This window comes from Talpa occidentalis, unplaced genomic scaffold (genome assembly GCF_014898055.3).
Source record: "Talpa occidentalis isolate TD23 unplaced genomic scaffold, MPIMG_talOcc4v2.1 talOcc4.2, whole genome shotgun sequence".
Lineage (NCBI taxonomy): Eukaryota > Metazoa > Chordata > Mammalia > Eulipotyphla > Talpidae > Talpa > Talpa occidentalis.
In genome coordinates, this window is record NW_023602073.1 from 127,077,859 (window position 1) to 127,198,571 (window position 120,713).

Below are 120,713 nucleotides of genomic sequence, written 5' to 3' on the forward strand. Positions count from 1 at the left end.
ACTCCCATTCTCTGTCACTGGACAGATCACCAGTATTTGACAGTATAAAAGTAAATTCAAATAATATTAAGTACTCTGGGCTATACCCAATGACTGGTAAGTGATATTAATTCTTAGAGGAGACACCAAGAACAGCAGATTTCAGAGATAGTAAGAATAAAGTATTGAAGGACATCTGGTCCTGATAGAATATTACTTGAGATACTCTGAATGACTCCCCTTCACACCTTCTCCTTGATCCTCTGCTGCCAAAAACAACTATACAAATACAGAATAAACCATGTGAAATACTTTTAAATATTCCATAGACCTGGCAAGACAGGAAGGAATCTGTAGAAATAACAACAAAGAAAGAAGAGAAAAGACCCCTGAAAAGTAAGTGACCTGTGAAGCTGGTTTTCACCCGTAGGGTCAACCTAAGGGAACTCAAGTTTACATTTTGAAAATTTCAATGTCTGCAGAGGATAGCAGATAAAGCCAAAGATCTAAGTGGGAATCACTGCATAGGAAGAGATGCTGAGCAACATTAACAATAAAAGTGTGAGCAAGAAATAAAACTTTTGTAAGGAAAAAGATATTGCAAATTTACCTGTCAACCTTTGCCCTGGGGGAATGGAAAAAAAATTCTCTGAGATTCTCTGAGATAACCTAAGAAAACCCTATTGTAGAGTTGAAGCCAAATTCAAGCTACCTATCTATAATAGGGTTGCCAAATTTAGGTTGCCAGTTAAATTTTAATTTCAGATATGTAATTAATTTTTAGTACAAACATGTTCCAAATATTGTCCTAAAAATAGTTGTCTGAAATTTCATTTTAATTGAGCATTCTGTATTTTATTTGAAGACCCTATATAAAATGGCACAATAAATCAAATAGAGCCTTTAATTTAAATTGTTTCAGGTTAATAGTGCCCCCTAGTGACATAGAAACAAACCCACACCCAGGTTCTTTTTTGGAGGAATGTAACTTAGAGTCAGACAATTTCCTTAAAGGTCAAAAAAAGTTCAAAATTAAAATATGAAATAAAAGAATTGTAATTATGAATCAGACAAAAAGTCTAAAAACATAATTAATTCAATAAAGACGTCAGAAATTAGAATGATCAGAAATAGATTATAGAAGAACATGGTTAATGTTTAAAGAAATAAAAGAAACCTGAAAACATGAGCAACACACTAGAAAGTAATATAAGCAGGTTTGAAAAAGAATCAAATAGAGATCCATTAACAACCAAGAAATATAACACCTGAAATTCAAAACCCAATGACTGGGTAAACAACCTATTAGACAAAGCTACAGGAAGGATTAGTGAACTGAAGGAAACATTTGAAGAATTTATCTAAAGTGAAGCTCACATGGACAATATAGAGAATTTACAAGGAACTGAGGACAAAGTCAAGATTTCTAAACTATTTCAACTAGAGTTTTAGAAAAGGGAATGAAAGGGACTCTGGGAAACAGACAAGAACAAATGAAGCAATGGCTGAGTATTTTCCTGATTTGTTGATATCCTTCGATTCAGAAAGTGCCATGTTTTCTAGCAGTTAAGTAAAATAAAATTATGCCTAGATCTGTAACAATAAAACTCCAGTGCTCCAAAGATAAATATTTCAGGTGAAACACTACCAGTTGCTGGAAGTCTTTCAGGGTGCTTAACAATTATTAGTTATTTGATATACTTAAAAGATGTTGATATGGGCCTCCTCGGTGGTGCAGTGGGTTGAGCACAGCACTGTGTAGTTGTCTGCAGCCTCTGCAGCATGTGTTCCATTCCCGGCCCACCAGGGAGATATCCACATGGCAAAGCAGACCTCTCCTGTCTTGTCTGCTGCTCCCCTCAGCAGTGTTTTCGGTCATCTGCCTGTTCTGTTCCCCACTCTGTCTCTGGTGAGTTCTCTCCCCCTCCAGTGCCTTGGCTTACACCCCAGTTCTTGTATAAATAAAAATAAATCTTTAAAAAAAATGTGTTGATACACTAAAAGGTGTTAGAAAACAAAACAAACAAAAAAAACTTCCATCCAAATCAAAATAATACAAAAGTACATAGTGAAGAATTGTGGCAGCCTGTATTATAGCTTACAAATTTATACTTAATTGGGTAGGCAACCCTAATTGTCTGAGAAGCCTGTCTCAAAAGCTCATCACAGACAGCAATATAGCTTTCAAATCCATGTTCTTTACCACTCCACTATGCTGCTGTGGATAATGATACTTATTTATAAGACTCAGTGGATTTGGGGCAGCATATTAGATGCTTGATAAATTGTTGATCGGTAGAAAAATATCACCATTGCTGTTGATTTAATAAGTGTAACTGTAAATAATTAGGAAGTACCAAGAGAATAATCAATCCAATGTAGTATTCTTTGAATTGAAAACACACAATATTAGGGCAAAACTCTGTTAGGTAGTCAATGCATTCAAATAAATGATTTCAGTCAGAAAGTACTATATAAGGAAGAATAGACTCACGATTCCTCAATCTCTGATTCTATTTCTTTCTGAGACTCCCAATCTTGTTCTGTCTTTTCCCATTTATTGTTATTGTCTAATTCTTACATTATTCAAAAGAAATATATATAGAAAATTGTCAATTTTACTCTAATTGGCATGCAAATAAATTAAGTCTTGACAATGAAGTCTTGTGTTACACTGTTTAATGATCAATTACACAACTAAAAAAGCAATTCTTATTCTAAGTAAGCAATGAGGTGACTGAATTTTGAGGGATGTGATATCTGCTAACCTGGATGTTTTATCCTATTAAAATTTCTGTTAATATATAATTTATGTTAATATTGCCCTGAAAAAAGAATTACATTTAAAATGGACAATGAGAAATTTAAACATAAACTGCTTCAATATTTTCTAGCACATTAAGACAATGAAACCAACAAATATTATACAGCCCAATGGCCTAGAAAATGGAATTTAATATAGCTCTTAACACTTTCAATATTCAGAAGATCTCGTTAGAGAGTGACAAGAAATCATCAATGCTAAATCATCTACTGAAAAGCATAATGTTGGTTATATGACATATGTGATACAAAAAATATCGAGAAATCACAATTTCAAGCTAAGAAAATTTATAAGATAAAGTTTCTCAAATGAGAAACTAATCCCCAGCAGTAATTAAATTCAGGAAACCTAATTAGAGCTGTTAAGCTTAATCTTCCAATTTGGCATGTGCCCAAAATGTGGTCAGGAACACTAACTACTTTAGCAAATAAAAATAGAGATTATCTCAAAACCAACATTATAAGAACATCAGTATCTGAATAATGATACAAACTGTATTCCTTATAACTAGCAAATAATCTCTTTTCACTTGACTGAAGAAAGGAAATCATTTTCTTATGAAGGTGTTCTCAACAGTAATTTTTTTTTTTAAAAGATTTATTTATTTTTATACAAGAACCGGGGTACAGGCCAGATGTGCGGGAGGGTGAGTGGATTCACCAGAGACAGAGTGGGAAGCAGAACAGGCAAACTGACTGAAATACACTGCTGAGGGGAGTGGTGGGCGCAATAGGAGAGGTCTGCTTCGCCATGTGGGATTCTCACTGGTGGGCCATGATTGAACCGGCTCTGCAGAGGCTGCGGACAGCTTCACAGTGCGACTCTGAACCACCTGCGCCACTGGGAAAGCCCAATTATTTCTCATTCTTACCCAGAAAAGAGAAAATATAGTAAGTATGCACTAATTCAAGCATTTGATGAAATGCATTTTTTAAATATATGGGCTGGGCCTCCCTGGTGGTGTGAGGGGTTAAGTCTCAGCACTAGAAGCTATCCACAGCTGCTGAAGCACCAGTTTCATCCCAGGCAGGGGCCTGACCCACATGGCATAGCAGACCCCTCCTGTTTCACCTGCTGCTCCCCTCAGCAGTGTATTTCAGTCATTCCACCTGTTCTGCTCCTCTGTCTCTGGTGAATCCTTTCACCCCACCCCCACATCTCTGGCCTGTACCCAAGTTCTTGTATGCATAAATAAAATATATTTTAAAACAATGGGCTCAGATTGTGATCAAAAAGTTTGTGAAAATATTCCATCCATAGTACCCAAATTTTCTAATTCCAAGCAGTTTTAATGATCAATTGTACATCTATAAAACTGCCAGGTCACCAAAGATTCTTCTTTCATCACCTTCTCCTCTCAGCAAATGACATCATCATCTAATTTCATCGAGACTACTGACCTCTTTAAAAAGTAGCTTCCTTAACCGCGATGCCATCCAAATACTTAACAGAATTTATTTATCCTAACTTACTTCTGTCCTCTCTTCTAAAGTCGATGCCTTTGTCTTGTTCTGACTTTATACCACCAATATTAATAAGATTTTCTCCTTTACTCTATCTCTCACTGTAAAGGCAGGAACGGGCACAGTGCAGGTTTTCTGATCCCATGCAGACTGGGTAAAGGAGGAGTCAGAGTCCTCAGTGGTTTTTTGTTGGGGTTCACCAGGCACATGGCAGGCAGGGGTGCTGGGGGGCTGGGAGGCTGGCAGTCCTCCCAGCCCCCAGCAAATCTTCACTCTATCTGGGCTCTCTGGCGTTCTCTGCTTCTGCTTCGGGCTTCTTCTCTTTCGGCTTCTGCTGCTGCTGGCGTCCCCGTGACGCCGCCCTTAAGAAAGCACAGTCTTAGCTCAGCTTTATCCCATCTACCTATGCCCACACCCTATTTCTCTTGCCCGCCATCAGGCATGCATTCAGGACAAGGATCCATCATCTATCCTGATGGCGGGAGGGCAGAAAAGCCTGACATTTTCTTTACCCTACAGTCCACCCCCTCAGGGTTTTCTGCCATACAGTCTATATATACATATATATATATACAATTTTCTTATCAAACAAACAATGCAGCCATGGCCCATAAAAGCAAATACATCACAATATAACAAAATACAACAGAACACAAATAAGTCCAGGCAGGGCACCAACCTAGTGCAAAAGACAATTATTGGTACCAGCAGATGAGCCACCAAATCTGCTGCCGAAGGCACTGCTCATACGAGGGAGGGGAACCATTCACGGCATCTACTATAACACACCAGGAGCCGTCGGGCTTCCTGGCCTTCTCTGGCTGTAGTCTTGGCTACAAGCCACACACAGCATCCACCCCTAGGATGCACTAGCTCTGGGATTGGCGATTCTATTCTGTTGGGGGTAATCGCCAACCCTCAGGGTTTCTGTCTGCAGTCGCTCCAACACTCGGCTTTCATAGCCACCAATGCAACTCACAGACCCCTGCACTCAGGCCAACCCACTGCACAAGCACATGGGTTGGGGATCCAAACTCTACATGCGGCTTGGGCTCCACCCCAAGCCACATTCCCCACCCGTCCCCCAAGGACGGGTTCCTCAGCTCCTCACCCTCACTTGACAACGAGCAGGGCATCACCCACAGGTGATTTTACGAGACTCACAGGTCTTCAGCATACTCAGGCTGCTTAACAGCCGCTCAAGCCTTCCCAAACTTAGCATTAGCACCAGCTTTTGCCTTCTCAGTTGGCTTTTCTCCTCCACCTGGCTGCTGGGCATACACAGGCTGCTTTTGGCCATCTAGGCCCACTGGCCACCCCCAGATTCCCATCTCCTGGGGTTTACAAACAAAACTGTTCCACCCCCAGGGTCCCAAAACATATCAACCTGCAAGGTCCTCTGCCTTCTGACGGGATTGTCAGTCCAAGTTCAATTGTCAGTCCATCAGTCCAAGTCTCTTGGCCTCTCCCTGAATCAGCACTGGCGAGCTCCAAATCTTGGTCCTCTCTTTGCCGATGATTCTTGCTGCCTCAGGGGTTTTTGGCTGGTCCTTTCAGGTGTCGTTGGCTGGTCCTCTCGGGCGTCTCCTCCATGCGAGGACTCGCCCCACAGCTCCCGGACCGTATCCACCTTCTGTGCCGCCATGGCGCCTCCAGCGTCGTCACAGGCAAACACTGTTACTCCTTAGTCCCTCCAGGTCTTCGGAGGGCTCCGATACCCGTCTACATGGATCTTGCCGACTTACGCCCATTGTAGGGGCTGGGACTGGATACAGAGCAGGTTTTCTGATCCCATGCAGACTGGGTAAAGGAGGAGTCAGAGTCCTCAGTGGTTTTTGTTGGGGTTCACCAGGCACATAGCAGGCAGGGGTGCTGGGGGGCTGGGAGGCTGGCAGTCCTCCCAGCCCCCAGCAAATCTTCACTCTATCTGGGCTCTCTGACGTTCTCTGCTTCTGCTGCTGCTGGCGTCCCCGTGACGCCGCCCTTAAAAAAAGCACAGTCTTAGCTCAGCTGAATCCCATCTACCTATGCCCACACCCTACTCCATGTGCCCGCCATCAGGCATGCATTCAGGACAAGGATCCATCATCTATCCTGATGGCAGGAGGGCAGAAAAGCCTGACATTTTCTTTACCCTACACTCACTTTACTAATTCCTTAAATGCTATGGACATTTAAATGGAATTTAGTTTAATGCTGCTCCCTCAAGATTGAGCAAAATTAGTTTAAATTCTAATGGAATATGAAATTTCTACCCACTAAGATTTCTGCAAATTTTTAGGAAATTACAATTATACACTCCAGCCTCCAAACCCTAAGCTCTTATACATTCCCTGTTTCTCAGCCCTCTCCTTGCTTTTCACAACAAAATCACTCACACTTAAGGTTGATGAATTTAATTATTGATATTACTGAAGATGTCTGAGAAGTCAAGGGCAGGATCCCATTACACAGCACACGTTCTCTTTCTCACTCAATCCCCCTGTCCATTCTCTCTCTTCTCATTCTCTTCCTTCTGGATTGTTCGGGCAATACCCATTCACTCAACTTCTAATATCTTGCTACTAGCCAATCTATTTTCTCTTTCTCCATATTATTAATTGCTAAGTGTCACCAACTACAGTCTTGCAGTTACTTAAATCTATCACTTTATTTCTTGGCCAACACCGTAGATCAAGTTTCTGCCTCGTACACTTGAATTATTGTAGTAACCTGTGGTAAGGAAAAATGTCAGGCTTTTCTACCCTCCCGCCATCAGTATAGATGACGGATCCTTGCGGTCCTGAATGCATGCCTGATGGCGGGCACCTGGAGTAGGGTGTGGGCATAGGTAGATGGGATTCACCTGGGCTGAGACTGGGCTTTTAAGGGCGGCTTTACGGGGACGCCAGCAGCAACCGAAAGAGAAGCCGAGAAAGAAGTAGCAGAATCCAAAAGAGAAGCTGAGAGAAGGCCAGAGAGCTCAGATAGAGTGAGGATTTGCTGGGGGCTGGGAGGACTGCCAGCCTCTCGGCCCCCCAGCACCCCTGCCTGCCATATGCCTGGTGAACCCCAATAAAAAACCTGCAAAGCCACTAAGGACTCTGACTCCTTCTTTGCCTGGTGTAGGGTAAAGAAAATGTCAGGCTTTTCTGCCCTTCCGCCATCAGGATAGATGATGGATCCTTGTCCTGAATGCATGCCTGATGGCGGGCACCTGGAATAGGGTGTGGGCATAGGTAGATGGGATTCACCTGGGCTAAGACTGTGCTTTTAAGGGCGGCATCACGGGGACGCCAGCAGCAGCAGTCGAAGCCGAAGCCGAAAGAGAAGCCGAGAAGCAGCAAAACGAACGCTAGAGAACCCAGATAGACTGAAGACTTGCTGAGGGCTGGGAGGCCTGCCAGCCTCCCAGCCAGCACCCCTGCCTGCCATATGCCTGGTGAACCCCAATAAAAGACCTGCAAAAAACCACTGAGGACTCTGACTCCTCCTTACCCGATCTGCATGGGATCAGAAAACCTGCCCTGTGTCCTTTATACCTGGTCTGCGTGGGATCCTGGAAGACCTGCACTGTGTCCATTCCTGGCCTTTGCAATTGGCATAAGTCGGCAGGATGATCCATGTAGCCCTTCGAAGACCTGGAGGGACTAAGGAGTAACACTGTGTGAGCCTGTGACGACGCTGGAGGCGCCATGGCAGCACAGAAGGTAGACACCGTCCAGGAGCTACAGGACGAGGACTGGCATGAAGGAGACGCCCGAGAGCACCAGCCAATGACCCCTGAGGCAGCAGAATCATCGGGGAAAGAGGACCATGATTTGGAGCTCGCCAGTGCTGATGCAGGGAGAGCCCAATGGACATGGACTGATGGACTTGGACTGACAATCCTGCCAGAAGGTGGAGGACCTTGGCAGGTTATGTTTTTTTTTGAGAATCTGGGGGTGACCAGTGGGCCTTGATGGCCAAAAGCAGCCTGTGTATGCCCAGCAGCCAGGCAGAGGAGAAAAGCCAACTGGGAAGGCAAAAGCTGGTGCTAATGCTAAGTTTGGGAAGGCTTGAGCGGCTGTTAAGCAGCCTGAGTATGCTGAAGACCTGTGAGTCTCGTAAAATCACCTGTGGGTGATGCCCTGCTCGTTGTCAAGTGAGGGTGAGGAGCTGAGGAACCTGTCCTTGGGGGACGGGTGGGGAATGTGGCTTGGCGTGGAACCCAAGCCGAATGTAGAGTTTGTATCCAAGGATCCCCAGACCCATGGGCTTGTGCAGTGGGTTGGCCTGAGTGCAGGGGTCTGCGAGTCGCATTGGTGGCTATGAAAGCCGAGTGTTGGAGCGACTGCAGACAGAAACCCTGAGGGTTGGCGATTACCCCCAACAGTATAGAATTGCCAATCCCAGAGTGAGTGCATCTTGGGGGTGGATGCTGTGTGTGGCTTGTAGCCGAGACTACAGCCAGAGAAGGCCAGGAAGCCCGACGGCTCCTGGGTTGTTACAGTAGATGCCGTGAGTGATTCCCCTCCCTCATATGAGCAGTGCCTTCGGCAGCAGATTTGATGGCTCATCTGCTGGTACCAATAATTGTCTTTTGCACTAGGTTGGTGCCCTGCCTGGACTTATTTGTGTTCTGTTGTATTTTGTTATATTGTGATGTACTTGCTTTTGTGGGCCATGGCTGCATTGTTTATGTTTGCTAAGAAAATTGTATATATGTAAATTGTATGGCAGAAAACCCTGAGGGGGTGGACTCTAGGGTAAGGAAAAATGTCAGGCTTTTCTGCCCTCTCGCCATCAGGATAGATGATGGATCCTTGCGGTCCTGAATGCATGCCTGATGGCGGGCACCTGGAGTAGGGTGTGGGCATAGGTAGATGGGATTCACCTGGGCTGAGGCTGGACTTTTAAGGGCAGCGTCACGGGGACGCCAGCAGAAGCTGAAAGAGAAGCCGAAAAAGAAGTAGCAGTAGCTAAAAGAAAAGCCGAGAGAAGGCCGGAGAGCCCAGATAGAGTGAGGATTTGCTGGGGGCTGGGAGGACTGCCAGCCTCTCGGCCCCCCAGCACCTCTGGCTGCCATATGCCTGGTGAACCCCAATAAAAAATCTGCAAAACCACTAAGAACTCTGACTCCTTTGCCTGGTCTGCATGGGATCCTGGAAGACCTGCACTGTGTCCATTCCTGGCCTTTACATAACCACAGTAAAATAACTTGACTTGGGACTTTGACTCTGCCTTCTCCAATGAATACTGCATGCATCTGAAAGTTGTGTCTTTCTTAAGTCATTTTTAAATTTTTTTTTAAAGTTTTTTTTTTTTTTTTTAAGATTATTATTTATACAAGCACTGGGTACAGTCAGAAGCATGGGAGGGTGAGAGAATTCACCAGAGCCAGAGCGGGCAGGAGGACCAAAGTACACTGCTGAGGGGAGCAGCGGGCGGCAGGAGAGGTCTGCGCGTCATGCGGGACCCTCCTCCAGTGGCCGGGGAGCAGCCCGGGATAGAACTGGCGCTGCAGAGGCTTTGGGCAGCTTCGCAACCCAGTGCTCAACCGCTGGTCCACCAGGGAGGCCCAAGTCATATTTTAACAAATCCCAATTCTTATGTAATTAAGTCCCAATTGCTCAGCCAGGCATTTAAGACCTTCTATTTCTTTTCTCTCTTTCTCTCTCTGTCTCTCTCCCCCTTTACTTTTTAAAAGGACAAGCTTATTAGGAAAAGGAGAAAGAAAGAGAGGCACTTGCATAGTCACAGATGAGCTACTGCTGCTGCTTTGCAAAGGGAAAAGTTTTGTGAAAGGAAACACCTGCAAAGTAACAGGCAAACAGGAGAGCTGGGACCTTCTATATTCTTGTCCCAATCTAATTTTCCAGCTTTATCTCCCAGTTCTCTGCCATCTAAACTAGTCAGACTGGTAGACTCTCTTTTGCCTCTACTTGCACAGTCCTGTCTTCCCATGCCAGGAATGCGTTGCCACCCCCATCCCCAGCCCCACTCCATGCTCCAGCTTTTTTAATCCACTTATTTCCATATCTGGTCTCAAACAGTACCTCTTCTTCTGAGCATTTTCTGTCTCTCCCAGCTCACAGCAATCTTTACCCTTTGGACATAATATTTAATTTCTCTCTATCCATATTTGTGTAGTAATTATCTTTTTAAGACACTTACAGGACTGAGGAATGTCCCAGAACAAGGAACTTCCAATGCTAAGACACTGGGCAACATTGTCACCAGGACTGTGCAAATAGTTGTCAGGAATAAACGGTCTTGAGCAAAGAGGGACAAGCTCACTCTACCTGGAATACATGTGGTAAGAGCGTGGTGTAAGAAAGCAGGCAGAACTTGTGGATGCCCACTGCGGAAACTCAGATGGCAGGGCTGACCACAAAAAATGCAGGAGGGAAAGGAAAGTGAGTGAGGACACTTGTTGGATCTAAGGGCGGGTAGAGTGGGACTGAAACCTTCAGATAAGCACATTGCCAAAGGGTTTCCATGTCTCCAGTTCCAAATTCATTAAAAAAAAAAAAAGAAAGAAAGAAAAGAAGAGCAAGTGGGAAAGCAAAGATTCATACCAAGAAAAGGAGCTTTAAGAAGGAGTTAAGTGGGTGGGAAAAGTACAAGTCTTAGAATTGGGAGGAAAATCTCTACAGGTAGACAGTCTTTTCCTTTTATTGTTACCTTGGAAACAGAACAATTTACTATTGGAAGAATTATGTGAAACCCAGAAATTATGGGGAAAATTTCTAAAGGTTTTCAGAAGCCAAGTGTGTTGAAAATCCAGTGTGTTGAACTGGTAGCAGATTGACCAGCCATATATATAATTCATACATATATATAAAATATATAATTCATGTATATGACTGGCATTTAGGGCAAAACAGTGTTTTGCCAAATAATTAATAGGGACTTAGTACCTTAGCACAGTTCAGTTTGTGAGTGTATCGCTTCACAAAAAAGTGACAGGTTTTAAATCATTAATAGACCAATTTTTTTAAAGATTTATTTATTTATGCATATAAGAACTGGGGTACAGGCCAGAGGTGTTGGGGGTGTGTGTGTGTAAGAGAGGATTCACCAGAGACAGAGTGGAGAGCAGAATAGCCAGACCGACTGAAACACACTGCTGAGGGGAGCAGCAGGCAAGACAGGAGAGGTCTGCTGTACCATATGGGTAGCTCTCTGGCTGACTGGGCATTGAACTAGTGCTACAGAGGTTGAGAATAGCTTCACAGTGCTGTGCTTAACCTCTTGCGCCACCGGGCAGGCCCTCATAGACCAATTTAATGTAACAGAAAAATAACCTAGAAGAAAAATAAGTAAAATTTCTTATAAAGGGAGATGCAAATGGCTATTAAATACATGAAAAATATTCAATTCATTGATAATGAAAGAAATACAAATTAACAAGCATTTGTACCTTTTAGATGAGAAACGAGTAAGAATTTATAATGATAAGAATTTCATGAACTATATATGAGCATGAAAATTGGTGGATAATTTGACAATATGTTTGAATGTCTTATAGTAATTCATAATCTTTTACCTTATCAAATCTCTTTTGGGGAATTTCTTTTATGTAAATAATAATAAATATATACAAAAACAGGAAACAGGGCCTCCCTTCTGGTACAAGGGGTTAGGCACAGCACTGGGCCTGTCTGCAGCCTCTGCAGGATGGGTTCGATCCGTGGGTGGCCAGGGAGCTACCCACATGGCACAGCAGACCTCTCCTGTATTGCCTGCTGCTCCCCTCAGCAGTGTGTTTCAGTTGGTCTGCCTGTTCGGTTCCCCTCTCTGTCTCTGGTAAATCCTCTCACCCCTGCACCTCTGACCTATAACCCCAGCTCTTATATGCATAAACAAATAAAATAAATCTTAAAAAAAAAGAATATTTAGTGACACAAGAAATTAGTCAAAGTATGTTGCAAGGAAAAAAACAGGTACTAAGCCCTATGCAGCATGATTCAATTTTTAGAAAATATATACACTAGCAGTATGTGTGTGTGTTTGGAGTACGTGTATCTAGTTGATGTGTTACACATAATTCTAAATGTTATTCCACGAGTTTTATTGAATTTAAAATTATTTTTTAAAAAAAGTTGCATATTATAAAGGTGCTGTTAGAAATATTTAAAGTAATTAAATTACATGTATATGGGGAATCTACATAGATTCCAAAGTCAGTGAGTAAAAATGGGAGTATACAAGCTGAGTTCAGGATGGGGATAGAAGTCTGGGGCTCCATTTTGGACATGTTTTCTTGTTTTTTAAAAACGAAACATGCTATCTCAATGAATTCTCTATCTTTCAAAGGTCAAAATAATTTCCTATGGCATCACTCAGCCTGATCTACTCACTAAGCAGAGTGTGGTAGAGGGGGGAGGAATTGGTCTTCTCATTTGTAAGAGATTGTCAGCTTGAGCTTGAAAATCACTATACCCGGGTAAACCACCAGGCAAGGCAGCTGATGTCTGGTGAAGAGAGAGGATTTCCTGGAAAGAAGTCTGGAGCAATCTTGCTCATTGAAGAAATGACTAGTAATGGGTGGTGGTCTGGAAGATTCATTAATAATGTCAGACACTATTTAGAATGCCAGATCTATTTTGGAGGGATTTCATAAGGGGCTGGTGTTCCTAAAGATTTAGGACATTAATACTAAAAAAATGTTCAAAATAATTGATTTTTTTTTTTTTAAAAAAAACTTATTGGGTGTGTTGCTTTATTTTTGGACAAATTTGAGTACTTAACAGATCTGATGATTATAAAAGTTTTAGTCACTCATGCAACAACTATGATATTGGTGTTCCCAAAAGTGTCAGATAGGTTTTACTCAATAAACCAAAGTAGGCCTTCTTCCAATAAATATCACCATGATTTTGAGAATCAAAGGTCAATAATAGAACTTGGGAGCCTTAGGAAGTCATTCTATTACCATTTCCTAAAGAATGCAGATTAGGGTCTCCCTGTTGGTGCAGGAGTTAAAGTTTAGCCCTATCAAAGCTATCTCTAGCCACTATGACATAAATTAGATCCCCTATCCCCTGCCAGGGTGCTAACCCACATGGAACATCTGACCTCTCCAGTCTCCCCCACAGCTATGAGATTGGTGTTCCCAAATGGGTCAGAGAGGTTTTTCTCAATAAACAAAAGCAGGCTTTCTTCCAATAAATATCACCATGATGTTGAGAATCAAAGGTCAATAATAGAACTAACTTGTGCTCCCCTCAGCAGTATATTTCAGTTGATCTGCCTGTTCTACTCCTCACTCTGTCTCTGGTGAATCTTCTCACTCCCCGTACCTCTGGCCTACACCCCAGTTCTTGCATGCCTAAATAAATAAAAATAAACCCTTTAAAAAAAGAATATAGATTATTTTACATTAAGAGCAATGAAGATCTTAGAGACTAAGGAGAAATTTTGTCCTTATCCCAGTTGTTTTGATAGCAGGAAGACTGAGGGGCACCCAGAGATCCCCCAAACTTCACATGTTTAAAATAGGTGCTGCCATCTGCCTCATAAAGACAAAACATATTCTTGGTGTGCAAGACCTTCAATGATTGTGCTTAGAGAGAAGAGAGAAAAGGTAATAGTTTCCTGATGAAACACCCAAAATTTACCCATCCCCTCATGGGTAAATGCCCAGCCAACAGTATTAGCTCAAAGTAGGGCCACTGAAGTCCAAAATCCTGCCACAAATCTAAGACTCCTTCTGGCAGGGAACTACAGGAAAGGTGTAGAAGGGGCCAGCCAAGTCTGGAAAGAAAAGTGCAAAATCAAAGTACAAGTCAAAATAAAGTCTGCCATTGTCAACCTCCCCACGTCTCTTTCAAATGTCTCCTTCCATGTCCCCCAGATCCCTAGTGCAAGTCCAAGGTTGGGAAACAAACAACATGGCTTCTTTTTCACATGTCTCTCTGATCCAAATGCCTCCTCAAGTTTTGAGCCTTCTCTCTCAAGTCCTTTTTAGCTTCTGCTGGTTGTTCAGCTCTACCCTTCAATAGATGGGGCAGGGAACATTGGAAGTCTTCCTTCTTATATCACCCTGTTACAGTTTGATCTTTTTCCTAATTGAAGAAACAGTTGCTGCTCCCATTTTTATGACCTAAAAGAGTATGGCAGTGGTGGGGGGAGGGAGCGGTGGGCATTATCCAGGAACAGGTTTATTAGTCCTTCCTATCTGAGAAACTCATCTTTATATTGAGGATAAAAAGATGCAGTCACACCCTCCTTTGTCATTTTTTTTTTTTAAATTTTATTTATATTCGGGCCTCCCCGGTGGCGCAGCTGTTGAGCACTGGGTTGCAAAGCTGCCCGCGGCCTCTGCAGCGCCCGTTCGATCCCCGGCTGCTCCCCGGCCACCGCAGGAGGGTCCCACATGGAGCGCAGACCTCTCCTGCCGTCCTCTGCTCCCCTCAGCAGTGCACTTCGGTCCTTCTGCCTGCTCTGCTCCCCGCTCTGGCTCTGGTGAATTCTCTCACCCTCTCGCGCTTCTGACTGTACCCAGTGCATGTATAAACAAAACAAACAAACAAACAAATAAATAAAACATGCCTCTATAAAAAAAAAATTATTTATTTTTACACAAGAACTGGTGTATAGGCCAGACGCACAGGAGGGTGAGAGGATTCACCAGAGACAGAGCGGGGAACAGAACAGGCAGACTGATGAAATACACTGCTAAGGGGAGCAGCGAGCGAGACAGGAGAGGTCTGCAGCACCATGTGGGATTCTTGCCCGCGCGTTCAAACCCGCGCTGCAGAGGCTGCAGACAGCTTCACAGTGCGACACTCAACAGCCTGAGCCACCAGGGAGGCCCCTGTCATTTTCTTTTTAAAGATTTATTTATTTATGCATACAAGAACTGGGGTACAGGCCAGAGGTGTGGGAGATGAGACGATTCACCAGAGACAGAGTGGGGAACAGAACAGGCAGACTGAAATACACTGCTGCGGGGAGCAGTGGGCAGGACAGGAGAGGTCTGCTGCACCATGTGGGTTGCTCCCTGGCCAACTGGGGATTGAACACATGCTGCAGAGGCTGCAGATAGCTTCGTAGGTTGTGTCTTAACCCCTTGCGCCACCAGAGAGGCCTCTCTTTGTCTTTTGAAGACTCCCTTTCTTCTTGATGTCACAGTTCCTTAAACACAATGTACATCTCTGGTGTGCCCCATTTTCATCCCTGAGCCCAGACACCACTATTCATTGGCCAACCTATGTGTACTGGAAATACTGTACAAAGATCTTAAAACAGTCTTTGACTTCAGATGGTGACTAGGAAATAATATGGTAGATAAGTTGTTTAGTAAGGTTTGTTACGCAATGTTAGTCTTGTCTTCTGTAAAGGAGAAAACCTTTAATATGGAAATTTAAATTTATTCTCTAGTTATAAGCAGAGAGGGGGAGGTCACAGAGTTCTTCCAGTCAGTACCTGCTGTTTCTCAGTAGCTTCTGAAGGATAAACCTTCCTAAAATGTACCTAACAGCCTTTACCCAATGTGTCACCTTGGCATGTGGAGCTAAGTTCAAATGAGGCCCTGTAGACTGCACAGGAATCTTATCATTACTTTAACTACTTATAAGAATGAAGATTACCTAGATTTAGGTAGAAAGAAAACTATCTTATGGTTGGGCAAATATCTAGAACCTCTGGTTTTCTCATGTGAGCCTCCTCTCCCCTTGATGCTCTAGGCCATTCGTCAGCTCAAGAATAAAAGCCCTGGGCCTCCCTGGTGGCGCAGGCAGTTGAGCACCACAATGTGAATCTGTCCGAAGCCTCTGTAGCCGGTTCGATCCTGGGCGGCGAGTGAGAATCCCACATGGCACAGCAGACCTCTCCTGTGTCGCCGGCTGCTCCCCTCAGCAGTTTTTGGTCTGTTTGCCTGTTCTCGTCCCCACTCTGTCTCTGGTGAATCCTCTCACCCTCCTGCGCATCTGGCCTGTACCCCGGTTCTTGTATAAAAATAAATAAATCTTAAAAAAAAAAAGAATAAAAGTCCTGGGTCTGTCCTATTTACTCTAGAATTCACAGTTATTTAAATTCTCCACATATATTTCATTAAATTTGTTCTTTTTTCTTCTACTAATCTGTCTGATGTTAATTTGCTTGCTTGATGGGCCTGAGAAAAAACTTGAGAGGGTTAGAGGTAAATCTCCCCTTTGCCTTATACCTGCAGCTCAAAATAACTTTAATGCCAAAGTGGCACATTTTTGTGTGGAATAGTCTGATCGTCAACATTGATGTGGAATACCTTTTTTTTTTGCAACTTTTAGTTCATTACTATTACACTGACCCATGTTTCTTCCTCTATTATATGATCAGCTGCTTAAGAAAAAGGCCTGTCATTCATCTTCACATCTTCAGGATGGAGTGTTAGACAGACCCACTGTATCTTTGTAATCACCCTATAGTTGCTATGAGCGTGCAAATCAAATATTCAATTTGTTAGCATTCTTTTAAAATCAGAGCAACAAGCTTGATGGTTTTTCGTATACAGTCTTCACATCAACTATAGTGGTTGCTAGGGTTGTCTTTGCTTCCATCCCCATTCTAGGATGCATTGAAGGTAAGTCAGGGGCCTCCCTGGTGGCCCAAGGGGTTAAGACACAATCTATGAAGCTGTCTGCGGCCTCTCCAGCACTGAGCACGATCAGAGGCCACGGAGGTGACCCCATGACAGCCAGGGAGGTGACCCAGATGGTGCAGCAGACCTCTCCTGGCTCACTTGCTGCTCCCCTTAGCAGTGTCTTTCAGTCTGCCTGTTCTGCTCCCCACTGTCTCCGGTGAATCCTCTCACCTGCGCACCTCTGGCCTGTACCCTAATTCTTGTATGCATAAATAAATAAATCTTTAAAAAAAATCAAGATATGTCAAATGTTATTCCTAAAAAGAGGCCACAAAAATGGTTTTCAACCATTTCAGTAACTTATTTTAATTTTCCGTTTATTTTAAAATTTATTTTACATTTTAAACAGGCAGGCTTAGTAAAAGGAGAAGACACTTGCCAAGACACTTGCAGGCAGAAAAAGTACATCAGTATCTTAACCTTCAAAAAACAGCAGCTAGTTCCTTTTTTAGGCATTAAAAGCATTGTTAAAAATTGGAGACTTGGCCCCAAGTTGGCTTTAAAAAAAAAAAGACAAAGTAAAATATTTAATTGTACAGATGGGCAGGGCCTCTTTCTCGTACATCTTGCTCTTTTGTAATCAGAACTCTGTGTTTTGAAAGCTCTGGCAAAACCAAACACAGGGATCCTCAGGAGACCCCGGGTCAGGCAATGCTTTCAGTCGGGGCCCCATCTCGCCCGTCAAAGCGTGAGAAAGACGCGTCACAGGAAACAACAGGCTGCCAAAGGCCGCGGGAGGCCGCCCCGCTCCAGAGCGGAGGCGGGACCCAGCGGCGCGGGGCCGCGGGGGGCTGAGGGGTGCTGAGGGGGGGCTGAGGGGCCCCCGGGTTCGCGCTTCTCCGCCCTGCCCGCCCCAGGCCGGCGTCGCCCGCGCGACTCCGAGCACCCCCCGCGCGCCGAGCCCGGGCATGCAGCGCCTGCGGGCCTGGGCCTTCCGCGGGCTCGCGGCCTCCTGCGGCCTGCTCGCCGGGCCCCACGCCCCCGCCCGCGGCCGTCGCCCCCTGCCCGGTCCGCACGCCCCGCCCCCGGGGCCCCGCCCGGCCCCGCCTCCGCCTGGGCCTCGCGCCCAGCCCGGGGCCGCCCAGCCTGCCCGCAGCCGCTGCCGCCGCCAGCCGGGCCGCGCCGCGCGCGCGCGCCGCCGCCATGGAGCGCCCCGGAGCGGGTGAGCCCGGGCTGCCGCGCGGGCCGGGTGGGGGCGGCGTGGGCCGGGCCCAGCCCTGCGCTCGGGCTCGAGGACGGCGCGCCCCGTCCGGCTCCGAGGCTCCTCTCGCTCCGGCCGCGCGCACCGGGGAGCGGGGCCCCCCTGGAGGGACTGGTGCGCGCGTAACGGAGCCTTCCTGCACCCTGCGCAGAGGGCTGCGAGTCCTCTGCGAACCCCATTTTTGTTTGCCCTTTCTCGCCTTCGACCTCTAGTGCAAAGTTCATGCCAGCATGCTCGCCCCGACGGTGTTTGTGTGGTCAACAAAACCCAGGAAAATAATCTCGATTTTTATCCTAGATGACAAACATGAAAGACCTCAACCTCCACTCGGTTGCATATAGGGTTTTCCCCTTCGAAGCTTGCAAAAGAGCTCTTTAAAAACTGGCGCCAGCTGAACTTTGTGGCCAGAGCGAGTTAGGGGTTGGACTTTAGGTGGAAAGAATCAAATAGTAATGAGAAAATGGGTGCTGTTCTGCTGGGTTTTAGGGTAGAAACGCATTAGATTAGAAACATTAAAATGTTAAAAGGTGTTATTGATAGCGGTTAACTAGTGTAAATATTCTTACAATTGTTAGGGGAAATGCGTGATTAAGACCTTGTGGGTGTGTGTCGAGGGCGGGAGATTTTGAGATGCATTTATCCTGGAGAACAGGTGGGAGAATCGTTTAGCAGAAAGGAGTCACCCATTGTTCGTGTCTTTTGTGTCTGACCTTGCAATTTAGGATGCTGACAGCGTGTTTGGGTCTTTTTCTTCCTCATTTTAACAAAGTTAAAGATGCTTGTGGAGGTTGCTGCCCCCTACATTCCTTTTCAGTTTTTCTTATCTTATTTTGTGTATTTCTCTCCAGTAGTTTGGATTGTGCTTTTTGCTCTTTTTTTTATGGTGAGGAAACCAAAGCAGAGGTCAGATGACTTGTTGATTATTCCACAGCTCTCAGTACTGATCCAGATGTAAGATGATATACTATTTTTATTAGCTAAGACAGGACTAGAATAGGTAACGTTAACTTTTTTCCATTGGTTCTTTGGGAATATACCTACTGTGAACCTAATAGAGTGAATAGGAGAAAGTCATGCATAATAAACTCATGTCTTATTATTCAGGTAGGAAACTTACATTTTGGGTGACAGCAAACTGTCATATTTTCCCTCTGTATTTGCTTGTCTGTAATGAAGTCATATGCTGAAGTGTGCATATATTTGACTATTAGGGTACACTGAAATACATGGTTTTATATTTTAAACATATGCCTTTTTTTTTTAAAAAATATTTATTCATTTATACATACAAGAGCTGGGGTACAGGCCAGAGATGCAGGGGTTGAGAGGATTCACGAGAGACAGAGTGGGGAACAGAACAGGAAGACTGAAATACACTGCTGAGGGGAGTAGCAGGCTAGTCAGGAGAGGTCTGTTGAGCCATGTGGGTTGCTCCGTGGCCAGCTGGGGATCCAACTGGTGCTGCAGAGGCTGTGGATTGCTTCATAGTGTGGTGCTTAACCCTTTGTGCCATTAGGGAGGCCCTACCTTGTTTTCTTATAAAAGTCATGTCGATTTTATTTAAAACAGTTGAACAGCAGAAATGGGAAAATATGAATATACTGAGTGCATCTATATCAGCATTTAGAAAAAAATTATGTCCTTTTCCTAAATGCAATCCTAGAACATATGCAAAGTTAGCCTGCTTTAAAAAAAAGTCAGTATTTGTTATAACATTTTTCTGTTGTTATTATTGAAGGGTAGGCCCTCTCAAGATGTTCAGATAGACCTTTCTAGGAAATATCACTATGGCTTGTGCATTAGTTTGTGCTGGGGTCCGTGGAGGGCCTGCAGGTTCATGAGAACTTTTGCCACTTCCTTAACTACATAGAAGAATGAAAATTGGGGGCCTTAGAATTTCAGTTTTTACCAAAAATAACTATACTATCCCAAAAGCCGTCTTTATGTCAGGGTAAACATCTAATTACAGAGCATCTCTTCTTTTTCACGTGAGTCACCCCCTCCTTGTCATGTGAGTTACCTTTCTCTCCTTGAAGCTCCAGGCTTCTATCCCATTCCTTAGCTCAAGATACATATACACACCCTGGTTTTCCCCACTGATCTTGGAATCTACGACTGTGTAGATTCCCTATATATATGTAATTAAATTTATTTATTTTTCTCTTACTAATCTGATGTTGATACCAAACGCCAGCCTCAGTTTCCCTCTGCCAATAAAAGGAAACAGAGTTTGGGCCTCCCTCGTGGCGCAAGGGGTTAGGCACCGCACTATGCTTGATACCGGGCCAGCCAGTGAGCAACCCACATGGCCTAGCAGAACTCTCCTGACTCACCTGCTGCTCCCCTCAGCAGAGTGTTTCAGTGGATCTGCCAGTTCTATTCCCTACTCTGTCTCTGGTGAATCCTCTCACTCCTGCATCTCTGGCCTGTACCCCAGCTCTTATATGTATAAATAAATAAATCTTTAAAAGAAATTAAAAAAAAAAGGAAACAGTTTGAGGAAAAGGAAAGCGGTTTAATTTGTTGACAAATGAGGAGGGCAGTAGACTCATGTCTGAAAGACAACCGTCCTCTTTGGTTTGAAATAGACTGACAAAATCTTGGTTTGTTTTCAAAGGGTATGTGAAAAATGTAGTTTTAGAATTAAGAAAATATAGCTATACAAGATCTTGAGGATTATTGATTAATTCATTCTTTGTCTAATAGAGTTGAATGCTGTCCATCATAAAATTATTAAGGCTATCTAACAAAAGATACATTTATAAAAATGTAGAGTAATGTTTAAATATATAAATAGCTTTACAAAATATTTGAATACAAGTGTATTTGAACATGTTAATTTCTATTGAAATCAGTTATTTTAGCTTAGGATATGAGTTAAAAAATAAGTAATACTTTGTTTATGATATGTTATAGGAGAAATAAATTCCAATGAGTGTGAAAATATGTCAAGAAATAAGGAAATGTCAGAAGAATATGAAGCTAACACTGTGGAGTTTCTGGTGGATTTGCCATTTGCGACTATAGATTTTAAAGATGAATGTGGAAGTAAGTATTTTATTAAATAAATATGTATTTAAATGTAATGAATATTAAATTTAGTGATATATATAATTTAGTGATATGTAGATAACTTAACCTTAAATACTGTCATGTTTTTAGTTTTGGTTGTTAATAGTTATCTGTTGGTAGTCTGTTGTCACAGCCAGTTTAGGATACGTCTCACAAAATTTTGGGACAGATTATTCTATAGGTTATAAGTTCTTTAAAAAAATATTGGACTGAGGCTTCCCTGGTGGCCCAAGGGGTTAAGATGCAGCCTATGACTCACCCGCTGCTCCCCTCAGCAGTGTACTTCAGTCGATCCACCTGTTCTGTTCCCAGCTCTGTCTCTGGTGAATCCTCTCACCCCCCACCTCCAACCTCTGACCCGTACCCTAGTTCTTGTATGCATAAATAAATAAATCTTTTTTAAAAAAATAAATAAATCTTTAAAAAAAATCTTGGACCAGACAACTATGATTTACAACCTCCTTCTTTTGTTATTCTGGAGGCACTACTAATTTCAGCAGTGGGTGTCATTCATCTAACAAATCTTTCCTGGCCTTTTGATATCAGCCAGAACTTTGTTAGGCAATGGGAACCTCACCAGTGAACAAGACAGACACTATTCCTGTTCTCATGGAGCTTAATAGGCTAGCATTAAAAGCAGTTAAATCTTTAGTTAAGTATCCATATGTTAGATCCATTTAGTCTGTGGGAGCTCCAGCTACATACTATGGAGAACAGGTGTTTACTTCACTGAATACTGCTGGACTGCATAAATGATATAAATTTCATGTCATTGTAAAAACTGTATTGATATTGTTGGTCTCATGCAATATGTTTGGAAGCATTGCGTCTTCCTCACTCTCTTGAAAGAGTTTGAGAAGGGTAGGTATTAGTTCATTTTTGAAGGTTTGATAGAAATCACTAGTGAAACTGTCCGGTTCTGGGCTTTTACTTTTTGGGAGAGTTTTCATGACTGTTTCGGTTTCCTTGCTGGTAATTGATCTCTTCAGGTTTTCTGTTTTTTTTTTTTTTTTTTTTTTTTTTTTTTTCCTGATTCAGTCTTGGAAGGTTATATACTTTTAAGAATTTGTCCATTTCTTTTACTCAATTTATTGGCTTATAGATAGATGTTCGTAGTAGCCTCTTATGATCTTCTGCATTTCTGAGATGTCTATTGTAACTATTATAACTTCTTTTTTGGATCTGATTCTACTTATTAGAGTTTTCTTCCTTTTTTCTGGTCTACTTATGTTTTCAAAGAACAGTATATAGAATATTTTATTTCTGACCAAAGAAATGATTTTGTCTGTTTAAGTTGGGGGCTCAACCCAATTCACAGATGTACATTTTTGCATAGCATTATACCACTTTTTGATAGTTCAGACTTTGTAAGTCTTTGTGGATTAGTCTGGACTCTAAATGACCACATAGAATGTCACTTTTGTGGGAAAATGGATTTCAAATTCCAAACTCCAACTTACATGTAGTATCACAGTGGTATAATGATAGAAACAGAAAGCTTGCGTTTCAAATTTTGGTTTTTATCATCCTCTACTTATGCGACCTTGGATACTAGAACTGTGAACTTCCTCAAATGTAAAACATAGGTAACCCATTCTGCTTACTTCATAGTGTAACTGTACAGATCAAAGGGAGGAAAGTGTGTAAAAAGGCAATTAAAACATACAAAATAGTGCAAAAGTGCTACTTACATAATTTTTAAAAATCTATCCATTCCTTATTTGGGGGTAACTTGTTCTTTCATTTTTATAATAGCATTTACTAAGACACTAAGGAAGCAATAGTAAATTTCTTTGCAAGCCACAGCTACTAATTACTACTAACTAGTTTTTGTCAAGTGAGATTTTTATGGAAATGTACAAAAACTGGGAAATTTGCTGTCAATCCTTAAACCTTAATTGTTAGATAGATAGATAGATTTAGTGATAGCGTTTGTGTAAAAAAACACACAGTAATTGGTTGACGGGTTAAATGGACCTACTATAACTTTCTTTTATTGTTGGTAGCATGGAAATTTTATTGGCTCTGTGGTAGATAACAACCTTAAAATTCTCATGTTGCTGGTTGTTGCCTTTGGCTCTTTCAGTTGCATTTGGTGGATGGACTTTGAGTGTTACCTGCCAAGAAGTTCTTACTGATAGAAACCCTGGCTGAGGGATGAGGAAAGTAGTGTTAATAAGGACAGCGTGGGAGGGGAAGCCTGGCCAGTAAGAAAACTCCTCTTCAGATTTTATTTTTAGTCTTTTGTTTTGAGTTTCTTTCTTTTTTTTTTTTTTTGAGCCTGTTGGTTATCAACTATCTAACCTACAATGTGGGTATTGTTTTGTGCTGTGGAGTCATGCCTGAAATGGGTCTTTACATATTCTTTTTTTTTTAATAGAATTTTTTTTTTTATAGAGGCATGTTTTATTTATTTGTTTGTTTGTTTGTTTGTTTGTTTATACATGCACTGGGTACAGTCAGAAGCGCGGGAGGGTGAGAGAATTCACCAGAGCCAGGGCGGGGAGCAGAGCAGGCAGAAGGACCGAAGTACACTGCTGAGGGGAGCAGCGGGCGGCAGGAGAGGTCTGCCCACCATGTGGGACCCTCTGGTGGCCGTGGGACCCTCTGGTGGTCTGCGCACCATGTGGGACCCTCTGGTGGCTGGGGAGCAGCCGGGAATCAAACCGGCGCGGCAAAGGCCGCGGGCAGCTTCGCAACCCAGCGCTCAACCGCTGCGCCACCGGGGAAGCCCTCTTTACATATTCTTATTCTTTTTTGAGAAGAGACTGTTTTGCTAGAATTATGTTAAAAATATAAAATGTATTAAAATATGTTAGAATTAAATATTAGAGTATATTTTTGGAGAGTAAAGGATATCTGTTTGGAGAATAATGAAATTATTACTTGAACCAGCTATTTCTTAAACCTTAATTAAAAATAATCAATATGCCAAAGGGGCATATTTTGAACCCCATCAAATCAAACAGCACATACAGCTATCTATAAATACTTTATTATTTATCTTTGAAAGATAAGAAGTCCTTTTAAGGAAGCACATCTAAAATATTCTGATACTTCAAAAAATAATGGTAACTCCTTATGACATCATGTATCCAATCAGTAGCCACCTTTCTCTTATTTTTGTCATAATTTTTAAAAAACTGGTTTGAATTAGGCTATATTTGATTGATTTGATTGACTCATCTACGAATTCTTTTAATCTCTTCCTTTATTTTGTGCATGTGTGGGTGGGGAGGGGGTGCTTATATTTTTTGTTGTTGAAGAAATAAGGTTGTGTAGGAGTATCCATGTTCTGGTCATTTAACATATTTTTTTTCCTTCCTATATTTCTAGTGAACTGATTATCTGATTAGGAAGTTTGATGAGGTTTTGGAATATTAGCAAGAAAGCTGCATAATTGTTTTGAATTTCCTGTAGTGTGATGTTAGGAGGCACATAGTGCTTGGTTGTCTTGACTTCTGTATGATGTTAAACTTGATCAGTGGTTTCCCAATTTGCCACGTGATGTGTTTATTAATAAAATTGTCCATGAGCTTTTCTTCTAATGGAGCATCCATTTATACTCTTTAGATTGACCCATTACTTTGTTAAGGTTTTCAAAATGGTGTTATTCTAACTCTATCCTTTGTATTTATTAGCTAGAAATTTCTGGGAAGAAATTTCTTTACCTTAGTTAACTGATTTCTTATATGACTAGTGAGTTTATAAGGAAAAGCAGGATAGATGTTTTATTTTTTTCTTTTTGTCATCAGATTGTTAGAATAATAGTTCTTTAGATTTGCCAAAGTTGAGCTGTGAGTTACTGGTTTTAATTCTTCTTTTAAGCATTATTATGAATGGGTGGAATTAAACACATATGATGTACTTCATACCGTTGAAGTTATTATTTTGTACAATGCTCAAATGGTCATTTCTTGATGAGTGAGAAGACATTCAAGTTGTCTCTAGGTACCTTCTGACATGATTTTGGGAGTCTTTGAATTTCCAGGTTCCTCTCATACATTTTATGTCCCAGACCTAGAATCTGCTATTTTTCCAAGGATTAAGTTCCCAGATAAAGCAATAAAGTGACTTTGAAAATGCTTGTTGGAAGACTGGTCTTTGGGTCAGTGCCCTTTTCCCTATGTAGTGCGGCCTCTAGAGGGCCTGAATAGACATTGAAGGTTAATATCTTTTTTTTTTTTTTTTTTTGTAAATGGGAAATAAAACCAAAGGCATCACTGGGACAATTCAGAAAATAATCACAGTGCAGATGAGAATGCTGCACATGTTTTCTTAGCAATAGAATTCATAAAATTATGACACGCTCACATGTGTAAAGGAAGCTAGTAATAATTTATTTGTCAAATTTTCATATATGTGTTCTCTATCTTCTAGAGATGTCATTTTAAACACATTAATTACTAGGTATGTCATTGAGAGATGTATTAGTGAAATGGGTACATAAACGTGCCTTATAATTTTGCCTTAACTCATAACCATGAAGTCAGACTTGTTATCAGATCCCCTTGCTCTTAATTTATCCTATTTCTAGGTCTCACAAGTATGGTTCAGTCCTAAAAAGAAAGCATGTCTATTCCCACTGTACTATTAAACACACTCTACCATTTCTTTTAGAAATACTCTAAAAGTAGAACTCTACTTTTTTTTTTAGAAATTTCTGTTAAATTCGTGACATTTATTTAAAAATTGTTTGCTATTAATATTTCAGTAGACAACAGAACAAGGACTTCTGCTCTTGTTATTGTGTATAACTACTTTAGCAGAACTGTGATAGAAAAGCAATTTGATCCAGTAGAAAAAGAAGTAGAGTTAAAAAGTATAGATATCAAACTTGACTCTTTAACATTGAGCAGGTTTTAAGAGTTTTTATGCTCTTCTGTTTTATCATATGTAACATCACTTATAAAATATCAATATAGGGCCTCCCTGGTGGCACAAGGGTTTAAGATGCAACCTATGAAGCTGTTCGGAGCCACTGCAGCATGAGTTCGATCCCCGGCCAGGGAGCTACCCAAATGGTGCAGCAGACCTCTCTTGTCTTGCCCACTGCTCCCCTTAGCAGTATATTTCAGTCAATCTGCCTGTTCTGTTTTCCAATCTATTTCTGGTGAATCCTCTCACCACCACCCCAACCTCTGTCCTGTACCCCAGTCTTGTATGCATAAATAAATATTTTTTTAAAAATCAAATAAAAAACAGTCAGATCTGGGTTGAATTTGCATGTAGGCATTGTGCTATTAGTAGTTGAGTCTAGACATTTTCCACCATCCTTCTTAAGGGACTGTGTACAAACGGTCAACACAGTTTATTAGAATTGATGCCAAAGATGAACCTCCTAGGACTGATATAAAATAAGGTGGGTCCTCTCCAAAATCCTACCTAGGAAAATAGAATTGCATTTTTGAAGTACTCTATTTTGTAACAATAAGCTACTGTTCAGGAAGATAGTCTGAAAAATTAATTAATAAGGATTTTGCAGCCTTATGGGGGATCCTCATAGAATCTGTAAAAAAGGATGCAGTGGCATTTTACACATTGATTTGGAAATTATTTCTGTGGGGCATAGCTTCATAATTACAATTGTTGGGTAATGTGAGTGGGTCTTAAAAGATGACTTTAAAAAGCAGATTCTGTTAAGTATTTCTCAGACAACGGCTAAATTTTTTTTCTTTTTTTTTTAAATTTCCTATGTCTTGGGCCTCCCTGGTGGCACAAGGCATTAAGTCTCAGCACTATAAGTCTCAGCACTATGAAGCTATCTGCAGCCACTGCAGCACGAGTTCGATCCCAGGCCAGGGAGCTAACCCACATGGCACAGCAGACCTCTCTTGTCTTGCCCACTGCTCCCCTCAGCAGTGTATTTCAGTCACTCCACCTGTTCTGTTCCTCACTCTGTCTCTGGTGAATCCTCTCTTCCCCACCCTGCACCTCTGGCCTGACCCCAGTTCTTGTATGCATAAATAAATAAAACTCAAAAAAAAATTTTCCTACTTCTTGCTAACTGATATTTTTGTAAAATACAATTAAATTTATTAGACAATTGATATGGAAAAACCCTACAAAATAGAAACTGAAGTTTAACTGATAAAATTACTTTGCCTAATTGCTATGAACATTTCTAAAGAATTCTTTTAATTTTTGCCACACATAGTTTTTAGTGTGACATTGACCACAAACCTTACTTTGAGTGGCACTGTTGCAAGTGGTTATTTTGTGGAAGCCACCAAAATATAGATGCAGGATGGTTTAAAAAAATGCTATTTAGGGGCCTCCCTGGTGGTGCAGCGGTTGAGCGCTGGGTTGCGAAGCTGTCCGCAGCCTCTGCGGCGCCGGTTCGATCCCCGGCTGCTCCCCGGCCACCGCAGGAGGGTCCCACATGGCACACAGACCTCTCCTGCCGCCCACTGCTCCCCTCAGCAGTGTACTTCGGTCCTTCTGCCTGCTCTGCTCCCCGCTCTGGCTCTGGTGAATTCTCTCACCCTCCCGCACTTCTGACTGTAACCAGTGCTTGTGTAAATAAATAAATCTTTAACAGAACAAAACAAAACAAAATGCTATTTAATAGTATGAAAATTGTGGCATGGGACAAGAGAATGGTTGTTTAGCTGTGGTTTAGATCAGAGTTTAGCACAGAATGGCCTAAGGGCCCATCTGACTGTCTACTTTTTTTTTAAGATTTTTTTGTTTTTTAGTTTTTTTATTTATGCATACAAGAACTGGGGTACAGGCCAGATGTGCAGGGGGTGAGAGGATTCACCAGAGACAGAGTTGGGAACAGAACAGGTGGATCTACTGACATACACTGCTGAGGGGAGCAGTCAGTGAGATAGGAGAGGTCTGCTGTGCCATGTGGGTTAGCTCCCTGGCAGGGGGATGGAACTCATGCCACAGTGGCTGGAGATAGCTTCATAGTGCTGAGACTTAACACTTTGCACCACCAGGGAGGCCTTCCACTTTAGAAATATGGTTATACTGGAACAAGGCTACCCTCTTTCATTTTGCCTACAGCAGACTTGGGTGACCAAGTGCGCAGGCTTTGGTGTCAGCGGACCTGCTTAGAATACCAGCTGACTCACAGGCTCCACTGTGTACATAGGTCAGTGTAGGTAGTTGTGACCTGTGACCTCTAAGCCCATGGGATATGCAATGCCTAAAATATTTACCCCGAGATTTTTTAGGAAGAATTTGCTAACTCCTGCTTTAGATTTGAAAATGATAGTTAAGACTGATTGCTATTTAGGTAATGCTTCTTCCTTTTTCTGACTGTATTATCTTTGTTTTGCAATATTGTTGTTTGGTTTCCCCTTCTAGTCACTGATGTACCTCAGATAAATTTGGAGAGAAAAAAAGGAAATGAATGTATCAGTAAAGATCAAGGAGGGAAGAAGAAAAAAAAGGATTATCAACCCAATTATTTCCTATCCATTCCTATCACCAACAAAGAGGTACTATTTTCTTTAAAACAATTTTTACTAGTTTTATTCTCAATAATATTTAACATATGTTAAATGCTTGTAAGCCCAATTTGCACTCAGCTTTTAAGAGTCTTTGGTAGCATTTTAGCTGAACCATATAGGGAGTAGTCCTACTTAACAGAATATATTGAAACAATAATTTTGAAAACTATTTAAACAGTCATATTTAAACAGTAATTTAAAAAAATCCATTTGAAAAAGTATTGCCAGATGGCATGTCAAGGTTCTGTCTAAGAGTTTGTTCCCTGTAGGAGGATGCTTGCCGAAGTAGAGAGCAGTGCCCAGCTAGATAAAGAAGATTCTGAAGTTGACTGGGAAAGTAAACAGATCTTTTGCTGCTTAGTCCTGTTTATGGTAATGATTATTGCAGCATAGTTTCTTTAAAAATTACTCATTGTTGTACCAACTTAATATTACATAATAAATTTGCTAGAAATCTATTAAAACTCTGAAAAATGTGCTATGAATAATATTAAGTGGGACCAGTTAACTATCTAAGAGAGAAAAACTACAGTATCTAATTAAAACTGCTGGAGCAGGGAAGCGGTATGAAGATGACTTAGGAGAGAACGCTTCACTTGAAAATTGTCTGTTTTCACATCTTGGCCCAAGTTTAAGAGTCAGATCTGCATTTCTGCTTAATTGTGGATTCTAATCTTTTTTATTATGTACATATTCAATTTGCTTCTTCCCTGATTTAACTAGTATATTTCTAGAGAATGCTAATGAATTAAAAATCAAATTAAACAAAATTGAATTTAAAGAACTAACATCAAAGAAAAAATTCTGTTAGAGCATTTTAGAAAATATCTGTGAGATACAATTTAGCTGGGGAAAGAAGATACATAAAAAGAAGTTGAATTAATTAGCAATAAAAGATTTTAGAATTTGATGTATAAAGAATCATATTCTTATTTTACTGGTATATACTGGTAGCATCAATAATAAAATAGTCCTTGAAAGTGGTTAGGTGATACAAAGTTTAATATAATCAGCTATTACATATTATATTAAAATGCTTACAAGTTATTTGGAAGATTTTCTTTTAAATTTAGGATCATTTGTGATCATGGACATTAGAAGGGAGCAGGAAGTCCTAGGTGGTGCCACTTAACTGAGCATTCAAACACAAGGCAGGTCCTAAGTTAGAAACTGAGTCAAACAGAAGCAGCTTCTCTAAGGATATGTGATTTGTGATTAGAAGAGAATCCAGGTTGATATTGATTTGTTGCTTAGCGATTGTTTTACTAGAGTCTTTTGGTCTGGATGTGTAGTAAGCACATTGTAAGTTGCTTTAATTAGACCCTTCATTTTATATTTCTCTCTTTACACCTCAGTTCTTGGCTCCCATAATAGTCTCAGCAACAGCTCTTTATACCTGCCCCCCACAGCGCCTCCTAGCCTTGTTCCCCTTCTCACCTCTCCCAGTGAAGGTTGGTGAGATGGTGTGCTGGGTCTGGCAGGTGCAAAAGGAGATTGGGAGGATAGAGGGCAGAGAAAGTCTTTCTGTTTAGTTCACAGTTTTGGGCCACACAGATGATGAGAGGGACACAAGAGAGAAATGTGTGTAACTCTTAATTCTCACCCTGAAAATTGCCTGCTTCTCAACTTTTTGAAGGTTGTATAGAAAGTGGGAAATATACAGGCTTTGGAGTTCAACAGACCTTGCTAGAATGAATACCAGCCGGGTCACGGGCCCCACTGTGCATGGAGGTCAGTTTACGTGATTTCTGTAGTTTCAGCTTCTTCAGGTGTGAAATGGGGATGATAATGATTATTTTCTAAACCCAATCCTGGACACATCCTTGCCTCCTTAGAGGATTCATGTTTTGCATTGACATTAGGAAAGTTAAATACAAAGTATTTACCATATTCTGTAGCATGCTGCATGGTCTGACTTTCTCTACTTCATCCCTGTTTCTTCTACTTGGGTCTCTTTGGCCATGTTTTACTTGCCTGGTACCCTGTGCCCCAGGCAAAGCCATTCCTGGAGTTTTCTTTCTTCTTCTCCAGGTTATGGTATGTTAATCCCAAAATGTGAGCTCAAATCTCTCCACCCTTGACAACCTTAAAGATATACCCCCCATCCCCCTTGCACCCCAAACACTTTCATACCTTTTCTTTTGTCATTTATCATTCTTGCATTTTGATGTTTGCTGGTCTTCCTTACAAAGCTTTTCACTTCATTTCTAGTACCTGGATTAGTGCTTGGCCAAGAACGCACACACATGCACACACACACACACTCACACACACTCACTCACCCCCATCATTCCATCATTTCAAAGAAAAATGTGTTTCTGGTATACCACATTACAACCGGAACATTTACAACTATTTGGTTTTATAATTCAACTTCAACAACAGTCGTTTGTTGTCAAGGAGGAAGAGTGATATGTAGTAGTGGGAAATGAGGTTTCATGTGACCACAAAACCAAATCATTTAATGTTTTTCTCTCAAAAGACTTATTTGTAGCTTATATACAAATATGGGGAGGAGGGATTTGAATGTGACAAAATTAGGAGATACTTTTTATATTTTTCCAATGAGCATCTTTTTTGTTTGTTTGTTTTAAAGTATCTAATGTTAATTTTCTTTTTAAACTACTTATGAACTTCTGTGGGAAGGCCTGGGAAAAGAAGCAGCATTTATAACATTGTTTCAATGGGAGACTGTATTCCAAGTTCCAATTAAGTGACTTGCAAACAAGCTTTTGGAAGCAAGCACTTTCACACTGAGTTGCTCTACTTTTGGCTTTTACTTGTTGGCATCTAGTTTTAAAGCAAAAAGTTTTCAGACTACATGGGTCTTTGATTTTAAAAACATTCTTAGATGTTTGGAATCCTTTATTAATGGAAAATCATGATTTCATGCTTTTAAGAAACAGAATTGGAAAATGAATTAGAATATTTGCATAAACTATTCTAATTGCAAGTATATGACTGTTTATTTCCTGTAATTACATACTAGCTTAAAAAAAAAAGATAAAACTTAGTGATTAGTAATCCCCAAATGTTTCTTACATGGCTTGAATTGTTTAATTATTAGTTCTAGTTGGATTTTAACCATGTTTGTTCCCTATGCTTTTGTATGATATGCAATGAGATAAATCAACATTGGGAAAATATAAGGGGATAATCAAAAACTGATTAAGATTAGGAGTGTATTATTTTTGTGAAGATAATTTTTAATTCTAATAAAAATATTATTTTCTTTAGGAATTTCAAAAGATGTTACATTTAGTTCTGTATTTCATTCTTTCATAATGTGAAAATTGCTGGTCTTGTAAAAGTGTGAAAGTAGATCTGTGTATTCAATTCCCCTCTGGGAAATGTAATTATAAAATTATTTGAGATCATCCTGTGTATGTTAAGCACTTGGTACATATGGAAAATTCTCCTTCTATTTGAGGATGATTTTTTTTCTACTTTTACTTCAGTTATTACTATATTATAAAAATTCAAGTTCTTTTCATGGCTGTAAATGAGGTTGAAAAGTGAGGTTATTCAGCTGTGAAGAAATCTTAGGTGGCAAAATAATGTGATAATTCTAAAAAATCTTAATGAGGCAGTAAATTTGGGAACAGTATTAGAGTAATAGCTTAGAAAAATTCTAAAAACATTGTTGAAAGATGCTCTCAAAGGCATTCTTCTACCGTGTGCTAGAATGTAGGTCCTGTCCCTCTTGTAGAAACACACTTACTTTAAGGCATTTTCTTTGAACCAAATATGCTTTGAGTCAATTAGAAAGCTTAAAGTAAAGTGAATTTTCTTATTGCATCATTTTTAAACATGTGGCATATAACTTAGTGGTGAGGTTTAGCAGATGGATGTCTGTTTTTATTCTCTTAACACAAAGAAATTACTCATAGGATGGAATACTTAATATTTTTATTTTTAGAAGTTTCTTTCAATGTCATGTTTAAATATGACTCAATAGTATTAGGTTTTCAAAATGTGCATTGTGCAGTACTGCCAAAGGCTGGGGATTATGGTGACAGATAAGCTTTAATGGCTTTATAGAATTTTTAATAGTAGCTATAAAAATTAGTTTCCTTTGGCCTTTAATGACATTACTTCTCCTTTTTTAAATTGGCATACAGAGAAGGCTGAAGTATTTTTCTTTTTATCTTTTGAGAATGTAATTAGGAATAAAAAGCATTTAAAAAATTTTAAGATGATATCAAGGAATATATAAATTAAACTATTCCATCAAAGCATAGTTAGAAACATATTACTTGATTAGATTAACTAGAATTTTCATAGATTTGAGTTTAATACTCCATTATAAGTACAGTGTGACTTCAGGGAAATAGTCTTCAAAGCATTTTATTATTTTTAATTTGCACTTTTATGAGTTATTGGAAAATTCAAAGATATGAATGGCCTAAAATGATTATATTTTTACCACTTAGGACACTGTACTTAAAAGTCTGAGCATAAATGGGTGAAATTTTTTGAGCATTGTCCTAAATTTATATATAATTAATATTTGAGCTTGACTACTTTTTTATGAAAATGCAAAAACTTGACCCTCTAGATAGAAGTAGGGTTACTGGGTAGGATGAGGGGCACCACAGGAACCCTAAACTTGCCTGTTCTAAATAGGTTCTGCCATCTGCTGCATCAAGATAGAAAAAACTCTTGTGTGTAAGATCTTTAATGGAAAGGAACTTTTAATACAATTAGTGTGCAGTATAGATATTGCACAAGTCTTATAATAGATAAAATAGTTTTCACATTAAACACCCAAAGTTACCCATCCCTTCATGGGAAAATACCCAGCCAAACAGGGTTGTCGCAAAGCAGGGCTACTGAGGCCCAAAATCCTGCCACAGGTCTAAGGCACCTTCTGGTGGGGACCCACAGAAAGGGGCAGATGAGGCCAGGCAAGTCTGGAAGGAAAAGAACAAAATCAAAATCAAGATAAAAGCTGCCATTGTTAACCTCCGCAGGGGTCTCTCATGCACATCTGTTTTACGTGTTTCATTCCATGTTTTCCCAAGTCTCTGGTATCAGTCCAAGACCAAGAAGCAAATGCAGCCTTTTCACTTGTCTTTCTGTTCCATGTGTCTCCTGAGGTCTTCTTCCTTCTTTCCTTCTCCCTTCCTATAAAAGCAACAGAGTTCACAAAGCACTTTCATGTCACTTGGCTACTCTGATCTTTAACGCAACCCTGTTAAGTTTGGATATGCAGGTTTTACTACTTCTGTTTTACACAGTGGAAAAAAACACGACTCAGGGCGACAAGGTGATTTGTGTGGAATCATAACTGTGGCAGAACTTGTGTTAAAATTGAAGATTTCGGAGGTAAACCCAAAACCTTTAATTTGCATCACTCTGTAGTTTGTAACAAAACTATCATCCTAAGCCACTTTTTCATTATAATTTATACCAGAATTACCATTTGTACCAGGTAATATTTGAAGATGTAACTATATTGTTTTGAGGACTGACATTTTTGAGCACTTATTTACTTGACACTGGCTAGGCACTTTCCTTATGATCTGGGACCCTCTGAGCTGTTATTCCCAAAAGCCCATCTGAGTACTTCATTGCATCTGGAAAAAACCCTCTCAAAAATTCAATTTTAAAGTGGTTGCTGAGTAATATAGATCCACACAGAAGGCTTTCTCGAGAGGGCTAGTGTGTTCTACTAGAAGGTTATCCTGTAAGACTTCCTAGAACTCTCCTTTAAATGTCTTTTTTTCCTTGGAGGTTTCATTTCTTGAGTTACTAACCATCTCTGCCCTTCTCCTTCTCTCCTCTTAACAGAGTCCTTGTAGCTCTTAGTGTTGCTTTGTAACTGCTTCTCCTCCTCACTCCTACTGGATCTTTTCTGGTTGCCTCCCTCATCTTTTTTAATGTATTGCAACTTATCCTTTCTCAATGGTCCTTTGCTATTTTGGATATTTGCTCTTGAAGGGATTTTTAAAATCATCTGTTTTAATTTATTTTGATAGCGATAATACCAATTCTTACCTCATAGGACTGTTGAGAGGTTTCAGTGAGCTAATATATATAAAATGCTTGCTATAGTGCCTGCAACTTCATGACTACACCATAAAGTTTATTTACTGCTGTTGGCTATTGCTTAAATATTGTTTTTGTTATTTTTTAAAAAGATTTATTTATTTATTCATATAAGAGCTGGGGTGTAGGCCAGAGGTTTGAGGGGTGGATGAGAGGATTCACCAGAGACAGTGGGGAGCAGATGATGAGGGGAGCATTGGGTGAGACAGGAGAGGTCTGCTGCACGTGTGGGTTAGCTCCTTGGCCAGGGATCTAACTCATGTTGCAGATAGCTTCAGAGTGTTGAGCCTTAATCCCTTGCGCCACCAGGGAGGCCCTGTTTTTGTTATTATTACCAGGCATAGTGGTGAAACAGCAGGGTTGAAGAAATAGACATTTCCTCTGAGGAGTTTACGATTTAGTCTTATTAACAGAGGAAACTGACTCCAAGATCTTTTTTGTACTGTTATGTTAGGAGCATTTTATTTATCAGGTAATCAATATTGTTGGGCTTCATCGATGTGACATCTTGCCTTGGGAAATAATTATGTTAGGTACTATTGCATAACTTCCAATCAGGAAAACACTGTTTCCTGTGTGACTCTCTTCCAGACTGCAAGGAATTGGGAAGTACTGAGGTTAATTTGTGATGTGCATTTATTGTAAAAAATACGTGGGAAGTCAGATCCCAGGACAGCATCTCGTGATGTGTCCCATCACATTCCGCAGATAATGGGAACATTGTTGAGGATAAAACAGCCACTCTAGTATCAGAACAGTCTGCTGTGCTCATGATTCAGTTTTTTTCTTATCTCTGCTGTTTTTTGATGAACCCTGCTTCTGTTACCAACCCCTTTTTTTCTTTCTCTTTTAATGCCTCGGGTATTTTTATTCCTTCAAGGCTCCTGAGTGCTCTCTTTTGTCTGAGTATTTCTCAGTTTGCTATTTCATAGTCAAACTATTTTCTAGTATATTCACATTTAGAGGTTGAAGAGGATTGAATCTAATTGGAAATAGAGGCAGGAAGAGGCATCATTCCTCTTCTTGTTTCAGAGGAGTAGGTACTGAGAAGGCTGATGAGGGACCAGTAGATTCTCCTGGACGCAGACTGTAATGACTTTTCTAATATATGCATTTAGAATTCTTTGCAACTCCTCAGTTATGCCCCTGCTCACATGTCTGGAAAAATAACAGTAGTCATTCCTTTTGAAATAATTGCTGTCCTAAAAAATCTTAAAGGCCAAGAAGAATGGGTTCTCAGACACATTCACTTGGGGACAAATAAATATTACTTCCAACAGAAATGGAATGTTGTCTGCTGGTTTGACCTTTCTGTGGCAAGAATAAAACTTTTTTTAGGAAAGATCATAAGTCATACTGTATATTCAAGGACAAGTTGCTGAAAGATGCATAGCTATTCAGAATTTTTCTATTCAACTAGTGACCCAGTCTGTTAAATAAGGTTGTTGGGCTTGATGATCTTAAGGTGGACAAGCATTGTGTGATTTTTGTGTTAAACTTATACATCTTAGTAAGTTTTCCAAGTTATCTATCCAGGATATTTGAATTCAAGTAGACAATTCAACAATGTTTGGTTGAGAATGTCAAGAATCTTGACATTGGTTTTTTGGTTGTTGATTATTTTTCTTCATGATTTGCATTTAATTATAAAGAAATTTGCTTATCTACTCTCTATTTTGTGTATACCTAGATTACAAAAGGAATTAAGATTCTGCAAAATGAAATAATAAAACAAGACAAGCGACTGGCCCAAACAATGACCAGAGATGGATCCTTTCATATTACCCTGCTAGTGATGCAGTTACTAAATGAAGATGAAGTAAACATGTGAGTAGTATTATTTTCCAAATTAATAATTTATATTTTTTAAAAGATTTATTTTATTTATTTATGCATACAAGAGATGGGGTATAGGCCAGAGGTGCTGGGTGTGTGTGTGTGTGTGTGTAAGAGAGAGAGAGAGAGAGAGAGAGAGAGAGGATTCACAGAGACAGAGTAGGGAGCAGAACAGGTGAATTGACTGAAATACACTGCTGAGGGGAGCAGTGGGTGAGACAGGAGAGGTCTGCTGCACCATGTGGGTAGCTCGCTGGCCAGGGATCCAGTTTGTGCTGCAGTGGCTGCTGATAGCTTCATAGTGCTGAGACTCAACCCCTTGTGCCATCAGGGAGGCCCCCGAAATTAATATTTTAAATGAGTAAGCATGAATATACAGGTTCAATGCTATTCCAATAAAAATCTCAATGACATTCTTCAAAGAAATAGAACAAATACTGATGAAATTCATACGGAACCACAAAAAAACCATGAATAGCCAAAGCCCTACTGATGAAAACAAAAGAGAAAGAAGGTATCACACTTCCAAACTTCAAGCTATACTATAAAGCCATAATAATTAAGACAGTTTGGTACTGGAACAAAAACAGACACACAGACCAATGGAACCAAATAGAGAGCCCAGAAATAAAGCCATGCTTATATGGGCAACTAATCTCTTTTTTTTTAAAGATTTATTTATTTATACAAGCACTGGGGTACAAGCCAGAGGCGTGGGAGGGTGACAGGATTCACCAGAAACAGAGCAGGGAACAGAACAGGCAGATGACCAAAATATACTGCTGAGGGGAGCAGTGGGCGTCACAGGAGAGGTCTGCTGCACCATGTGGGAATCTCCCTGGCTGGCCAGGAATCGAACTGGCACTGTAGAGGCTGTGAACAGCTTCACAGCGCTGTGCTCAACCCACTCTGCCACTGGGGAGGCCCTGGACAACTAATCTTTGACAAAGGAGCAAAGAATATGCAATGGAACATGGACAGTTTGTTTAATAAATGGCGCTGGGAAAACTGTACCACCACATGCAAAAAAATGAAAGTAGACCACTACCTCTCACCATGCACAAAAATCAGCTCAAAAATGGATAAAAGACCTGGACATAAGACCTGAAACCATAAAATATATAGAAGAAAATATAGGTAAAGCACTACAAAATGTACATCTCAGTAACATCTTTAAAGACTCATCACCAAAACAAAGAAAGTCAAGGAAAAGATAAACACCCGGGATTACATCAAACTGAAAAGCTTCTGTACAGCGAAAGAGACATTAACCAAAACAGACACCCCACTGATTGGGAAAAAAATCTTTGCACTTTTCCATACAACTGATAATGGACTGATCACAAAGATATATGAAGAACTCATATGACTTAACAAAAACAAAATAATCCAGCCAAGAAGTGGGCAGAAGAACTTAAAAGACATTTCTCCAAAAAGGAAATGCAAATGGCCATCAGGCATATGAAAAAATGTTCAACATCCCTTATCATCAGGGAAATGCAAATTAAAACCACATTGAGATGCCACCTTACACCAGTAAAAATGGCACATATCAAAAAAAACAAGCAACAACAAATGTTGGTGAGGATGTGGTGAAAAAGGAACTCTCCTACATTGCTGTTTGGAGTGCAAACTGGTCCACCCACTATGGAAAGCTGTCTGGAGGTTCCTCAGTCTACTGAAAATGGAACTACCGTATGACCTGGCAATTCCATTACGAGGGATCTACCCAAAGGACACAAAAACATTGATTCAAAAGAACACCTGTACACCTATGTTTACTGCAGCACTATTTACAATAGCTAAAACCTAGAAACAACCCAAATGTCCAAAAATAGATGACTGGATCAAGAAGATGTGGCATATATACACAATGGAATATTATTCAGCAGTCAAAAAAGATAACCTCATGCCATTCACAGCAACGTGGATGGAGCTAGAAGGAATTATGCTCAGTGAAATAAGGCAGAAGGAAAAAGAAAAATATCGGATGGTTTCACTTATAGCAGGAATATAGGGGAACCAAATAAGACATCAGTGTAAAAAAAATAATAACAGTACAAAGTACAGCAAAGCAAAAACAGACAATTATAAACCAGAGACCTACTGCAGGGGAGGAGGAGGGAGAGGGATCAGAGGGAGGGAGGGAGGAGCACAGGGGACTGAGGTGATGGTGCACGGGTGCATTGGTGAAGGAAACTCTATGGGGACTACACCTGAGGGGGTTGGGGGAAGAAAATATTGTTCAAAAATGAAGAATGGTGTAAAAAATTACAAAAAATTAATAATAAAAAAGTAAAAAAATGAATAAGCATAGCTGAACCTGAAGAAACATTGACATTTTAAAGTTTTCTTTGTTATAATTTATGCTAATTAATAGTGTAAAGAATTAGCCATATAAATGTTCTTTTTAATGTAGAAAAGACATCTTTATTCTGTTTTTGTTATCCAGTGGAAGCCCTTTGTTGTACATTGGTTTTGCTCATGTTAATTATGTAAGCACACTGGAATCTGACCATTTACATTAAAATTCTTGGTAAAGATTCTCAAACCATGGCACCACTGTCTCTTATTAGCTGCCTGAATTTGGGCAAGTCTTTTTTTTTTTTTTTTTTGATAGTTTATGTAGTTTTTTTCTTAAGATTTATGCATACAAGAGCTGGGGTACAGGCCAGAGGTGCAGGGGGGGGGGGGTGAGGGGATTAACCAGAGACAGAGCAGGGAGCAGAATAGGCAGGCTGACCAAAATATACTGCTGAGGGGAGCAGCGGGTAAGACAGGAGAGGTCTGCCATGCTATGTGGGTTGCTCCCTGGCCAGCCAGGGATCAAACTCGTGCTGCAGAGGCTGCGGATTGCTTCATAGTGCGGTGCTTAACCCCTTGTGCCATCAGGGAGGCCCTGGGCAAATCTTTTACTTTTTAAGTAAGTGTAGAAAAAAATAGTATTGATTCATATAAGAGTTTTCAATGTAGGACCTGACACATAGTAGGTGCTTCTTATTATAGAGCTGCCATTCTACTAGGCCAGTGGACAATTTCAGTTACTCATTAGTTATTCTTAGAAAGGCAGAGAGGGAGAGAGAGAAAAAGAGAGGTGGGTGGAATGGGGACAGGAGGGGAAAATGAGCACAAGTGCGTGAGAGCAGAGGGAGAAGTTAGACTGGAGGTTAGGAAACCGGAGTAGACAGCAGGAGTCAGGGTTCTGCTGTGCACGGGACCATTGTGAAGTAGGAAGTGTTATCTTGTCCTGAATAGCAGTATCACTTATTGAGGAGTTATTGTACAGAGCAGTGTCACTCTAAACCATTCAGCTGTGTTTTACATGTCTGTTTGCAAATACCTTTCAGCTTTATGTAAAAAACAAAATGCTAAGCAAGTTGCTTTGTGATTGAAGAGTTCAAGTGGCGTTCTTATGGTGACCTTGGGAATGGTTTCTTTGAAAAATGTTAGATATATGCAATTTAGTGATCACTCTTGACTGAGTTACTAATGAAACATCGATGAAATAAAGTTTGTTATACTGACAAGATAACACCTTGCAATTCAACCAACATGAATTGTCAACCATGTATCACTTAGATACCAAGCTAAGTGATTTAGGGAAGTTAAAGATGAATCAGGAATGGATTTGTGCTCTTGGATTATACATTTTAGTTGACTAGATACCTTAATGACCTAAATAACTATAGTAGAACCAGAAAAGGGTTTGCTATACTAGTTTCAACTGCCAAATGATGGTGAAAATTTAAGCTGTGGCCCATTTGGGCAGCTATGTAGTGAGAATGAAACTGATTGGGTTTTATGGTAAGATTATTTATATGAGTGTAATCTTTTAGTTTTATTTTTCACTCTATACTATATAATATTCTAGGCAGCCGGATTGTCACTTTCTTTTTCTATAATATATTCTTTGTTTTCAAGGTTAGTGTCATATTTTACATGTGTGAGTATTGACCAATGGGTTGGATAAGGAGTGTGTAGAGACATTTTTTTAAAATCATGGATTTCTTCAGGCAGATATTGCCTAATGTCTTCTGTATCCTTACAGTTTGGAAGAAACGATCAGACATATATTAAGCCAAGCCTACCTGCAGATTTTATAATACAGCTGTCCTGACTTAATTTGATATGGAACTTTTGGGTCTGAACACCAGTTTCAGAATTTCATTTCTCACCTGCATATCCTTTTTATTCACTTTACAACAAAACAACCTTTCCATAAACTACTCTCTAAAACATTTTTGTTTAAAAGAGTTTGAAAGTTAATGTTACTTACCAACAGATACTATGCTTCCACACTAGTGACATCTTGGTAGGACTAATTTATTGATTTATGCTACTAGAGAACTGAAAACTGGACTGAGTTTAGATCATCTATATTATTTTAAAGGAACATGGGGTATAGAATTTCCTGTATCTGAAAAGTCCTGACCTTTAGTATGACCTACTTTAGTTTCATTTAAAATGAGTATCTTGAATTTCTCCAATTTATGACAGATGAGTCAGAGTGACTGTTCTATTTTCACATGCTTTCACTCATAGCATACCGGTGAAGGACAGTATTTCAGAGCGTATACTGTGTCTTTTTGGATAAGCATAGAAACAGTTGCTTGGATTTAGGATATGGAGTGGAGGTACTGTGAGAAATGTTGATATTTTGGAAGCTATTTTGAAGTGTTGTACAATATGTTATGAGAGAAATGAGATTCTGTGTGGAAGTAAGTCATAGATGAAAATCAGTTAAAAGTCTGTCTGTATATTCTCAGGCCATCTGCAAACAGTGATGGCTTTACGTTCCAATTTGGATCCCTTTTATACCTTTCTCTTACCTAGTTACTCTAGTTAGGACTTCCACTACTATGCTGAATAGTAGTGGTGAAAGTAAATTGAAGGGGATTATGCTAAATAAGTCAGAAGGAGAAGGACAAATACTGGATTGTTTCACTCTTGTGGAATATAAAGAAAACAAAAGGACTGACAAAACTAAACCAAAACAAACCCTAGAGATCTGACTATAGTACTGAAGCTACTAGAAGGGGAAGGTGAGGACTAGGGGACAAACGGAGGGAGAGGACTCAGTGGATTACAGTGGAGGATTATGGAGTCTTCCATGGTTGGTTGTGGTATGATGACATAATCTGAGGAGGTGTGACTCTATACCTCTACATTTTACAGTGTTGGAAACCAACATTAATGCAATAAAAAATAATGCAATTTAAATGGGAAAAGAAAAAGAAAATCAAAAACTCTATAGAAAGAGTGACTTAGAAATATGAATGGTATAGAAAAATTCCTTAATATTTTCACAATTTAACATGTAAATTACTGGGGAACAAGTCACTGATTAAGATAATTTAAATTCATGGTAGCTCAGCAGACCAGTGCTTTACTGGACTTCCCATAATATAAAAATGTACTTACTTCTTTTTTGAGTAATTGCTGCCCTCTAGTGAAATTTTATTTTTTTGTCATAAGGTACGTGCACTAGAATTTTCTTCAAGATGGAAGTTCTCTTCAAGATGATCTTAATTTTTAAAATATGCCAAATTTGATGTCTAATTTATTAATATAGTAAATATTTATTTTTATAAAGAAAAATGAAGCATTTGAAATACATGCAGCCCTGTAGTCACATAGACAAAACAAATATAAGAAACTAAGCTATAGTTGGACAAAATAAAACTTTATTTTATATGAATCCAGGTATGGTAAATTATCTTATTATGGAGACATATTTTAAGAGATAATGCATATTAAGTTCTAGTAGAATGCCTTGTAAATAGTAATGCTGTATAAGTACCTTTAATGAGAATTTAGAATGTTCTGCATAACCTAAGCTCTTATAGGTACCAGGATTTTGGAACATATTATTGGTATATATATATTTTTCTTTGGCGTACTCTATGCAGCAGTTCCTTGGTTAAAAACTTTCTGGTGAACTATTAAAAAGTATTTTCCTTCATGTCTTCAATGTGATATAATTAGGTAGATATTTAAAAATTTTTAAATTTATTTTTTATTGACATAGCATTGTATTATTGTATTATTACATTATATAACTTTTCTGAATGCATTATAAATCCATGTCTATATTTACTACATTAAGTTTACTAAAAAATCCAGTTCTAGCCTTCATAAGTAAAAATTTAATTAACTTCCATATTATTCGTTTAAAAATTAATATCAGGGCCTCTCTAGTGGTGTAGAGGTTAAGTCTCAGCCTTATGCTATCACAGCTGCGGCCTGAGTTCTATTCCTGGCCAGGGAGGTGACCCACATATGGCTTAGACCTCTCCTGTCTCTCCCTCTGCTCCCCTCAGCAGTGTGTTTCAGTAGATCTGCCTGTTATACTTCCCATTCTGTCTCTCGCCCCTTGCATCTCTGGCCTACACCCCAGTTCTTCTATGCATAAATAAATACATCTTTATAAAAAATATTATTAGTTCTATTTTAGTTGTACAGATTAGATTTCTAAGGTATTTAAGCCTTAAAATGGTTAGCACAAATGTCAACTGAATTATCTTTCTAAAACTGATTACTTTGTTTCTTGTTCATTTTTGTATATTTATTACTTAATATGTTATTGGAAAATATATTCTCTCTTAACAGTGGTATTGATGCTCTTTTGGAATTAAAACCATTCATAGAAGAAATCCTCCAAGGAAAGCATTTGTCTTTGCCCTTTCAAGGAGTTGACACTTTTAATAGTCAGGTTGGATTTGTGAAGCTGGCAGAAGGAGATCACATAAACCTCCTTTTGGAAATGGCAGGTAAAACAAACAGCAGTATTCTATGTTAAATCTCATCTGTTTTTTCCTAATTCTTGTAACAGGGATTTGACATTTAAAAATATTTTACAGCCAATATAACCTCACTTTATAAATGAGCTGCTTCACTGTTTGCCTGTGAAATAATGAGCCAAATAAAATGGCCTGAAAATTTACCTTGATTCTTAGAGTTGAGTAATATGTTGATTCTGGGGCTGTCTGGAAAGTGATGGACTAGACTGAAGTATTTGTTAGGATTGTTCTGTTCATAAGTTTGAGGGTTCCCAGTAGTTATCATGAGATTTGACAGAGTTGGCATTTAGTAAGTATTGAAAGCATGTATAAGAACCAGTAGTTGCCTATTTAAGACTTGTGAGAATTGTCAGTAGATGAATCAGCAACATTTTCCTCTGTGCCACTTTTTGTTTTCCTTCATGTTTAAGTAGTACTGTCTGAGCAGAAGGTCCATTCGTGATGGTGAAAGATTGCACGTTTATTGGAGAACATGTTGCTTTGTACAGTACAATTGAAACTGTTAGGAAAATAGATGCAGAAAGCTGGATGAGTGACTTTTGAGTTTGGTCCAGAGATCATAGGTTGGGTATTAACCTGCATACTGTAAACATTTTTTATTTTCATTTCTTTTCATATCATGTCATGTCATCTCATTTCCATTTCAAGGATCCTCGGTAGAATCCTTGGTTCATAACATACAATTCATCATTTGTTCATGTTTGGTCCATCTTTGTCTGTCTGTCTTATTAATCTATCAATTAATCAATCATCTATCGATAATATAACAATCACCTGGGTATCTACCACCAAAAATGAAAACTAAGACTGTGGCAATAATCTAATCATATTGTCCTTTCATTAATTCATCCCTTGCCTTCCTTAATATGAACTAACCATCCTCTTGTAGTCATCATTATTTTCTTGTATATCCCAACGTATATGTATTTTCAGTTGGTTTTAACTTTATAAAAGAGTATCATATCATATGATAATTTTTCATACATTTTTCACTTACTACTCTTTTGTCTTTATTTTGCAGTTTTATAGTTGCTCATTTAAAAGTGTACCTATTTTTTGGGGGTGGGAAGACATGAGGATCAAGTTTTTCTTTAGCAGAATGAAGTATGTATAAGCAAACAAAATTGCAAGCAAATACACAAGAATCAAGTTGGACTTAAAGTCATTAGTTGGTCAAGGAGAAAACAGCTCTAATAGTTTGATGGCAAATCATTTGGGAGCTGATATCCACAGGTACTAGACTTAATCTGTTCTTCCTGACTGCAAAAAAAAAAAAAAAAAAAAGCTAGATTTAGATCTTTTCTTTTGAAACATAAATATCCCTAGCTCAAGAAATATTTCTAATTAGTCATTCATTCATTGTTCTTTTAAATATTTCAATGGGTACTTGCAGTAGAGAATTCCATCCATTCATAGCAAATATTCTCACAAAGACATTTTCCAATATTGATGAAAGATCCATTGTGTGCTGAGGAATGTGAAACCTCACCAGTGTTAATATAACTGTGAACCCAAGGATGATGATTTGTCATTTTAGAAAAGGCCATGGCCCTTGTAATTCCTTTCTTGATGCCAGAGACTTTTGCTTAAAAATATATATACTTTTTCCAAAAATTTAAACAAAAGCATCACAAAAATGGAAAATAGAGAGCACAGCACTCTATTTCCTTGCATAATCACTATTATACTCATTTTAATCCTTTGTGTGTGTATTATACACACAATTTTAGTTTTTATGTACTTTTATAAGAAATCTAAATAATATTCAGTATATATATGGAAATTTTTCATTGAAGTATAGTTAGAGCCCTTACTTATATTATGTTCAGATGGTCAGATTGTTCAATACATGGAGTATTATCAATATTTCACTTTATTAGATTAGTTTTTACAAGGATGCCCAAGATTAGTATTGCTTTAGTCTATCCGTATCAGTAAAATAATTTATTATGTTTTTGTGTCATTTTATAGACTATTTAAATAATATGTTCTAACTTTCAGAAGAATACCTTCCAGGAATCCAGCATTTCTTTTCTCTTCTTGAAAGGAGCTGAATTAAACAATCATTTTTCTTTAGCTTTTTGACAAACAAATTGGAAGCAATTTATAGTGTTCCAATTCATTTAAATAAGATAGTACTAGCTAGCTAAATGTTCATATTTCCTCCTGCAAGAGATAATTCATGCAAACACATTTTAGAGCTTAGCAATTCATATAAAATTTCTTTTTTTCATGTCGCGTGTCCTGCCTACCACCATCCTTTATGTTCCCTTGTGACTTTCCCTCCTCCCTCTCTCTAACTTGTAGCCCTCAGAATGATGGTTGATGTCCACTAGTTTTTGAAAGTGTTTTAAATTGTTGAATTTTTCTCTTATATGAATGTCCAATATTTGTTTTTACTGTTCTGACTTACTTTGCTCCAGGTAATTCTTTCAAAGTCCCCACAGTTTGTTGAAAATGGCTGCAGTTCATCCTTTGTTGTGCTATATAATACTTGGTGGTGTGTATGGACACATCTTGACCACTACATTTATTAAAAGAACTGTATTTCTTAAGACTTTGTAATAAGCCATGTATATGAATATGCATATACATACAATTAAAACTTTGTTAAAAATAATGAACACAGAACCTGTTTGACATAGTGGAAAGCAGGAGAATTTTTAAAGGCAATAAATGGCATTTATAAAGAAGTAAAGTTTAAATATTATGAAATAAAAGTAACTAGAAAAATAGTTGAAAATTATAATTCCGGCATTGTCTGATTTGTTTTAGTTTATATCTACAAGTTAAAAGTAAAAAAAATTATATAGTTAAGAAAAAAGGTATGAGTTATGATAAAAGGAGACTAATATTTGAACTCATTACTAAAACTTAATAGGGTGTAAAATAATTTAGAATTTTGTTATAAAATTGAAAATTATTGTAGGTTGTGCACTAATAGAGTGAATTGATGAGTTTAGGTCTTCAGTTCTTGAATTATGTGTGCAGATGTACTGTTTGTACTGCTTTTGGTAGATGTTGGTGGCTTGAGGAGACCCAGCCCATCTTTGCACACTGCATGAAGAAGGCTTATGGTGACAGCTGCTTGAGGGAACAGGTCAGGTCTGTGACACCAGAGACTCTGTTTCTTAGCTTTTTACTGTGACCTTGAGTGATCCTGTTTTTCCAGAATAAAACAGCACCTTCTTCTTTTTCGTAATTACCTAGTAGTTCATAGAGTTAAAAAGGTATTGGAAATTATGCATTTATGTAGCATTTCTCCACATTTTACAATGATAAAATTACACTGTAAAGCTTTTGGCCATAGAAATGAATATGATTTTATTCATTTTTTTCAGTGAAATGTAATTTTGTTAAGAAGTATATGAGATTGAGAGACTGCTAAAAATTTAGCCTGCTGGAATTATAATAGTCCTTGCAAATCTTTTTTTTTTAAATGAGGACAGTGTCCTTGGTTAGCATGATAAAAGACTCCAAATGCATTTATCTCATAAAAGGAAGAATGAAAAAATTTTAGGGTGTTCATTTGAAGATTGTATTTTCTTTTTCTTTGACTCAATTCCCCCCAAAAATAAAGAGAACAGCCTTGTGTTTTCTGCTCCTTGTGGGCATCTATTCAGTTGCTGATACCATTGTGCTCTTCTTGGCTGTCCTGTTAACATGTGAGGTCCGTGGAGGAGTTCTAACCTCAGTGGGCAGGTAGGTGTCCCAGCAGCCTGTTGCCCCTCCCCCCTAATGGCCATGGCAGGGCTCTCTTCAGAAACACCAGAACACCTTCACCACACTTCACTAAGATCTAAGAAAGGTTGCTTTTCTCCCCGGTCAGGATGCCTGCATTCACAGCCTGTGCGCTGAGGCCCGTCTGGCCTCTGGTGCCCTGCTTCTGTGTGCAGGCCCCCTGGGCATGCCCCCTCCAGACTTGCTTCCCTTCTCACCTCTCATAGGGGAGGAAGATTGCTTCCTTCTCCCCGCCCTAGCTTCTCTCTCTGGAATCTTATAAAATTAGACTGACAAAAGATTAACAAGAGAAAAATGCTGTACAGATCATGTGGGGGAAACCTCAAGGAAGAATAACTCAAAGGGATGGTTAGAAATGGTTACTCTGACATCTTAACAAATGAACAACACATTTGTAGAGAAGAGCTAAAATAAAGGAAAAGGGCTTTAGGCTTTCAAGGGTAGCAAAGTGGGAAAGTAAATATATGGGGGAATTTAATGGAGTAAGTTTTGTTTGTGCAGGGCCACTTTGCCCATAAAACTTTCCTCAGAGAGGGGATTTTTGACAATCTTCATTTTTTAGAAGTTTCTGCTTTTTAGTCAGATTAAGGGAAACTCTGGGAAAGTTTCTTTCTTCATTTATTGATGCCCGTTTGTCTCCAGCTTGAAAATAAACCCTATGTTGGGGTGGCATATTCTGGTTCCAAACATTTCCTCTTTGATTTCACTTGACTTTCAAACACTTAAGTGGATTTATTTTATGCCAGAACTTATTCTGGTCATCCTACAAATGTTAACTCATTTGATCTTAACTCTATGAGATAGGGCCCATTATTATCACATCCCCATCATACAGATAAGAGAACAGAGGCACAAACAGGCTAAGTAATTTGTTAGTATGCAGACTCCAATACTTATCAGGACTCAAATATAAGCAGTCTGATTCTGCGCTCTTAATCACTATGCTAATCTGTTACACTGTAAATTAGCAACTGGATTCTCTAACAGTTCCAGGGATACCCCTTCACCTTGTTGACTTAGCTGAAGCCTGGGTCTTTAAAGATGTATTTATTGATACAAGCACTGGGGTACAGGCCAGAGGCACGGGAGGGCGAGAGAATTCACTAGAGACAGAGTGGGGAGCAGAACAGGCAGACGGCTGAAAACACCGCTGAGGGGAGCAGTGGGCGAGACAGGAGAGGTCTGCCTTGCCATGTGGGCATCTCCTTGGCTGGCAGGGAATCGAACCGGTGCTGAAGATGCTGCAGACAGCTTCACAGCACTGTGCCCAACCTGCTGCGCCACCCAGGAGACCCTGAAGACTGGGCTTAGCTGAGATCACAGCTTCCTCTAGAAGGCCGAACCAGCCAGCAGACTCCTCACAGTAGAGGCCCAGCGGTATCATCCCTCTTAGTTCTTTTGCTTTGTCCCGGCGTTAGCTTCACACACTGTTTATACAGTGTTATAAACCAGCATTACCTCAATTAAAAAAAAATACAATTTAAAAATAATTATGAAAAAAGAAAAGAAAGAACATTTCACCATGGATAGCTTTCCCTCATCTACATTCATTGTCTAAATCTTTGTATGAAAATAAAATTCTCTCTGAATGATGAGACCCCAGCTCTATCTGACAGTTTACATGGACTAGCAATTTTTTAGGATGAGAAGAGACCTGAAAGACAATTTATTGTGGTCTCATAACTTTCATTGTCAGGGTTAAGTGATCTGTCCAGAACACAGTTGAATAATAAGAGAATGGGGCGAGTGTTAGATTGCTCAATCTGGTCTCTTCCTCTTCGGGGGAAGTGGAATGAATGTGATTCCTCTGGCATCAAGGTATAATTAAAGACTTGCTCTTATGAATGAAACATTTAAAAATTTCACACAGTTATCAATTGGAAACATCTATTTAAAATGATGAATATAAAAATTTTAGATTAAAATTTGGTTTCAACATATTGTCACCCTTTATGTTGAAACATAGTTCAGATGACTTACTAAAGCCATCTAAAATGAAGCAATTTAAGCACTTTATGAAAACAGAATCCCTTAAATAGTGATAATCTTTAAATAGTGATAGGAATGACAGAAATAATTTTATGGTTTTTATTTCATTGGAGTTTTGGATGACTAAAAAGTAATTCTCCAATTATATTGATATTTTTTCATTATGAATGTGACATAATTTTATTGTATTAGAAAATATCTTTCCATTGGAAATCATGGAAAAACTTATCACTCATTCTATGGTATATTGTTCAGTCAAAATTAATCTTTGAAAAACTAAAATCTAACTTTTTATTTGTTGTACCCACATCCTGAAACAGCTAAATATATGGGCCACTTAATTTGTATTTTGTATTCTATATTATTCTTATTAATAAATCACTTTGTGCTTTATTCTCAAAGATCACATAGATCACACTGTCATATAAACTTTCCTTACAGTTTTAGAAAGAGAAGAAAATGGCAAAAGGGAGAAAAAAATGTTTGTTTTGCAATGAAATGTGTCTAATTAGACATACATGGTTTTATTAAAATTGATCTGTGTACAATTTATTTGAGACAACTTCCAGCAATTTCTTTACATTTTAGGTATACATTTTTTGTTGTACACATTTAAAATAGTTCATCTGAAGAAAAATCTCCTTTGTAAAAATACATACATATGTAACACATAAAGTGTATTTGTTAAGATTATAAAAGTACTGTTTCTTTATTAAATTATTCATTCAGTGTACTTTTATATGAAAGTCCCCTAGTGTGGGGCCTCCCTGGTGGCGCAGGTGGTTGAGCGCAGCGCTGTGAAGCTGTCCGCAGCATCTGCAGTGCCAGTTTGATCCCCGCAGGCCTCAGAGCAACCCACAATGCGAGCAGACCTCTCCTGTCTCACCTGCTGCTCGCCTCTGCAGTGTATTTCAGTCAGTCTGCCTGTTCTGTTCCCCACTCTGTCTCTGGTGAATCCTCTCACCCTTCCCCGCATCTGGACTGTACTCCTGCTCTTGTGTAAATAAAATAAATCTTAAAAAAAAAAAAAAGAAAGTCCCCTAGTGTTTAAAAAAATATTTTAAAGAAATTGTTCTTCAAACAACTTGTATTTTTAGCTGTGAGGTAAACACATTATTTAGGAAGCCATCTCAACTGACTTTTGAGGGATATCTGATGTGTTTCCTATGTGACTTTCCATTTAGTGCTTGAAGCAGTGTTGTAGTACTAGAAGGAATTGAGCAATCTCTTAAATTATTCATAAGTTCTTCCAGAATATAAGTTAACACAGATAAAAAGTGAGTTGTGATTTTCACACTAACAAAAGCTCTTTTTATCACAAGAATATTTTTATATAACCGTTAGCCAGTACTCTGGCTAAGTAATATAGTAGGAATATAAAATCAAAACTAACTAGTACTTTTCAAAAAGACATTGGCATTTTCTTTTCTACTTTTGTGTTCCTAGAGATTATACTGTACTGGAAATACACATTAGTAAAAACAAATGTATTTTATGACAAATTATTTACAGCAATATTGTGAATAAATATTCATCATAAAAGATTTCAGGCCTAATGAATAATGACAACTCTTGAGTCAAAACAATGTAACTGAAATCAGTGAATTGAAAAACATTGCTTTAGAATCTATTGATAATAAGATTATATCAAATGAGACAATATGTAAAAACGAATATCGATGATCAAGAAAAATGCGCATGTCTACACTTTAAATTTCTATTTACAAAAAACTTTTCTTGTATCTCTTTAATAGTTTGATAATTTTGAGCATTAGTAAATTCTTCTCTTAATTGGGCTGAAATCTGTCCCATGAGACTATTAAGTTCCGTGAAATCAGGGACATGTTTGCTGTCTTGAAGAGATAATGTGCCTGGCACATAGAGTAATTTAACTCAGTAAATAACCGAATAAATAAACTTGCTTTCACACCTTCATGCTATTTCTGTTTTCTGGGTCAATGAGAACATGTTGCTAAGATCCAATCAGAAGCTCTTCTATGTGATAATTCTTCAAATACTTGAAGACTTAGAAAATGTGCCTTAATCCCTTCACAGCCTCTGTTGACCTTACCTCCATATGCCAGGGTGCATGTTATAAAAAGCCTGCTCTAGACATTTTGGATAAAGCCTATCTGAATACTTTTGGGAGTCCTATCCTCCATGTATTAAAACATCTACTACCAAGGTGATGCTGAATTCAAATTCAACAAGGACAAGTACCATTGAACTCGCAGTGGCTGCAGAGCCTGTGCTCATTTGCTCTGTGCTGTACTGACTGATGCACAGTTCCCTCAGCATTCTCTTCCCTGCACTTTGGCTTCCAGACATCCAGCACAGTGGCCACCCACCCCGGATGTCATTGTCAGGACTTACATTTGTGCTGTTGAGAAATAACATGCATCTTTTTAATTCTCTTGCAGGTTTTTCCATTTTGAAAGTCTGCTCTTCTCTGTGAATTATATTGATGTTATTTTATTATTTTCATGTGTACCAGTCATAGTAAAACACTTTATTTTCTCAGAATGGGAATATGATCTCTGTTTTGTTCACTCCCCAATCTCGTGCAAAAAAAAAAAAAAAAAAAGAAACTAACTGTGTAAAAATTATTCAGGCAGAATGGAAAAATATTTGGTTTTATTTTCCTCTAAGCGTTTCTGTTTACATTTATGTGTATCATTAGTATTCTCCCCATTCCATCAGAATCAGTTACAACTAAAGCATTATTATGATTCTAGTATTACATTTAAAACATCCTCTATTTTTAAGGGCACATTTTCTAGGAATATTAGATAATCTTTCATTAAGTTTATGTTTTTTTAATTTGTCAGAAAAATCAGGTACTTTATGTTGATAAGAAATAACTGAATTTCAAAAGGAAAATTTCTCTCTAAACATTTAGATTGAATCTGGCCTTATTTTAGATTCAAGGACATATCTTGTGCCCTATATAATATCAGTTATTGGTGGAATTATTGCCACTAAAGGGACCCTGCATAAGTTTTTCGGTCACTGGCTTTCAATTTCTTTTTCTTTGGTCAGCATTGCAGTCCTTGTAAAAAATAAAATGATACTCAGAAGATCATTCTGTATAAAACAGGGGAGCTTCACTGACTGAAAGTGATGTGTTTGTGGGTGTGGTGGGAGGTGGCAAGTCCCTGCCTTCCTCTTCCTCGTTGAGTGTTGAGGAAGCTTCTCTGCCCTTCGCTGACTGCAAGGTTTAAGGTGGTGTTTTAGCCCTAGAATTGTAGAGTGAAACAGACCAAAGTAGAAGTAAGGGCACCTGGATGTCAATTCCTTCTCTGTTACCATTAGGGAGTGTGACCTTGAATATCAACTTCTTATATTTCAGGATTTTTCTTGTCTTTAAGATTACCTTCCATATTAGCTGTACCTGATTTTGAGCGAACAAGCTCAAATAAGAAATTGTTTACTAAAGATCTTTGAAAAATAAGAATTTTTCACATGAATGACCAAGAATTTTATCCTCCTATTTTTGTATTCTAGTATGTTGCTGGTGCACTCATAGTGATATTATGTGACTATATAGTATAGTCAGTTACTGTGCTGCTTATTTGATTTTTAAATTTTATATTCAAACGTAATACATGCTCGTGATTATTTAAATAACATAGAGATGTATAGACAAAATATTACTTGTCTCCATTGCTTCTATTCAAACTCAACTCCCATCTTAAGATATTCTATACTGTTTTTCTATGCTAATACAAACATTTTCTTTTCTTTTCTTTCTTTATTTCTCTTTGAAAATAAGCCATGGAGTCATGTTGTAGATACAGCATATACATAGATAGAGCATAGGTAGAGTCATGTTAGAGATATACCACACAACTTGCCCTTTTTTCTCCTTTTGGCTTGACAGATCATGGATGTCTTTTCAATTCAATATGTGTATCTCTAATTTAATCTTTTATTTTGATTATCTTTAGTGTGGCCATATGGTAATAGAGCAACCATTCTTTATCGATGAAGGTTATTTCTAGTTTGTGCTAATTCACAGAGTGCTAATTATCTTCTATACAGAATTTAATATGCTGATGTATTTTTGTGTATTTTTCTAGAATTAGATTTGCTGGTTCAAAATGCTTGTGCAGGGGCCTCCCTCGTGGCGCAGGAGTTAAAGTCTCAGTGCTATCAAGCTATATATTACCTGCCACTGCTGCATGAGATCGATCCCCCAGCCAGGGAGCTAACCCTTATGGTGCAGCGGACCTCTCCTGTCTCGCCCGCTGCTCCCCTCAGCAGTGTATTTCAATTGATCTGCCTGTTCTACTCCCAACTCTGTCTCTGGTGAATCTTCTCACTCCTCGCACCTCTGGCCTACACCCCAGTTCTTGTATGCATAAATAAATAAAAAGAAATCTTAAAAAAAATGCTTGTGCAGTTTAAATGTTAATAATTACTGCTCAGATTTTTTTTTTTTTTCCCATTGTAGTGGTGGCACATATGTTTTCTTCTGGGAGTTTCTATTGCTATATTTTCAGTTTTTTTGTTCTGTAATGTCTAATTTGTTTTTAACTCCATCCAGTTTATTTTTCTCAGACATTGTAGTTTTTATTCCTCTAAGTGTAAGTGTAAGTTGTCATTTTTATTAATGCTTATAAATCTCTACTTTTTAAACATAAAGAATACAGTAATAAGAAAATGTTTTGATGCTTTTATTTGCTAATTCTAACATCTGGGTCTCTAGGTTAATTGATTAATCTTTTCATTATGGGCCATTTTTTCCTCTTTGTTTGTATGCCCAGCCATTTTGATTAGACTCTAGACACTGTGAAATTTACACTGTGGGGAGCTGGAGAGTTTTGTTTTCCTATAAATATTCTTGGGCTTTGTTCTGTACATAATTAAGTTACTGATAAATAGATTTTTTTCCTTTGGCTCTAGGCATTAAGATTTGTTAGCCGTGGCTGGAGTAGAACCAGTCCAGAGCGAATTTGTCCCTCCTAGGGAGCCAAGACCCTTCTGTTTATCTTACTTGCTGTCCCATGACTCTTGGGGTTTTCTGCTGTAGCTGTTGGGAATAAACTGTATTTTGCCCCTGTTGGAGTGTTAGGAGCTCTTAATGTACTTTCCCCATCTCAGGTATTTGTTCAAATATATGTGCTGGTCAGTACTCAGCTGAATACTGTTGGGGACTCTTTGCAGATCTCTGGAACTTTCTTCTGCAGGTCTCACTTTTCTGAGATTCTTTCCTATGAGCTTTATATGTGTTGGTTTGTTCTCATTGTAGTGAGACTCCGAGGCTCTATCTGGATTTCCTTCCTTGCACAAGGACTTGGGCACTTAGTGATATGAGCTGGGGCATTGAGGGGCTCACCTTATTTGTTTCTCATCTCTCAGGAAGCACTGACCTTCACTAATGATGTACAGTATCTTGCAAATCATAGTTTCATATAAGTTGTCCTTTTCTTGGTTGTTTCAGTTGGAAGGGTAAAACTGATGTTATTGCGTCTGATCAGGAGTAGAAGTTTTTGATGTGAAGGATTACATAATAAGCTAGTCATTTTTTGTACATATAGACACCACTGGGACATTCAGTAAAAGACAGCATCATATCAGCCAAAGTGTAAATATTGCTTTTGTATTCTTTAGAGTTTGAAATCTCTGCAGATTTAACTGTCATGGTACATTTGTTAATGTATACCTAGGTCTTCTCTTTTTAAAGAAAGATAGTATCTCAAACAGGTATATAAAATAATCTTCATTGTAAAGTAATTTACAATTTTTAAAATTTCTGTTTTTATAATTAAAGGCAGCTATGAATGAGAGTAGCATTTTTGTACTTCCTTTTTTTCCCCTAGAGGCTGCAAAAAAGACATTTCAAGAAAAAGGGATCTTGGCAGGAGAAAATAGAAGTTATAAGCCTCACTTGACCTTCATGAAGTTGTCCAAAGCACCATGGCTCAGGAAAAAGGTGAGCAGACATTTTTATTGTAAGCCTTGTTTTACTGGCCACAACAGCCTTACGCAGGCTTGGAAGCATGGGTGACATTTGTAGTGGTTCTCAAGACCCTGGTACTGTTGCTCTTGGGATGCTATGTCAGTTTGGTTTCAATTCTCAGGAAGCTGAGTTGGCTTGGAGGCTGTTGCAGTGGTGCCCTCCTCTGCCATTGTGGCTCTGAGCCGCCGCATACCTGACTGTTGCTTACTGTGCTTTGTCTGCAGCCACATCTGCTTTATCCTGTGAAGAGCCTTGAGGCGGTGCCAGGCTTTTGTTTTGTTGTGTTCTTTGCTTATGGTGGTTTTTAGCCTGCTGTTCTCAGAGCTGCTGCTACTGGCCAGCATACACTGATGCTGGTTGCCGCACCTTCAATGTGGGACATGATTTTTTTTACCCCCCTTTATGTAGCTCTTCCAAGGTTTCGAAAGATCACCATGCTCTTACCAATTGCTCTCTAGTGAGGATTGGGAGCGAGTGATCCAGGTATTGGGCAAAATGGTAGCTGGGGACTCCCCAGCCCCCGGTCCTTCAGAGCACTTCTCCCTGAGTGGTCAGCAGTGACACAAGCCCAGGTGTAACAGGGTGGTCCCCAGGAAAGGGGGAGGTTCCCTGCCCCACCCAAGGGAGGATGGAGCTGAGCAGGAAGAGGAGAAGCTGCAGAAGAGACTGAGGAAGGAAGCAGGATGGAGCCAGGAGACCTGGAGGAGGCGCGTGGATCCTAGAGACATGTGAAGAAACTGCGCTTGTCTTTTGGTCGTGGACTGGGTGACACAGATGTGGGTGAGATCCATGGGGAGGTGACCATGGCAGCTTTTATCTTGATGTTGATTTTGCTCTTTTCCTTCTGGGCTTGCCCGCTTGTTTGGGTCCCTACTGGAAGATGCTTTAGACTTGTGGCAGGCTTTGGGGCTTTGCTCTGGGCCAATCCCATTTGGATGGACTTTTACCCACGAGGGGACGGGTAACCTTGGGTGCTTCATTTAGAAACTAGATTCTTTGCCTTACCTGTATTGTTTCCTAGTTTTATTAAAGTTCCTTCCCATTAAAGTCTCATATGTTTTGTGTTGATGCGGCGGATGGCAGAACCCATTTAGAATAGGCAGGTTTGCGGGGTTTGGGCTGCCCCTCTCCCTGTCCTATAACACAGGGACCTGTCTTTTGACTTTCTCTGTTTCAGGGTGACTTTCTACCTTCCCAGGCCACCTCCTTCTCCCTCAGACACTGCTCAGCGGTATTTTACTTTCTTTTGGATTCTTGAGTATTTCTTATAGTATCCTGACTGTTTTTCCTAGAAAATCCTAGGGATTTTCTCATGCAAATTAAGACAGCTGCCCTGTATATCAGAGTTTTGGAGATGGACATGCAGACTAGTATTCTCTCCTGTTCATGACACTTTGTGGCAATTGAGACTGGTTTACAGTTCCATAAATTAAGACTGTGTTTATTAGTAGGTAGGTCTTTTTTTTTGGTCCTTCAAAACATGGGCTTGTGTGATTGAGTGCCCTGCGATTATGCATTTTCTACAGACTGCTGTAAATATCTCCACAAAAAGATTATCTTACATGTTTCTTTTTTGTTTGTTTCTTGATAGCCATGCCACAGACTCAATGACAACTGTATTAGGTGTCATTCCAGAATATTTACATTAAAGTAATTTATGTAAATGACTTAGATTTTGAAATTTGGAATGAAAGTATCTGACACAACTTGTAGGCTGTAACCAAAAAGTTTACTTTTTTACTCTTTCTTGTTTTTTTTTTTTTTTTAAGATTTATTTATTTATTTATACAAGCACTGGGTACATTCAGAAGCGCAGGAGGGTGAGAGAATTCACCAGAGCAGAGCAGACAGACTGACGAAATATACTGCTGAGGGGAGCAGCGGGCAGCAGGAGAGGTCTGTGCGCCATGTGGGACCCTTGCCTGGCAGCTGGGAATGGAGCCAGCGCTGCAGAGGCTATGGGCAGCTTCGCAACCCAGCGCTCAAGGGCTGTGCCAGCAGGGAGGCCCTACTCTTTCTTGTTTTGCTTTCAAATGGATCATCCTCTTCCCAGGTGTTTCACACCTAATCACAGAATAACAAATCAGTGGTAAAGATAATATCCACATTTCATAATGTGTTTCTTTGTCTTTAAATGTTAATTTTGAAACAAGAGCACCCAAGGACATTTATTAAAAGAATATTTAAGCTGTTACAGACTCTTTCAGTATTCAGACTGAATATAGATTCCTTGGCATTAACTTCACAGAATCTGTTCCCTTATTTTATCGAAAAGCAAGAAAGGTTGAATGACTTCAAAAGATTGAATGATTGAAATGAGTTCATACTGTCCTCAGTTCTAGAGCCCTGTCTAGAGTTTATCTTATCTCCTTCTCAGCCTCATAGTCTTTGCTCCCGTTGGCCAAGTCCAGTTCACCCAAATTCATTTCTGTATGTCAGCAGCTCTCTATTCCAAATCATATTATTTCAATAAGTATTTATTTTTTTCTTTTATGTTGTTTTTAAATTTATTTTTATTATTTTTTAAATTTTTATTTTATATGTATTTTACATTATTCTTCCTTTTTGTGCAATGCATGCTTTCTCCTCTCAGGTGTAGTCCCCATAAAATTCCCACCACCAGTTCACCCGTGCACCATTACATAGTCCCTTGTGTGTTTTGATCCTACATTCCCTCCCCTGTTTTGATCCTACTCCCTCCCCCATCCCTGCAGAGTGTCTCTGATTAATAGTTGCCTGTTGATTTTGTTTTTTAATTTATTATAATTGTTTTTTTTCCTGGTCTCTTATTTGGCTCCCTTACATTTCTCCTATAAGTGAAACTATCCGATTTTTCTTTTTCCTTCTGGCTTAATTCACTGAGCATAAACCCTTCTGGTTCCATCCTGTTGCGGTGAATGGATGAGTTTATCTTTTTTGATTGATGAATAGTATTCCATTGTGTATATATACCACATCTTCTTGATTCGGTCATCTACTTTTGGGTATTTGGGTTGCTTCCATATCTTACCTATTGTAAATTGTGCTGCTGTAAACATAGGGGTGCAGGTATCCTTTTATTTCAATAAGTATTTATTAAGTGTGTGCCATGTGCTAGACACCAGGGGTTGGGCTACCTGTGGTGCTTGTTGATACTGCAAATTTTTACCCTATAGACCTTGCCTTTTGATATTCAGTAGGTGCCACTGATGATTCTGATCCACATCATCTGCAGAGTAGCACATTCTGAGATCTGCGGGCTTAAATAAATATTCAGCATTTTTTTTAATGTGGCAAATTTTTAGTTGCTTTGTAAAAGTTAAAACCAATATAAAAAGGTAGCATACATAAAAGTAGATTTTTAGTATGCTTTTTGGTTTAGAATGCAGATTATTTGAGGATATGTGGTCCTTCAAACTCTTGCTTCCTAGTTTTTTTACATTTGCCTTTGTTCTCTCCTAGCACTATTTTCTTCTAGGTTTTTATTCTGAATCCACCAATTACAAGGAAGTTAACATTGATAAAGAGTGTAATGGAATGTATTGCTAACTATCAGTGTTATTTAGATTGACAGTGAAATAAAGGAGAGAGAGGAAGATAAGAGATAAAATATTGTTTCTTTCCACTCAAATATTAGGAAATCTGTCTCATTTCAAGTACGTTAATTTTTATTTTAAAAGTTATTTTATTATAAAAGTAATGATTGAATGTATGTTCATTGTAAAAAATCTAAATATATGCAAACTGTAGAATAAAAGATACAATTTCTTCCTTATCATCACCCTGCTTCCCTCTTGTTCCCAATATAATTTCTCTCTTCAGGTAACCACTTCTATTGTATTCCCCCCTACCTTTTCCTATACACTAAAAGAAGACACATAAAAGTAGAGCCGTATTATATATATTATTTTTATTTATTATATTTAAATTTCTCCTTTGATGATTAGATTAATTTCTGTTTCTTTGCTACCACAAACAATGCTATAGTGGACAGATGTCTTCATTTTTCTTTGGGCTGATAGCTAGTATCTCAAAGAACCAACTCCTTCAAGTAGAATTCCAAGATCAAAGGGTATTGTATATTTTAGTTCTTCAAAAATACTGCAGATTACCTTTTAAAGTGGTGATGTCAGTTTATACTTCTAAACATGCTATTTGAGAGGAACATTTGTTAGGGTGACCTTGAGGTGGAAGGCTCATTAAAGGTTACATACAATGTCTCCTAAATTAGCTATGAATTAAACAAGTCACATAAAAATGAAAGTATTCATATTCTTTAAGAAATTAATGCTTCTGAGAATATCCTAAAGAAATAATTTAAAAGAAGAAACTTTTATGTAGAAAGATGGTTATTGAAAAGTTCTAAAATGACTTCCAGAACAATAAGGGAATGTTTAAGTCATTCATGATAAATTACAGACTGATTTAAGAAGTCATTAAATAGATATGTATAAGGATTGTGTAGTCGCCTGAGAGGAAATGTAGAATGCATAACATTGTATAAAAGTAGCTTCCTTAGATTTACCTTGCAGCACCTAATGTGCATCCATGCCTTCTAAAGGTAAAAAATTAATTCCCTCAATTGTTCTTTTAGCTCATGATTTTTCTGATGGATCATTAACTAGGGCTGTCTGTAATGTCACCCAGAATATAATAAGTCATCCTTTATTTATACAGAAGTAGTTTTGTATAATTCAGAGCTATTTTGATTATTGCTATGCTTTCAAAGTTGTAGTTTTTAATCAAATGAATGAGGACTCAGAAAACCTAAAGTTATGATGTCTCTGAAATTGTAACTAAAATTTGAGTTATTTGTGTGGTTTCCTTAGAATATATTTGTTCAACTCCTGTGTTTTGGATTTACTTTTCTCATTGAAGGACATTGCCATTTAAACATTCCAGAAACTGTTTGATTAGAAGTGTGTGCTAACACTTGGTGGCAGAAGAAGACCAACTTCAAATCAAATAAGTATCACTGTAGATCTAGACTGCTGAAGAAATAAATGTGATCTTTACATGGGCAGATCAGTTGTTTTTAAGCATTCTCCCCTCCACCCTCCTGCCCTGGGTTTCTTAGATAGCTTTTCTGATTCATGACTCTTTCAAATAACTGACATAGCACTTCACTATCAAAGCTAAGTTTTAAAATCGGCACTTCCTTGAAATAGCTTTTCACAGAAACGGGCAATGAGGGAAACTCAGAATGAAAGAAATACTCTTCTTCGTTAGCTACTACTTTCACTTAGGCTGGTTTATTTCAAGTGCACATTTTCATATGTACATAGCTCTGGTGAAGGGGTGGTTACTGGATCCTATGATGAAGGGTAGAGGGGGAGTGGTATAGGGGACTCAGTAGATGGGGCAGTGGAGGATGAAAAAGTAGAATACATGGCTGAAAATTTTGTTCTAATGGTACAGTTAAGGGGAAAACCCAAATCCCAAATTGTTTGGCGATTGATATGTTGGACCAACATTATAATTAAAATTTCCTACAATTTTATTGGCCAAAGCAAGTTGTAAGGTCCCTTTTGAGTTCAACTGAGCAGTTTGTATAATCTGCTTACAGAAAAAGAGAAACCACAAGGAGGAGCAGTGAATAGTTTGAACAGTTACTTAGTCTATTTCAATATTGTTTCCCAAATGTCCTTGAGGAAACAATGATGAAATCCATTTTCCATGGACCATCTTTTAATGCTAGTGTTTGGCAGGATATGGTTTAGGAAATGCTGATTTTGATAATTCAGGCTTAAATGACATTTTGCTTCATACATCCAGGCTTAGTGGACATTTTACTTATTTTCTAGAACGTCTATTCACAGGTAAAATTCTGATTTAAGTGTTATTGAACATATAATCAAGAAACTAATACTTTATTGCAAAATAGTGTTAATAAGACTTAAGCAACAATAGCTAATTTTTCACCCACGAGAATAGTCACATAATAAGCGAATCAACTAAAATTATTTGGATGGTAAAATGATTTTCTCTATCACAGGCAAGAATGGCTGAATAATAATAAAATAACAAAAATAACAGTAATACAATTGTTAATAAATTATAACAACTGCATAATAAAAGAAGATAGAGTTATATTTTTTCTTGAGGTTCCCACTTAAAGAATCCCACTTTAGATTACAAATCTAAAACTGTAGCTGGCTTACAGTGGAATTATACTTCCATACATAAACACGAGCTGATTTATTTTGATCTTTCATTAGAATTTTGTTCTCTCAAGGAGAGGCACCTTAAAAATAGAATACTACTAATTTTTTGAATTGCTAAATTGCTTGATTATCTTTCTATTGGGCATTCTAGTAGATGAAAGAAAAAAGTTATTTATCTCTTTGTTAGGGCCAAACGTCACATAATCTGAAGTTAAAGACCTGACAAAACTTGATCATTACCTCAGAGACAAGCCACCTTTTGCTGCAGTCTCTAGCTTGTTTTCTGCAGTAAGCCTTCTTTCTCTAAAATCTATCAAAATGGAGACTTTTTTTAAAGTTTTGGCAAAGTTTGTGACACCATTTTGGAGAGCCATCTTTAAGGCCTTCTAACTACACTCTATCTTCATATCCTCAATGGTCAGAGTATGAAAATGCTTCTTTTCCTTTCTTGACTACTACCTTCACCACAGATGAATTTGATTATACTGATGAACAAATAGCATTTTATTGACTAATCATTGGTTTGCAATACTATATAAGTTTCTGGAGTACAGCTTTACACCTTGACATATATATATATCTTTACTTAGACCAGAAACATGTCTTTCATAGTATTTCATGTTTGCACTCCAGTAAGTGAGATCTTAATCAGCCATTATCTGGGAGAATCTTCTTTGTGATTCCTTCTACTGGTCCTACATAGAAACATTCTCTCCCTTCATATACATTACATTTTTCATGATTTTGTCCTTTTAGAGTCCATCTTGCTTCTCACTCTCCCTGATCTACCCTGATAATTTAAGAATGGTAAAGAGAGTACTTTATGCTCTTGGACTTCAGTGCAAATAGCTCTAGAACTTAATAGAGGAATTAAAGTGGGGGCAGAGTGACCTAGGCACAAACTGAATATATAGGGAATATATAGGGAATATATAACTTATAATTCTCAATAAGTTATAAATTTCTATCACATATATTCCTATTGCAGGTACCTGAAATGTACAAAATGGTGTTGATATGGAGGGTGATGGTGTCAAGGTTGGTGTCACATTTTTCTGGGACTCTGCCCATTATGATTGATAGGTTGGATATAGCAAGAGAGACTATCTCAGCGTTCATAATTTTTGCATACTGTTATCCCAAGATACCAATTCCTTTCTTCTTGTTAACTTTCTGCTTTATGCATTTATTTATTTTTGCCTGCCAAACCCACTTCTTATTTTATTGGTCTATAAGAGCTCCTTAAAATTTTGAAAATATTCTTGATTTTTGAAATGTTTGAAAGAGAAGGCTGTGTGAATATTACCAGCTGGTCTGAGTTCTTTTTTTACTTCTCAGGAAGCAATATCTAATCTAATGTTCACAGATATATACTGACTCTGAGCCCACTAGAAAAACTGTAATTCTGTATTTTAAGAGTATACCAAGGGGAGATTTTACAGTCAAATGTTTGATTAAGTTTGAGATGTGAACAAAAATTCTTACATAGGTTATATGTGAAATTGTGTTGCATTGTAGTTTATGTCTTTGGATACATTTCTTGATCTACCTGGAGAGAAGCATTCATTTTGAAATTGGTTTAAAGGGCAGCAGATGAACCCCAGATCATGTATTTAATGATTTTCCATATTCAATTATTATTTTTACTATTAAACCCTCTCTTATCTCTTATGATATACATGGAACATTTTTAACCAAATAAAGTAAAAAGCTTATATCCTTGAGCACCTTTCTTTCTTGTTCCATTTCCTAAATTATAGCATACTGAGTGTAAATCATATTGTCATTTCTTTCCTAAGCTTGCTCAGTTCTTGTAACATTGTTGGGATACCTTCCCATTGGGTGGGGACTTTGGTCCTAAGTGGTGACAGGGAAAGTGCCTGGGAGTTGAAAGAGGATGGGATAGGTGAAGGTGTTCTATTTAGATGGTGCGTTCAGGAGCTGAAGGAAGAATGTTGATGGGAAGGTAATCAAGGGAATTGATTAGTTCATAAGAAAATGGGAAAAGAAGCAAGTACTAGATAAGTATTTGCAGGATGAGCTACAAAGATGTTCTAGGTATTTCTTCACATTTCAGGATTACAATTAATAATGTCTATGGATGTATATAAAATATTTTGCGGTATACAGTCCCTTCTGTATAACCATTCCATTTAACTCTCATTTGGACTGTACCTGAGCCTACAATTAGGTCTGAAGTTTTACCTATAGATAGTTGAACTAATTTAGGTGAATGCTTCCATACTTTTGACATCTAAGCTATAAAAGCAGAACACAGTTAATTATAATACAAGCATGTTGCAATATAGACCTGTGTTTTAGGACATTTTTTTTTAAAGATTTATTTATGTATACAAATACTGGGGTGCAGGCCAGAGGTGTAGGGGGTGAGAGGATTCACCAGAGACAGAGTGGGGAACAGAACAGGTAGATTGACTGAAATACACTGCTGAGGGGAGCAGCGAGCAAGCCAGGAGAGTTCTGCTGTGCCATGTAGGTAGCTCCCTGGCCAGGGATTGAACTTGTGCTGCAGTGGCTGTGGACAGCTTCAGAGGTTGTGTGTTAGCCCCTTGCGCCACCCGCGAGGCCCTTAGGGCAATTTAAAATTGTTTTCTAGGATTTTTCTTAAACCTTTTTCTGAGCGATCTGCAGAACAACTTCATTCTCCGCTTCACTGTTGAGATCCTGAGAATTTTTTACACTAGTGGCAGTGTTTACTTCATGTTGGAAAGTATAGATTAGAAGAGAAAGCAGGTAGGGTCTGTCTGACCGACCTTTGGTGGGCACATTACCACCATGTTCTCGTGGGCGGGTGTCGCCGGCCTCTCGGCCTTGGCCGTGCAGCCGCAATGGATCCAAGTTCGAAATACGGCAACTTTGAAAGATATTACCAGGCGACTAAAGTCTATCAAAAACATTCAGAAAATTACCAAGTCTATGAAAATGGTGGCAGCAGCAAAATATGCCCGAGCTGAGAGGGAGCTGAAACCAGCTCGTGTGTGTGAAACAGGATCTTTGGCTCTCTATGAAAAAGCTGAAATTAAGGCACCTGAAAACAGGAAGAAACAACTCCTTATTGGTGTATCCTTGGACCGAGGGCTTTGTGGTGCTATTCATTCCTCAGTTGCTAAACAGATGAAAAATGAGGTGGCCACACTGACAGCAGCTGGGAAAGAAGTTGTACTTGTTGGAATTGGTGATAAAATCAGGGGTATACTTTATAGGACTCATTCTGACCAGTTTCTGGTAGCGTTCAAAGAAGTAGGAAGAAAGCCACCTACTTTTGGAGATGCGTCAGTCATTGCTCTTGAATTATTAAATTCTGGATATGAATTTGATGAAGGGTCTATCATCTTTAATAGATTCAGGTCTGTCATCCCCTATAAAACAGAAGAAAAGCCCATCTTTTCTCTTGATACCATTGCAAGTTCTGAGAGCATGAGTATCTACGATGCTGATGTACTGCAGAATTACCAAGAATATAATATGGCCAACATTATCTACTATTCTCTGAAGGAATCCACCACAAGTGAGCAAAGTGCCAGGATGACAGCCATGGACAACGCTAGCAAGAATGCATCTGAGATGATTGACAAGTTGAATTTGACTTTTTTTTTTTTAAAGATTGATTGATTGATTTATACAAGCACTGGGTACAGTCAGAAGCGCGGGAGGGTGAGAGAATTCACCAGAGCCAGAGCAGGGAGCAGAGCAGGCAGAAGGACCGAAGTACACTGCTGAGGGGAGCAGCGGGTGGCAGGAGAGGTCTGCGCGCCATGTGGGACCCTCCTCCAGTGGCCGGGGAGCAGCCAGGGATCGAACCAGCGCCGCAGAGGCTTCGGGCAGCGTCACAACCCAGTGCTCAACCGCTGAGCCACTGGGGAGCCCCAACTTTGACTTTTAATCGCACCCGCCAAGTTGTCATCATGAAAGAGTTGATTGAGATCATCTCTGGTGCTGTAGCTCTGGATTAATGAAAATCAAGTATCATCCTCAGACAAGAGTTAAAGTAGGAAATTTCAGCCAGCTGATTTTGGTTTTAGCTTACTTCTATCCTTGTGAGAAGAAATTATTTCTCCATTGTCTGAATTACTAAGGACAGCAAGATATTTGTAAATTATCTTACAATAAACAACTTACAATAAGAAAAAAAAAAAGAGAAAGCATCCTAGGTTAAGTAAAGTAAATGTATAGACCATATATGATGACAAATTTTGTGTGTGGAGGTATGTTATGTTTTGTCTTTAGGTTTTAGAAATAAATGGTTAAACTGGTGAATTCAAGAGAACATGCAGTTACTTGCTCCAAAAAGCAAACTGCTAGGAAAACAGATGTGTTAGGGAGGAGTTGGGTGTAGCTTGTTTACATTTGAGTAACCACAAAACTGTGGTGAGCTGAGAACACAGCTGGAGTTTTTGATCAAGGAGAATAGAGAATCCTGCTGAGATTGAGCTAAATAAGAATTATTTTCAGATGCCTCATTTTTGAGACCCTTTCTTTGTTTAATTATAATGAGAAAAGCCACATGCATAAGAAGACTTGAAGAGAAATTGAGGTTTGTCAAGTAGGCAAAAAATGAGCGTAAATGGGAAGAGACTGTGCTGTAAATAAAGGTGTTGTAGGTGTTTACTGTATTGAGCCTGTAACCTTGAGAACTTCTTGGGTACCATTAAATGGTTAATGTGTCATTAGTGCAAATGAGCTGTTGTGGATGAAGCCATGTTTCTTCCTCTGTTTTTTTTTTTTTTTTTTTTGAGTTGTAGCCATTTTCTTATTGTTGTCTTTGAAGCCCGGGAAAGGCGCACGGAGCTGGGTGTCGTCCCCGCGCCGTGGCCCCTCTGTTTTGTTTGATACCAGTTTCTAATGGAAAGAAACTCCAGGCCCAGGAAGTGACAAAGCATATTCTCTTAGTAACTTTTGTGAAGCTGTTGTGAGGAGAGGATGTCCTGAATGAACTCCACAAACACAGGTTTTATGGACCCCACACCCACCCCAGGCCAAAGAAATCCAACACACCAAGGACTGCAAATCCCATAATGTCATCATCACCACAGGGAGGATTGCTAGGAACTAGGGGTCGAGTTAAGCAGCCAGACTTGGTATATAATCTGAGACATGTGGGCCTTGGGGGGTGGTTGGCCTTCAGCGAGCTATTGGGGTCCCAGCTCAGCAGAACTGGTAGGATGCATTCACCAATTTATCTATCTCCCTTTCTCCCTGATTTATTCCTCTTTTCACTTTCTTTTTTTCTAAATAAACCCTTTATTAATTTTTTTTTGTGTGTGTGTACCTGCAGTTAAGTCTCATTATAAGTCCCTTTTAAGCATGTGGGTGAGGACCCACCGTCAGGCCAACCGGTTTCACATTGGGGTTGCCCTGTAACAATGGACTTGTGCTGTTAGGAGTTGTATATCACCTCCCCCATGTGACTGCTTTCCTTGCCACTTGAGGCCCCAAGGAGCATGTAGCTCCTCTCAAACTGTTAGGATAGATAGAAGGAGGTGTCAGCAGTAGATTACAAACATATAGCTCTAATAACTATGCTTCTGCTTATTGTTTGTTGAAAGGTATCATTTTGTAAATGTTAGATACAATGTTAGGGCAAAGAGTTTCTATTTTTCTTTCCCAAATGCCTCAAGATTAAACATGGCAGCAGTGATAAAGGCAAATTTATAAATAGAGGGATTAAGAAGATGGCCTATCTGAAACCCCTCATGGAGAGTTGTAAAGATGCTCAGCATAAAGTAAAATGAAGAATTATGAAAAATTCTGTACTCAGAAAAAACTGGTTTAGAAAATGCAGGCAATCATTGTCAGTATTCTATTTGATTCTAAGAAGAGTTCTTTTTACAGATTGTTTGGATAATTTCTTCAATGTATATGTAACATCTATAAATTCCTTCTCATCTCCCTCTATGAAATTCACTTACTATGGATATGTAATTACCACTTGATTTATTAACATTAATGTTATGTTTAAAAACAGGTGTTTTAGTATGCCAGAGTTTCCCAAAGTAATTTTCACATTGGCTTTAGAAACATGGTAATATGTATGATTATATCTTATGACTGACTAATATTCATAGAAATTTAATATTTTAAAGTAAATTATGAAGTGCTTGAATATTATCATTCTGTTCTTTTCAATTTATCTGTGTTCTCCACTTGTCCTGAATTCAAATCCAAGCTTCTCTTCTTGTAAAAACTGTGTGTTCTTAGGTAAGTGGCCTCATTTCTCTGATTTAGTGTCCCTATCTAGGGATGCACTCATAGAGTTTTTGTAATTAATAAATGAGTTTATACATGTTCCTCAAGCTATGCCTGTGCATAGTAAGTATTATGTAAGTATTTTTTTTAATCAGTGTCATTATACAGATGATAGTGGCAATTTTTTAGGTTGATTTAAAATCTGTTGTCTTTTTTTTTTTTTTTTTTTAATAACTCCTGCTTTTTCATCTCTAAACTTACAGACAGGCACTAGGCAGGTACAAGGGCTTCAGGAGACAGGCATGCTAGACATGGGAACCACGGACTATCCTGCCCCCGTGGGCTGGCCAGAGCAGCAGGAAGAGATGGGAAGTCTGCCAGACAGTTGTTACTCGAGAGTGCTGGACACAGAGCCTGGAATTGCTGTCCTAATGTAGAGCCTGTTGACTGGTACAGTCAAGACTCAACCTTTCCCATCCCTGTCAAGGACAGACTTGAATGGACCTGATCCTGAATGGGACAGGCCTCTGTCAACCCCACTAGAGAGGCTGAGGGAAGACTGCAGTTGAGGAGGAGATCATGGAGGGATCTATATCAGGAGGAAGATGGAATGAAACAGTGCAAACAAAATGTCATTACATAAGAGACGGAGGAGCCATTAAGAATTATAAATGAATTTTAAGATTTGCCTCTGAGAAGCCCCATGTCAATATATAATCTTGTAACTTTGAATCACTGATATGTAACTTTTCCTTTGTGACAGTTATTATTATAATGATTTTTGCTTTTGAGCCAATATCATATACCACTGAGGATATGTAACCCCTTTTTCCTTATGAAAATGGGGGTAGAAGAGTACCACCTATTTCTCTTTAGCCAGCTGAGGCCCAAAGTGACAAGCCAGTTTGGCTTGGCTCCTAACTTACATTTTGGTTTCATATCCTATTACAGGAACTATACATTCTTTTCTAACTACTATGTGACAGGAATAATCTATTGGAAAACAGCGAACTCCAGGAATTTTAAGTTACCACCAGTGGGACACGCTTGTTTTTGTCTGAGTGGCAGCCTGTTTGTATGTTGCAATTTTACAATAGGATGACAATGATAAATGATCTGCTGTTACAAAAAAATTTAACCCTCCTGATAAAACTGCTATTCTATTCTTTCTGTGATAAATAACTTGTGAAAATTAAAGATGAATACTAAGTATTTTATCTTCCAGAACCTTAAATGAATTATTTTCACATTCAAATTGTTAACTAAAGTGAAATTTCATATTTCTTGGCTCTGTTTACTTTCTATATTGAAAATAGAATTGGGTGCATAGTAATGTAAGTCTGAGCCCTCTTTGGAATATATTAAATTATAGACATGATTTAGCTAAATATAAATGATATGGTGAGTGCTTCCTGAGTAAATAATTTCCATTACTTATCAGATGCAGCCATCAGATTCTAAAAATACTCACCAGGCTCTTGATGGCATTTTCCAGTGTTGGCTGTTGGGGTGCCACATTAAATCAGTGTTTCATGGTACATTGTATCAGAGGTTATCAAAGTATCTAATTGTTAATTCTCTTTCATCTGTGACTAAGACCAGGCTAAAGAAAAGTAAAACTTTAGTCAGCTCATAATAACTAAGCAGTCTCAAAAAATTTTTGTTTGCTGTTTTTTGCCACTAATTTATTATTTCAAAATCTGATCCTGTATTTAGTGTCCTAATTTCTTCTTCATTGTTATGATGCATAGTGGATATATCATCTATATTTAGTACACTTGTAAATATGAAGTCTTTAAAAGTATACCCTGGCCTTGTTAGGTCCAAGGCAAAAGTGGTTTTTAAACATAGTACCAGACTCTCATCCAGCATACACAGAATTCCAGGATTACAACTCCTTTAGCATAGTTTTGTTGATGACACCCCATATAATGTTTCTCAACATTTGAGACAATCCCAATTCTCTCCTTACAGGTCAAATTTCCCTAACATTAGCCACTTTTGTGTTTTTCTTTGGATTCTCCTAACATATTATACCTCCATCAATCTTTAAATAACAAGATTCCTCAGAGAGAACCTGAACTGTGAAGAAGGAAAATGGAATAATTTCAGGGGCCAAAAGCTGAAAATAATGCCATCACCAGCTTTTTTACCTTTAAAATATAACCTGTAGGGTTATGTTTCTGGGACTATTTTTAGCAACACATGGAGTTACTTAGAAAATAGTAGACTTCTTAGCCTTACCCTAAATGATATCCAATTTTGATACACTCATTTATTTTCTTAGGAGGATAATCCTTTTATTATGAAAGAAAAACATCACTTGCTGCAGCTGGATGATGAGACTAGTTCAGATAGATTTTACTAGAAAAGAAATATATTGCCAAACAAAAAAATTCTTCAGAGAACAAAGATCATGCTAATAATATACATCAGATAAAGCAGATTCTTACTGATTTCTAGATACATTATTATTGATGTTTTCTGATCAGGACATCATGCCTCTTTGAACCACTAGTCTCTCTATAATTTGTGAGTCAATGAATTGAATTCTTTCCACTCTTATGAAAATTAGTTCCTTAATGTTGGAAATAACCTGTGAAGAATTCTTGCAAAATGATTTGTACTTACTTTTTGCTAAAGTTAAATTAACTAGCCTACCAAGGTTAGCTCTATTTGTATGTTTCCTTTACATATTACTTAAAAAAAATAGTATCTTATAGAACTGAAATAGAGATTATAAATGGCTAGTCATTTTGAAAACTGAATATCCTGTTTTTTCTGCTAAGTTATCACTAGTCTTTTCCTATTTGTTCTCTGGGAAAAACATGTCCCTACCTCAACACACCCACAAGTTTTTAAAAGAGAAATAAGAATGGTCATTTTCCATTTATTCAGATTCTTTTTAAAAGTTTCTAAAATCTTATCTCTACTTAAATTATTTCCTAAAGTTCCATAATGATTTTATATATCATGACGTTTATTATGTCAGTGTTCAGTACTTTTTTTTTTTTTAGATTTATTTTTTATTTATACAAGTGCTGGGGTACAGGCCAGATGTGCGGGAGAGTGAGAGGATTCACCAGAGAAAGAGTGGGGAACAGAGCAGACAGACCGACAAAACACACTGCTGAAGGGAGCAGTGGGCAAGACAGAAGAGGTCTGCGCGCCATGTGGGATTCTCGCCGGCTGGCCAAGATCGAACCCATGCTGCAGAGGCTGCGAACAGCTTCACAGTGCAGTGCTCAACTACCTGTGCCACCAGGGAGGCCCAGTGTTCAGCACTTTTTAAAATTTTTCTTATTTAATTCATTTGACACTTTGTGGTAGGTACAAACCCATTTTACAGATGAGAGTGCTGAGGTAAAACACTTTTCATGGCTAAAAAGTGTCAGAGTCAGGATTTGAACTCATATATTCCGACTGCTCCACAGCATTATGCTCTGCTGTTTCTCTTGAGATGTTCTACTTAACAAATCAAAAAAATCCACCCAGTTTCATTCTTACTGGATTATGAATATCATTTGATGTCAACTGTTCTCTCCTGGAAACTATCCTTCTCTACATTTGTGACAGTTATTTATTGAGCAGTACCATTTGTCAAGTACTATCCAGGCTTTGGGGATATTTCAGTGAATAAAAATCAAACAAAATCCTTACCTGTGTGGGACTTACATTCTAATAGGGAGACAGATCATGACAGACATCATAAAATGTTAATTACCTAATTTGTTTGAAGATAGTAAATACCTTGGAGGAATTTGCATAAACATCTATACAGACAAGGGTAGAGAGAATTTGGGAGTACCTCTTGGGGCAGAAGTGCAAATAAAAGAGGGTGATCAGGTGAGACCCTATTAAGAAAGTAATGTTTGGGCAAGGTATGAAAGCAGATGCGAGATGGCCCTTGAAGATATCTGGGGGAAGATCACTCCTAAAAAAAGGGGAAAAAAAAAAAAAAAGGCAAGAAGCAAATCAAAGGCTTTGAGGTGGGGTTGTGCAAGAGGCAAATCAAAGGCTTGAGGTGGGGTTGTGCTTGTCATGTCAAGGAAGAGCAGTGAAGTCAGGAGATTGGAGGGGATGAAAGAGAAAGTAGTAGGAGACAAGACCCAAGAAGCACAGCAACGGGCAAAGCAGTACTTTGTAGAATGTTTGGGGAACTGGGTCCTTCCTTTGAGAGAAATAAGGACACTGGATTGAGCAGCAGAATGACCTGATATGATGTGTCACTTTATAGCATCACTCTGGCTGAAGGAGGGATGAGGGTGGGAAAATAAGAGGTCATTTGCAAAATTCTGGTGAAAGACAGAAACAGAGGCTGCTCAAAGGTAATGAAGAACTGGGTATGTTTTGAAGATAGAGCCAACAGAATTTGATTGGATGTGGGACTGAGAGAATAGAACAATCAAGGATGACCCCAAGGCTTTTAGTCTTAGCCACTTTTAAAAGTTACTGTTAGCTGAGATGGAAAAGTCTGTGAGTGGAGCAGTTAGGAAAGATCAGGAGCTCATTTTGGACATAGAACAAAAACACATCAACAACAACATATTAAATATAATGCAAAAAATTTAGAGCAATCTAACTGCCCTCCAGTAAAGGATGAGATGACTAAATTAGGATATCGCTAAAAAATGGTATACTATGAGACATAAAATATTTTATATATCTATATATTACTAATGGACATGAAATATTAACTGAGAAAAAACAGGTTATTAAATGCTACTCATAGAACAGCCACATTCCAAAGAGAAAAATGTACTTTGTTTTGCGTAAGAAAAATATATATCAAAATTATAGTAGTAGCAGTTTGGGGTGATTTAATTTTAAGTTTTTGTTTTTATATCTAAAAATTTTTGCAGTAAAATTTCTTGTGAATAAAAAAGGGGGAAATAAGTATTCTAATCACAGTTTGGTAAGATTTATATAAGTGTGATCTGAAAATAATATATATGTATTGAAAAAGACCTAAAGGATCTATAACACAGCCTTAATGTATCTTAAATAAATAGTAAGGTCATGAATCATTTTTTTCCCCTAGATTCTTCATATTTTCTTATTTTTAGCAAATGACAAGTATTGCTAGAGAAATATAAAAAATATATAAATTAAAAGGAAAAGTTCACACTTAGTCAAGCCAGAAAGCTTGCCCTGTAATATATTGACTGTGTTTTGGGATACTGAGCAGGGTGCTGGCATATTGTATAGTAAGGGTGGGCGAGATATTCTTTCCCATGTTCTGGGAAACTATAGAGCTACTAAGGCATCCCACTGTGGTTTTTCAGAAACTAGCCCTCTTCCTGTTGTGAAAGCACACTGAAAAATGGGAGGGGCAGTTAGAGAAGTACTTGGAGGATTCATGGATCCCTATGCTCCAATTCAAATAATCTTAATTGTCTTTCATTCTTTATGCAAGGAATTTAAAATTGAGTACACCTAATAGAACATTTTTCACATTATAAAATGTTAAGATTTGTGTTACTTAAAAACACCCATTTCTCTGTTGAAGATGATTACTCTATCCTTTATAATTTATATTCCAACTTAATATACTTTGTTTCTGAAGCTTAGAGTATATGAAGTTCTGAATTCTGCCAAAATACAAAATCAATGCTCTAAATGATTTTCTTTTTAATTATCCTAGACAGAGACTGAAACTTCTTTATGACAATTTTGTGTTAATCTGTTTTCAAATGCTAGTAGGCAAATAGGTATATCAACATGTATCATCAGGTTCTGAAAAAAGTGATATGAATAAGAACTTACCTAGGTAAAATGACTGATTGACATAATTTTATTTCGTTATTTCAAGGGATTGAAAAAAATAGATCGTGAAATTTATGAAAAATTTATCAGTCACAAATTTGGAGAAGAAATGGTGTATCGTATAGATCTTTGTTCCATGCTGAAGAAAAAACAAAGTAATGGTTATTATCACTGTGAGTCTTCCATTGTGATTGGTGAGTGCCATTTAAAAATTATTTTTATTTTTGATTTCCTTACATCATTTTATTTTGGCGGATATTTAAAACTAGTTGTAGATGTTTTTCTCAATAACATATTTTCTTAACTATTATGCTTTGGCAATAATACATTGAAAATTTTGTAAACATTAATACTCATATTATCAATGAAAATTTTAGTACCTATAGCATTTACACTTTTGTGCTTTCGATATAATTAAGACTTAAAATGTTGATTCATAATGCATTTTAGTTTGATTTTAATGAATAAGAAGAAATCATTTTCTCCAGTGACAGCCTACATGACCACACCATTCTACTCCAGGCATTTTCATATTTGTTGCTTTTATTTAGGAATAAAATATCTCAGTTCAGAAAGTTTCAGTCTGAGAAGAGAAACCTGTTCATGGCTTACAAAGATTGAGAACTTATCCTTCAGTTTATTCTATAAGGAAAACATATTTACAGGGGAAAGAAAGATTCATGCATAAATGCCTACACCATCCTGTCAGGAACAAGGCAGGTGATGAGACAGACTCACACACAATTATATTTCCAAGTGGAAAATGTACACTAAATGAAGATTTAAAAAACCAAAACAGGGTTGTTCCCCACCATTTACTATGTGAATGTATTTCAAAGGAGCCTGATTTGTTAGGATTCACATATACAATTTCAAACCAGGCACAATTCTCATAAAATTGTGAACTTCAAGATAATCTGATTTGTATACCATTGAAGTAACCTGAAAGTACTCAAAGAACATAAATGCATTTATCTAAATATTTCAAGGTCTTCAAACAAGATTATTTCTCTCCACATCAGCTTGAAGAAAACCTATGGAAATGTACATCACAAAAGAATCTTAATACTGAAGTTTATTAAAGCATTTGAAAAATATCCAGCAAACACTTCATTTCCATTTTCTCTCTAGAGATCTTCAGAGAAGTCATCATTTTATCTTCCAAATATCTTAGCCATCTTGAACAGAAGACATTCAGAATGCATTTGAAATTTATGTTCTGAAACATTTCAAATTTATTTTAAGGAAGATTTTTTTTTTTTCTTCAGAATCTTTATAAGAAGAGCTGTCTTTCAGCAAAATTTTGAGGCAGACGAGGCATTTCTGTTTAGGTTCCTTGTAAAGGCAAATTTAAATCCTTGTATAATATAGATTTTGGCTAACTTTCCATATCTTCTCTATAATTACTTGAGGTCAGCCTTAAAGAACTCAGTAATTCATTGCCTTTCCCACACCTATTAAAAAAAAAGAACAAAAAAATGAACAATATGTAGATTTTACTGAAGGTATCAGTGGACTAGCACTATACAGCTTACGCCATGTCTCCTGTACTGCCATTAGATAACTCTGTTCAGCTCGCCCCAAATTACTATAATTCAGGCACTAGATTTTTTCTTACTGCTCTTTTCCAGCTTAGTCTTTAAAATTCTCCTTATTTAGTCAATTCTCTAGCTCTCCCTCAAGCTTCTTTATTTCTTAGCCTTTTCTAGAGCAATTTGGGTTCTTTCAAACTCTACCAATTTTATATCCCCATATCAACCCTTTAATATTATTTTTAAAAAAACCTTTTTTTAATCAGATTTAATTGGCTTACATTGGTTTGCCTTCTCTTTGATTTGACCTTAACTCAAATTTAGTATTTACTATACATATTAATAGAGTGGGAATGATGTCAGATCTTAAGATGTTTTGTATTGAGAATTCCAGGGTAGAAATGGGGCATCAGGGACTCTAGGGACCTTCTGAAGTTGTTTATAAAACTTTATATGTGGGTACATATGTGAATTTTTCTGGGGAGAGAGTTTATTTTATTTGCCTATTTCCTATGTCTTAATTTGTTAATGGTGCATTTTTAGAAAGTGCTAGACTACAAATCACTGATTTTCTTTTCAGCTTTCTCAATTACATCATTTAGGGGATTTGTTTTTAAATTTCAATGACTATACACTTAGTTTCCAAGTTTTTCACTGACATGGTTCTTTTTCATATTTTCTTAATAAGCCACCTTAGAAGAGTTTGATAGGATATGGAGGCAATATTTGTATTTTCAGATACAAGAAAAGGCACTACATTTTAGTTCTCTCATATTCAAAAGTTGGGTGGTATTATGCCCACTTATTATTAGGCTACAATTCCATATACATTTAACTGCACCAATCAGCTTAAATCAAATAAAAAGTACAAAACCTGTTATTCCTGGTAAAACCAGGAATGAAATATGGTTCAGATATCCTAGAGTGGTGAAAGTTATTCTTTATAAGCTCCTTACTGAAGTTGGGTGAATTAATTTTTCTCCAGAAGCTATATTCCATTTATATTTCCTTAGGGAAAGTAATTGACTAAATGACACCCTTTGTAAGATTGATGAGCAATTTAGTGCTTGCAAAGACTGGTTTACTTTCAACTGTCAGACATATCTTACAGAAGGCAGTCGGGAATTTGGAAAGGGATAGAAGGTTGTTTTATTTTATTTTTCTGCAGACCAGTGTATTTCTTTATAACTTCCGTAAGCAGAGCTGAAAGCAATGATTTTCTGGAAATCTCAAATTTTAGGGTGTAATAATTGTATGTCACTAATTTTATGAAAGTATTGAGTATATATAATGTGTGTACCTCTCTCTTAGCTATCATGAAAAATAGGGAAGTATAAGATATAGCGCATAAGAGTGACATAAAAGGCACTCTTATGGGCAGCAAAGACTATGTCTGAGAGATGGAGAGAGAGGAGGAATAGATGAATACATAATATATATTAATAATGGACTTTGATAGGACAAAATGATAGATACATATACTTTTACCTTTGGGGAGAGTATGGAGGTGAGGCGTCACAGAGCTCAGAATAATAGGATGAGATGAGGAATAGACAGATGGATAGTAGAGAAAGGACACTTGCCTGGAACGATAGATATGATTTGTAGGGTAAGGTAATCAATGTGTTGGAAGCCAGTGTGACATTAGTATTAGTGACTGAAGATGCCTTGATTGAACCTGTAGTCTAGTTAGCTGAGGAAGCTGCAGAGGGGGAGCTTGCTAGGTTTGGGTATATGAGGAGTTGGAGATGGAGGTAGGAAAGGTGATAGACATAGTCTTACATAATGAGGAAGTGAATATCTGGTAGGGGAGGTGGAGTAGAATGATTGCAGAATAAAAAGAAGGAAGATAAAGTTGGAATACTTGACAAAATGATTCAGGATTGAATCCTGAAGTATATAAACCTTCAATTGGCTCCAAACTGTAGCAGAAGGTGATGAGGGAATTAGTGTTGGGCCAAACATAAGCTCAAATGGAAACATACAGGCCTGCATAGATATGGTTATGGAAGACAGAAATGGCCATAGTCAGGTAAGTTACAGTCATCATAGCTATCAGTATTATCAGTTAAGTCTGTATCATGTGCCAGACCAACAAGGTATCTACTCAGACTCTATGGGCTGAAACAACATGGAAAATGCTGAGTAATTTGAATCAATAAATTACTCTAACCAGATGTCCCTCCTTTTTGAGAGTCACCATTAGGAGACCTAGATACCTTATATCAGTCCTATAAGTCTTAAAAGATTTGTCATGGGTTTATCTTTTTTTGATTGCTGAGTAGTATTCCATTGTGTATATACTCATGCAATTTGCAACAACATGGATGGAGCTGGAAGGGATCATGCTCAGCGAAATAAGCCAGAAAGAAAAAGAAAAATACTGGATGGTCTCACTCATAGCAGGAATTTAGAAAATCTAAATAAGGGACCAGGAGAAAGACTAATTATAATTAAGTAAAAATCAACAAGCAACAAGCAACTATAAGCCAGAGACACACTATGGGGTGTGTGTAGGGGGATAGGAGGGATTATGGTCAAAATAAGGGGGGGGTGGGAATTGTATGGGAACTATAACCAAGATGAAAAAGCATACATTGTGCAAAAATAAAAAATGATGTAAAGAATATATAAAATAAAAAATATATATATAAAAAAAGATTTGTCATGGTCTAGCCAGGGATTTCCAGTGTCATATCTAGATGGTGATTCAGCTGGAAAGAAAGAACTTTTTGGGTTGTATCTGAAGAGACCCTGAACTCTGACTTTAGTGTTCTAATCTTCAGTGCTCTTTTGTCTGTAAGGGCCAGGACAGAGTTCCAAAAGCATTGAGCTGCCCTTTCCTGAATCTTGCCCAATTTTAATATGTAGACATGGAAGTCTTCCTTATGGAAGGTAATACTGTCAGTGATTGATATGCCAGGAAGAGATGGAAGGAAATGGAAGTTGACAGTTTTTCAGCATTGGATGAAAGATAGCAGAGACAAAAATCTTTGAGCTTCCTAGAAGCCTTAAATTTGATCCTGTGTCAGACTAGTGATGAATAATATATCTTTAAAATGTTTGATTTGAAGATGTTTGTATTGCTTAAAAGCTGTATGCCCACTTAAAGGTCTTCTTAGTGGAGAGTGAGTATTGGCAATAGAAAAGTGCTTGAATGTCTGTTTTTCTCATGTGAATCATTTGTGTTTTCTATAGGAAAATGAATCGCACTGTGCTTACCTTGTAATTCAGTATTATAATAATTTACAAGGCTATACTTATGGACACTATTTTCCTAGTTTTTATCCACCACATTATCCATTTTTACATTATTTTATATTGAGGTATAAACTTATATACAAAACCTACACATATTTAAAGTGTATAACTTGATTAATTTTTAACATCTATATATACCTGTGAAATCATTATCAAGATACTGACATTTCCATCACCTGAAAAGTTTACTTGTGCACCTTTGTAATTAGTACATAAAGACTTTGCTAGGAAGTTGAGGTAATAATAATAATGAATTTTTTTTAATTTTGTATAATGAAATATGTCAAATATGGAAATATGCATAATTTAGTGATTCACTATTTTTTAAATGACAGATGAGTGTTGTTACAAAGGTGATCTATTGGGATTATGGTGGAGAATAATGGTGGTTTGGTGGTGGAGATAGTGTGGTAACATACATCTGAAGAAGGTGAACTTATGCTGCTAAATCATATACAGGGTTGTAAGCTAGTGTGACCCCAAGAAGAAGTTATGCAATTAAAAAATAAGTTTAGGGCCTCCCCTGGTGGCGCAGTGGTTGAGCACTGGGCTGAGAGGCTGCCTGCAGCCTCTGCAGTGCCGGTTCGTTCCCCAGCCGCCACTGAGGGTCCCACAAAAAAAAAAAAAAAAAGTTCAAGATAGACCAGGTGGTTTGACTGTAAAGAATATGAAAGGTTCATTGATAACATTTTAAGATTCTACATTGCACAAAATTTTAAGAAATTCTAACTTGTTGAGTTTTGGCATAATATCAAAGAGGAATATCTATAGTAATCTGAAAAAGACTATTATCCTCCCTTTTTTGATGATTTTTCATTGTGAGGCTGGATTTTCTTCCTGGACTTTTTCTGAAACAACAAACTGCAACAAATTTAATGCAGAATCAGATATGAGGATAAAGATGCTTTTATTAAATGAGAAATTAAAGAAAATTGCAAAAATAATGCCACTTTTCTCACTATAAATTTTTAATTAAAATATAGCTATATTTTTGATGCACTAGTTAAGATAACATTTAATCACTTTATTCTTGAAATTATTAATTTCCAAACTATGTTTTAATTTCTAATGTGGTAAATATTTGTAATATAACCCACATAAACAAAAGCCTTGAAATTGATAATTTCCAAACTATGTTTTATTTTTTTTTTTTTTTTTTTTTTTTTTATAAATTTTATTGTTATATTCCCCATACAATTGCAGCCCCCCATTCTGACCCCAATCCCTCCCCTCCCGCCCCCGCCCCCCTAAAAGTGTCTCTGGTTCATAGTTTTTTGTTGATTTTGATTTTCACTTTCTTATAGTTATTTATTTTCCTGGTCCATTATTTAAGTTTTCTAGATTCCTGCTATGAGTGAGACCATCCGGTATTTTTCTTTTTCTTTTTGGCTTATTTCGCTGAGCATGATCCCTTCCAGCGCCATCCATGTTGCAGCAAATTGCATGTGTTTATCTTTTTTGAATGCTGAGTAATATTCCATGGTATATATGTACCACATCTTCTTGATCCAGTCATCTATTTTTGGGCATTTGGGTTGTTTCCAAAGCTTAGCTATTGTAAACAATCTTTACAGACACATCACCCAAAGCAGTGATAGTGAAGGCAAAGATAAACAGCTGGGACTGTATCAAATTAAAGAGCTTTTGCACAGCAAAAGAGACAATAACAAAAACAAAGAGAAACCCCACCAACTGGGAGAACATTTTTGCACCCAACACTAATGATAAAGGACTGATCACAAAAATCTGCAAAGAGCTGATGAGACTCAACAACAACAAAGAAAATAATCCAGTCAAAAAATGGGCAGAAGAGCTTAAAAGAAACTTCTCTGAAGAGGAAATGCAAATGGCCAACAGGCATATGAAAAAATGTTCAACATCACTTGTCATCAGGGAAATGCAAATCAAAACTACCATGAGATACCATCTTACACCAGTGAGAATGGCACATATTAAAAAAACTAGCAACAACAAATGTTGGCGAGGGTGTGGAGAAAAAGGAACTCTTCTGCACTGTTGGTGGGAGTGCAAACTGGTCCAACCACTGTGGAAAGCTGTGTGGAGATTTCTGGACCTACTAAACATAGAGCTTCCATATGACCCAGCAATTCCACTCCTAGGTATTTACCCAAAGGACACAGAAACATCAATTCCAAAGAACACCTGCACTCCAAACTATGTTTTAATTTCTAATGTGGTAAATATTTGTAATATAACCCGCATAAATAAAAGCTCTTAGTTGGAAGAGATTGTTGGTATTTTTTTTAAAAGATTTATTTATTTTTATACACGAGCTGGGGTACAGATCAGAGGCACGGGAGGGTGAGATGATTCACCAAAGACAGAGCTGGGATCAGAACAGGCAGAAGCACTGCTGAGGGGAGCAGCAGGTGTGACAGGAGAGGTCTTTCTCACCAGCTGGCGGGGATTGAACCCTCACTGCAGAGGCTGTGGACAGCTTCACAGCACGGCGCTAAACCCACTGCACCACTGGAGAGGCCCCAATTGTTGGTAGGTTTTAAGAGTGTAAATGAGTGCTGAATCCAAAACAGTTAAAAACTTCTGCTTTAGTTCCTGAGTCCAAGGAAAACATAAAAAAATTTAATCCTCAGATAACTTTCCAACCTAATTTTCATCAATATTTCCAACCTTTTCTTCTAACAAATTACCTTTAATGGCTACTCAGCAATCTTTATATAAAATATAAATTGGTCTGATTATTCTTTTAACTATTTTTCTCTCTCCCTCTTTAATTTCCACTTAAGCATTCTATGATAAAAATGTAGCAATTGCAAAAATACTCCAGACTTAGAGTAACAGATCTCATTTAAAACATTATCAGTATGTGAAGTTGACATTCTGTTATATAGGAAAGTCTCTTTGGTTGTATGCAGGACCAAAAAATTGGTCTTGTTTTCTTTTGTACGGGCTTACAGGGGAATAAGAAAATGTCATCTCTACTTAGACCAAGGATAGAATTGGATTTTAGTGATGAACTTAATATAGTATATAGAGATGTTGATTTATAATGATGTATACCTGAAACTTACATAATGGTATAATGTTAATTCAGCACAAAAATTATAAAAAAAATAGGCAAATCTGTTTCAAGTATGTTAGAAGAGGAAAGTATGAGGTTTTTTTCACATGAAAACTTTAAGCATTTGGAAGTTTTCTCTGTTCAAAATTGTCAAGTAATTTAGTAAGAGCTGAGTACAGGGTATTTCATTATTTACTTTATGACACAGAAATTGAGTGACTATGTAACTTGTCATTCAAATGATTTGCTCTTATGTGTCCTATAGTGAGATAAAAGCAGAAAACCGACTCTGATGGATTCGTGCAACTCACCCTTCTATCTAGAAAGCACAATATTCTTGAAAAAGCAGAACCTCTGACATGTTAATAGACTATTTCAAATGCCAATCTTGTTTCTTTTTGTAATCTAACTGCCCTCTTTTTAAATGTTTCTTTGATGAAACTTGTCTTCTAAAATGAAAGTGTTGAAAATTACACTATTTGCCCCTAGTAAAAGTGAAAAGCAACTATAATTGGAAATCTCAGTTAATTTCTTTACATCTGCTTGAGTTAGGGAAGCTTCAGGATAAGTAGCTGAGAAGATTAATCTTAGTGATAACTCACTGTACTTTAAGTGATGTATCAGCTATTCTTAAGGAGCTTTACACAAAGTGGCAGCTGAGGCTCAGTCAATTTTGAAAATCCAGCCATCTGTTGGCCTGGTTTCAAGCCTTATTACTATATGACTTACATGTTAAAGGGACAGTTCTGGGCTTCCCCTGTGGCGCAGTGGTTGAGCTCTGGGCTGTGAAGCTGCCTGCAGCCTCTGCAGCGCCAGTTCGATCCGTGGCCACCGGGCGAGGGTCCCACATCGCACACAGATCTCTCCTGCTGCCTGCTGCTCCCCTCAGCAGTATATCGTCAGTCTGCCTGTTCTGCTCCCGCTCTGGCTCTGGTGAATTCTCTCACCCTCCCGCGCTTCTGACTGTACCCAGTGCTTGTATAAATAAATAAATAAATAAATAAATAAATAAATAAATAAATAAATAAAATCTTAAAAAAAAAAAAAAGGGACAGTTCTGTGTGGCACAGGTAATATATAACAAACATCATTGCCAAAATGATACAATGATAACTTGTTGTGATTTATGTATAGAACTTTCAGTTTTCAGTATTTTAGAAAACATGAAAGTAAATATTGAATTCCAAATAGAATGAAAATAAACTGTGAATAAAATTATTGGCGCATAGTCTGTGGTCAAACATTGAAATATAGGAAATTAGTGTCAGGAGACCCTTCCAGTAGCCAAAAGTTATGGCTAGCTGGCGCATCACATTGTCTAATTGCTTCTGACAAATGCTTTACATTTTTCACCTTACAAATTAGTACTTATCAATGTTTTAAAAGTGCTTAGCACAGTACTTAATTTGTAGTGTTAAAAATGTTAGTTATTAACATTAGTTATTAGTTACTAATATTAATAACAGTACTAGTTATAGCAGAATACTTGTTATGACAGTATTCTTAGTTCTGTAACATCAGCACAGCCATTTCAGGTTGATATAGATTTGCATTATTCTTAATGCTTTCTTAATGTGATTAATATTAGCTCATTTAAAAAATAAATGAAATAAATATATTTCAGAAATATAGGTCACACACATGCCAAATGCTATTATTTGTGTATGTGAGATTTTATATTGTATGTACACATTTATACATAATTTATATACATAAATACAATGATGAAGATGAAAACCTGAGTTTTTATTTTTGGGTACAGAGAAAACAATGAAGTTGGCAAAACAATTCCATCTAATGTAATGTTATTAAAAAATCAATTTGATAATGTAGTGAAAACACAAGAGACAAAACATATGAAACTCATTAAATTCTCCAATTCTGTGAGGCATGTAGAAATTAGAGAGGATGCATAATAGTGGATAGAGAAAGTACACCACAGAGAGAAAAGCATCATGACCCAGAGGATTCTAAAGTCAGCTAGGTCATATTCTAAGGGTTACTGCCACTTCCCAGCTGGGCATCCTTGTGTCCATTCCTTAATGAACCTAAATCCATCTGTAAGATGAGACTAATGATAGTTATTTCATAAGGATGTCATGAGGACTGAATGAGGACATCACAACCAAAATTTATCTACTGTAAACTCACTAGAGCTCTTTATTATTGCTGTTTTTATTACAAAGTGTATATAGAACTCTTAATCCAAGACAGAGAGGGCTGAAGAGTGACTTAAAGAAAATAGATTAAGAAAATAAAGTCAATTTCTTATTAATTTTTACTAGGACTACACTGTTCTAGAAATTAGGAAGAATATTACACTGACTCTTATGAGACTGTTAAATACTGGCACAGGGGTTAGGGATTTATCAAACACCTTTACTGACCATCTTTTAAGATGATAGTGAGTTCCATTTATGAGGTCATCTAACCTGGAGGTCTGAATGACTTCATGAAGTTTCTTCCATCATTGTACTTCTCAAATTCTCAATTTTGTGTTATGTTACTGTATTTCGATTTTTGCCAAAGGTAGGCTATTATTGCAACTGACTGATGGAAAGAAAAGTAATAAAGTTCCCATTGTTCTGCTCTGAAAATCAATTCCATTGTATTCTTTTGTTCTATATTTACTCTTAAAATAGGAATTGGAGGGATAGGGTGATTGTAGTGAGTAAATGGCTTTTGGTTGGCTCTAGCAGAGCCAATTCCGGATTCATCAACGTTGCCTGAGTGATCATAAGTTTATTCCTAGCCCCCTTGGTTCATATGAAGAAGAGCTGCTGTCACAGGAAGACTCCTTCACTTTAAAACTTTTTCAGTTCTTTTTGATTACTGTAATTTACTTGTGCTATTTATTGCACACTTATTAAACCTACCAATTGTCAAGTATTATGTTGGTTGTTGAAGATCAAAGATGGGCCTGCACTAACTGTACTCTCAGATAGTTTACTTTCTGTAATGGAAAGCCATTTAAACAATTTACAATTTACAGTCATGCAAATTACAATTTAAAGTGATAACCTTAAATGTAATGAAGTTGATGGGAACCAAGTGAAGTTCTAATTTGACCCAGGGTAATCAGAAAAGGCTGCACAGAGGAGGGAAGGTTTTAGCTGAAAAAATGAGAATGTTGGGGAGAGATAGTGAGATGGATATATTTTCCAGGCTTACAAGTATATAAGTAAGGAGTATAAGTAATTCACCCTGTACATGAATTACTTATCCTTAAGCTCTTTCTGAGTTTTTATTTCGTAGGGGATGGGAGCAATCAAAAATTTTGGAGTTCAGAATGATGCACTCAGATTTGTACTTTGGAAAGCTCACTCTCTGAGTAGAATAAAAAGCATGATGGTTGAGTGGGAACAGGAGTTTGCATGAACAAGATGAGTAAGGACTGGGTGGTACTGGTCTAGGCAGATTCTGGTAACTGCCTTCACTTAGCATTTGTAGTGTAGGTGGTAAAGGAGAGATGCACTACAGATCTAGGTGGGCTTCTAGGAGGGGGAATATTTTAGGGTCAGGATGGATTGTGAAAGTCAGGGGAGAAAGATTAGCTCCAAGGTTTGGAGTTTAGACAGTCTACCTAGTTGTCTAGAGAGGAAACAGATTTTGGAGACAAGAAGACAATGAGTTCAATTTTGGGTTTATTAAAACACCTGCCCAATCAAGTGAATGTCCGGGAGGGAGGTCTGGGGCATATATGACATGTCTGAAAGACAGATATGGAACTCCATGTTATTAGATTGGTAGATAAAGCTGTGGGTATGAATGAACTAGCTGAGGAGTACTGGAAACCTGGGATTTCAGACTTACTGTGTAATTACTTAGCTGAGATAACTATTATAGGGGATAAGGAGGACATAAACAAAGGGGCTAGGATAGAGATAAAAGGTTGTGGGGATTATTAAGCAAATATAACAGATCTGCTTATATTGTTTCTTCTTGATTTATGGAATGCAGACTGCTATGGCATAAAAATGCCCCTTTACTATTCAAGTTTCCTCCTTTGCAGAAAATCCTGTTCTGGTAAAAACAAAGGTATATAATGAGAGTTACAGAAATATAGAGTATACTTTATTTTCTTTTATGAAGTTGAAATCTCTGTCTTTTTTCCATTAACCTGTAAAGATTCTTTGACATTTTATCTTTAATGTTTTATATAAGATACCAAAAGCACTAACTGAGAGAACATTTTGTCAATTCATGAATTGTAGTTCTATTTGATCTTCTATTGACTAGGGTATTCAGGTGAATATTTTGTTTTGATTCTGGCTGTGAGTGAAGAAAACTACATTTGATCATCATTTCATACTAGGGAATCATAGCTGCCAAATATATTTTAATTGCTGGCATCTCTGATCAAGAAAAGGCTTTTATTTAAGAAGTCAGTCTTAGCACAAAGGTTTAGAGAAAGGCTATTCAGTTTTGCCAGTTGTTCTCCAACTATGCTTTTTAATAATTAGTTCTTAAATGTGGCATACATAATCCACATATGATAGTCTTCTTAAAAATAGCATGCCACTCTTTTCTAATGATTTACTCTTTTAGAACATTCATCTTTTTTTGTTATATATTTACCACTTTCCTAGTTATAGTTGACAGTGGATGCCACACTTTAATTAAAAGGCAAATATAAAACTCTAGTGCACCCTAGTCCTTTGCCTGTTCTTAGTCTATTCTCTTCCCTCTTGGTAGTACATCCTCCCTTCCCTGTGAGATGGCGGCCTTTGGAACACATTGATTAGTTCCATTCTTCACCCCGTGGGTAGTTTAGAAATGGTATGTGACCCACTTCTGGTATATGAGGGAAAATCTGCTCCAAACCTGAAGAGAGTAGTTTTTTTGCCAACATGTAATTCATAGGGATGAGAACATCAGTTTTTAGTTGGAATTTGTTGAATATACATGTGGTGTCTGGACTCAGCAGCCATCCTTCACATGGTGTCACTGTGGTAGTTACAATGATGCCCGGAGCATGGGAGACTAGAACAATGAATTTTTAAAAAATTTTTTTTAAAGATTTATTTATTTATACAAAAACTGGGGTACAGGCCAGAGGTGCGGGAGGGTAAGAGAATTCACCAGAGACAAAGTGTACAGCAGAACAGGAAGACAGACTGAAGACACTGCTGAGGAGAGCAGCAGGCAAGGCAGGAGAGGTCTGCTGGGCCATGTGGGTATCTCCCTGGCCGGCCAGGAATCCAACCTGCACTGCAGAGGCTGCAGACAGCTTCACAGCATGGCACTCAACTACCTCAACAGCATGGCGCTCAACTAGGTGCCACGGGGGAGGCCTAAAACAATGAATTTTGATGTTCTGGGTAAGCCTCTGAGTGGCTCTGTCTTAGTTGATAGGAGATAATAACACTTCTTTGCTTTTTAACCATCTGAATCCATTTTTTTTTTGTTATTTGTAGGTGAATGTATTTTATCATATACACATTTCATATGTGAATTAAGAAGTATATTAATAGACGATAGATTCCATATTTTGGTTTTATGGGTATTCAAACTGTTCTGACAGCAAATGTTGATAGAAGTACTCATAAACAGAATGGTTATTGGCATAGTGCCTCAGTTGGATTTCAGCCTGGATATGGTTGATTATGACAGATCCTGAGACCTGATAAAGCCAATCTTGATTTAACTGCATTTCATCATACGTAAGTGAATTCTCCTTTCATTACCTCAGGGATTCCGTTTCATTCTTCCTTATCCATTTAAGTGTTATTAGAGAAAAAAAAAAAACTTTGATATTACTGTATTGAGTTTTTAAAGCACCTTTTATTTAAAATCTTCAAATCCTTTACAAAGCAGGAAATGTCACTAGCTGTTGTCTTGCCCACGTTCAAACAGTGAACCATTTTCAGAGCTAAATATAGACTGAGGATATTCCACATCAAGAATAATTAGGACCTATGAAAAAACCCCAATACATTAGAATCTGTGAAACTAAATTTTGTGTTGTTTACCTTGTTTAACTACAAATAAAATCTATTCATTGGGTCCCATTGACTTTCTGAATACATTTTTTCTTTCTGTGAAGGATATCCCTTTCACCTTGAAAGGGTCTGGGCATTGGAGGATTAAAGATGCTTGAATAAGAAAGCAGGCTTGTCAGTAATACAAATACTGGCAAGCAGATTAAGTATATTCTCTACTTCCCCTTTCTTTTTAATAGGTCTTAACATACAAACATTAACTTTTCCTTTAGTAGACTCGTGTCAGTTTTTGTGATTTCTTTGCTAATGACAGCAAAGAAGGGCAGATAGAAAGCAGGACTGAGATTGAACAGTAGCTGTGTGGATAAAATGACTATCACTGGCCTTTGTTATCTAGTTATGTGTTGTTTTAATGAAACTGTTGAGTGGGGCTCACCACCGTGGAACACCAGCCTACAAACACAGGCCTCCACCCTCTTTCACATCAGCTTTCTCTCTCATCTATCCTGGCCACACTCTTGACTTATGAGTAACTTCACCTCAAAAGCTATCTGATTATCCTATGAGCATACACTAAGTATTTAATGAACAATGACTGGAATCAAACTGATTTGATAACATAGTATAGCATAAATTCAAAGTATCCAAATGTATGATGTAATTTGTCACCTCTTTTTCCAGTCTCCTACTTTTAAGAGCTTCACTGCTATCTTTTCTCTGAGCAGGGATATAAATTCTGCTCCCTCATTTATTTCTTACCAGTTAAAGAAAAGGCTTCCACTACATACCTTGTTTAAGATTGGGCCACACACTTAGAAGAGAATTGACTGAATAACAAGCCTGGAGGAGGCATTTGGAAACTGGCACTGCAGAAATGACCAGCATGGAGTGCTAAGAAGGACCTTCTCTGTAACTAGCTAACTGCTTGTTTCTCCCCTTTCCTAAATGCACAGATATTGAATATGGTATGTCATGTTTTTTTCCCTTGTATTTGACAGAAGAAAACACATTTTTGCATTCCCACCAGCAATGTAGGAGAGTTCCTTTTTCACCACATCCTCGCCAACATTTGTTGTTGCTAGTCTTAGATATGTGCCATTCTTACTGGTGTAAGGTGGAATTTCATTGTGGTTTTGATTAGCTTTTTCCTGATTATAAGGAATGTTGAACATTTTTTCATATGCCTGTTGGCCATTTGCATTTCCTCTTTGGAGAATTGTCTTTTACGTTCTTTTGCCCATTTATTGACTGGATTGTTTACTTTGTTGAGTCTTGTGAGTTCTTTGTGTGTGTGATGGGTCCCTTATCAGTTGTATGGAGTGCAAAGATTTTTTCCCCATCAATAGGGTGCCTCTTTATTTTGATTAATGTCTCTTTTGTTGTTGAAATACTAGTATTTAATGTAGTTTCAGAATGTTGCCTTGTGTTTACAAAATAACAATGAAGATGCATCAAAAGCTAAAGAGTGGAGAAGCATCCATTGGGTCTGTGGGATAGATTTGTAATTATGATAGATCGATTACTGAGATTTGAAATTTGGTTTTGCAAGAACATAGAGAAAGAGTTGATATGTCCATTCAGCCTTCTTGAGGCCTGGAACAGTTGTGTTTTGTCATCCCAATATCACCATAAAAACCTGGGATATATTCTGAAACATCCCAGTTTTCATGAGTTGTGTTTCTGCAAATTGTCAAGCACTTCTTGAATTTTTATTGAAATTGTGACATTTCTCTGCCTAACAGTTTCCAAAAGTGTGCTACCTGCCATAAAGTGAAGTCTTCAGTTGTCTCTCGTGTTTAAAAGCATGTCTCTTTAGGTCTGCTTTCAGAATTTTGGAGGCATAAAGCACTTTTTCTCTTTTTACTCCTCTTTCTCTCTTTTGAATAAGAAACACATTTTCTTTTCTTATGTGTTTCCATAGTTGTCAAAATCAGAATTTCTTCAATTAAGAATTAGGGATCTCAGAAGAGTTAGTAATTTGTACAGTGTTTTAGAGTCAGGATCATAGTGAGATTTGTTTGTTATCTTGAAGCAGAACTTTCACAACAAAGTGGCATAGAAATTCAAATATATATTAAATGTATATGTACATATGTATGTATGTATGTATGTATGTATTCAGTGATAGTTAGGAAATAGTACCATACCAACCAATGAAACAGAATAGTTTTGAGTCATAGTTAAGAATTATTTTTCCCCATTAGAACTGATATTTTAAAGTACATAGAGAAGAAAGAAACAGTTGCCTCTCCTATGTTTTAGTTTTATTTCTGCCACTTTAGTCATTGTAATAAAAATCCAAGCAACTATAACAGATCCTAACTATGATTTGTCTGTGGCCATATTTGTGAGAAAGGGAGTGTGAAAAGGTTATGCTTTTAAATTCATGAACATGATATCAGATTTTTTCTCATTGAGGTTAACCTTACTTCTTTTAAAAATCTTCTAGTTCTGATAGATCTCTATAACCAAAAAGGAATCTGTTAATCCCCTAATAAAATCCCATTAATATGCTCAGGGATTACTTCTGCTCTTTTTCCTGGAAAGTGAAAGCTTTCTGGGGCCATTCTTGTCTCCTTATGACATAACAGGCAATTCCAATCAGTGATCTGTGTTTATGTCCTTTGTTTGAAATAGGATTGTAGTATTTTAGCAGCAGTAATAGATTTGTGATGAAGCATGAGAAATTAGGGCATTTTAAAATATATTGCTATATAATTGCACATTATTCTGAAATTTTAGTCTGCTGTTTTATAAAGTTTCCATCAACACAAATTGTGCTTAATAATACAGAAATCTGGGGATAGACACTCAAGGTTTATGCAGCCAGCCACACTGTGAGAGATTTTGGTCAAGTGACTTTTCTGTCCTTAACTTTTTTCATCTGTAAAATGGGGATACTAATAGCACCTACCTCATAATGCTGTCACAGGGATTACATGAATGAGTGAATGTAAAACACATAAGTGCTTGATGTGTAATAAGTGACCCTTAAGTATTAATGTTTATTTTTTTTAAATTGAAGTATAATTGACATATAATATATTAGTTTCAGGTGTACAGTATAATAGTATAATGATTTCATATTTGTATAGCTTCTGAAATGATCATCACAATATAGCACCTATTCAACTTACTACTTGATTATTTTAGTGAGATAGGGAAGGGAGAAGAGGGGCTTATATCAAGTAAATGAAATGATGCACTGTCATATTCTCAAGTCATTAAGTAAATGATGGTTACCTTTTACGTTCTTCTGATGGTAGCCATCCAGTTTTGAGGGGGTCAGGCAATGGAATGACAGAAAAATAATAAAAAAAATTTCACCAGAATTCCCAATATGTGTATGGTACATATTCTAAACAACAACAAAAAATCTAGACATACGAATGTCTCAGTTATTTTGACTTGAAAATTTATACAAATGAAAATTCTTATGAAATTTGTAGATTTGTATATGTAATGAATCATCTTTGTTGAAAAAAGCCAAAACTATGCAATGTGAGTACTGTCCTTGGAAATATCAGGCTAGGAGTAGCCATAGCCTGCAGTATCAAATTCTGACCTTTCAGAACTGAGGGAAAGAAATCTTATGAAACAAAGTCAGACTATAACCCCTCCTTGGGTTAAATAATGTGCTAATTATTTGTGCAATTGAAAGCCAGTGTTAAGATTCTTGTCTTGAAATTCTCAATTGCCTCCCAATCTTTTTTAATCCTTAATTCACATTTACTTCTTATGAAAAAAGTTTCTAATAATATAGTATATCCCTCTTAAGAATATCCTGAGAGATACTGTTACTTAGCTAACGACACATTTTATGTTTAATTTTTAATTGCAGGTTTTTCAGAAATAGTGTCCACAGAGTGTTGGGAGTGTTGATCACAGAAAGTTATCCCCTGGCTACTGTATTTGAGTGAGGGGCCCTTTGACATGGAGGCCACCTGTATAAGCAGCAACTCAAGATGGTGGCTAGTTTAGCAGGGAATCGGAGGAGGCTGTGATTTCTAGTAGGTTCTGAGAGAACTAACATGGGTATAGATTCAGTGCTCAGATAGTCTCATCTCTTGTTCCTTACAAACTCACTTTTTAGCAACAAATTGAAACTTTATGATAAATAAACTGCCGATTTGCAGATGTAAGTTTAAAACATTGACAAAGAGATCAAAATTTCTTAACTGTTAATACTTGACAGATTTGAGATTCAGATCACCGACTTTATACTTTTAAAGGTGTAATCACTACACCAATGTAGGTGATTGGGGAATACCAGGAGTTACTCATTTTCCTCAATAAAGATGGTTGACTGCAAATAGTTATTTAACATAAAAAGTAATGTTTAAGATAAAAAAAAATTTTATTCTTACAGACTCTATATTCTTTTTCTGTTCAGATGAGTATCAAAGTGGACATATTGCATTCAGAACTAGGAGAAGTTATATTATCATCCAGTGTTCTCCCTGCTCAACTCCTGGTGAACAGATGTGTTTGCCTAGCTGGGAGGTAGAGTAATATGGAAGGTATTACTGGCACTAAGAGCAGTTTTTCATTCCTACAGTGTGGTAAAATCCTATACAAGATAAATACATGACATAAATTCTTATACAAGAAAACAGATTTTAAACAACTACATGACATCAATTATCTAATGTCATGAATTTAAAAATATATCTTGTCTTGGGATTAGTTGTTTTGCTGTCTGTAGATTGGCTTCACCACCATGTGGGTTCATTCAGAGAGATGCCTTTATCCTGATCTTTTCCTCAGTGATGCTTCCAGTTTTGGGACATTTTCTGGATTACTGACATAGCTGATGATACAATTTCAAAATGCATAGTATTAATTAATGTTTTCATAGGTGAGCAAGGCAGTGGTTCAGAAAGTAGATTTGACTTTGAAAGCTGTGCTGTAGGGGGCAGCTAGCAATGCATGGTCTCTTTCCCCCACTTTCCCTGTTCTTTGTACTGTTCCTTTAGTTTATTAGGTATGTCTTGTACTTCACACAAGTTGGGTTCTCAGTGTAACAATGTCAGCTTCCCTAGTCATAAAACAAACAAAAGAAATAAAAATCTCCTGGGAGTAAAAGAAAACTCTTCCTCTTTAAATAGCTGACAGAAAATAGTGAACCTCTTCCCCCCTCCCCCCCACCCGCCCCCTTTGAATTTCCCTTTGTAATTACTGTATTTGTCTCAGGAGAAAGGACTCATGGTGGGCTGTTCCAGGTTCCCTTTCTGAAAGACACACAGACATCCACACGGCGCTCGGTGCTTCCCTAAAGCTGAGAGCTCATGGTGTTGTGGGAATTAGGGGAGCATGGAGCGACTTTAGCTGAATGTCAGTCCCAGTCAGTTGCTTTAAGCTGGAGGACTGGGAGGTGGAGCCTTTTTTGCTCACCGCAGCCAGTTCCCTTCTCCTTTTTCTTTCCGGCTGTGCATTGGCTGTCCATGCCCCGGGCGTGCTGCTCCTCGGAGTGGAATAGACAGGGTGTGCTCGCAGACCGTGGTAGCAACTGCAGTTTCTATTTGGGGTGCCCAGGGAGAAGAGCAGCAGGAAGGAAAGACAGCACCAGTGCCATGGGCCAGCTCTGCTGCTTTCCTTTCTCAAGAGATGAGGAAAAAATCAGTAAGTGTGATTTGTACTATCAGAATCTTAAGTGCTTGACTATTTTATGTGGTTGTTCCAGTGCTATTTTTTTTTTCCTCATGGGAAAGGTAGCAAAATAATGAGCTGTGATTTTAAATGTGCATTTCTGAAATGATTGATAGGTATGTAGTGAATAATTAACTGTCAAAGTACAGAACTCAATACACAGGCTACATTAAAAATGCAAAATACTGAAAACTCATTTTTTTTCCTTCTGTTGGTAATCTGCTTCTTTCAATCACGTTATTTAGAGTCAGAGTTTAGTTTTGAGTTTCTTTAGATCACTGCATACTATTTGATATATTTTACCAGATTTTTTTTTCTTATCTGAAATTGGGATATTTTCAGAGCAATGCTCAATAATAACTTATAGAGAAGGGAAGGTGGCTCTAAAATGACGTATGCTATATATACATTGACAGCTATTTTTATTTATCCTCTGCTTTGTTCTGCATGGAGAGGATTCAGGTGTGACTGTAAGACCACCCCAAACAGGTGATGGTGCTTTGCTTCCTCATTGCATATTTTTAAGGGAATGGCAGGCAGATCCCACATCTGCTGATGGCCCAGAAACCAGAACTTAAAGTGATGACATTTGCATTTAATTTTTTTCTCACTGGCTTATCTGTGTTCATTTACATTTTAACTTTGATAAATACAGCACTGGCATTTCAGTGTGCAAAATAGAATTTGTCTTCCACTGATTGCCCCAATACTGAATTTTTACATTTTCATTACATTTTTTGCAGTCATACTAAATTTACAGTTACATTTCTGTCATGTCAGTGCTTTATTTGAATACATTTAAATAGATCTACAGAATCTCAAGCTATTTGGTTCAGATAATCAAACACCCACATCTGGATTGTTCCTTGCTATTTGTTCCTCAGGAAACTAGCCAGAGACAGGTTTTAAAAAAATAAAAATAAGAAAATATATATCCTATATCTATTCACTTGGGAAACAAGTCAGTTTTTACAATGAATTTTCTAATAATGCTTTGAAATGAACATTGTGAGACTATACAAAAGCCAATAAACTGTGCTCTAAATATTACTCATGAAAATGATTCTGTATAGTATGTGATGAGTCTGATATTAAAACCTCAGATGATTTTACAAAAAATTGTTTACTTTCTAATTAGCATTGGCGGCCCAAACTTTTCAGCTGCTTGTCAGAATAATTTATTTGTAGTGCTTAAGAGTTTTGGCTGATTGTTTCATTTCTTGAGGAACATCCCTATCTGAAAATCCTTGCTATGGACAGATGCAGGGCTAGTGAGTTACATCTTCCCCTTCTCCACTTCTTATTCCACTGCTCCAGGTTTTCCTAAGAGCACCTGCTTTCCTTCTATTGTGTTTCTCTTCTTCCCTTGTTTTTGAACAGTCTTCTTGGCTCTAACTGAAGAAGTCAAGTTTCAACTCAATGAGGAATTTGCCCTTTTCTGTCTTATCTGAAATCACTGGAGTGCAGTCTTGTGTTTTAGGTACAGTGCTTCCTAATGTTGAGTGACAGCAAGTGAAATATACTGCTTTGGGGGTTTACTTTCTCAAGTTCTAAAATTATAAAAAAAGAAAATGAAGACAGGACACTGTGTCTGAAGCTAAGTTTTAATCCAGAAGTCCAAATTCTGGTTATCAGTATATATGTACCCCCTTTCCTCTCATTCACTCCACTGTCCCCCTAATTATGCCCATCATTCTTTCATCTGTCCTTGATTTTTTTGTTGCTTCATTGCTTCTCCTAATCCACTCCACACTCCATTCACATTGCTTTCTGATGCTGGGTCTCAGCTACAGGATGGTCTAAAAAAAGGCTGCTGTGCCAGGCACTGCTGTGCTGCTGGTAACACATAACAAATAGTACTTATAAAAGGGACTTCATTTACTAGCATGCTTCAAGAAACATATAAAATACACTAACAGTAGACATCCAGTCTCTAGGTTGTGTTGGTAATATGTAAAAGATTCCACAGCAGATATTTGGGAGGGCTCAGCATTTTTCTGATCTTGCTCCTGAACTGTATAGTAACTTCCTGGGTCTTCCTCATCTTGTGTCCCTACTTAGCAGTCTTGTTAGCCTGTCCTGAGCCTCATGCTCCAGAGAGGATTTACTCAGAGCAGAGCAAGATGTAAATGTTCTATTCCTTTCTAATTCTGCTGTAAAGGGTAGTGACTTTAGAATGTAGCTTCTCAAGGCAATTCAAATTATGGAGACTTAAAACAAGTATTTGGTGACAGTTTAAATTTGTGGATGTCATTCTCAAAACACAGGTGAGTTGGAAATCCACTCCTCTACAGTCCTGCAGAGATACACAAAGGATATACCCAGCTGGCCAAGTGGTAAGAGTCCCATGGCCCCTCCCCTCCCACTGCCACTTTCTCTTGCTTTTGCCCTTCGGTGCTGGTGGTAGATAGAAAGGATTCTCACTTAATTTATAGTGCTGCTATTTTAATCTGCTGGGGACAACAGAATGTTTTTCTTCATCAACTAGTTATGTAAGGGTCCAAATTTGTGTAGATAGTTAACTGTATGCATAGCCAGAAATTTTGATAATAGAGTAATCAGATACAGTAGACTTACGATCACTAATTTGTCCATTAATGCCTCACAAAGCAGCTAGACCCTTTTTGTTTCGGTATCAGGAATTCAACTTTTACTCCAACTGTATACCTTTTGGCCACAATCAGAATATACTGACAATAAATGCATGTTTCTTAGAAGGTTAAGTAAGCTCTCACTGTTGATACACAAGCTTAACATTAAACATTACTGTAGATATTGTAAAATGTATATGTTGGAGATGTTCTCCCAGGTAGTTTTTGCTGAATCCATAGATAGTACTTTTTTGGCAATAGGTGATTCTTTTGGGTTATCTAGTTTCCCACAGTGACCTTCCTGAAGGGAGTGCTGATAGTCAGAAGTGTTATTCACAGGCAAACTGACCACTGCACTGTATCTATTGCATTAAGTAAACCTCAAAAGAAGACTTAATATTGAAATAGACACTTTATAACTAACTAGAAAACATTTTACTTGTTCTTATTGCAAAATCCCCCTTTGGAAATAATTATATTAATGTAGAATGAAATATGTGAATGTCTAAAGATGACTCATACAGTGTCGAGAGGCAGTTGGTCTCTGTCACTGGAGGTGGTCAAGCAGGGCGTGGGAATCCACTGTAGGGTGTAAGGGAGGGTGGAATGGATGAGGAATGGAGGCAGTGACAACTCGGTTACTTTCTGTCCTGGTATTCTGTGGTGCTGAAAATAAAATAATGTATATTTTAACAAGACACCTTTTAATTTTTAAATTCTTTATTAACAATAAACACAATTTATTTTTATTTATATTTCATTTTATTTTTATCTATAATCTTTTCGTGTGGGATGAGTTGTCAAGACCATTAATCATATTCATTTCATAAATATGAGTCAAATCTCAAGATAGTTTGTATCTGATGATTTGGAATTTGATGACATTACATTAATAATAAATTGAGGTTAGCAGTGTTAATTTCATATATGGTGAATACTTACATTTTTGAACATTCATTACCATAATGGTTATGGTTCAGTTATTCTCAGGAAAACCTGTATGTAGATTTTCCAATTCGCCACAAGATTTCCTAGAAATCCTATAGCCTTATACTTTGTTCTTCTCATTTACATTTTGTGTTTTTTGTTGTGGTTATCCTTTGTAATGTGCGCTCTTATCCCACAGACTTCCAGCACCCCACATGCAGAAACCGTATGTAGGCCTCTTTTCAAACACCAGACCCTAACATAGTGTCTTACCTGGAGAAACATGTCCTAACTGTGTGTTAATGAGAGCAGTAACACACATTTCCTTTTATGTTATGTTACGAGAATAAGAGAACTTCAGTATAAACCAAGTCATAGAAGTTGGTTAATGCTGGTAACTCAGTGATGTAACCTAAACATTATTCCCTGGATAAGAAACCTTTGAGCAGGTCCTCATGTAGGTGCTACAGCACAGGTCCCAGGAGATGTGTGATAGGGAACTGCCCATCAGTGAGACAGAGCCATCCATTTTCCTTCTTGCCTGTGCAGGTGTGTTTCTACATGGGGGGGGGGCCCATATGACTCTGGTTCTGTTGCTGCCTTTTAAAAGCACACGGCCCATCCCATGGCACGCAGTGTAGGTAGTGCAGAACTGGGAGCAGGAGACTGGAGCAGCAAACCCAGCTGTGCTACTAACATTCTGTCTGCCATTGCACAAGCTGCTACCAGCATCAGGCCTCAGTTTCTCATTTAGAAAGTGGGGTTTGAACTACTGCAATCTTGAAAGTTTGCTCATTTCCCCCCATTTGTCCCTTAGAGCTATACGTCTGGGAAATAAATATGGATATTCTGTTCTTCCTCCTTTTTTTGCTTCCTCTTCCTCCTCTTCTCCCCTTCATTTATTGAATGCTTGCCATGTGACAGGCACTGTGTCAGGATCAGTTTGAGAACTGCTTATGAAATGAAAGTGTTAGAAAATAAATGTTTCTAGATGTCCATTTAAGAGGGGAAGTAGCAGAAAGCCAGTAGTTTGGGGGAATTCTTGGCTACAGTCCTCCACGGATGCAATAGGGCCAGGAGCTGTACTGGGTACAGCTCATTACTGCTGCCCCCTTCCTGAAGCAATGAAGTCCAGTGAAACCAGTGGTGCTTTGTGTAACCTGAGACTACATTTTGCATCAAATGTCTATGGGTGATAGTGTGGTAGCAGCAATATAACGTGCTATATAAAAGATTTAACCATAGTCACTGAAGGTTCAATTTTTGTCTTATTAAATAGTATATACCCAAGAGATTTATGTTTCTAAAATTAAGTTTAGGAACAGTAGAGCAAGTGCTGATAGTTACTATTCCTATCTTACCTGCATGATACCCTTTGTTAATTCTTAGACTGTATAGTAACTGTATTTCCTTTCTTGCTGTCTCAGGCATTTTTAGAGTTTGCCTGGCTTCTATGATCAAATGCTGGATAATTTTCATGGGGACACCAAGATGTAGAGATTTCCCTTGTGCAGTCACTGGCTGCTGCAAGCTCCACTCAGGTGACCCCTCAAACAGTACAAGGTGGTCTGTCCCATGTCTTCTTTCCTGAGGGACATGTAAAAACAGAGTTGGAGAATGTGCTGTACATAAAGATTTTAGTTCATGGAAGGAAGCTTCATAAATGTACTAGGGCATTTACATTTTGACCAGACCAAATTATCCCAAGTGCTCTTGTGAGACACATTTGTAGTAAAATATAACAAATTAAGCAGTGGTAATGACCTAGCCCAAAATTATCTTTAATGGAAGAATTTCAGGCATTAGCCTAGTAGAATTCTTCCTGGATGTCTGATAAATCACTTCCTATGGATAATTACCTACATTTTAATTAATTTGGCCTTGCTTGCATGTGGGTGCTTTCCAATACTCAGAGTAAAAAGCTTAAAAGAGCCTCAAAATTCTTATTGCTGTGTGGTAGAAAGCAAGGGGTTTTTGGAGATGGGTGGACTCAGTTTGCATTTTTAATTCTGATGTTTACTATGTAACTTCTCTAAGGCTCTGTCCCCTCATCTTAAATATCTGCTTATTGTGAAAATTAAATTAGCTAATGTCTATAAAATACCTGGCAGTGTGGTTGGCATATAATAGATCCAGTAAATACAGTTTCTCTATAGCAAATGAGAGTGTGTTGATTGTATGAATGTAGTCACCTTGGAAGTCAGTTTGGCAGAGCTATGGTTTTATTTATTTCATGACCAGGAGGGAAAAAAAGGAACTTAAAATTTTGGACCATGGTGAGTAGTTTTACATTTATGTGGGTAGCACCCTTTCCTTTGGGGTGTCCCTTCCTTCCTTCTTGAGGTTCTATTCATCGTGATTCATGCTTCCCAGACATGTGCATGTTCCAGTCAGTTGGCTAGAATCTTACGTAAGGTTTAATAGAGGGTCTGTCTTTCTTTTTGGTTGTAAGTAGAAAGGATATAAGCGTAAGATTGCTAGTGGACAGGAAGTAAAGGGGAGAACAAAACCTGGACAGAAGAAGATAGAAACTAGAGGAGAGTCCCCGTGATTTTTGTTTGAGTCTGAATTTAGCCATGACTGAGCCCTTCTCCATGAAGCAATAAATCCTCCCCTTCCTAAAGTTGCTTGGGTTAAATTTTTGCCATCTGCAACCAGAAGTCTTCTAAAGGATGCTCAGGTATATAACAGTAAACCTATGCTAAAATAAATATTTCCAAACCCAATGAAGTGAAAACTTTATAGTTTCTTCTAAACCTTCACATTCCACTTCAGGGGTAATGAAATTTCCCTTTAAGTGAGAGCTGCTGTGAAGAATAACTCAGCTCTTTTCAATTAATATTTTTAAAAAAGATTTATTTATTTATGTATACAAGGGCTGGGGTACAGGCCAGATATGCAGGACAGTGAGCGGATTCACCAGAGACAGAGTGGGGAACAGAGCAGCCAGACTGACTGAAATACACTTCTGAGGGGAGCAGCGGACGAGTCAGGAGAGGTCTGCTGCACTATGTGGGGCTTGTCCCTGGCCAGGGATCAAACTTGTGCCGCAGTGGCTGCGGATAGCTTCAGAGGCTGCGTCTTAACCCCTTGTGCCACCAGGGAGACCCTCAAGTAATATTTTTGAGCACATTGCATTTGGAAGCTCTGAGTCAGGTGTTAATGGGAGATGCACTAGTGATGCACAGTCCCCATTGTGGGAGGATTTCTTTTCAGTTTACATGACTTTTTAAGAAGAAATCTATTGGATTCCAGTGTTTTATCTAGGGAATAGCATACATAAAAGATCTTGATGCTCTTAGCTTAACAAGGGAAGTCACACCCCTTACATTCCAGGGACTTTGCAAAGCTAAGTCAGCGAGGGAGATTGGGTTAATTAACACCTAAGGTGGAAGTTACCTCAAGCTCCTGTCACAGGGAGTGGATACTGCTTGATGTGGAGAAACAGTTTCCACAACACACATTTTAGCAAATAAAGTTAACTATAATAAAACATTTATAGTGTCAAAGGTACATGTTAATAGACTTTGCAACTATAAAACCAACCTCTTCATTGTGTAGTAAAGTTCTTTGACTATAGCAAATAGTCATAGACAAAAACTGAATTATATGATAAAAATAGAAAGAATAAATATAGTTTTAACTTAAAGCCTATGCTAACTAGGATGTAAATGATATTAATTTTATTAAATGAAGAATCAGAGATACTTGAGGCTTATAATTTTCTGTTTCTACATACTGGCCTCCAGAACTTATAAATTTAGTCAAGAACATTTATAAACAAATCTGAGACATATATATATACAAAAAACCATAGCACTAGGAAGAAAGTGATGTAAAAACAGATGCTTGGAGTAGATGGTGTGAGGATTTCACAGTCCCTAGAGAGATAGGATACCCTGTTGGTAGTGCTGACAGGAGAGGTAAGAATGAATCTGATGGAAAATGATGTCCAATTGTAGTTATGCATCTCAGCAGCCCTTTCTCCCACCTCTTTTTTGGCTTTGTGGTTTGATGGTGTTGGCATTTGCCATGTAAATTACATCAACTTTAAATTTGATGTCTCACATCTGTTAGAGCAAAAATAAAATTCACACTTTCTAAGGATTTTGAATATTCAGCTAGAGTTAGCTGTGAAGCTCAGCATTTCCAAAGTTTTGATCAATGTGTATGATAGCTAATAAACTGGCAAGCAGATGACCTGTTAATCTAAGACTTTCTATCTAGATCTGTCAGAACTTCTTTAGAATTTTACCAGGTGGAGTGTGTCCTGAAGAAGGAGGATAGAATAGTGTGGAACCTGTGTAGCTAGTGTGAGAGAGGGCTTAAGAATTAGTTGTCTTAAAATATTTGATGGCTTGTTTGTTTATTTGATTTTGCTCCCCACCCTCTGCCCCTGCTTTGGTGGATTCTTTAATGAGTTATTCTGTGTGAATCCTGGGGGATAGAAATTGGACTGTGGGTATTCATTTTCTTTTGATGATTTTAGAAGTCAATGGTAAGAAAACATTAAATAGGTGTGCTGAGTCCCAGCTCCATTGTCACTAAGCTAAAGAAGAAGGTAGGTTTCAGTGCTGAGAGACAATAGCTTAATAACCTGAATACAGTCACAGTTGTTGGCTACATTTAAACAATATTTTTTCTTTCATACTTTCAAAATAAGCATTTAATTTATGTTATTGTACGGACTTTATTCCTTTGGGACAAAAATAACAACAGTAAATAATTTTAGATAAAATTCTACACATTTTTATAAATATTATAGAAATGTGAATATTTTAAAAGACATACAGTTAAAAATAGGTATGCAACTATTATAAACTGTTTATGTTTCTATGGAAAACCCTCACCTAGATAAATGTAATAAACAAACAGCAAATTATTTTTAAATAATTCATATAGTTTGTGAAATTTCCTTAAAAAAATAACCTGTTAATGTCTGTCAAGTATGTGTCGTGCAGTCTAATAGTATGCTTTTTTGGTGAATCTCTCTTTAAACCCATTGACTTGTTCCAAGTTTATGATGTTTAATGTCAGTCTATGATATGGGAACAACGCTGGTGAATTGGGTAGAAATTAAACTTGCAACCAGGTGGGATGATGAGTTGTTCTCATGACCTCTGGGGCTAAAGGGAGCCAAAGACTTGCATGCCAGGAGGCCAAGGCCATCGGTGGAATCTGAGGAATTCTAAATGATCTAGGAACCACTCAGAGCATGAAGAGGAAAGGAAAGAGTCAAGGCAGTCAGAGGATGGATGCCAGGAAGTCACACATATTAAGGCAAATTTATTCTTTTTTTCTTAAAAGGAAGAACTTATTGACTCATGCAGACTAGATAGGGGTGGAGTTGACCTTGAGACTAACTTACAGGCATTGTTAGCCTCCATCTCTCCATTTCCCCTTTCAGTCTGTGTTCTCCATTTACTGCTGGCTCATTGGCTTCTAGCAGTTTCTGTGTCCTCACCTTCTCAGACCGCACAGCTTCTGTGTTCACTTTATTCAGTGATGGTGATGTGACTTTCACCAGTTCTGGGGAGCATATTTTATTGCTCCACCTTCATGTGGAATGAGTTTCTGTCTCCCGGTACATATATAAAATCTGAGGGGTAGTATAGGTTGTAAACTACACAGCCCTGGAAGACACTGTACATATCAGACTTTGTAATTCATGTTTTATAACATAAAGCACATTTATGTACTAACAAAAGCAGTAGATTATGAAAATTTTCCAGAGATAGAAATGAAGTGTCTTGAGGAAAGGGCACTTAAAAAAATTTGCACAGGACATCCTATGGATTAGTGATAACTCTACATAAAACAAAAGTAATCTCTTAGATTATAAGACCAGCTAGTGATTATCAGAAGGGCATGGGGCATGTGGTGAGTAAATCTGGTCAAAGGGGTCAATTGTATGGTGAAGGACAGAATCAAAGTTTTAGGGGTGAACTTAATGTAATACATACAGATGTTGCTTTATAATGATGCACACCTGAAAGTTATGTAATGGTCTAATGTAATGTTTCTTAAATTTAAAAGTATTGAAATATTTAGAAAATAAAATAAAAATCAACAAGAAGGATCAACAAGGGTTTGTTTTAGGATTATACAACTGAGTTAAAGAGAGTTATATTTTGAATATATTTTTTTAAAGATCTATTTATTTATACAAGAACCGGGGTACAGGCCAGATGTGCGGGAGGGTGAGAGGATTCACTAGAGGCAGAGTGGGGAGCAGAACAGGCAGACTGACGAAAGACACTACTGAAGGGAGCAGCGGGTAAGACAGGAGAGGTCTTCCCCGCCAGGGTTTCTCCCTGGCCAGCTGGGATCGAACCCACATTGCAGAGGCTGAGGACAGCTTCACAGTGTGGAGGTCAACCACCTGCGCCACCAGGGAGGCCCTGTTTTGAATATTTTAAAAAAATTTCTATCATCCTGTGATATTTAAAGTTTTTTATGCTCTTGATCACATAAGGTTTAGGCAACTGAGTTAAAGAGTTATGTTTTGAATAATTTTTAAAAATGCTTTATTTCATCTTGTGATATTTAAAGTTTTTTATGCTGCTGATCACGCAATAGTTACATTTTTATTTTAGTTCCTCTCACTAAGCTTAATGAATGGTTGTTTGCATTCAGTCTAGAATGAAGCAGAAACACTGTTTGGAGGTATATATCTGATGTTTTCTTACAAAAATAACAGGAATGTTGAGACTCAAGCTTATATTTTTAAACAGTTTGAAAATATAATTTCCTTTACCATTACACTGCAAAGATTGAAATAAACAGTTCCTCGAAGGTAAACCTTAATAGTTTGTATATATCTCAGATTCTAGAAGTGTAATTTGATTATGGTAGGTGCTTGAGAAGTAATGTGTAGGCACTAGTATGTCCTCTGGGAATTTTCATAGTCTCTCCCCTGCTCATATTTTCAGCCTCTCCATTTTCAAACTGCCCTCCCACCTATCTCATCAGTTACTTTACTCCAGACCAAGTTCTGCAGTTGCCATAGGCCGGGCTGGTCGTACGGTCCCTGTTATGCCATTTCTTTTCTGAGCCACCTGAGAAATGCTTATTTACTTTACAAGACCCAGCTCAAGCATCAACTCCTACATGAAACTTTCTTTAAAAAAAAAAAAAAGATTTATTTATTTATGCATACAAGAACTGGGGTACAGGCCTGAGGGGTGTGTGTGTGGGGGTGGTGGTGAGAGAATTCACCAGAGACAGAGTGGGTAACAGAACAGGCAGACTGACTGAAATACACTGCTGAGGAGGGCAGTGGGCAAGTCAGGAGAGGTCTACTGCGCCATATGGGTAGCTCCCTGGCTGGGGATCGAAATGGTGCTGCAGTAGCTGAGGATAGCTTCGTAGACTGCGTCGTGAACCCTTGCGCCACCAGGGAGGCCCTCTTTTGATATTTTCTCTACAGAGAACTGACCACTGTTTACTTGGTGCGTTCATTCTGTATTATACATCTTACTTTCAGGACATTTAAGATCTCTTATTTATTTTTCAATTTTGTTGATTTGCCATTCATTTGTATATAACTATACAATTTCAGGAGCACAGCTTCACACCTCCATATATACCCATGCTTCACTCGCCCCCACCAGAACACCAGTGCTGGTAGCCTGTCACTGTCTCCTTTTCCTTCCCCTTTTTCCCCACTGGTAAACAGTCTATTTTTTCAGTCTAAGGATTATTTCTGTTATGTTTCGCCAAGTTTTTTTTAGATTACTTTTATTCCACAAGTAAACCATCTGGTAACTGTCTTTCACTTTCTGATTTATTTCACTTATCATAATCACCTCAAGATTCATCCATTTTGTCCCTAGAGGCACTATTTCATATTTTTTAATAGCTGGGTGGTATTCCATTAAGTATATGTTCCACAATTTCTTTATTTGGTCATCTGTTGACAGGCTTTAGGTTGATTCTATGATTTGTCTATTGTGAATAATGCTGCTATGAACATAAATTAACATATATAAATCTTAGTGTTTTCATATCCCTTGAGTAAATACCTAGAATTGCTTTGACCATTTAGGGGTTCTGTTGTTCCATATAAATTTTATAATTGTTTGTTCTATTTCCTCAAAAAATGTCACTGGAATTTTGATAGGTATTGCACTGAATCTATAAATTGCTTTAGGTAATAAGACCATTTTAACAATGTTTATTCTTCCAGTCCTTGAACATGAGATATCTTTCCACTTCTTTGTGTCTTATCTTATTGTATAGCCTTCACTTTATTTACTTTATTTATTGTATAGCCTTCACTTCCTTTAAGTTTTTTCCCAAGTATTTCATCCTTTTTGGTATAATTGTAAATCGGACTATTTTCTTAATTTCTCTTTCTTCTAGTTCACTGTTTGCATATAGGAACACAGCCTATTTTGTGTATTAATTTTGCATTCTGACACTTTACTGATTCATTTATTACTGCCAGTGTTTTTTTGGTATTTTGGATTTTCTGTATATGTTATGTCACCTGTAAATAGTGATCATTTCTTTTCCAATTTGGATTTATATTTTGTATTTTTTTCTTGCAAAATTAGTCTGGCTAGGACTTCTATATTATGTTGAGCAGTAGTGAAAGTGGGCATACTTATTTTGCTCTTGATTTCAATGGGAAATGTTTTCAGTTCTTCACCAATAGTATGATGTTGGCTGTTGGTTTGTCATATGGCTTTTATTATGTTGAGAAAATTCTATTTATTCTGATTTTTGAAAGATTTTTTTATAGATAGCTATTGTCAAATAAATTTTCAGCATCTCTTGAAATTATATGTGTTTTTTTTTTCTTTTTGTCAATGTGGTTGAATAACATTGATTAATTTGAATATGTTGAACCAACTTTGCATCTCTGGAGTGAATTTCACTTGGTCATAATGGATGATTCTCTTAATATATTGCTGGATTCTATTTGTCAAGATTTTGTTGAGGATTTTTGCATACATGCTCATTAGAGATATCAGTCTATAGTTTTCTTTTGTGTACTGTCCTTGCTTGGTTTTAGGATCAAGATACAGTTTGGGAGCTTTCCCCTCTCTTCAGTTTTTTTTTTTTTTAAGAGTTTGAGAAGGATGGGTATAGGTATAAGTTGCTCTTGCAGGTTTGGTAGAATTCACTCTGTAGTCATCTGGTCCTGGGATTTTAGCCTTAGTTACAAGTGAGAGACCTACAGCTTCCCATCACCTCTGTTATGTGATCCTAGACAAGTTATGTTTCCTCCTTGACTCATTGATCTTACTGGTAATATGGGAAGAATACTACTTATTTCCCCTTATAATGTTGTTACCTCAATGGATGGAAGTACTCTGATCTTGCTGTTAGTGAACTGGGACCAGAGGGATAATCTGTGTAACCTTCTGATCTGGGTGTGTCCTTATTGCTTATAAAGAGGTAAAGTAATATCTGTAGGTATGATTTATTTTACCAGATTAGATTGATGGCAACATTTGTGCTGATCTACCTTGCTGAACATTGCCTTCAGAACAGAAAAGCAATATTTATTTCTGCTTGAATCAACTTCTAGCCTAGAAAGAAAGGCATATATTATCATGAACAGGTATATTGGTCAAACAAGTGAAAATTAATTCCATCTAGTCATGCTTTCAAATGTTATGCAAAAGTCTCTTAAAATAGATGATGCTAAATTGTATGAACATAATGTTAAAATTCAATGCAAAGTTCCTTTTCCAGCCTCCTTGTTTTTCTGCCAGACAAGAACATGATTATTTCAAAATTTATGCTTTTGACATGTTTGAAACTATTTTCATTTCTTCTTTGTCACAAGAATAATTTTCCGGTAGTAGTAGTCATAACTCTGTTGATTCTCCTTCGGATCAGGTATTGTGTTTGGAATGTTGTTTTTATCACTGCTCACAATTGCACCTTTCAATCAGGTTTGCAAAAATATGGTGGAGTGGTCCTGAAAAGAGCAGTATCTCAGGGACACTGAGAAGTCTTTACATTCCAATCTAAATGCATATAGGAATCAAAGATCAGGGGAGAAATAGCCATGGTTTCTATATATAAAAGAAAGCAATTTTTTATACAGAACAGCAGATAGGAACCTGTAAACAATATGAAGAAAAAAATGAGTAAAGCATCACAATTAGCACACTGCCCCTCCTGAAGAGCCAGAATCCAACAGCAGAGTGGCAGTTATCATTTGTCAGAGTATAGAGAGCCAGTTTAGTTTGTACTCTGAGCGGGTTAGAGCAAATGACACTGAAGGGGAGAATTAAAACAATTTGGGTTTGGGGCCTCCCCAGTGGCGCAGTGGTTGAGCGCTGGGTTGCGAAGCTGCCGGCGACCTCTGCTGCGCCGGTTCCCCCGGCCACCTGAGGAGGGTCCCACATGGCGCGCAGACCTCTCCTGCCGCCCGCTGCTCCCCTCAGCAGTGTACTTCGGTCCTTCTGCCTGCTCTGCTCCCTGCTCTGGCTCTGGTGAATTCTCTCACCCTCCCACGCTTCTGACTGTACCCAGTGCATGTATAAACAAAACAAACAAACAAACAAACAAATAAATAAATAAAACATGCCTCTATTAAAAAAAAAAAACAAAATAATTTGGGTTTTATTCATGCTCAGAAGCCACCCAAGTCAATCTCACAGGAACTTTTCTTTTTCACATTTTGATATTGGGCACAACATAAATATGTGATTCAGTAGGAAAGCAACTGTTTCTGAAGCCCACACAGTTTTGAGTGATCTCAGGTACTACAGTGAGTTATATATTTAGAGCAGAGAGAGGAGCCGAGAAAGTCTTGCTCAGTACCAAGCAGTACTAGTTGCAAAGGGTCATAGGATACTAGTGCACTTAGGAAGTCCACGTTTTCACCCCAGTAATCCCCTAAATGGTCCCTTATCATGGGACTTTGGGACCAGTCCCGCTAACCACTTGTCTATTGGCCATACTGATATTTTTGCCTTTTCCAGAATGCATGTAAATGAAATAATAGTGTACAACCTTTTGACTCTGATTTCTTTCACTTAGCATAATACAATTCCTGTGTGTTGTCACGTGGATCAGTCTTTCTTCCTTTGTATCTCTCTTCCTTTGTATATTCCATTGAGTGGATGTACCACAGCTCCTTGACTTACTTACCAGTGGAAGGTATTTAGGTTGTTTTCCGTTTGGGCAATTATGAATAAAGCAGACATCTATGTATAGGTTTTCTGTGAGCATATTCTTTCCTTTCTCATTTTCCATTCTAGCCATAAGTGAGATTGCTGGGTTGCATGTTAAGAATATGTCCAACTTTCATGAGAAAAACTTTTATATTTCCAAAGTGTTTTTACAAACTTGCTGTACCATTTTTGCATACCTGCCAGCAACTGAAGTTCCAATGGTTTCATATTCACACCAACACTTGGCATAGTCAATATTTAAGTTTTGTGAGTAGTGGTTTCTCATTGTGACTTTAATTTACATTGCCCTGATGGCTAATGATATTAAGCATATTTTTATGTTTATTGGTTACCTGTATGTCTTTTGTGAAGTAACTTTTCAATTTCCTTGGCCATTTTTTACTTGGTTGTTTGTCTTAAGTGGTAAATGTTTTGTATTCTGGATGCACATTCTTTTATACATATGTTTTGCAATATTTTCTCCCACACTTTGGTCAGCCTTTCCCTCTACCCCCCATTAATAATGTTTTACATCTTAATGAAATTCAGGTTTTTTTTTTTTTATAGATTGTGCTTTTGCTATCCTATTTAAGAAATTTTTGCCTAATCCAAGGTCACTAAGAAGTTCTTATTTTCTTCTAGACACTGTCTTTTCATTCTTATATATTAGGTCAATGATCTATTTTTTTTTAAAGATTTATTTATTTATTATTTATACAAGCACTGGGTACAGTCAGAAGCGCGGGAGGGTGAAAGAATTCACCAGAGCCAGAGGAGGGAACAGAACAGGCAGACTGATGAATTACACTGATGAGGGGAACAGCGGGCGAGGCAGGAGAGGTCTGTCACGCCATGTGGGACCCTCGCGGATGGCCGGGGATCGAACCGGTGCTGCAGAGGCTGCGGGCAGCTTCACAGCCCAGCGCTCAACCACTGCACCACCAGGGAAGGCCCTCTATGATCTATTTTGAGTTAATTTTTACACATGCTGTGAGATAAGAGTCAAAGTTTTTTTTTTTAACATTTATTTATTTATGCATACAAGAGCTGGGGTGTAGGCCAGAGGTGGGGGCGGGGGGCGGTGAGAGGATTCACCAGAGTGGGGAGCAGAACAGTTGGATCTCCTGAAATACACTGCTGAGAGGAGCCGTGGGTGAGACAGGAGAGGTCTGCTGCGCCATGTGGGTGACGTTCCTGGCAGAGGATTGAACTTGCGTTGTAGTAGCAGCGGATTGCTTCATAGTGCTGACGCTTAACGCCTTGTGCCACCAGGCAGTCACCAGAGTTCTTTTCTTGCATATGCCTATAGCGTTGTAGTAGGGTTATTTTGGGGTTGGGGGAGGGGCTTCCTCATTATTTACTGTATCATCATATCTCCAGAATTAGTACCACCCTAATCATGCAGAGCCCTACTTTATTTGATCCCAAAAGCAATGTCCTCTTGTCCTATCTTGATCCTTGTCCTACTTAGCCCCTCCTGTTTTTTGACACCATTTTAAGACATATAAGCTTATAGACTTTAATTTTTTTAAAAAGTGTACAATAAAATACTTAGACCACACTGTTTAGGCAAGTAACATGATGAGAAATGGCACAGGAGACTGGCATATTCAGGAAACCCAGCTTCTTCTTTCTCTATTGAATTCTCTTAGCACCCTTGTTGAAAATCAGTTGGCCATATGCTATATTTGTGTCTATTTCTTGATTTTCTGTGTTGCTTCATTGATCTGTATGTCTACCTTTATGTTAATATCAACTGTATTTCTATAACTTCATGGCTAGCCTTGAAATTAGGTAATATGTCTTCTAACTTCATTTTTTAAAAAAGCTGTTTCAGTTGAGACCAGTTCCTTTACATTTTAAAATACATCTTAGAATCAAGTTGTCATTTTCCATCAAAAGCCAAGTGGTAGGTTTTTGATTGATATAGTTTTGCATCAATAAAGCAACTGAAGGAGAATTGGCCTCTATAACAGTATTGTCATTGAATCAGAGTATTACTTCTATTTAGGTTTTTTATAATTTCTTTCAGCAAATTATATTAAAATTTCTTTCAGCAAATTTTGTAGTTGTCAGTGTATAAATATTGCATACATTTCATTGAATTGTCCCAATTCAGTTTATGCTGTTAACATATTTTTTTAAGTTCAGTTTTAGGTTGTTTATAGCTACTATATAGAGATGAAGTTGAAAAGGGGGACAAACTTGAGTTTGGTTGACTTGGACAATAGTAAAATCATAAACAAAACTAAGAAAATCAGAAGAGAGTTTTTTGTGAGAAGATTTTTATTTTAAATCTCTTAGTGTGTGAAGTAACAGGATCACTTCACTGTAGAGTGGGAAAAATCACAGAAAACCTGAGAAGTATCTGGAATTTTAGTATGATTACATTCATGTATTACAACCCTATTATCTTACTGCTGATGTATCAATAATGTGATATCTCATGTTATCCTAAAGATGATTAGGCTTAGGAACAGCCCCCAGTGTAAAGGGTCATTTATAGTGTTTTGAAGGGTGCTTAAAAAGTATTCCTTCATCATCAGTTTGATTTTATCCTTAAAATTTGAAGAACTATTACACAAAAAGTTTTAGGTAACACATCTGGAAGTGTCATGTATACAGTATTATAAGATTGAAAAAATCCTTTAAATACTAGGCAATATACTTACTCAATTTTACAATAAAAATAGTTTTAACTTGCCCCCAAAGCAGTATTAGACACACATTTCTTTACACACATTCTTTTAATAATATTCTGACATATTTATATTTCATAGATCTTTAACCCATTTTACTTGGTTTAGGATGTTGCTAAGAATGATGGTTATATGCAGAATTGGTCTTGCACATGCATTACATAGGAGTGGTAGGGCTCAGAAAGAGGATTAGAGATCACTTCCCACCTTTGGCATATGTTTCATATTTCAGTCTCTGTAACATGGAAGGATAGGTAAGGATGTCCATGTTCCATCTCATACCCTTTGTTTCTGCCTGTCCCAAACTGTAGGATGCAAGTTCAATACTGGACTTTTGTCTTCTGAAGCCCATGACTGATATTCCAAAACAGAGTTAGCTCTAATGTGTGTGCATTCCAACTTCACTCTCCCCTTTATTGAGATACAATTGACATACAACATAGTGTCAGTTTCAGGTGTACAATGTGATGATTTGATATGTATACTAGATTCCCAGAATTTATTCATCTTATGGCTCAAAGTTTGTACTCTGACCAACATCTCCATTTCTCCATTTTTCCCACTCTTGAGCCCTTGGCCACCTCCACTTTGTTTTTTATGAGGTTAGTGTTTTTAAATTGCACATGTAAGTGAAATCATACAGTATTAGTTCTTTTCTGTATGACTTTCACTTGTCATTATGCCCAACAAGTTTCATCCATGTTGTCACAGATGGCAAGACTTCATTTTTTTTTAATGGCTCAATAATATTATATATAAATACTATCACATTTTCTGTTGTTTTTTTTTAAAGCTTATTTTTATTTAGTTCATTTGTTTATTGGTTTTCTCTCTGTAATATATGAGTGATATCACATGCTGTCTTTCTCTGGCTTATTTCTCTAAAGTTTATTTCCTCTAGGTTCTTTGCTTTTATTACAAATGTCAGGTTTTCATTTTTTTTTTATATGCATGAGGGCAGTTCTTTAAAGAATGTGAGAATGTGTCACTGTTATGGAAAGGAGGTACTAAATACTACTACATTTTCTTTGTCTACTCAACCTTCAAAGGCTATCAAACCACTTAGGTGCTTTCCATGTATTGAGTATTAAAAATAATGCTGCAATGAACATTGAAATGCAGACTTTGATGACAAGTTAGGTTGTTTATTTGAACTTTTTTTCTTAATGTTGATATTTATTGCTATAAACTTGTCTTGGCATTGCTTTTTACTGTAACTCATAAGTTTTGGCACATTGTGCTTCCATTTTCATTTATGTGGGTTATTGTTTTTTATTTCCTTTTGATTTTATCTTTGGCCCACTGGTTGTTAGCCCATTTAGTTGCCAAATATTTGTGCATTTTCCAGTTTTCTTCCTGTTACTGATAGCTGATTTCATACTATTGTGGTCAGAAAAGATACTTAGTATAATTTTTGTGTTTTTTTTTTTTAATTAACTGAGATTTGTCTCATGACCTAACATATGATCAAGCCTGGAGAATGTTTCATTTGTGCTTGAGAAGAGTGCATATCCTAGTGCTATTGGATAGAATGTTCCATATATGTGTTAGGTCCATTTAAGCTAAGTTCAAGTCCACTGTCTTTATTGATTTTCTGTCTGGATGGTGGACATATTGTTGAAAGTAGAATATTGAAGTCCTTTACTGTATTGTTGTCTATCAATCCATTGAGATCTGTTACTCTTTGCTTGTTATACTTAGGTGCTCTAATATCTTTACCTTCAACAATCTACCCTCTTGGCTTCACAGCTTGATAGACATGAGATGAATCCCCTTGATTTTTTTTCCCCAGTTAAGGAAGACAGGAAAGAGAATGACTGGGAAATATGTAGCATGAGAAGAGAGGGGAACCAGTTCTTTACAGTAAAATGAAAGATGATATAATTAAGCCTTGATTATCACTAGCAGGGAAGCAAAATGGCCATAAAATATTCACATCTAATAATTCACTATCATAATCCTAACTTTTCCCCAAAGAGTTTCCTGTTTCTTAATTTGCAGTAATAGCACTAAGATTAAAAACAAAGGAACATTAGTCTTACAAGTTTATCTTAAGCCAGTTCCTTGTAGTAGTAACTGCCTTTGTCTTCCTGGAAGTGCTGAGAATTTATTAGCAACAACATATAGTCCAAACATTTTAAAATTAGTGATCCCAAGTAATTAGCTGATGGAGAAATTTTGATTACCTGTCATTTGATTAGTGGAGAAAAAGGATCTAGTTGGTGGATTCACATGTCTGAAGCTCCAGGTGCTAGACTCATGGACTTTAATAGTAGCATTTAGCCTTGGATGAGAGAAGACCAAAGACTCCATGTATAAATGGGAAACTTCCAGCATTGCTAGGTAGAGTATGTTTAGCTTAGGGCTAATGTACTCTTTTCAACCTGAAGTTTTCAGGAATAGGCAGTTTCCTATTTCTGCAAATACCAAATGAAAATTCAAGTCAGTTTTCTTGAATTTATAGATCGGGCTGAAGGACATACTCTTTTTAAGTGAGTTAGCTGGCCCCTGCATGCCAAGATTCTATGGCAATATACTCTCAGTGACCTTTCTTCTCTATGAATGTAGGTGATAAGAATGGAGGTGAACCTGATGATGCTGAACTGGTAAGGCTCAGTAAGAGGCTGGTGGAGAATGCGGTCCTCAAAGCTGTGCAACAGTATCTGGAAGAAACACAGAACAAAAATAAACCAGGGAATGGGAACTCTGTGAAAACTGAAGAGGCTAATAGGAATGGCACTGACAGTGACAACATGAAATGAGACCCTAATGCAGGCAGGACCTCTCTGCTCTGTGAGAAGTTTCCCTGCTTCCCTCCGCTGACTCAAGGAACTAACCTGCATTGTGCTGTTTAAAATGTGGAGACTGCCTGATACTAATGATTGATGTGTTTGCATTTCTGAAACACAATAGAAGAGAAATGGAACTAGCAGAGGAAATTCATCTGTGAAAGCATAGCCAGGTTTCACTTGCTCTCAGTCATCGCCAAGAGAGAGGGAACTTGTATTATGCCTATGAGCTCAAAAACCCCAAAAAGGGCCTTGCCATAAATGGAATACTGCCATTTATATTGTGTAGCAGGGCATTTGACTCCTTCATCTGAGGCCAAAACACACACATAGCTAACAAGTGCTAAGTTTAAATAATCACTGTTGAAACTATTATACAAGAGTACATAAGGCTTCATGTTTGTCTGATGTATGTTGTTCTTATGCACTGATCTTTATTTACAGTAAATTTGTTTTATGTAAATGATATATTTTTTGGCAAAATGCAACCTTTTATATAAAACATGGGCAACATTTTAAAGGTCTTTTTTTTAACCTTTTGATAAGTCAGTGTGCCATATTTAATGATTTTCATTCACCTTTGTATGTAAAATGCACTATATAATTTTTTTTTCTGTAGGCAAGAAACCTATTGGAAATCGGGACTTAATTAATGAAGCTTTGCATCGAGAAAGAATGAGTCTGAAGGCCAAAGTGAAACAGATAAAGGAATTTTTATTAAAGCCTGAGATTCAGGCCAAAATTAGGAGGGAGCTTTTTGAAGGAAGATCGATTAACAACAGTAATCAAGGAAGTGATGTTGATTTCAGCACTACTTTGACATAAGTTCTTCTGTTGCTATCATGGCACCATAGTTTATGAAATCTTTTCATCTTATTAAATAGCTCTTTGGTAAAGACCAATGAAGTATTCATATAGTGTCTACAGCAAACCAACATTTGGTAAGGAGTTAACAATTTCTTGCTAAAGAAGATGGATTCTACCCTGGTATTTTTAAAGTTAAACTTGTGTTTTAGAATATTTGTTTTAGTAACCTTGAGTTATTTTAAAGAGAGGACTTCTTAACTAGCTATTGTGTAATGTTCTACAGGTCTTAACAAAATATACATAGACTATGGAAAATTATTGATAGACAAAAAATAGTGTTTTAAGTCACTGGCCTCCAGTTGACATGGTATTTGTTGTTGTTGTATCAAAAAAGCACTATCCAGATGTGTCTATATCTCGTGTTACTTCTAATGGGGATCTGAATGTTTATTGAATACTAGTACTTGAATGAGCATTTATAAATGTAATTAATGCAATCACTGGTTAAGAATGTTTTATAATATCCATATGTATTATTTTTTAATGATCAAAATGTAGCTTGCCTTTTTCATTTCTTATTATATATATATGTTTGGGATTTTTATTTTCTACTTTTCTGAAGATTAGCCCCAGATCTTTGCATATCCCTTATATGCTGAATTTGTTTGCACTAGTTCATTTTTAAAGAAAACTCTTGAAAAATTCCTCTTCCCATGATAATTGTTGGTAACAGTATTTTCTACAGCCATTGTAAAATTGCTGCTACCAAGAGATCGTGATGGAGGGGGAAATTATTAGACATCAAATATGTAATCATTTCAAATAGAAAATCCAGTTTACTCATGGATTCTATTTTTTCACTGGGTAAATTATACTACTTTTATTTATAAATGAGTTTATGCATTTTCATGCCTCTTAATAAACATTCTTCCCCCCTTGTTAACTTTCCTCATTTTTTTCTCACTCTTGGAAGTTGTTCGATTATGCTGATAATGAAGTCATAGCAGGAGTTCAGATAAGTTTTAGTGTTTCCTCACCTTTGTGTTCCTATCCTTCACGTTAACATAGCAGTTATCAAAGGACTTTCAACCTGAAATGTTTAAATAAGTTCAAATTAGTCAACTCCACAGAATTAACAACAGAACATCAAATGCAAAGAAAAACCTAAATAACAGCTCAAACTGCTGGTAATATGTCACTGAAGTGACATCAGTAGCAAAGATGAAAGGAGCATGCCTATCCGGACGCAGACCTGGGAGCTGCTCACCATGAAACCCTTCTCAGTGGTAGAGGGCTTGCTTTCCTGTGGGCAGACTGCCTCTTAAATAAGCCTTAAAGTAGGAAGCAAAGTTACTTGGGGCCTTGTCCCATTTTCCTGAAGCCCAAGAAATAGACTCAAGGAGGTTAAATGCCTTATCCAAGACCACACTATCACTAGGGTGCTAGCCCTAAAGTACAACCCAGGATTCCATCTCAAACTACCAGTACTATTTTCACTGTCCCATATCTAAGTTCACATTTTAGTAGAAATAGCACTTCTCAACCTATGTCTATAAATATCTTTATCTTCAAGGAGCTGTTCCCAATCCTCCTGAACAATTTCAAAGGCTAAGACAGTAGCCTCTCTGTACTTTAACAATTATAGCATCCATTTGTTAAATACCTGGCTGTGTGCCATGTGGTCTAGGTACCTTATTATATTTCTTTCCTTCAGAAACCCCATTAGCAAGTGACTGGTACTGTTAAAAAAAATTAGGAAACCAGGAAACTGGGGCTCTAAATAGTTAAATGGCTATTTACAAAGCTAATGAAAGGTAAGGCTAAATTTAGACTTGGCTCTGTTCTGTTTGAAAGCCTCACTCTTTGCAACACATCCTTTTCTCCACCAAGTACAATACATTTCACAAGTTAAGGGTGTGTAACAAAGAAAAAGTCACTTTCTTTTGAATAAGCTAGCGCCCTTGCAGCCCTAAGGTTTTATGAAGCTATAATACAGTGGTCATGCTGTGATGGAATTGGAAAAAAATAAATCCAGATATTCAACTTAGGTATTAAGGATTCTAATGCTATCAAGGAAATCATCATTTATGCAGGTTTATGGAGACAACAGAAATATACAATGAAACAAATTTTCTTAATGGTTCCATTTTAAAAACCCAGTAAGACATTAACTTGAGAAAGTGTAAGTTTGGGGTCTTGATATATTCAAAGTGACTTTCTCCTCATTCATCAGAGTCTCAGAATAATTGCTTGTTAAGTCACATAGCCAGAATACATCGTCCTAAATTGGTACTATAGATTATGTAGTCTTGTCTTCTGACAAGGAGACTGCATGGTTGGTGAAAGGATATTGGTTGGCCTCTAGGTCTGTGTTTACCACTGATAAGCAATCTTTAGTAAACCAGTTTACTTTCCAGAGTCTCAATTCCCAATCTATAATATGAAACAGTTTGGGCAGGTGATTTGGCCCAGTGATTTCCAAGGATCCTAGACTCTGACTCTACCATGATGCTGCTCGTACCATTGCCATCTCAGCTACCCATGTGTGAGGCCCTCTTGACTGGGCCACGCTAGTGCACCTGCTGTCATGAGAGGCTTAGAATTATAGGAGACTCTACCTTATGTTCCCGTTTTGTTGGTTGTCAGCTTCATGGAGGGAAACCCTGGTAGCATGTACTCACATTTATAACCAGATTCCAACATTTTCAGCCACTGAAAAAGTAGCAGATCCTGTATGTTTAAATTGAGGGATATGAAAAACTAATATTGGCAAGAGAGGAACAAAATTCTGTCCAGTTTGAGCCCAATTTTAGTCCCAATTATAGAGTCTTAAATTATTACTGTATTAACCTACTTCTCAATCTAGACTAACTCTTAGCCTTTGGGATTTATTAGATTTAGAGGTAGAACATGAAACCAAAACCCCAAATGTGCCAGTCACCCCAGTCAAAAGTCATAAGGAAGTAATTATAGTAATTAAAGCAGTTTTGATTTCATATTCTAGACTTCATTTTGCTGTAGGGAGTGTCTAGCCACAGGCCCAACAGTAAAGATATGGAGACTGAGCCCAGCAGATCCAAAGGTAAAGATATGGAGATTCTCGGATTCTGCATAGTTTTCTAAAATGAGCAACTAACCAGAAGGCTCACAAGGAGTGAGCCCCTCCCAAAGAGAAGAAGACTATATCAGTGCAGTCTACACTGGCTGGAGGCAGCAGACCTTCTGCCCACCTGTGACTATGCAGGTGCTTCTTTTCACCAACTCTCTTCCTCTGCAGGACAGCAGCTTTCCTGCTTTCTCCGTGATGTGTACATGCCGGGGCTTCTCTTCACTGACCTCCCAGACCTCTCTCAGCAAACCTGTCCCATTCAGGGCAGCTCTTCCGGCCCACTTGTGTCTATGCAAGTGTCTTTAACTGTTTTATCCCTTCCCTAATAAACCTGCCCTTTAAATATAACTAATGTCTCTGTCTTGTGGAGAAATTCACCTGTGAAACTCAACAAGTGTTGCTAAAACGGGAGCTCTGGTGAAACCTTCCCGGAGTGAACCCAAGGACCCTGCACTCCAAACCCCCTGACTCCAAAAATGACAATTTTCAGACACATGATCAAGAAGATAAACTTGCTCCTCTGCACTCAATCAAAGATATATGGACCAGCTACCACAATATTTAACAAACTTATGTTTCATTATATCCAAAGATGATAAACCTTACAGTTGATGAGTGGGTAATCTATTGTCTTCCATTGTTTCTATCACTTCAAGATTTCATCTATATTTTTATCTTTCAACAAATTATAAGTGCATTCCTGAATGTCAGTTTTTTCAGGTAGAGAGAATTTATATAAAAAAATAAACCCAGTGTACAAAAAAAAAAAAAAAACCCACATGCCAACAAAGCAAACACTTAGATTATTTCATTAAAAGTAAAAAATGAATATTAGCTCCATTCACTGAGTCAGTGAATTTAAAATGCTGATACTAGCTAGCTTTAGTGCTTTTTTCCTTGATCACTGTTTTGGGGACAATGGGCTTGTTTATAAGGCAATTGAGAGCTGGAGGAAGGTGCTCTGATAATTTCTAGTGTAATAAGCACAAAACTACTTATTTGTATCATTAAATAGAACTGATAAATTCAGGGAGTATGGGATGATTTTAAAATGTAAACTGCTGTACTTATTCTTCTGCATATCCCATTATCAGCTCATTATTGGAAGTTCTATTGCAGCATCAAAGACAAAGACTATGAAACTGAGAAATCAGTGTTCCCAGGGAGCTTATGTTGATCTCTCCATTGTGGTTCAAATTATTTCTGAAAAGCCACAGTCCTATGACACTGCCTTACATACTCATGTGTAATATACTTTGACTTGTCTGAGGAAAGTGACACAGTCCTGCCTGCAGTCCTGTCACTTAAGCAGCTCGGTGGTATGTGGAGCTTTAGTTCTTAAGTAACCTAAGAGCAAATTGGTACAACCCATCAAATTATTCCCCACACTTGCTGCCAAAAACCATGTGGGCACACTGGCAACACAGTAATGTCACTGAACTGAAGCACACTGTGCTTTTTTTGCTTACTTTTTAGCCACATATGTTATCTTATTCATAATTAAAAAAATTTTTTTTGGTAAACACTCACATGGGCTACATAAAGTTGTAGGAGGTGAGAGGATCAAGAAATAAGGCTCTTGGGCTTCTCCAGTGGTGCAGCGGGTTGAGCACAGCGCTGTGAAGCTGTCCTCAGCCTCTGCAGTGTGGGTTCGATTCCCGGTCGGCCAGGGAGATTCCCACATGGCGCGGCAGATCTCTCCTGTCTAGCCTGCTGCTCCCCTCAGCAGTGCTTTTGGTCATCTGCCTATTCTGCTCCCCGCTGTGTCTTTGGTGAATCCTCTCACCCTCCCACCTCTGGCCTGTACCCCAGCTCTTGTATAAATAAATCTTTAAAAAAAAAAAAAAAAAAGAATAAGGCTCTTCTAGCTGCACAGGAATTATAGAGTTGAGGAAAAAACCAAAAGTTTATATATATATATGTACATATATATATATATGTACATACCAACCCAAAAGATAATCTGATGAGGTAACTGAGGTAGAGAAAATAGGGTAAATATGCAACAGTGGGGAGAGACTAGTATATCTTTCTAAAATTCTGGGAAACAAATGTGGAAGCTATTTCTGTCAGGTTCGTGCCTTTATTGGAGGGATTCTGATGATTTCACCGGCCTTTGTCACACTTAGTGATTGCCCGGTGTCTTCAATACCTTCCTATGTTTGGGGAACTTCCTATCCTGTGAGGCCTGCTTCCCGGAGGTGGAGCTCCCTGCCGCCTTTGTCCCTGGGGCCGATACATGTGACTTTAGCTCTGCCAAGTAAGAAGAAACCTCACATGGAATCCCTTTCTAAGCTTCTGGGCCAGCAATAACAAAAGAGCTATCCAAGGGCTCCCATGCCCTGTGTAGGCAATTTATGCTGACAGTGGGCAGTGCAAACTGGGGTCCCTGGGAACAGCTGGTGGTATAATGGGCATTTTTTCTACTGTGTGGCCACCCAGCCTGATCTTCTGGACCTTCTAGGGATTCTGTGAGCTATTGAAAAGGCTTAATAGGGCCTCCCCGGTGGCGCAGCGGTTGAGCGCTGGGTTGCGAAGCTGCCCGCAGCCTCTGCAGCGCCAGTTCGATCCCCGGCTGCTCCCTGGCCACCAGAGGAGGGTCCCACATGGCGTGCAGACCTCTCCTGCCGCCCGCTGCTCCCCTCAGCAGTGTGCTTCGGTCCTTCTGCCTGCTCTGCTCCCCGCTCTGGCTCTGGTGAACTCTCTCACCCTCCCACGCTTCTGACTGTACCCAGTGCTTGTATAAATAAATAAATATTAAAAAAAAAAGGCTTAATAAATAATTCCTTTCCATTTAAATTAGCTTATTTTTTTTTAAGATTTATTTTTTATTTATACAATAGCTGAGATATAGGCCAGAGGCGCAGGAGGGTGAGAGGATTCACCAGCGACAGAGCGGGGAGCAGAATAGACAGACCAAAAGCACTGCTGCAGGCTTGACAGGAGAGGTCTGCTGTGCCATGTGGGTATCTCCCTGGCTGGCTGGGAATTGAACCCATGCTGCAGAGGCTGCAGACAGTGTCACAGTGCTGTGCTCAACCCACTGCGCCACGGGGGAGGCCCTAAATTAGCTTATATTGACTCTTACTTTTGACTTAAAAGTCTTGACTAATGTAAGTTACAGTCCTTTAAATAAGTTTCACCACAAGGCGCAGTTGGCATTTTGAATTGGACACTTCTTTGTAGTGGGGGTCAACCCATGCATTGCAGGAAGTTACCATTCCTGACCCCCAAACAGTGAATGCCTGTAACAGACTCCAGTTATTGTGACAAAGAAACCTTCCCACGTTTCTCTAATCCCCTCTAGACTTGGGCAACATAACATAACCCCCAGTCAGGAACACACTAGTAAATAGCTCTTCCCTGGAAGTATAAAAGAGGTAATGCTCCTTCTTGTGCCCTTCTATGAAGCAGCCTTAAAGAACTCATGCTCCCCAAGGCTCTGTACAGACATTGTCAGATACCAAGATAGAGATAGATAGTATTACCTGCATATTTTATGTGACATGGATCAAAACATCTAGGTACTGCACATAGAAAATGACTAAAAGGATCAACTCTGATAGCCATTGTGAGGCCGTTGTCACAAGAACTTTCTTGGTCTATGTGATTTACTGGGCAGACTTAAAAATTGAAAAGAAAATGACTTCCAAATTCAAAAAGTATTATGATTATCACATTATAATCAGGTAATATACTAACAGGGCTATTTCTTAATCATTTCATAAGAACATGTTACATGCTTTATATTATAGACAAGAGAAAAAGTTAGCGATAGATTTAGGGACATTATTAATATAAGAAATATTAAAGATATGTTAGAAATATAGACATTTTAAAGAAAAATACGATTTTTTCTTGAGAGGCATAGTAGAAAAATTTTAGATCTAGAAATGAGAAAGAGCTGTTTCTACAAGATCCTTCTGAAACCTGTATATAAGAGGTTTCCTGAGTTAAGTAACACACTTGGGAAGTCAGGGAAAAGTTCCATGGTGCTTTCAAAACAAAGGAATGTGATGACTAGACCAAACAGAAAGAGTACATCACATGAACTACAGATTGTGAGGGAGTCCACAATTTTAGGGGAAATGACCAGCCATTAGTGCATTCAGAATGTTTGTCTTATATGCTCATGTTAACACA

At 37.8% G+C, this 120,713-nt stretch overlaps 2 protein-coding genes across 8 annotated transcripts; both read left to right on the forward strand.

Annotated features, from left to right (window-relative positions):
- The first annotated feature begins 17,981 nt into the window (after positions 1–17,981).
- On the forward strand, positions 17,982–115,274 carry AKAP7 (A-kinase anchoring protein 7). Of its 7 annotated transcripts, none has more exons than XM_037520397.2 (8): positions 17,982–18,017; positions 20,973–21,104; positions 28,446–28,579; positions 36,333–36,469; positions 43,088–43,248; positions 54,831–54,943; positions 73,133–73,280; positions 113,274–115,274. In XM_037520397.2, exons 1-8 carry the CDS (start codon positions 17,999–18,001, stop codon positions 113,477–113,479), a joined length of 1,050 nt encoding a protein of 349 aa, XP_037376294.1. In that variant the 5' UTR covers positions 17,982–17,998; the 3' UTR covers positions 113,480–115,274. The 7 variants fall into 7 exon arrangements, with proteins under 7 accessions (XP_037376294.1, XP_037376295.1, XP_054553812.1 ...); XM_037520398.2 differs by having other exon boundaries at positions 112,434–113,310; XM_054697837.1 differs by lacking the exons at positions 73,133–73,280; positions 113,274–115,274 and adding an exon at positions 67,584–68,963.
- On the forward strand, positions 63,886–65,279 carry LOC119252879 (ATP synthase subunit gamma, mitochondrial-like). The gene is made up of 2 exons (XM_054697843.1): positions 63,886–64,712; positions 65,003–65,279. The coding sequence occupies exons 1-2, from the start codon at positions 63,910–63,912 to the stop codon at positions 65,085–65,087; spliced, it is 888 nt and encodes a 295-aa protein (XP_054553818.1). The 5' UTR covers positions 63,886–63,909; the 3' UTR covers positions 65,088–65,279.
- Positions 115,275–120,713: the final 5,439 nt, after the last annotated feature.

Excerpts from the sequence above, each read along its gene's own strand:
- AKAP7 (XM_037520397.2), top strand. Across the intron at positions 28,580-36,332 it reads TTCCTATCACCAACAAAGAG|ATTACAAAAGGAATTAAGAT; the intron begins GTACTATTTTCT and ends GTGTATACCTAG. Across the intron at positions 43,249-54,830 it reads CCTCCTTTTGGAAATGGCAG|AGGCTGCAAAAAAGACATTT; the intron begins GTAAAACAAACA and ends TTTTTCCCCTAG.
- LOC119252879 (XM_054697843.1), top strand. The coding sequence starts at position 63,910 with ATGTTCTCGTGGGCGGGTGTCGCCGGCCTCTCGGCCTTGGCCGTGCAG. Across the intron at positions 64,713-65,002 it reads TCTGAGATGATTGACAAGTT|AACTTTGACTTTTAATCGCA; the intron begins GAATTTGACTTT and ends CTGGGGAGCCCC.